At 34.8% G+C, this 144179-nt stretch overlaps 2 protein-coding genes across 4 annotated transcripts; one reads left to right on the top strand and one right to left on the bottom strand.

Annotated features, from left to right (window-relative positions):
- Window positions 1-8568: 8568 nt before the first annotated feature.
- On the top strand, window positions 8569-53123 carry LOC129004438 (ubiquitin-like domain-containing CTD phosphatase 1). 2 transcript variants are annotated; one of them, XM_054433026.1, is made up of 5 exons: window positions 8569-8767; window positions 13573-13799; window positions 32342-32488; window positions 40391-40549; window positions 52564-53123. In XM_054433026.1, exons 1-5 carry the CDS (start codon window positions 8608-8610, stop codon window positions 52981-52983), a joined length of 1113 nt encoding a protein of 370 aa, XP_054289001.1. In that variant the 5' UTR covers window positions 8569-8607; the 3' UTR covers window positions 52984-53123. The 2 variants fall into 2 exon arrangements, with proteins under 2 accessions (XP_054289001.1, XP_054289009.1); XM_054433034.1 differs by lacking the exon at window positions 32342-32488.
- Window positions 53124-71135: 18012 nt separating this feature from the next.
- Window positions 71136-131648, bottom strand: LOC129005078 (uncharacterized). Of its 2 annotated transcripts, none has more exons than XM_054433873.1 (4): window positions 131270-131648; window positions 120917-121009; window positions 99145-99205; window positions 71136-73993 (listed from the first exon to the last, which is right to left on the bottom strand). In XM_054433873.1, the coding sequence occupies exons 1-4, from the start codon at window positions 131393-131395 to the stop codon at window positions 72021-72023; spliced, it is 2253 nt and encodes a 750-aa protein (XP_054289848.1). In that variant the 5' UTR covers window positions 131396-131648; the 3' UTR covers window positions 71136-72020. The 2 variants fall into 2 exon arrangements, with proteins under 2 accessions (XP_054289848.1, XP_054289853.1); XM_054433878.1 differs by lacking the exon at window positions 71136-73993 and adding an exon at window positions 94986-95365.
- Window positions 131649-144179: the final 12531 nt, after the last annotated feature.

Here is a 144179-nt window from a genome sequence, read left to right as displayed (position 1 = left end):
CATAAAAAATTAAAAAAAATTATTTATATCAATAAATTAATATATATAATTGATAATAATGCTAGGTTTAACCAATCTGTAAGAATTATTTAAATAGTTGATTGGGTTATTCATTTATTATGAAATGTTGTACAAGGAGTATTCTATATCAGGAGATTGGGAAGCCAAACACTCAAGTCTTATTGCTAGTAGCCGCCAGCAGCTTTCCTTGTTCACCAAAAAGTCTGTAGGAGCGCCACTAGTCAGACATCTCCTAGTCCCCACAGTTAATGTATTTCTTGCAAAAATTGTGTGGACGTGTGTGATGTCCACATAAGCGACCAGGTCCACACAGTCTGGTCACATTCACACTCATGTCCCCACAGCTTATGCAGCACGAAAGCACGTCACACACACACAAACACACACAATCTCATCTTTGTTTGTTTGTTTGTTTGAAGTTCAATCACGCATTAACTACTGGACGGATTTGGCTGAAATTTGGCATAATGTTGGCTCACATTCCCGATTAACATATAGGCATATTCTTATCTCAAAAATCCTTTCGGGCTCCGCCCCAGTGGCTCTGTAATGCCCCATGTTAACCTTATGAGTATTCATATTTAAAGGGAAGAATTTAGTCAGCTGTTTCAACTAAAAAAGTTGGTTCTATGATATGAAAAAAAGCATTAAAAAGTTTTAAGATTTACCAACAGGGTGCAGCACTATATATTTTTTGCATTTATGAAAAAAGCTAATTTGAACTTAGCAGCAACAAAACACTGTGATTCGCAATGAGAACTGTCAAAGTAGGATTGTTTACAGTTATGTTTATGTTTTTCATTTCATGAATAATTTGTGATGTTTTTCGAATTGTTGACAGTTTATTTTTCTCTATTGTTTAGGTGAAGTGGTAGAACATTATGGCTATGGTAGAAGTGTAATAGGCCTACTATAGAATACTGTAAATTTAAAAAAGCAAATTTTATCAAACTTTGTCCTCCCTTATTGCAAACGCCTGAGTATAACTGCAATAAGCATTTTATACTTATATTCCAACCCCGTACGAAGGACGGGTACTCTGCTAGTTTATATATATGTGTCCGTTAAGAATAAGAATAAGAATGTTTATTGCCATTGACCAAGTTGTACATAGGAATAGGCATTGTCAAATTACATTAAACAAAATATCACTAAACATGTTCATATCTATAGATAACAAAAATTAAGAATAACGATTGAGAGCTTTTAATTTACAGTATGAAAGATTCGGCTTTAATTTTATAATTAATGAAGTCCTTAACTGAGTAAAATGGGTTAGCTATGAGCCAGTTATGAATTTTTGACTTAAAAAGAGGAAGAGAAAGGCTGTCTGCCTGAAGAAGCTCAGGCAGCTTATTATAAAATTTCACACAATTAAGTTTAAAAGAATTACCTGTGATGGCCAGTCTGTGATGTGGTATATCCAGTTGTTCCTTGTTTCGTGTATGGTGGAAATGGTAATTTTGCCTGGTGGAAAACTCATTGAGATTAGCTTTAGTGTATATAAGTACATTGTAGATGTATAAGTTAATGATTGTGCAAATGTTTAGTCTGACAAAAAGTGGCTTGCAGTGCTCCGCAGGGCCAGCCCCCGACATAGTGCGGATGACTTCTTTTTGTATTAGTAGAAGCTCATGAACATGGGGGGAATGACCCCAAAGTTGGATTCCATATTGAATGTGGGATTGAAACAGTCCAAAGTAGGCTAGTTTGAGATATTCAATGTCAACAAAAGACTTGAGTTTCCAGAATAGACATGAGACTCTCGATAGTTTTTTGCTCAAATTTGTGATGTGAGTTTTCCAATTTAATTTACTATCAAGGTGAATGCCAAGAAGTTTGACTGAATGGTCTAATTTGTTTGAAGAGAGTGAAAATTCTATTTTCTGGGTTTTGGATTGGTTACAGATGAGTTTATTTGTAGAAAACCAGTTTAAAACACTGTTTTCTGCATTAGAAAGTGTTTCTGAGAGCTTTACAAGATCTTTATCAGAAGTAGCGATAACTCGAAAAAAAATGATCCAATTTTGATGAAATTTGGTACAAACGTGTAAACCTACGTTTATTCGAACGAGTTCGCGATCCAGCACAAATCGGCCCATGGGAACGGGGGTTTATGGGGTAAAAATGGGTTTTTCCCCATTTATCAACAAAAAATTTTGCAATTTATTTCTAAACCGTTTTGTAGAACTCAAAAAAAATTAGTATATAAAAACTAAAAAATAATTTAGTATATTGAAGCGCTGTTGTATGCCTAACGGTAACGGAGAAAATTCAAAAATAGTGTAATTTAAAATTCCCATGTTATTCTTATGGAGAAAATGAAAATTTTTGTAGTTTACTTATTTATGGATATATATTGATAAAATTTGGCAAATGTATTTATTTCATCCTATACTATAGACGTATGGTCAAAAACACTTTTACCTTCCCCGTAGCAGCAAACCTAAGCACTCGTTAAATCTAATGTTATTTAAATAGGGAGTAAATAAGTCTTATTTGTGGAAATATTTGAGTAAAAATGTAATCAGATAAGTTGAAATTCGCTTAGTCTGCAGGTTTTCTGCGGTGGGGGTATTTTGTTGTTGCTTAGTTCAAATTAACTGTTTCTATAAATGCAAAAAAAATAAATGCTGCACCCTTGTTGGTAAATCTTATAACTTTTAAAGCTTTTGCATACCATAGAACCAACTTTTTTAAGTTGAAACAGCTGACTAAATTATTTTATTCCCTTTATGAATCATGGGGAACCACAGAGCCGCTGGGGCGGAGCCCGAAAGGATTTTTGAGATAAGAGTATGCCATGCCTATATGTAAATCGGGAATGTTAGCTATAATCATACCAAATTTCAGCCTAATCCGTCCAGTAGTTAAGGCGTGATTGAACTTCAAACAAACAAACAAACACACAAACTTTCACATTTAATATTAGTAAGATAAGTCTGGGAATGAGTTTTCTATAACAGAATGAATATTTGGCTGCAGTTTACAAAAGTTTTAAGAAAACTAAATCTCTTTTGTGGTTTGGTCTATTTGAAATCGCCAGCCCAGTTTAGGTACCCTTCCACCTAGGGCCCATCAACAAAACTCGAAGGTATCCAGAAGAAATACTCAGATTTCTTGGTGTCCGTCAAGGCGTGAAGTCCCAGTGGACATCCTTTAAAATAAACGGTGAATCAGTCATCGTTGCAGCCTGTAGACCTGACCTAGCTCACTTGCCGATGTCACAACGTTTTTTGTGGTCCAGTTTACTGTATTTATTTTATGTTGTGTTTACTGTTGATGGTATATTTTGACTGTTGTAGTGTAGTTTTAGGAGTGTAGTTTTACTGTTTTGTTTCAGTGTAACATTCATTTGTCACTTTGAATTTCAGACATCCGCCAAGCCACGATCGATGTTATTATTGATATTTTCTTGTTTATTTTGTTAATACTTCTGTGTCATCATTGAACCAGAAATAAATACTGTAAAAAAGAATTTAATAATATTTTCCGTGGTTAAATAAAATGCCACGAGTATTAAGAATGAGGTTTGAAACCCATAGAAGACTAAGTTTAGTACGTGAATTAGACAAAATTTTGTGAACGCCGCATTGGATTAACTGATAGATCTAGAATCTCATTCTCTTGGACCCATAATCAACATGCAGATTTTGTGATGCATTATATTTCAACGCTGAAAAACACAAGGGGAGTGTATACTGCGTGTTTTCTCAGCGTAAAATTGAACCAGGTTAATGTAATGTACCTACGTGTAAATGATTATCTGAAACAACTTTCTAACTTACAAACAATGACACCAAGTTGATGCATTTTAAAACCCATGGCAGAAACTTAAATAGTGCATTACCTATGGTAACTTCGTGCACTAAAATAAAAAATGACGTAGGCGGGCCATACATTTTCACTGTGAGTGAACGGTCAAGTTCAGCATCGTTTAGGGATTAGAAATCTAAACCAGCATGACACAAGCTGCTACGTCCAAATTTATTTCTACGACACAGAGCAGGCAAAAGACCAATCGTCGAATAATGTAGCATCAGTGTTCCTGCCAAAACGAGAGTTTTCACATTCACGGATTACCTTGATGTTGCTCCCGATCTGATCTAAGTCTTGTCTTTCAACGAAGTCAAGATCTTCATTACTAACAATAAGGTGAGGAACAAGGTACTGCCCAATAGATATTTCGTCACGATGATGACCACCTGTATCAATTTTGTAATAATATTACCGTTGAAATGGAAAAAGAATAAAATAAAATATTGCCATTCTCAAGCTATTTAGGAAATATTTCTGCGACTGTTTCTTTCAGTAAATAATGTACACGTATGTCCGTATAATTTTGTTTAACTCCTATAGTTAATTCCTATAAATCTTGTTTATCAGTCAAATATAACACCTCGAATAGACTTTTTTGCACCTTTAGCCATTTTATGAAATAGAGGATACAATATCCTTCCCTGCTTTCGCATCTGCTCACAGCTACATTAACTTAACTAAACGCAGGAAACTGTTAAAACCAGGAAAACAACAGTGCGTACAGTAGTCACAGTTAGTCTGGGCGTTTAGTCTGGGACCCTTGTGTACTAATCGTCCCTCACACCAAAGCCATGAAGACAGCGCTGAGGCGCTGAACAACCCCAGAGAGCCGTGTGGGCCAGATGTTTTTGGAAATGAGCAATACTCCCCTCTACACCCCCCGCCATAGCGCGGCCGCGCACCCAGACTACTAGCTACGACTACTGTACAAGTACATTGACATGTCTCGAAATGGTCTGAACATAGCGTGGTGAAGGGGCCGGAGCCCCCCCCTGCCTGACACTGAAAACGACAACTATTGTCAATAAAATTGCTGTTGTATTTTGGTACATACATATTAACTATTGTTAGTATTGTTCAATGTCTATGTTCATGTTTGGTCCAAGCCGAGCATAAAAAAAACACGAATTAAAAACTTATAATACCCCCGGCGCAGCAAACCTCCCGACTAAGCGAATTTCCACATGCCTGAATTGATGTTCAATTGAATGTATTTAATTAACATTAGGTTTTATGAGTAGGCTTGCTGCTACAGGGTGGGTAAAAACGAGTTTTTTTTAATATTAATAACTTAGTATGAAATAAATAAATTTACCAAGTTTGATCAAAATATATCCATAAACATGCAAACTACAACATTTTACAATATTCTCCATAAGAATAACATGGGAATTAAAAAATAGATTTTTTTTATTTTCTCCGTAACCAATAATTGTACAAAAACACCTTGGTATACTGTTTTTTAAGCTCTTTAAAAAGGTCTGGAGAGAAATTGGGAAATTTTCTGTTTAGAGGGTCAAAAATTAGAAAAAACAATTTTTACCCCATAAGACCCCGTTCCCATGGTCCGATCATGCTATTTCGCGAACTCATTTAAGTGTATGCCGCCTTACACTTTCAAACAAAATGTTATCAAAATCGGACAAAAAATATTCAAGTTATCGTGTTTACGGACACACACACACATTTACACACATATATATATATATATATATATATATATATAAATTTATATATATATATAAATTTGAACGGATGGTGTTTTTGGCCTCTGGGGACATTAAAAGGAAAAAGTAAATCGGTCCCGGACCTAGGTACCTACCATGCCACCTACGGTAATACATACTTCCCTATAGGGAAATTCGCTAAAACCAAAACGAAATAAAATACGAAACGAAAACAACAAATCCGGCCTAAGACGGCCCTGAAGGAGCATTTAGATTATTTTTGTTTTTAATTTACTTTGACTTTTATCTCGAAGTAGTTCGACTTTATTCTCGAAGTAGTTCGACTTTATTCTTGAAGTACTTCGACTTTATTCTCGAAGTACTTCGACCTTATTCTCGAAGTACTTCGACTTTATTATTCTCGAAGTAGTTTGACATTTCTATTTCTAGTATAATTTCAACACACACAACACTTATCTCTGTTTCTGTCGTTGTCTTTTAAGCGTCCACTCACTTATGCAAATGTCATGCTTCGATAAAGAATTGAAAGTATTTCAGGCTGTTGAAGGCATAAATTAAAATATTGTTCGATCAGTTCATTAATGTCATATTCCATGATGTGTGCTAAAAAAACACTATCTCTATCTGCCAATTCTGATCAAAAATATGTCAACAAAAGCACCCCTACATCAACAGTAAATGCTCATAAGTAAAAGTTTATATAAGTCCTGTGGAGGAACTGTCCAGCAATCTGAACTTGTCACCTCTTGCCCTGCGACGTGACGTGGCTGATGTTGTTCTTCTCTGGAAGATTGTGAATGGTCACATGAACTGTCCAGATCTCCTAGCTGAAATCGACCTCAGAGTTCCTACAAACACAAGATCTCGAGATCTGCTGGGTCGAAGATACCACTCAACCAACTTCGACTTCAACAGCCTTTTCGCAAGGTTTATTCGCCTGGGAAATCGAGTTGCGTCTGGGTGTGACCTGTTCTTCGATGGACTTCACCAAGTTCGTCGGCAGGCCTCCTCTCTCTTCTTTCTGGGAAAGACTAGTAATTAATTATTGTTGTTTGTTTATCGTTATTTTCTGTTGTTGTTATGTTTGAGTAATTATTGTTGTTTAATTGTTAATCTTATTTTTTGTTGTTGTTATGCTTTGGATATTTATAACCTGTTATATTTTTGAAAACTTATATTTATTATCAAACTTTGTATAACTATTTTGTTGTACTCTACCATCATGATTGTCTTTGTAAATTGGCTGCTGCCGTTGGAAATAAATAAATAAAACATAAATAAACAGTTTAAGGCACGTTTTGCTTGGAGCGACAGGTGCGACGGTCGCGCAGCGACTGTCGCCCAGCGGCAGTCGCGGGGTGGTAGACTGTTTTGCTTGGAGCGACTTCTTCTTCCTGGCGTCATGAGACGTGGTAACGCCAGTGCACCTAACCTCAAAAGGGCGCACTATAAAGTCACTAAATAAATTCGATTAATTCACTTAGTAAAACAGGTAAAACTTAACAATTAGGTAAGTATTCTTTATAGGCCTAGTTATTTGTTATGAGAAACATTCCAAAACTGTAATGTCACAAGCCAAAATGTAATAAAATTACTTAATTTATCCGTAAATTGCAGTACACAAGCATAACTTGAATTGGAAATCAGTGTTATAAATAACCTCCTCACAGAGTGAAAATTATATTTTGTTGATTGTATTGTTAATGAAAAAATATACCATTATATACTCAATTAATATTTGAATAGCCTCTTCTTACCACATTACTGTAATAATTGGCTTTTTATATATTTAAACATAAAACGCCTGACGTTTAAGCCAATTTGATCAATAACCGTTTATACAGAACAATTTGAACACCTAAACGAAAATGTAATATTGGAAGTCTTTAAAGTCGACAATCTAAATAATCTACTAAAAATAACTTGTTATATAATAACATAATACTAAGCTAACCTGACGTTGTTGTACTTTATTCTTTGGTCTTTGAAGGAGATATGTTTCAAATCATAAAGCGCAGGGTGTTTTGCCACTTCTTCTAAACGAAAATGTAATATTGAAAGTCTTTAAAGTCGACAATCTAAATAATCTACTAAAAATAACTTGTTATATAATAACATAATACTAAGCTAACCTGACGTTGTTGTACTTTATTCTTTGGTCTTTGAAGGAGATATGTTTCAAATCATAAAGCGCAGGGTGTTTTGCCACTTCTTCTAATAAACGGTCGTCTTCCTCAATCCTCACCACTAAAATTTAACTTAATCCCAGACGTTGTCCGGGTAGCCAACGACGCCATAACGAAAATAAAAGGTAATCAAACTTGTCAAAATGTTGTACACTATAAAAACAATCAGAAAGATAACTGTCGCTAAGCGACTGTCGCCCCTGACTGGTCTTGGAGCAGTGCCCAGTGTAGCTCTAGCGTAGCGACAGTAGCTTCAAGCAAAACAGGACTATGCAAAACCCCTTTGATCAGTGTCCCGCGACTACCGCGCAGCGACCGTCGCACCTGTCGCTCCAGGCAAAACGTACCTTAATAGTTGTGGTTGCAGTTGCCGTGAGGAGAGGAACTACTCAACTACTTCGAGAGATAAAAGTGGAAGTAAATGAAAAACAAAAAGAAACTGAATGTACCTTCAGGGCCTTAGTACCGGCCAGAGTGATTATGATTATGGGGATTCAAGTTCAGAATTAAGTAGGTAGTAATTTTAAAATTAATTTTATAATTAAAAAGTTAATTTTCTAACTAAAAAATTATAAAATAAATTTAAAGATTTTCTTAAATCGACGTGAGAGGCTCTCCCACAATCCCCCACTTCTTCGCAGAAAAGGTTCTCATCAGTTTCATACCGTATTGTCAATGAATTGCTTTTCCGACATCCCTGCAAAGCACGTTTGTGGAGTGGTTTGTGGCTTCCGCAGGCGTACCAACCCACTATTACAATCCGAAAAAGCGCCGATGAAAAGAGCCGCTAACTTCAACTTCACAACGGTGTTCGTTGTTCGTGTTTGTGTGTTTGTGTTTGTGTGTGTCACAACACAAAGTTAGACTGGCCAGGCCTTCCGCTTTATTAGACAATGGAAAATGAAGTTAAATGTGTTGTAAAGTGGAGTGGTAAAGAATATGAAGTTGATTCATTATCTGAAAACGACACAGTCGGAACACTTAAAGATGCAATTTATAAAAGAACCGGAGTAAGGCCTGAGAGACAGAAACTGCTCAATCTAAAATTTAAAGGTTAGAACAGAGTTAGGTTTATAAAGTAGACCTAGGCCTGGAAGCTACATTAAAAACATACCGTGTTTATTAACTTAAGTTATTAATTTATAATTATATTATAACTAATAAAATCTGTTGGCTTAGCTCTTAACTTTACCATAACTTACAACTTTTTACCGGTAAAAATTTGCCGATTTAGGACTAAATAAAAATTTACATCAAATTTATAGAAATTTCAAGGAGAACCTCAATTAAACAACTAGGCCCTAAGTTTATTCTCATTTGTTTTTAAGTTACCGTACTTATTCATTAAAAAAAAGATTTATGAAGATGATTTATGGTAAGTTAAGTTAGGCTATTGGGTTCCCCACTGAGTGCGGCCAAGCGGCAATAATGAGGGTCGAGGCGCCTTGGGGGTGGACAAGGCTGCACTTTAGATTACGTCCTAAATTTACTCACATAGCCTACTGCAGTTTGGTTAAGGTTAGGTTTAGTTTAGAACAGCTTCATTTTATAATCAGCTAATGTATAGGCTACACTAGGGCCTAATGTAGGCCTAAGTTATAATAGTAAATGTAGGACGTAAACTTAAGTGCAACAATGGACAATAGACGGATTATCAGACCTAAAACTCCCCAGTGGTCCAGGGAAAGCTTGTTGTAGAGGGTAAAAACTTATACTTCCAGGTAGTACCGGTAAGTTTATGTAATTGTGACAAGCAAGAAAGCCAGTACGGCAAGCACTATGCGGTAGTTCCTATCACACAGGGAGCAGAGTCTTCCTCCAGCGTGCGTAGTAGGCTACAATATGGGAAACGAGTGCAAGGGGGGTTAGGAGAAGCGAAGGTGTTGGACTTTGTGCTAGACACCTTTTAAGTGAAGATATCAAGTTTGAGCTAGACAGTAGTGCCTACTGTGGCGCAAGAGTTTTTTGTTTTGTTGGGGGCTCAAGAAACAGACACTTACTTACGGTACCTTTGGAAAATATCTGGAATAGCTTGACAGTAGAATTCTCCTCACTTCAGTTCCCACTTATGACTCATCTCTGCCACTGTTTGCATATTAGCCTATCATTGACTACATCTTAAGTTAATCCCATTGTTTGTAGGCTATTAATGTTTTATGTCATCTTTTCATTACTCATTAATGTCGGTTGCTTTTGTAAAATCGGGCGAGAAACATATTAACTTATCAATTGGTTACCGTAGCAAAAAGATAAGTTACTGCCGTGTTTTTGCTCTGATTGATTGATTCTGTCGGGGCGGACCTTGTCCTTTACACCATCACGTGTAATGAACCATATTTTTGGTCATATTACATAATTATTTAAACAAACTGAATACAAAACTAAAATAGCCTAACGGATAGTTTTGCGCATGGTTTCTCGTCAGTGACGATGACGAACATTTTAAGTATATGGTTTAAATGGGAGTGTGACTTGTAGTTTTCTCAAAAGTTCATGGGTACTTTGGGCTTTATGGATATCCAATGTCTCTGTTCGGATGTTTGTCCTTTATGCGTTGCCTAACCATTCATCCGAACACCATGAAACTTTAGAAAGTTGCTTTACATTTGACTGGGGTTGTTTGTATAAAAAAAATTGAAAATTCCATCAGAGCTCTGCCCTAGTGGTCATTATAAAGTTACAATGTTATCTTTGTGGATAAAAGATTTGTTTACATTTGAACAGATGAATACTTTTGAATGTAGGGTACACTCTTAGCCCTAGAAGTGGCCAATGGTCCTGGCGGGACCATTTCACCGTGCACCCTTAGAATGGCCATGGTCCCGCCGGGACCATTTATGTCCAAACATTTTTTAACGCTAAAAACTAATTGATAATTATCTTTAAAGTGCATAATTCATATACCATTCGAAAGATAACATTCTAAACTTTCATTTTATTGTATAAACGAACCTTCTAGCGTCAATATGTCAACGTAATTGCAATTTAAATTTGAATGAAAATTTCCGCGCGAATCTACTTCCACTTGTAGTGTTGCGTAAGCGCTAAACACATAAAGTTAAGAAAATCATAGCGAGGTTAGTTTGTTCCCTATCTGGATGCGAGTTATACCACTAGATAGCAGTAGGGTTGCTGAATATTTTGGCATAGATTATTTTATCAATACATCGATAGCAAAGAACATATGATTTTTAGAAAACACGTAATTTTACAAAAAATAACAAATGGCCAATAGTCCCGCCAGGACCATTTCTAAAGTCGAAATATATATATAATGGAATATTTATAACTATTCAAATATAATATCCTTTTGTAGCGTAGGAAACGCAGAATAATTTAGTGTTGAGAAATGGCAGCCCTGCTCACTGTAATTTCTGTGTTCTGTCAGCAACAAAAGAAAATTGCCATCTGACCAAGTTACTCTGTTTGTTTTGTGCGGATCAGCTGACTTACGTTTTGAAAGTAAATATTGTTCGGCGAATATCTTGGGAATCATTCTAATTTCAGATTTTAGCGAATTTCCCATATAGGGAATAAGCTATTACCGTAGTACTCATGGTAAGACCTGGACGCGGGACCGATTTTTTTTTTCGTTTTGAGGTCCCTAGAGGCCAAAAACACCATCCGTTCAAATTCATATATATATATATATATTTATATATTTATATATATATATATGTGTCCGTTAGCACGATAACTCGAGCAAAAATGATCCGATTTTGATGAAATTTGGTACAAACGTGTAAACCTACGTTTATTCGAACGAGTTCGCAATCCAGCATGATCGGACCATGGGAACGGGGGTTTACGGGGGGTTTTATGGGGTAAAAATAGGTTTTTCCTATTTTTTACCCAAAAAACATAAAATTTAGCAATTTCTTTTCAAACCATTTTGTAGAGCTTAAAAAAACAAATAATTTAGTATATTGAAGCGTTATTATGCGCCTAATGGTTACGGAGAAAATTCCAAAAAATTGTAAATTTAAAATTCCAATGTTATTCTTATGGAGAATAAGTAAACTGTTGTAGTTTGCTTGTTTATGAACATATTTTGATCAAATTTGAAAAATATTTTTATTTCTTACTAACTATTAACATTTTACAAAAAAAGAACAGTTTTACCCTCCCTGATGCAGCAAACCTAAGTACTTGTTAAACTAATTCTATTTAAATAGGGAATAAATGTTATATTTTTAAGTAGACATTTCAGTGTAAATCCAATCAGTCAAATGGAAATTCGCTTAGTCTGCAGGTTTGCTGCGGCGGGGGTATTTTGTAGTTATGTAGTGTATTTTGTTAGTAATGTTTATGTGTTTTAGGCCTAACAGTAATCTTTATGCATGAATATAAACTGGAAAGTCTAATATCTGAATTTTTTTACATAAACGGTAAATTTTTAGTTTTTTTGTATCATAAACGGGTAATCAAAAATTGTTTACTGCCTACAATGTGACATATTTGTATTCCTTAGTTTATAACTTACAAGAATATGTGTAGGCTACTATATTATTATCACTAATTACCTTACATGAGTTATCTCCTAGTTACTAATTATTCGTCTCACGTGACAAACCTTGCGATTTTTCGTATTTTCTTACATAACACATGTAAATAAAAATATTTCCCCCATGTGTTATACATTTCTATAAAGAGAATTGAATGTAGGCTACTATCACATTTTTATAATATGTTTGGCCTACAAAAATCTGTAAAAAATTTTTTTACAAAAATGTCTTTGAATTTTTTTCTATGTAAACGGTAAATTTTTGGATTTTTGTATTATAAACGGGTAATCAAAAATTTTTTACTGCCTACAATGTGACATATTTGTGTTTCTTAGTTTATAACCTACAAGAATATGTGTACCTACTATATTATTATCACTAATTACCTTACATAAGTTATCTCCGAGTTACTACTACTCGTCTTATGTGACAAAATTTGAATTTTCTTCATTTTCTTACATAACATTTGTAAAAAAAATATTTTCCCCATGTGTTATACATTTCTATGTAGGGAATTGAATTTACTACAAAATGTATATAATGGTTTTGGTCTAAAAATTATACTGTAATAATAACAAGACTTTACTTTTGAAATTTCAATCAGAATTTTTTATGATTTTTTTATTTCGCAAAAAAGTTACTAACTCAGATTCAATTTTTATTTATATATTCAGATTCTCCTGCTTTTTTTGAATAAAATGAATACAAACATTGATAGGTTGAGTCCATATTTGTAATTTTGACAGATTTTTAAAAAAAGGTCTGCAAAATCACCAAAATGGGTTGGCCATTCCCCACTTCTAACATTGGCCACTGCTAGGGTTAAGGAAACAGCTTGTATTTAATAAGAATCAAAGAAAATTGACAATATTTCAACCGAATTTATAAGTTGGGTTCTCTGATATTCAACAATTTTAAAAAGTGAAGGTTCATCAATAGAGAGTCAGCACTACTTTTTCTTCTCCCCATGGTGAAGCACGGGTAAAGCAGCTAGTGTTATTTAAATTGATTTAGGTAAAAATCCTATAAGGCAATTGGAAATTTGCTTAGTCTGCACGTTTGCTGCGAGGGTTAGGAATAACATTGCCTAATTATTTTACTCATAGACCTATGAATCCTATGATGCTGTAATTTTAATCTCTGCAGTGAAAGAAATGTGCGTGGTGTGAGGCTTACTCTGGCTCCTGATCCAGAGGGATAAAAACATTGTACAATATAAGTTTAGGCCTACGGTACATCTAAAAGAGTTGTGCTTTTATTTCAAAATAGATTACCTTTTCATAAAATTGTAGGGTTGATCTATTATGTTTAGCTTAATGCTTGGATGTACATTTAATTTTAATTTTGATGCAGGAAAAATGCCAGAAAATGAGTGTCAACTCTCACTTATCAAAATCAAACCGGGATTCAAGATCATGATGATGGGATCTTTAGAAGAGGACATTGCTGACGCCAGCACTCCACCTGAGGACTTGCCAGAGGTTTTTGATGACTTTGATATTGAAGATGAAGAGGAAGTCGCAATTGAAAACAAAGAAGTGTATCTTGCCAAAATTGAGAAGCGAATTCGAGAGTATGAGGTAATTTAAGTGGGTTTTAGATAATTTAATGATTTTTTTATACAGCCTATGCCTAATCATGGTATGCCAAGAAGTCAAAAGTTAACTAAAAGAAAGAAATTTATGTTTGGGGATAACCTTTAAAAAATTCCTAATCACAATTTCGGGTTTTCCCAATTTTTCACTCACATAAGCCTATAACAAAGTATATCAAACAAATCAAATAGAATCGCCTTTATTTGTCTTATTATGTCAGTGATGTAGATATAAAAGTAACCTAATTTTGCTTTAGAATTGGAGCAAATCTGTATTGTAATTTAAGAATTTGTATTTAAAAAACTTCCCTGAAAATGTTCAATAAATCCTCCCTAAGGGCACAAACCTCAATTAAAGGCTTGTTTTCAATCACATTTAGCTAGAGATGGGTGTTATAATCTATTTATTTAATACGCGAGCAGGTTTTTTCTGACAATTACTCCTCTGAAACTACTGAACCGATTGACATGTTTTTGGTGTCATTGGAAAGAGTGTAACTTGAAGTTGTGCAGGAAACTTTTTTTAGGAAATAATTAGAGAGTGAGGCCCTGGGGCCCTTTTAAAGTTTTGTATTTCCCCATAAGATTAACTTGGGAAACAAAAATTGTTATGAAACTCCAGCTGCTGTAGGAAATTAAAAGTGAGAAGAAGAACGTATGTTAATTGTAAACAGTCAATAAGTTTGCTTATTAAATGGTTTGCTACAGACATTTACTGACTCGGTTGAAATGAAATATTTAGGCCTACTATTTGAATTTGGGTTGGCGTAAATATTACAGTGGAAAAAAGCGAGAGAGCCTGGATAATTTTATATACTAAAAAGAAAACTGAATTAACACTGTGCTGCATTTCTTGGTAATCATTGAAAGAGCCGATTTGCAAACTATGGAAACATAGGAAAGTCATAGAACACCACCAAGGAGAAGAAATAGAAATAATGTTTTTTTTTAGAATTTATAATCGTTAAAAAACATGATCAGCTTTTGAAAAATAATATTTACAAGAAATGTTGATTATATCGATCTGTTATGTAGGCTACATGTTGAGAATTTCAATAATCTTTGAGTCAAATCTTTTAAAGCCATGAGAAATTATGACTGTTATTCGTTTTAAAATAACACCTGTAATACTTAGCAATTGCTTGAATTCGAGCAACAGGTACACTAGTAGATTATAATAGATAAATTTTATTAGACAAGCTACATAGAATAGGTATAAAAGATAGAGCTTTTGATTGGATGAAATCATATTTCACCAAATAGGAAACAGTTTGTCCAAATCGTAAACCTTTCTAACAACTTCAAACATTATTACAACTCTCAACTTAGAAATTAAAAATGGCATAACACAGGGATCAATACTCTCAACTTTATTTTTCAACTGTTATTTGGCAGACATACCAACACCGACTGGCACAAGTAAATTAGTTCTATATGCTGATGATGCCACTTAAACAATATCAGATAAAACTCAGATAAATATCAGTTAAGAATAATATGACCACTTTGACTAGTTACTTCACTCAGAATAATTTAGCAATAAATAAAGAAAAAACAATTTTCATGAACTTTAAAACCCCACGGTCTGCAAAATATCCATTTGAAAGTCTATATATCGGAACAAATCAAGTACCTAATTAGTAAAACAAATAAAACTAAATTTGTAGGTCTAATAATAGATTAAAATCTAAACTGGAACTCCCATGTACAAGAATTAATTGCTAAAATATCTTCAGGTGTTTTTGCCATTAGCAGATTGCAGTATTTCTGTGAAACTGAAACCTCAAAACTAGTTTATTTTTCATATATACATTCAATAATATCTTATGGCATCTCCTTATACGGTTGTACAAGCTTAAATAATATGTATACAATTCTTAAATATAAAAAAAGCGGTGAGGCGTATATTGAAACCTCAACGAAAAACACATGTAAAAGAATATTTTATTTCACTTAAAATAATGACAGTTTATGGGATGTATATATATGAAACTATCATCCACTTCAAAATGGGAACATACTCTAAAACCATTAGGAAGTACTCGTGAGTATAATACTAGAAATAGAACCATTTCACCGATCTCACTCAGCATTATCGCCCCAAACAGGAAACGAGTAGACGGTCAGACACTAGGTTGGATATCCCAAGGATTTGGTTATTCCAAGGTCGGATATGAGGGGTTCTACTGTATTAGCGAATTTCCCAATAGTAAAGTAGCTATTATGGTAGGTGGCACGGTAAGACCCTAGACCCTGGACCGATATGCTTTCTCATTTTGATGTCCCTAGAGGCCAAAAACACTATCTTTCAAATTGTTATATCTTATCTTACTAATATTATAAATCTGAAAGTTTGTGAGTTTGTGTGTGTGTTGCTCAATTACGCATAAACTACTGGACGGATTGGGCTGAAATTTGGCATGATGATAGCTCACATTCCCGATTAACATTAAGGCATATTTTTATCTCAAAAATCCTTTTGGGCTCCGCCCCAGTGGCTATGTAGTTCCCCATGTTAACCTTATGAGTATTCATATTTAAAGGGAACTAGGGGCTTGTAGGGGCAAAAGCCCCTAAAAAAACAAAATACATAAATTTTTTATCAACTTTCATTGGTCATTTATAAATAAGCACTGATTTTCTAGCATTATAATATAGTTTACAACACAAAATGTATACAATCTTACTAATATTATAAATCTGAAAGTTTGTGAGTTTGTGTGTATGTTTGTGTGTGTGTTTGTGTGTGTGTTTGTGTGTGTGTTGCTCAATCACGCATAAACTACTGGACGGATTGGGCTGAAATTTGGCATGACGATAGCTCACATTCCCGATTAACATTAAAGCATATTCTTATCTCAAAACCCCTTTCGGGCTCCGCCCCAGTGGCTCTGTAGTTCCCCATGTTAATCTTATGATTTTTCATATTTAAAAGGAATTAATGAATCTTAACAGCTGTTTCAATTAAACAAGTTGGTTCTGTTCTATGATATTCAATAGCATAAAAGTTAAAAGGATTACCAACAGGGTGCAGCACTATTAATTTTTTTTTAAATATATGACAACAGCTAATTTCCAACCAAAAGGTGAGTGAGCGTAGCGAACGAACTTCAACCTGGAGGCGAGTTAGCGTAGCGAACGAGCTAACCTGAAGGCAAGTGAGCGCAGCGAACGAGCTCCAACCTAAAGGTGAGTGAGCGTAGCGAACGAACTTCAACCAGGACGTGAATGAGCCATGCGAATACTTATGAAGTTAAACGGGGCGAAGCCCGCGGGTACAGCTAGTATATTATATACAGTAGATACATTTACATTTAAATGGTGGTTTGTAGGGACAATAGCCTCTAAAACAGTAAACTTTTTTATTTTGAAAATAATAAGCATAAAAAACAATTAAAATTTGGTTTAATTCAAGTTTTATTTACATGAATTGAAATCACTACTTACTTACCGTATTGCATTTGATAATTAGTCAGAACCTCTGGATAAACTATGTTTTTTGTATATGAATTGTTTTCTGTATTGTTCTGTTCTCTTGTATTTGCCATATATACTCTGATTCCATCTGATGACTTGACTCTGCTAAATGCAACATATAACTGTCCGTGTGTTAAAACTGGTTTATCTAAGTAAACTCCAGCTTTCTGGAAGGTTTAGCCTTGTGCCTTATTGATAGTTATAGCAAAGGCAAGTCGTAAGGGAAATTGCAGTCTTTACATGTGGAAAGGCATGTTAGGATCTGTTGAAATAAGCTTTATTCTAGGCAAAAATATTATATTTCCCTTTCCAGATCCCGTAATAATTTCTAATTTTATGCATTTGAAAGCCAACACCTCGGCGACGCGGCCTTCCTCCGTTGTTCATTACTATATTTAGGTAGAAAAGAAGAAATACGATAAGATAACTATAGATCACCATAACTAAAAATTATACATTGCTGTAGTAAACAAACTGAAAATCATAAAAAGTACAGCTGGTATCTATATCAAAGGCTATGAGTACACAGATTTTCAGAAATACAACTAATACAAATCTGTGGCACAGCTGTTTTAATTTCAAAAGGATGTAAACAAATTAAACCCCATGTTGTTTTAATGGGAAAAGTTTTATTCTGTTGCGAATTTATGGTAAAAAAATAAGAAAAATGAATAGTTTTCCCTCAAAATTCACGTCAAGACCTTTAAAATAAGACCCCTCCGATCCTTCTACGGTCATCCAGTCACTCACAATTTCTTTACAAAAATTTGACTTACAGAATTATATATATAGATTAAAGAATTTAGTCAGCTGTTTCAACTTTACAAGTTGGTTCTATAATGTGCAATAGCATTAAAATTTATAAGGTTTCCCAACAGGGTGCAGCACCATTAATATTTTGTTTTTGCATATATGACAACAGCTAATTTGAGCTAAGCAGCAACAAAAAGCTGTGATACACAATGAGAACTGTCAAAGTAAGATTGTTTACAGTTAGGTTTGAGTTTTTAATTTAATGAATAATTTATGATATTGTGCGAGTGTTTGATAATTTATTTATTTTTTCTAATGTTTAGGTACAGTGGTATAACATTATGGCAATGGTAGATGTGTTATACTATATCAAACCGTAAATTTATGAACCAAATTTTATCAAACTGTGTCCTCCCCCCATTGCAAACGCAAAGCTTGAGTATAACTGCAATAAGCATTTTATACTTATATGCCAACCCCGTACGAAGGGCGGGTGCTCTGCTAGTCTATTATATACCTTACTTTACCTCCTTGGCCATTCAAACCTAAGCTGGTTTTTGGCCTCGCCAACAAGTTGCCTCCACTGTTTTCTCTCTGCTGCTTGGTCAATTTTTGTCCCCATCCGCTACCCCACCATAGTTTGGATCTTCTTAGCGGTCTGGCAAACTTCAGGAGACTGTTTTCTTCTCTTCTCGCTATGTGTCCTGCCCACCTCAATCTTCGGCTCTTAACAATAGTTACTATATCTGGGTCTTCGTAAAGTTTTCGGAGTTCTCTGATCCGCCATATTTCATTTTATTTTATAGGTTCGAAAATCTTTCTTAATAAATCTTTTTCTCAAAGACGATTAATCTCCTTTCGTTTTGCCATACTAGTCGTCATGACCATCCTTTGCAACGGGAAGGGAACGCTAAAGAGAAAAATCATGTTCGTAGATCTGCTGTTTGAAAAATTATTAATTCAAAAATAAATGTCCATAATTTTGATAAAGCAACAACGGAATAATTTTAAAACACGTGGCTTATATCAATTTGGCAATTCTAACATTAAAAGTAGGGCTAATTCAAGTATAAGAACAACATTGAAACTTCGAAAGCCATCAGGGCAAATCCCTATGAGTGTATTACAATAAAAAATGACTAGGTCTATTAAGCCTGTCGTATATTGGCTCTGTTCATGGAAAAAATCAGCTCAGTTGGTAAGTAGGTTTCACTTTATTGACATACTCCAAACTTTCACTACTATAATATTAGGCCCTTCCATTCAAGTCATTGAGTTGATCAGTAATGTGTAACAATTGATATACTCTATTGCCTCCCTAATTATCATTTATTGAAGTTGGCCACTTCAAAAGATGAATTAACACCTTTTTGAGTTGATGAGCGCGCAATCAGCTCAAATAAAAAAATTAGAGGATCATTTCAAACAATTACTCCAAACCCAACCAGACAATAGCCATTGTATCAGTTCACCAGCTCAACTGATAAGGATGTTTCTACTGATAAGAGAGTAGCCTGGGGCAGAGCGGTCCAAACCTTGAAGAAGACCAGTTGTACCTGTCTGAAGATTCTTCATGTTGTCTTCATGAAGATTGAAGAATATTCACCCTCGCACTTTATGTGGATTTTAACCATTTATTTTTAAATGGATGAGGTATGTTAATGTTATATTCTATATGATTGAATTTCAGTTACATAAATTGCAAAATTATGATATTTTATCCAGAGTTAATTACCAAATTCAAACCACATGTTCTTGTATCATGTAAAAACAATCCGGTTCAGGTCTACTCCTCAAAAATTGAATATTTTGTTGGAATATTAATTTATTAGGTTCATTAAATGTATTTTTAAACATTTCATGTGTCCAAAATAACTTTAAAAATCTATATCAAGTTAGTCTGTGGAAAATAATACAACAAAGTGAATATTTTATTTATGTATTTAAATTAATTGAAGAAATAATTATCTTTTGAAATTAGTCTACTGTTTCCTAGAATAAATAATGCTTTGAAATTATAATTAAATTGTCATATAAAAAAATTAATATTACTATTTTAGTACCCTTTAAAAAAAATGTTAATTTCATTCACAAGTAAATATGCTACTTAGTTCTTAAAGAGGTAAACTAAAAAAAGAAACAATAATACACTGGTTTGTACTGCATTATAGTTAATTTATTGTAATTTGTAAAAGTGTTCAATTAAATGTTAGCTTTGTTCTGTTGAATGTTTTGAAGGGTAAAATATTACCAATTAATTAGTTGAAACTGAATATGTGTTATATGTGATAAATAATATTGTATTGCCACTCATGAAAGGATAAAACACAAAGTATATTAAATTGTATGTAAATCTTGTGTATTACTGAGAAATTAATAGTTAACAAATGAATGAGTTATTTAAATACTGTAAATAGTTTGAAGTTGGAAATGTTATTAAAGTAGAATTATGTAGCACACATTAGTATTCAACTAACTGATGAATTTAAATGATGTATCCCATATCGAGTATAATATTTTTAATTGGAGATTCTGTTGAACAAACAATAATTGGATTACAGTAGGCCTTGATGTAAATATCAGTACAGTACTTAAAACAGAATATTTGTATTCAACATATTCAATTTAATCTATTATTTGCTTGTTTTACTTCCAACACAATTAATGTTTTATTTGTATAAAGTATAGTGTAGGGTAACTTAATGATGGATTAATTAAAATAATTGTTTATTTTATGGAGAACTTGCAAAAGGATTAAACAATTATGTAACAGCATTTATGTGTATATTTCGGTAATTGCTTAAGACTATTTATTGGGTTTATTGTACAGGGTTTTTGTGAGCCCTTCACACCATACTTGGAGGATCTACTGTGACAGCCTACAGGACTTGCCTACTGTGATTACCAGTATCTTCACACCTATCTGGACCTCATTGACCCCGTGACCTGTGTGCTATCTACTTGTGTGAGACAAATCGGTCTAGACCGGAATTCCCTTGATAGCTACCTTGTGCGGTGGACTTGGTGAGTGACACATTTACCTATTATTTATTGCCTGGACTTAACAAGGACTTATTGGAGGACAGCTCAAGACACTTGGACTATTCACGCCTGCCCGGATTAATCTTTTAGGTTAAATGGGGCCCCGGTCATTGAGTTTTCATGTATTTGTAATTTAGCTAGTAAGATTTTGGTTAGTGTTTGTTATTGTATTTATATGTCTTTGAAACTGTGCATTTAGGTGAGCTATTGAATGCTTTGAGCTTCAGAAGGGAGACTATCTGATCTAGAATTATATTCTGTTTCTTATCCAGCCATTTGAGCACACCTCAGAGGGAAAGATATTACATTGATTGCAATACTGTATTCACAAATCAATTGATTTATCTATTTATTTATTTGTATAGTTGCTAGTGATTGTCAATTGCTCTTGATTGCCTTAATTTCAAAGGATTAGATCCTTGGTTGCATGGGAATGTAAATCATAAATTATTGTTCTATTGACCTTGTGTATTATCATATTTGGTATAATAAATTCTCTAGCATGGCCATGTACACAAGCGTTGTTGTGTTCCTGTGTACTGTCTAGTTTAAAAATTTATTGTTGTATGTTGGTTTAATTATTGATTGGTTGATTACTTTTGACACTTAAAAGGATTTTGAACTTAGTAAACTACCCAAAAGTTCTTGGTTAGTAGTAAACTATATAGCCTGAGTTATCTAGTCATATCATCAACTGATAAGGGGTATGTGAGTTCTATGCTAAACTGGGTAACCATTTACTACTGCTGATTATAAGTGAACTTGCTGATAATAGTATTATTGTTGTTGTCATTTTGGAGTAATAATTGGTTTGAATTTGGTAAGCTATTAGCCGCCCAGCTGATTGTTTCTTTTTATTATCTCATCCAAAATATCATCCCATGAGTACAGGAGAACTTCCTTGTTGGACCCTGTTTAAATTCTACTCTACAACACGGTGGCGCCCATAATAAACACTAAGAACATTCAGTTTGGATTATTTAGTAAGGTGTAAGCTTTGAGTTGGACCACCCCTTCTCCCTGAGAAAGCTGAGGCAAATTTGGGAAAGGTTACGAAAGGTTACAAATGGCGCCCTGCAACGTGGGGCCTTGAGTAGTAAAAAGGAAGCTTATACCTGGTTTAATATTATCTGGTTTACTCTTATATGAACTTTAGTTATTCTCTCTTAAATTTGGTGGCAACAATCAACATGTCTGCGCACAACATGAGAAAAGTTGAGGTTGCGTATGAATTGAAAATTCGGGGACTTTCAGCCGATGGTTCTGCTGGGGATCTGCGTAAAAGACTGTCAAAGGCAATGGCTAACAATGTACCTGTGGATGATGCTATAGTCAATTCCTTGGACCCAGATGAAGAACTTCAATGTTGCAAAGATATATTCGAAGATGTACATAGTCTTGTTTCTGAATATGAGGGTGACTTCAATGACACTGAGTACCAACGTATTTCCACCAGGCTTTGGCACTTGTATCCACGCATTGGGCGTATACCAATAGTTACAACTGACTCTGGAGATTCAAAAGAAGATACTAGGGGAAAATTGCTGGAAGAGACTAAGAAATTAATGGATTCTTTTCTTGTAGATCCCAAGTCCAAACAAATTTCAAACCTTGATAAGGTATCGAAAGAGAATCTAGCGGGATCTTCGTCCAAACCACAAGCTGTTCCTGCCCCATTGACTTTGTCAGACGGCACAATTGGAGATGTAGATGGCAACAAATCTTCATTACCGAAACATAACTTGGTTGAATCACGAAGCTACCAGAGAGTTGAGTCACTTAGCCCATTTGTGTCTAAATCCGTTCCCGTGTACAAGTGGGGTTTGAAATTCGATAACCAAGCCAAACAAACTGTTGGAGCATTCCTAGAGCGTGTGGAAGAGCTTTCTAGAGCTAGAGGTGTCACTCATAAGGAATTATTTGAGTCTGCTGTGGATCTCTTTTCAGGTCAAGCTCTCATTTGGTATAGGTCAGTTCAGTCTAGAGTCAACTCTTGGGAAGAATTGAAGCGGGAGATGAAGATTGTCTTCCAGGCACCTGATTACAATTTCCGGCTAATGCAAGAGATCTTTAGTCGTACTCAAGGAGAAAATGAAAGCATTGATCTTTATATTGCAGCAATGGAAGGTTTATATAGTAGACTGTCTGAGAAGGTTCCAGAGGCCACTAGATTAGCACAGATTTATCACAATCTGCACCCTCAGCTCCATGATAGACTGGCGTTATGTGACATCCAAACATTAGAAGACCTACGGTGCATGGGAAGGAAGGTGGAAGCTAGCCGACTTCGAGCATCAGTACCAAGACAGCATCCAAGAAGTGCAGTGACCTTAGAGCCTGATTTGGCTTATGAAGAAGGAACCCATCGTAGAGGACCTTGTTCATCAGGGAAAGTTTTTAGTTTAAACCAACAATCCTTACAGAGAACGGGAAGACCTCAAGACAGACCATGTTGGAATTGTGGAGAGTCAGGACATATGTTTAGGTTTTGTAAGGAGCCTATGAAGAGATTTTGTTATGGCTGTGGCAATCCTGACAAGACCAAGAGAGATTGTAACAAATGTAGCCCTCCAAAAAACTTGTAAACTTGGGAGCCAGCACTAATGTTCAGGTTGACTCCCAATATTCTCAACCAGCTATAAAACTTAGCTACTTGTTCCAGTCTGACAAAAATGACAATCGGCTATATCTTGATGTTAGAGTTTTTGGCAGGAAAATGAGAGCTCTTCTGGATTCAGGAGCTACTCATACAGTCTTAGGTAAAGATGGCCTTTGGGTGATGGATAAATTTCCAGCCAAACTGAGAACGACACCAACCCGATTTGTTGAGCTCGCTGATGGAAAACAAAAACATTTGGTTAGCGGATATATACAGTTACCAATTACCCTGGAAGGTCGGACAAGAAGCTTGCCCGTAATAGTTGTTCCGAGTCTTCAACAATCGCTTATTCTAGGCATTGATTTCTGGAATAAAATGCAAATCATTCCTTATGTTCATACTAAGACATGGGAGTTTGCACCTGATGTGAGAATTAGTGAGATGAGCACTCTTCCTGAACCAGAGGGAATTCTTTCAGAGGATCATCTTAGTGAAACACAGAAGGCTGAACTTCAAAAATTTCTTTCTGACCAGTTTAAAGAAGAAGGCGATCAGAAGACCCTGGGACGAACTACATTAGTGGAGCATGTCATTGATACCGGAGATACTCAACCGATCAAACAGAGATACTACCCCATGTCACCAGCTTTGTTGAAGACTGTTCATGAGGAACTGGACAAGATGTTGGCCTTAGGAGTTGTTTCACCCTCAAAAAGTGCTTGGTCAAGTCCAATAGTGATGGTTGATAAACCAGATGGCACAAAAAGATTTTGTGTGAATTTCAGGAAGGTGAATGATGTGACAAAACGAGACGCCTATCCCTTGCCTCAGGTGACCACAATATTAGACCGTCTCAGAGATGCCAGATTTCTAACTACACTAGACGTTAAGTCTGCATATTGGCAGATTCCCTTATCGCCAGGAAGCAAGGACAAAACTGCTTTCACGGTTCCAGGTCGTGGATTGTTTGAGTTCAACACCATGCCGTTTGGGCTTCACAATGCCCCAGCAACCTGGCAACGGTTCATCGATTCTGTTCTGGGTGCGGATCTTGAACAACATGTCTTTGTATATCTTGATGACATTATTATCGTAACGCAGACTTTTGAAGATCATCTAGAGGTGTTGAGAAAGGTTTTCCAGCGTCTTCAAGCCGCAAATGTGACCCTTAATAAGGGAAAATGCCACTTTTGTCGGAGCGAGCTACGCTATCTGGGTTATGTGGTAGATGTTAGAGGACTTCGGGTTGACCCTGAAAAGGTGGAGGCAATTACCAGGATACCAATTCCAACTAGTCAAAAGTCAGTCCGTCAATTTTGTGGTACTGCATCGTGGTATCGCAGGTTCATTCCCAATTTTGCCAGTCGACTGTACCCTTTATCGTCCCTTCTCAAGAGAAGCAATAAATTCGTGTGGACAGAAGAGGCTCAAAAATCTTTTGATGATATACGGAGCTGTCTTGTTAAGGCGCCCATCCTTAGATGTCCTGACTTCAGCAGACCTTTTACAATCTCGTGTGATGCCTCTGGAGTTGGTCTTGGAGCTGTTTTGAGTCAGACAGATGAACAAGGGGAACATGTGATCGCCTATGCCTCACGCACATTAGCAAGGGCGGAACAGAAATTTTCTGCAACTGAGCGGGAGTGTTTGGCCGTGATCTGGGCCGTTGAGCGGTTTAGACCGTATGTAGAGGGCACTCACTTTACAATTGTGACAGACCACTATAGCTTATTATGGTTGCACAATCTGAAGGACCCCCAGGGTAGGTTAGCACGTTGGGCCCTGCGTCTACAACCCTACAGCTTCAATTTGATTCACAGGAAGGGTAAGGAGCATGTTGTGCCTGATATGCTGTCTAGGTCCCTGGAAATGGACGAAAATCCAGTAATGGTAGCCAGAATTGATGGAACTGAGGATAAATGGTATACGAAGATGATTCAACAAGTTACGGAACATAGTGACAAATACCCTTCATGGCGAGTCGATGGAAATGTGTTGTGGAAATTGGTCCCTGTTTGCACAAGATTGGGTGATGGAAGTTCTGAGTGGAAGAAAGTGGTTCCAAAAGGAGAGCGTTCTGAAATCATCCGGATGTGTCATGACGTACCGACTGCGGGTCATATGGGCTCTTTCAAAACCTGTTCTAGAGTTAAACTGCAATATTATTGGCCCAAGATGCAGGAGGATATTGCAAGGTATGTCTCCCGTTGCAAGATTTGTCAAACGACTAAAAGTGACCAACAAAAACCCACTGGATTCATGGGAGCTCGTCGTGGTGTTTCAGAACCTTGGAAGATGATAGCCTCAGATTTAATTGGGCCCCTGCCAAGATCTACTTCTGGGTACAAATACATTTTGGTAGTGACAGACACCTTCAGCAAATTCACCTTATTGTTTCCTCTACGAGCAGCAACAAGTTCACTAGTAGCAAAACATTTAGAACAAGATGTCTTCTTGATATTTGGAATTCCAGCATACCTCGTTTGTGATAACGGATCTGAGTTTACTGGAAGGGCTCTAAAGATGCTGGCTAATGAATATAAAGTCAAGATTTTGTATAATGCCAGTCGACATCCTCAAGCAAATCCTGCCGAGAGAGTAAACAAAACTATTGGAAATATGCTACGAGCTTTTGTAGGCGATAACCACCGGCTATGGGATAGAGAGCTTCCCAAGATTGCTTTTGCTCTCAGAACAGCCAAACATGAGACTACTAACTACTCACCGGTCTTCTTGAATTTTGGAAGAGAGTTGCTTCTTAGAACAGAACCTGCTGAGTCCATTGAAGATGGTCAAGAAGTAGAAGAATCTGAAGATTACGGCTGCAAGATGAAAGGACTGAAGACACTGTACCAGGAAGTTCAACAGAGGTTGGATGACGCTTACAGCAAAAATTGTGCGAGATATAATCTTAGAAGACGACATTTGGAATTCAAGGAGAATGATCAAGTCCTCAAGCGAAACTTTCCAGTATCTGATGCTGCAAACCATTTCTGTGGAAAGTTGGCACCCAAGTTCACTGGTCCATATATTGTGGCAAAAAGGATCTCTCCTATAATTTATCAACTGAAGAAAGAAGATGGCACTCTGATCAGAAATTGGCACATCTCTGACCTCAAACGTTACATCGCATAAGAAAATTTGGGAAATTTTCTAAAGGAGGAGGAGTATTTGTAACAATTGATATACTCTATTGCCTCCCTAATTATCATTTATTGAAGTTGGCCACTTCAAAAGATGAATTAACACCTTTTTGAGTTGATGAGCGCGCAATCAGCTCAAATAAAAAAATTAGAGGATCATTTCAAACAATTACTCCAAACCCAACCAGACAATAGCCATTGTATCAGTTCACCAGCTCAACTGATAAGGATGTTTCTACTGATAAGAGAGTAGCCTGGGGCAGAGCGGTCCAAACCTTGAAGAAGACCAGTTGTACCTGTCTGAAGATTCTTCATGTTGTCTTCATGAAGATTGAAGAATATTCACCCTCGCACTTTATGTGGATTTTAACCATTTATTTTTAAATGGATGAGGTATGTTAATGTTATATTCTATATGATTGAATTTCAGTTACATAAATTGCAAAATTATGATATTTTATCCAGAGTTAATTACCAAATTCAAACCACATGTTCTTGTATCATGTAAAAACAATCCGGTTCAGGTCTACTCCTCAAAAATTGAATATTTTGTTGGAATATTAATTTATTAGGTTCATTAAATGTATTTTTAAACATTTCATGTGTCCAAAATAACTTTAAAAATCTATATCAAGTTAGTCTGTGGAAAATAATACAACAAAGTGAATATTTTATTTATGTATTTAAATTAATTGAAGAAATAATTATCTTTTGAAATTAGTCTACTGTTTCCTAGAATAAATAATGCTTTGAAATTATAATTAAATTGTCATATAAAAAAATTAATATTACTATTTTAGTACCCTTTAAAAAAAATGTTAATTTCATTCACAAGTAAATATGCTACTTAGTTCTTAAAGAGGTAAACTAAAAAAAGAAACAATAATACACTGGTTTGTACTGCATTATAGTTAATTTATTGTAATTTGTAAAAGTGTTCAATTAAATGTTAGCTTTGTTCTGTTGAATGTTTTGAAGGGTAAAATATTACCAATTAATTAGTTGAAACTGAATATGTGTTATATGTGATAAATAATATTGTATTGCCACTCATGAAAGGATAAAACACAAAGTATATTAAATTGTATGTAAATCTTGTGTATTACTGAGAAATTAATAGTTAACAAATGAATGAGTTATTTAAATACTGTAAATAGTTTGAAGTTGGAAATGTTATTAAAGTAGAATTATGTAGCACACATTAGTATTCAACTAACTGATGAATTTAAATGATGTATCCCATATCGAGTATAATATTTTTAATTGGAGATTCTGTTGAACAAACAATAATTGGATTACAGTAGGCCTTGATGTAAATATCAGTACAGTACTTAAAACAGAATATTTGTATTCAACATATTCAATTTAATCTATTATTTGCTTGTTTTACTTCCAACACAATTAATGTTTTATTTGTATAAAGTATAGTGTAGGGTAACTTAATGATGGATTAATTAAAATAATTGTTTATTTTATGGAGAACTTGCAAAAGGATTAAACAATTATGTAACAGCATTTATGTGTATATTTCGGTAATTGCTTAAGACTATTTATTGGGTTTATTGTACAGGGTTTTTGTGAGCCCTTCACACCATACTTGGAGGATCTACTGTGACAGCCTACAGGACTTGCCTACTGTGATTACCAGTATCTTCACACCTATCTGGACCTCATTGACCCCGTGACCTGTGTGCTATCTACTTGTGTGAGACAAATCGGTCTAGACCGGAATTCCCTTGATAGCTACCTTGTGCGGTGGACTTGGTGAGTGACACATTTACCTATTATTTATTGCCTGGACTTAACAAGGACTTATTGGAGGACAGCTCAAGACACTTGGACTATTCACGCCTGCCCGGATTAATCTTTTAGGTTAAATGGGGCCCCGGTCATTGAGTTTTCATGTATTTGTAATTTAGCTAGTAAGATTTTGGTTAGTGTTTGTTATTGTATTTATATGTCTTTGAAACTGTGCATTTAGGTGAGCTATTGAATGCTTTGAGCTTCAGAAGGGAGACTATCTGATCTAGAATTATATTCTGTTTCTTATCCAGCCATTTGAGCACACCTCAGAGGGAAAGATATTACATTGATTGCAATACTGTATTCACAAATCAATTGATTTATCTATTTATTTATTTGTATAGTTGCTAGTGATTGTCAATTGCTCTTGATTGCCTTAATTTCAAAGGATTAGATCCTTGGTTGCATGGGAATGTAAATCATAAATTATTGTTCTATTGACCTTGTGTATTATCATATTTGGTATAATAAATTCTCTAGCATGGCCATGTACACAAGCGTTGTTGTGTTCCTGTGTACTGTCTAGTTTAAAAATTTATTGTTGTATGTTGGTTTAATTATTGATTGGTTGATTACTTTTGACACTTAAAAGGATTTTGAACTTAGTAAACTACCCAAAAGTTCTTGGTTAGTAGTAAACTATATAGCCTGAGTTATCTAGTCATATCATCAACTGATAAGGGGTATGTGAGTTCTATGCTAAACTGGGTAACCATTTACTACTGCTGATTATAAGTGAACTTGCTGATAATAGTATTATTGTTGTTGTCATTTTGGAGTAATAATTGGTTTGAATTTGGTAAGCTATTAGCCGCCCAGCTGATTGTTTCTTTTTATTATCTCATCCAAAATATCATCCCATGAGTACAGGAGAACTTCCTTGTTGGACCCTGTTTAAATTCTACTCTACAACACGGTGGCGCCCATAATAAACACTAAGAACATTCAGTTTGGATTATTTAGTAAGGTGTAAGCTTTGAGTTGGACCACCCCTTCTCCCTGAGAAAGCTGAGGCAAATTTGGGAAAGGTTACGAAAGGTTACAAATGTACTAAAATTATTAACCGGCTATGAAATAAGGTAAATTGAATACGACTGTAATAAATAAGGTGCAACACCAATGATAACTAATTTGTAAATAGTGTTATGTTGGTATGTAAACATGATTCTTGCTGTTACCACTTAATGAAAAGAACCAGTACCAAAAACCAACGTTAATAGTAGTTAAGAACTATAGTACATCCGACCAATTTAATGTGTTAATCAAGTCCCGAGGTCAATGCTGTAATGGTCACACGCATGTATATTATTACTTCATCTTTTTTTGACCATCTGTAAAAAATTGCAATTTAAAAAGTAAAGTGGTATTTGCCGTGTATAAATAAATAAATAAATAACCTCGGGACTTGATTAACATCTCAATATCATTGATCAATATCATTCTTGGTTTTGGATTTTCTCACAAAAAGTTATCGGAAATCAAAGTTATTTTCCATTAGGCCTAATTACATTATTTGTAAACAACTTTTAATGTAAACATATCGGTGACAGTTTGAAAAAAAAAACATTATCCAAACAACTTTTTGTTATTTAATAGATGACGTATTCTCTGAACAATGTTTGGTACCTATGTAGTAGCCTAAACATGTTGGGTTTTTTAACGTTTTATTTTTATTTCCTAAGTAGGTAGGCCATGTAATCTAGGGAAAAGTAGGCCTACCGGTATCAAGGATCGTTGTCGAATAGGTTGTTATGAATAATTGGGTAGGCATACCCAACTACTATATCAACCCAACTAAGATACAGGCTATGGGCCTATTGGCTGTATGGTTCAGCGATTGCAGCACATAGCGGTGAGTAGAATGAAACAGAAAGTGATACATTAGAAAAGTGAGTTTAGCATCATCCGTAAAACTCTGTTACAATCACCCACTCCAGTTGTGATGTTTCACTTTACACTTTACACAACCACCATTGAAACGTCGTCAATGAGTGGAAACCTTAATAGTTTGATAAATGTAAGTTTCCCAGCCTTATACAACACTGATTCAAGGTCTTTTTCCCGGTTATCAAAAATCCAGAACAATTTCATACACAAAGAAGCATATCAATTTCATTTACGGTTACAATACACATTATTGAACTTGCAATAAGTAAGGATGTAAGGATGTGATGATCCTTTATGTAAGGAAAATCGTTTTTAATCTCACTTGGTTTGGTTTGGTGCTTTCAAAACGTGATCGGAAATGTTTGCGGTATTTGTAAACAACATTTAAGTTAAACATATCAGTGACAGCTAGAAAAAAATAACCTTGATCCGAACATCTGTTTGTTATTTCATAGATAGATGATTATGTGATAGACGTTGGGAGAAAACATGACAAAAATCACATGAAATTGAGTTTTTAAACGTCCGTCATTTTATTTACAAAGTGGTGAGGCCATATTTTAAAGGCTAAAGACACTCTCCCCAATCCAGTGAATACATTAAAATGATTTGGATCTTGATAGGTACTCTCGTTTTTCAGGAGAAGGCCGCGTAAAATGCCTCTTGGGCCGTGACAGATGGACAGACAGACAGAAATAGAGATGAGACTTGTTTCGGCTTCTTTAATGTATAAAACATAAAAATAACCTAAAAATTTATAATTTTGAGCAATGTACCTAGACAAAACTCTAATTATATTTATATAGATGAGTTTGACCGGATGGTGTTTTTGTTTTGGCCTCTGAGTAAAGAAAAAAAAAAAAAAAAAAAACGAAAAAGAAAATTGGTCCCGGGCCCAGGTCTTACCATGAGACCATCATTACAAGTGTAAATTTGCTAAAAAACCATTAATGCCTATGCACCATTAACTTTATATATTGTAAATAGAAATACTATTTTTATATGAAATACATGTAGGCCTACTATTGCCTTTGGGGAGCGAGCTGGCGTAGTGGTTAGAGCGCGGGACTTCAGTCCCTGAGGTCCCGGGTTCGATCCCCGCCAAGTCACCAATGGATTCAATCTAAGTGATAATGCCGCAACCCCTAGGTCTAGCCTGAAGTAACTGGCTGGGTAGCTGAGTGGTTATAGTGCTCGCCTACTAATCAAAAGGTCGCCGTTTCGATCCTGAGAAAAGTCAGTAGTTTTTTGATGGTTCAAAACTGGACCCAGCTGTTCCTGATCATTGGGCTTTAAATAAATGATCCTGGCTAAAGTAACAGCTGATTTTAGTCAGTAACAAAGCTACACAGATCATCTCACACCATTCTACACTCATCCTTCACTCATATTTGGGTTAAAATACGCACCTAAGTGGCGTCCCCATCTTAATGATTGATAATTGATAATTGAATCTGAAAAACAATCCCAGGCTCGTGCCTAGCGTCCTAGGAAAAAAAATTGTCTTTGGATACTGCAAGTAGACGTCTCGTTGACATAAACCAGTTGTACCACTGACTTCGGATACTGTGAGTAAACATCCCATTTACGTGAACCAGATGTTCCATTGACTTTGGATACTGCAAGTAGACATTCCATTAATGTGAATCAGACCATTGACTTGGAAAGTCAAACTCAATAGTTAGACAAAGACAGCTAGACGTGCGCCCTGTCAGCTGTCGACTGTTGAACTACCAGGTATCAGTGAGGTTTTATTGACATTATTTAAGTTTTTTGTTACTTTTATTTATATTATTTGAAGGGCAAATTTATAGCTGCTTACAGATTAAACTGCTGTGTGAACCAAGAGAAGGGAAGAAACTACTCGTACTGGATATTGATTACACGTTGTTCGATCATCGATCAGTCGCTGAGTCTGGCTATGAGCTCATGAGACCTTATCTGCATGAGTTTCTCACTTCTGCTTATCAAGTGAGTGTTTTTAAAGGAATAATGATAATATAAATGAACTTCTTTACGAAAAGTATTACCTCACATTTACTGAAGAAGTAAAATTACACCAGTACCAAGTTAAACATTAATTTTAAAGTTTTCTTTTGTCCAGGATCCTTTATAACATCCACAAAATGAAATAATACAGAGTAATATTGGGAAAACTAAGAGGACTTTGTATTAACTTGCTTATTATAATCAAAATTTGTGAGAAATATCAATCTAAACATAGTCTATAATAATGGTACAATACCTCGTCAAGTAATCCAAATGTTTATTGAGGTTAACAACCTACATGTTTTGCCATAAATACGGCATCGTCAGGGTTACAAAAACGAAGACATAGATGTCACACGCACACAATAAATACACGTATATTTGTATATTAGCTAGTACAGCAATTTTTTTTTTCTCTAGCCCAGGAACCAGGGGGGGGCAAATACCCCCCTGACCCCCCCCTGCCCCCCCCCCCTAAATGACGCCCCTGTACACAAATGCACCCACATACAATATCGCTAAACGACTAGAAAGAATCCTAAAGGATAATATAGTGCTAGACAATAACCACAGCCTAAGGAATTCCTTTGATTTCATTGACAAAATTAAAGATTGGCACATACAAAACCACCATTTGCTTGCCTCATTCGACATAGTGAATTTATACACGAATGTGCCCATAGAAAAAACCATAGATATAATACAAACAAACAAATCAGCTATGTTACTAGAGGAAATAAAAGAGATTATTGATCTGTTAAGAGAGATTTTGAGACAAAACTATTTTGCATTTAATGGGAAATATTATTCTCAAACTGATGGTCTGGCAATGGGCTCCCCATTCTCTGGAATTTTATCTAATATAATATACTTAAATTACATTGAAAATGAGTACATTTTATCCGACAAGAACAAACATCATTCTAAAATATTATTATACAATAGATTGATGATATACCATTGTCTTGTTTGATGGCAGTAAATGGCAGTTGGATGTATTTTTATCTAAACAAAATAGCCCCAAGACTAAAGTTCACCTTAGAAACAGAAGAAAACATCGCAATACATTTCCTAGATTTAACCATAACTAAAATTAACAATAAATTTTATTATAAAATCTACAGGAAATCCACTTTTTCAGTTCAGACCATTCACGCGACCTCCTATCATCCACATTCTCAAAAAAATAGCAGCATACTGCTCAATGGTACACAGTATTCTAACGGTCCCTTTAAGTCCCACAAATTCACAAATCATCTACAAAATCATAATGCCAAGATTGTCCAAGCCAATATGTTAGGCAAACAGGTCGTGGGTTCGCTACTCGCAACAACGAACACAGGCCCAAACCACGTTTAATCAAACAGAATTCAGCGTTTGCCCAGCATTTAATCGACCTAAACCATAACATGAGTGAGATTGCTGATGGCCTTGAGGTGCTACATAAATGCAGAAAAGGTAGTAAACTAAACACGTTAGGGGAATTTGAAATTTACAAATTATACCACGACAACCCCGCCAGTGGACATAGCCTCAACGAAAAAGGATCTAAGGACCAGTGGTTGTCCAATAAACTACTTGAAAATTATGCCATAAGTTTCCTGAATCATTAGAACGGCAAACGGTTCCAGCATGTCTTGTTGGACTACCCCAGTGATCATTACCTTAATAAATAACTATGGTCTATTTGGCATAGACATTTTTATTCTGTGCATTTTGTCTTTATTATTGCTTCTATTCATAGCACAGAAAAACATGATGAATTTTTCTGTGAGATGAGAATGTCTAGTTTTATCCTCTGAAAATATTATGACCCTAGAGTCAAGAATTTATTGTTTGAAAACCAAACCACACTTCCTGCTTGGACACGGATTACACGAGCTACTGGGCTGACTAGGCTGTAACTAAGTAAGCAGGACTAGGTAGCGGAGCACAGGATCATTCGGAGCCGTTCACTCGAGCGTACGACGACAGCGATCGAGCCGCGATCGAGCTTGGTGTCGCAAACCATCTTCAGGCTCCGCTTCCTGGCCAAGTGTCGCGACTAATCGCGGCTAGCTAGTCAATAGCTCTAACGATGTAGCAGTACACGTAGCCATATCGGAGTGTTCACACGAGCGGTCTGTCTTCGCGCTGCAGCTCGCATACTTGCCTTTGTTTTCATTGTATGCCAGTGATGGATCCGAGTGGTTTTGATATAGATATTTTCATCGAATTGGCGAAGCAACGGCCGTGTCTTTGGAACACTTGAGTTTCGGAATATCATGATGAAATTCATAGTTAACTGATAGAAAATAAAGTTAGTTTTTGTTGAAGTTAGCTGTTTGTTGGGCAGTTGTTTTAAAGGGTTTCGTATGTAATGGAATAATGGCACATCATGGTAACTAACTATAATAAAAGTAATGTTTGCGCACAATGATTTAAAAGACGGCTCCTACCATTTCTTCCAAATTTTTTGAAATAGTTTTAGGATAAAAACAATATCCATGTGAGGCTCTGTTCTGGGAAAATTAATTTTTCATTAAAAACTTAAAATCAAATTTTAATATCTTTAACATTAGTCTTGTGGACTGTCAAGTAGCTATGACAGTGATACAAAAATGTAAACTAATGAATTGTAACATTAGGCTTGTAACAAATCATCTACAGTACAGTAGTAAATTACAAAATACAGTACAAAGGAAAAGGGAATTTCTATGAATGCTATTGAACATTGCTTATGTAATACATTTGGATTGTATGATGAATTACTAACCATAGGGATAATTACGACTGTTCAAAAACATTAAGTGATTTGCCACAAAACATTACACACTGATAATGAACTAAAAGTCTAAAGGAAAGGCCAAGGACAATTTGTAGTTTTCGACGATGCGCCACACGAATTGATACTTTATTACACCATCCCGTAATTATAGTTGCCACGTTCCGCGATCCCAGTGACTAACGCAATAATGGTCAACAGATAACAGATGTTTTGTATCACGTGTTAATATTGAAGCTTATTGTAGACATTTTATAAATTACTCGTCAACAAGGAAAAAAGTTTGTTAGGTAAGTTAAGAATGAGTGTATGTCTACCAAAAATGAATTAACTTTACAACTTAATTAATCGTAGTAAAACTGAAAATATTTGTAGGCTTATAAGTTATATTTTTTTTACCTCTTGAACAAATCAAACACCTCGAGCAATGCTCGGTCCCCTGGTACTTTTGTTTTAATCAAACATTGTCACATTTTACATTTCTTCAACAGAAACAAATGACTTAAACTTGTCACTGTCAGATAATGAACATCAACTGAGGACCCCTCGGTGCTTGGGGTGTTGTTATTGGTTGTCACTGCCCTTCCACGGGCCCACTGCATACCATATAGTACAATAACATAGTATAAAAATATTCGTGAAATTCAAAACATATTCTGTAAGGCCTAAACGTGAGGTATACGTAATAACCTAAAACATATTCAAAGAACACTGTGACAACCAGCCCCAATACAATATTTTATTAAAATAACTGTTTTAACACAAAAATATGTAAAAAATCTTAACAGCCTATATTGTTTAAAAACATTGTCAGCAAAGGGTCGTGGCTTTCAAACTTGTCTTAGCTTCAAAACATGTGTGACTTTCAATCCGACTCTTAATTCTTATTATCTATTCAACCTTGATACTGTCATAGAAAGCTTTAAACTCTTCTGGCATATATCGGGACATATCATCTAATTTATTATAGTACAATGACATAGTATAAAACTATTAATAAATCCAAAACATATTCTGTAAGGCCTAAACGTGAGGTATACGTAATAACCTAAAATATTTTCAAAGAACACTTTGACAACCAGTTCCAATACAATATTTTATTAAAATATTGTTTTAGCACAAAAATATGTAAGGCCTACATTGTTTAAAAACATTGTCAGTAAAGGGTCGTGGTTTTCAATCTTGTCTTAGCTTCAAAACACATGTGACTTTCAATCCGACTCTTAATTCATATTAGTCTATTCAACCTTGATACTGTCATAGAAAGCTTTAAACTATTCTGGCATATATTGGGAAATATCATCTAAATCCTTCTTCTTTGCAGGCTTTATTCCTAAGGAACTGGTATACAAGTTAGTAAACGCTGCTACCTTTACAGGGGGGTAGATTCTTTTGGTGTTTTTCATTTTCTTTGCCAAACAGTGTGACGTCCATGGTTGCAAGACATTATGTGATGGTCTTGCACGTAGTGTAATTGGGTCGTCTTTGGTGATCTGGTACCATACGTGGTCTGTTATGTTAAACTTAGTTGTACACAATGAATTCAAGACTATATCCATATTTTTGAAGTCCTCGCCGTCCATAACATCTACTTCAAATGGTCGGGAATAATCCTTGGCGTTTGCAATGATTTCGACAAAATGAAAGGGGATGTACACTTTTTCCCCTTTTTTGGCTTTTTCGATCATTGCAAAGTCTCGGTCACAAGGAAGGAAACTGTAGCCTGTGGACAAAAACTTTTGTTCCACAGTCGAAAAATATTCATTTACAAGGAGATGTTGTAGCAAAGCAATCATGCGCCAGTTATTATTCTGGCCAACACATCTATCGGACCAAATAACCAAGTTGCGTATTTCACCTTCCTTGAGTTTAGAAAAATGTAGAGTTATGTATTTTAAAACACATAAAGCAACTTCGGCTGAACCTCTTTTCCCAACAGTCTCATCCCAAAAACACATCATGGCCTTATTCGTACCTGCATTGTGTATGGCTAAATTGTAACATGAAAGTTGTCTTTGATGAAATACATTGTTGTGCGTAAGGTTTGGACAAAAAAGAACCTGTTGAAGATCAACACACAGCACAATTGTGTTTGGGTTAGCTTTAGCAAATGTAGTGTCTTCTGCCAATGACTAATAGGCAAGATCTGCCTTTGAGTGGTGAACTTGACTTTCTCTTTCGACTTTTTTTCTTTCGTTTTCATCGTTAGCTGCTGTTAATTTGATATAGAGCCGATCGCAATAGCCGCAAGTATCAGACCTTGGCACGCCAAACCTTAAATTAAAATCGGAATTAAAAACATCTCTATACATATGAAGAGTTAATTGCGTCTCGGAATGATTGTTAACAAAGAGCTTCCACATTCTTCTTATGTTAAGGTTAGGGTTTAAACAATTTCTTTTACACTGGGAGCGAGAGTAATGGTTTTCCTGCAATGGAAAAGAAGAAATGTGTTGCCTTATTAGGTCCTTAGTTTCATCCGTTACTTTATGAGGATGGTTTCCATGTAAACCTCGTCCATCAGACAAAGTTCTGTCAAATTTTATCTTGTCCACAAGTATCTGGACACGGTGTGGCGTGACATTAAAAATTGTACATAAGGTATTTCTGCATACACGAACGTTGTTGTCTTTCCTTGGAATGAAGTACTGGACGGTACAATGTCTTTTGGAAATATCTTAACTTACCCTTCGCTGATTAATTCCTCCCACCTTTATACAAGCCTTGGCTAAGAACGTAGATTGGCCGTTGTAGTCCAGCTTGTAGAATTCACCAAACTGCTTCCTCTTCTCATCATAGCTTAGTTTACCACATTCAAACTGGCAGGAACATACTCTTTCCTAAAAAAAATAAATACATGATTAAAATATAAACTAGCTGTATGAATATAACAATTTAGGTACACTAGTATTCTGAACAAAAATATAGGCTATAGACTATGCATCGCAAAACAGTTTGCCTAACGAATTTTGAAGATATTATAACAGAAATGGATTGTTATAATTAAAATTTTCAAAATTAATAAAATGTAAAGGTTGTTCATTAAAATTTTCGGTCACATATAAATTAATAAAATTCATATCTTACATGCTAAATTACATAATTTACATTATTAAATTACATAACAGCGGTTTATTTTTACAACAGGTGGCGCTTAAAACGTTATTCAACGTACCTCTCCTGGTGGCAGTTTTCCTGGAATGGGTTTATTCTTTTTCGTTGTATACGGCAATCCAGCGTTCCTTGATTCCTTCCGTATCTTGTTTTTCCATCTGCACACATTAAGTTTACGTTTTTTCCCATTATTCAGCCGTTTCTGGTCACCGGGTGACAGCGACACGCTAGGCGGGGCATCCATCGGCGGGCGGTTAGAACGTTGTCTGCACGCGCCCTGGCAAGACACAAAAATCCCGCCAATTCCGAGAGGCAAAATCAGAGCTACCAACTTAAAAATCTTCAATGCTAAATATACCTACGTTTAGGAAATGTCGTTTAGAACCTTGTACACAGAATATCTTCATTTCAGAAATTTTGTCGCTTGCAACGTTATTCAGCGGGCCCGTTCAATTCCAATTAAATATTTGATAATAAATTCTTACTACATCACATTTTGGTGCTAAAAACTATTATTGAATTCATCGTGGTACGTTTTAAGACATAAATCATGCATATATATTTAACTGCTATAACAGAATAAAATTTAACTGGCAAACTTAAATAAATAAATAAATAAATAAATCTTTATTGTCACATAACGTTTACAAAATATAGCAATGCTATAAAACAGGTGACATTGTCAATACAGTATACAAATACCTTAAAACTAAGGAGTTATAAAAGAATAAAATAAACTAACGCTATGAAAATAGAAATAATTGTTGTAGACAAAATAGATAAACTTAAACATTGCATTTAAAATACCAAATAATTACACATCTTGATCACATAAAAACTCATCTATACTATAATATGTTTTCCTTAAAAGAAAATTAGTAAGGCTGCTCTTGAAATGCTTAGACTGTATTCTGTTTTTGAATACAGTCTACTTATAATGGTAAATTACCATGTACAGTATCATGATAAGTACGGTATAGAGTAAAATATGATAGGTTTGATTACGCAAATTTTCATTTAGGTTATTATTACCGGCGTTTTAATTTTATTAGATAGCAATTGATAAATATCTACTCAACATCTTTTTTATCAATGAAATTCACAAACCACTAAAATATAACCCTGCATAAATATCTCAAATTCTCCAGTAAAGCAGTTATACAATGATCAGTCGCGCTTCGCTTCTCTACGGCACACGAATCTGAGGTTCCGAGGCGAGCGGATGTGCAGTTCCGGCAAGTCACGTGGGCGCGGGGAGCAGGGCTCAGCTGTCTGTACTTTGCGCCCTAACAGCAGACAGCACTATGGTTTTACTGCCCGCCACATCTACTGGTCAGTGACGTCAGCGCAATGATCGCCCCTTCCCGCCAGAGTGTGCTGATTGCTTATTCACAATCAATGCATGGAGTATTCTGTCTGTAGTGTTTATATAGTCAATGGTCTGACTCATGTTTGAAAGTAAGGTAATCAAATCACTCGGCATAAATAAAACTGCCTTTTACTGTATTAATTAGCAAATGTTCCTCAGTGCTTTACAGGATAACCGTATAATTATCTTGAAACTAAACTGTAGTATTGGTCTGGAAAGTATATGATAACAAGTGAATTATGTTTCTGCTAATTGAATTTTATTTCAATAGCAAACTCCACTTGTTTTGTTCAGAGAGACGTGATTCAAACCCTTAACCTACAGCACTGGCTCCCAGTCAGACAACATTTTCATTAATTTTATAACTATATTTGATTTCAAAGCATTTCCGGATAACTTAGGTCCTGTTCTTTGAGTTAGGCATGTGCATACAGTTGAAAATTAAAAGTTGGATTGATCATGATTAATCTGACATGACTATTAAAATGGATAAAATGATTTAAAAAAAAAATGTCTCGATAAAAATAAATATTGTGTATTCTAATTCAAATCAGTTAGAAAACACATTGACAATGAGTTTGTTACTACTCTTACAACTAAATTAATGTTTTTTTTCTAACCATATTTTATTTTTCAGGATTATGATATAGCTATTTGGTCAGCCACAAGTATGAAATGGATTGAGAAAAAGATGGATCTCCTGGGAGTTTCAAATAATAGTTCATATAAAATTATCTTCTACTTGGATTACCTTGCCATGATATCAGTTCACACACCAAAATATGGAGTTGTTCAGGTTAGTTGATTAAGGTATTACTATTATACCAAGTTTATTTTCAAACTCAATATACTTGATATTGTCCTATATTAAAAAAACACTCCTATATTAAAACAAAACACATAACACAAAAATAAGACAACTTTATATTTTGTCCCTGTTAGGTTTAGAGACTTCATCAGAAGGGATAAGAAAGAAGACTGACTGTTAAAGTATAATTTAAAAGGTCCACAACAGTACTGCCAGTTGAAATACAAATTCCTGTTGCTATGTCCATTTATATATACATACACTAATAAATACACAAAGTGGTTGATTAAAAATGTAGTGAAAAAAATATGAAGCTAGCTGAGGAAAGGGGTGGGTGGATTATCTTATGTTAAGGCGGGTTACACACCAGTATCGCAGACGTAATTTGCCAATATTTATGGTTGTGGGCATGATGTCTGCGACATAATAAAATACAAACCATGGAAAAGGCACGTGCTGGCGACATGAAAGTGAAGGAATCACAAAATTCATCAGTTTCAATAATGTCATCATCAGAAGAAGATGATGTGTTGTTGCTGTTGTTCTTTCTACAAAAACATTAAAGATTACTTCGTGGTAATTTTTCAAAGTATATAGAGCATTGCGGAGTTAACTGGCTAAGAAGTAAACCAACTTGGTGTATTGAATACTGGCTTGAAAATATAGTGCGATCAACTACATTAAAGTAAACAAAATGGGAAATTCATTACATACATTTTGTAGACAATCTAATTTCCTACATAGAAAATTTCCCATAAAAAATCTGTAGAAAAAATTTTACCTAGGGCGCGTTTGAAATTTTAAAAAAAATTAGAGATGGGCCGATACCAAAAATTGTCGATACCGATACCGATACCACCAAAGTACTCTTGATACCTATCGATACCGATAACTTCCGATACCTATCTTTTTTGCACAGTTTCTTCCACTAATAATATTATAAACTGTTATACCATAAAAAAACACAATATGTATGTGTATCAAACTTATATTTTGGTGTTAAAGGTTTATTATTAATTGCAAAAAACAATTGCAAAAATATGGAACTAAGTGTTTATTTTAAAATATGCCTACTGTAAATGTTTGAATTTGACTAAAGCATGAGATCTAATAAAGTTTCCTCTAATTTATAAATAGGCTTATATAAGTATTTATCTGTCATTTGTCAGTTTTTGTATTTTATTTGAAATTGCATCAATTGTCTTAGTTAACTCATTAAGCTATAAATAAAAAAAAAAAAATTACGTACCGGTACATCTTAGCCTACAAATACTCTGTAAGTTTTTTCCCTAAGAGAGTAAAAACAAACTTCCTATATAATGACAGTTTCTCACTCAGTTGTATGAAAAACAGTTATATATCTTACACATTCATAAATGAGGATATTTTTGAAATACAGAATAACTAATCAACAACCTTTATATTCTTAACACTTTTATTCCTTAGCTTTTCTTCCTTGAAAATGTCAACGCAGTTTTTCACTTATTTTTAGTAAAGATTATCACTTATAATTTCTCGAAAGAAATCTACGTGTGAGCTATGAAGAGCAGACAAGAGACATGCGTCACTGCCACAAAAACTATTCTCTACTGTGAATGAATGAACTGACACTGAGTGTTTATTAGTGTGAAGCCCCGCCCACCGTCTAACGGGACATGGGGTAGGAAAAAAGAAAGTTTGCTCTAAAGCCTGGTTCACATGCCCTCCCTCACCCTCGGCCACAGTCGCTTGCAGATTTCCATTACACAAAAGTTTCTGAGTGTTAATTTTAAAACACTGTAAATGTTTGAATTTGACTATGATGAGATATAATAAAGTTTCCTCTAATTTATAAATAGGCTTAAAAGTACTAATCTAAGTCATTTGACAGTTTTTGTATTTATTTTTAAAAGCAATTGCGGTTATACTTTAAAAAAAAATTACATAGGTACATCGTGGCCTATAAATATTTTTGTAAGGAGAGTCTTTTCTCTAGTGAGTAAAAACGATCGTGGTCAAGGAATGACTGTGCTAAAACAGCACATTGTTAATTTTTACAAAAGTATTTTGATTGAAACCTGGTATTTTTTAAGACATTGTAGAATAAGTCGACGTCTGTGGATAAAAGTATGGCAATAGATAGGTTTTACTTTTAGCCTACAATAAAGATTATGTTTTGGGACTAGAACCTCCAAAAGAGTGCTTTTATGAAACATGCCATAGTTTTATTTAGTAACAAAATTGTTTGACTATGTTCCCGATGATACCAAGAATGAAGAGGATAGGTTCGGCAGAGTGGATTCACTGTGCCACTGTGTGTTTCACTGTGTGGGCACATAAAACAATGTCTAAGCAATCGTCATTTGCTCCATTGAAACACGAAAATCGATTGGCTGACATGGTAGTGCATTGTCGCCTCCTGACCAATAAGAACTGTTGTTACATACTATTGTCAACATTCACCATTCGTTATAACATTACAAAATCGACATGGACTAAGGCTTATGATATTTTTCAATAAATACATTATGTCATAGTAGCACTTAAAACTTCACTTAACTCTTTAATCAGGTAGATAGTACAGATAAAAATGGACCTACTTTTTGGCGTAATTTAAAGCAAGCCAAACCATACGACAATGACGATGTTAAAGTTTAATGGTTGAATATAATTTTTCTAATGATGCGTATAATGCAGGGATGAAACTGAACATTTCGACGTGTTTAGGTTATTTATTTTGTACTAAAAATAAAAATAATACATCTAAATGTCTGACTTATTGATACAGACATTGTTTAGTATAATTAATTTCGTGTGGCAGGACATTTGCGCGCCGGTTGTCTCATGAGTTGAGTCTGAAGGGATTAAATAAAACTCACACATTTTCCTTTCTTGTTATTTACTTGTCAAATATCAACGAAATCGGCACTCTACTACTCGACTCGAGTTGCGAGCATCTTTAACTAAGTAGGCAAACAGCTAGGATTCGTAGCATTCAGTGGTTCATCAGTGTCAGTTTTGGTATCGAACCCAAAACAGGCAAGTATCGAGTATCGACGATACCTAGATTCAAGTATCGGTATCGGCCCACCTAAAAAAAAATCAAACTTTTTTATTTTTTGTACTTTACCGAAAACATTTTTTTCTTCCTTATCCTGAATAACATAATATTTTTGCAAAATTTATTACTCCATTATTATTTGTTAATATATATATTTCAGTATTTTCTCCTGTGAAATAACTTGTCTAGGCAGTATTTGTGTGTGTGTGTGTTATAATATAATGTTCGAGTAAAATTTGTGATTCATTGAAACCAATGGGAAATGGTCATGGAAATTATTGACAAATTTTCTGTGGACACCCTGTACTTGTAAGGAGACGTAGGTATTGGCTAACTCAGGAACTCGCTAACTCGGTCGTGTGTCGGAACTGGCTAACTCTGGAACTGGTTAACCGTCTCAGTCAGGAATTGGCTAACTCCGGAACCCGCTAACTCGATTTTGTCTCGCGGCGGAATTCGCTAACTCTGGAAGTCGCTAACCCGGCCGCGCCCACTGCACGGAGCGTTGCCAACCTTGTAAGACAAAATAATCGTACACTGTAGTTCAAAATGTCAGTGTCAATAAAGATACAGTAAATGTTATTGTTTTTTGTTATCAATTCCACTTTTAACAGATAACTAGCCCAAAGTAATTCAAAGACAATTAAAAAATCATGAAAAAGTGTTTTTTTTTTGTTAAACTGTACAATGGCCAGTTAAATGTTTATGATTTTGATCTTAAATATAAATGCCATCAGTATAAAAGAAAATAATAGAATATGAAAAATATTGAAATTTCAGTTTAATTGGTACTAAATAATTAAACCTCTACGAAACTAAGCTAATACACGCAAGTTCTTAAACACGGAAAACAGATTTATCTTACATGTTGTAAAACCGTTTTTAGATTGTACACCTAAGCACCACTACAATGTAATTCTTTAATGACGTTTAACGTGTAAATTTTATTATGATTTATGATTCAAGGTTACAAGCCGAGTATATAAAATACGAACTCAATAATTTTGTTTGCAGAAATTTACAAAATGGTATTTATTCGAATAAAAGAAACAAATGGCTGCCCATGCATTCCCGACGACGCGGAACACACTTTTTTCCGCTGTCCACAATGGGATATGCTTCGCCAGGAGGCCATTCAACATCTTGGGGTGCTGTCGATTGAATCGATCTGTGAGACCTTGCTGAAGGGTGAGGACAACTGGGACTGCTGGTCGCACTTTGTCCGGAATGTCCTTCAAGCTAAAAAGAACGATCTAGATCGGAACATAGTCTAGATTTGATAAGAAATAAACGGCTAGACACGGCGTAAGCCCCTCGGGCGTAGGCAAACTCGGCCTAGTTCTGATGAAGTGCGACAAGTGTTCCCAGGCTAGTGTCCGAAGAGTAGAGGAGGTTTTTAGTGGGTAGTCTCTGGGCCTTAAGCCCGTTGGAGTCCCACACTACAGGCTAGCAACCTGTGTGCATAAATGCATTTTCCCACCTCTCCCTAAAAAAAAAAAAAAAAAAAAAAACTCCTAATTAATCGTAGGATACGACATTATGGTACCGATACGATATAGGTACTACACTTTCGGCAACACTGGCCAAAAATATTCGTGCTTGGCTCCCATTGGACGGCTCGCGAGGCTTCTGATTGGGAGTTAGCGAGTTCCGCCGAGGGACCGAGTTAGCGACTTCCGTGCGAGGACGGAATTCGCTAACCCGGCTCTAGAGTGGGTTAGCGGGTTCCGGAGTTAGCCAATTCCGAAACCGAACAAGTTAGCGAGTTCCTCTCATCGACCAAATTTGAAGATAGGGCGTTTAACATGGGGTTAGCGAGTTCCAGAGTTAGCCAATTCCGCGGACCCCTTGTAAGGTTGAATTTTTACGAATTTTCAAAAAAAGGTCTGCAAAATCGCCAAAATGGGTTGGCCATTTCCCACTTCTAACATTGGCCACTCATAGGGTTAAATTGTTGTAGGCTACTAATTGAATTTTTGAACTTGTTTATTTTCATGTTGTCTAACTAAAAAAAACTGTTTTAAGTTAGGAAATAGAATAGGCCTAAGCCATTTTTTACTAAACGGAGAATAATGTAATGTATTAATTTCATATAATACCAATGGTATAGTTATGTTTGATCTATGTTGATACTCTATGGATATATTCAATTCTAAAGTAACATGAAATACAATTCCTTCTTGAAGCAGCAGCCATGTCGATTAGTTCTTTCTCTACCTGTTATACTAGAACTAAAATGTTAAATAATGTTAACTATGTTGAGCAAGTCTCAAGGTATAGTAGTATAGTAAAGTAAATACACTATAATAACCATAATTGTTTGAATTTTTTAGACCTCATTATAAAAAACATCAGAATAAGTTCTAGAAGGACAGGTAGAGAAAGAACTAATCGACATGGCTGCTGCTTCAAGAAGGAATTGTATTTCATGTTTAGAATTGAACATATCCATAGAGTATCAACATAGATCAAACATAACTATAAGATTGGTATTATTCTTTCCTCGGACCTATAAGATAAACATTTTAAATCCAATAACTTTATAATACCGGGTGCGGCAGAAAGAACTCCCCTATTAGGAAAGCTAATAAAAACAAAACCAAGTAAGATATGACATTTTTATTGCTATTAACCAAAAACACACATTATGCCATTTTAAAAAATATAAAATTATAGTGCTTTAAATAAAATGTAGTTTTAATAATCGATAATTTAAAATTATCGTGTTTTAAATAAAATGTAATTTAAATGGCAGCCTCCAGTGTTAACACATTGGTTCAAACGTTCCCGGTAGTTGTCCATTACCTTGAGCAGAGCCAGTCTGTCGAAAATTGGTAACCCAGGAGTAAATAGTCTTTTTATCGGGAACAGGGTCCCGTCGACCATGCGCGAAGTGAACGCGAAAGGCGCGTTGAGTGGCTACAGGTGATCCGCCATTTTGAATGAACTGCTCCACCACAAACGCGCGATGCTGCCCTGACCAAGCCATTGCGTACACTGAAACGGCACGTACGCATCTATTCAAGGACACAAACACAACCCCCAACACTCTACCTCGCCGCTGCTCGCTACCGCCAACCTTAATCGGGGAGTTCTTTCTGCCGCACTCTGGTCGCAACATTCGCGCTTGGTCGACGGGACCCAGCTCCCGATAAAAAGACTATTTACTAGTGGGGTTACCAATTTTCGACAGACTGGTTCTGCTCAAAGTAATGGACAACTACCGGGAACGTTTGAACCAATGTGTTAACACTGGAGGCTGCCATTTAAATGACATTTTATTTAAAACACGATAATTTTAAATTATCGATTATTAAAACGACATTTTATTTAAAGCACTATAATTTTATATTTTTTAAAATGGCATAATGTGTGTTTTTGGTTATTAGCAATAAAAATGTCATATCTTACTTGGTTTTGTTTTTATTAGCTTTCCTAATAGGGGAGTTCTTTCTGCCGCAACCGGTAAAACAGCAATTGTGTTGATTTGAAAAGCCTTGAAGTGAGTTTGGCGGCCGTCTCAAACACACACTTTTAAGTAAGTAAAAGTGTGATAGTCAATGAGATGATAGAAATACGCGCGAAAAAAATAATCAATAATTTACTGGAGAAGTAGCGAGTTGGTGAGTAAGACCTTGGGCGTTGCCGCTTCCCAATACCTGCACCGCACCCACTGCTGGTGGCAGTGGTGGGGGAATAGCGAGTGTGTACTTGGTAGCGGGTTAGTATAAAAAAAAATACAGGGGTTAGCTCTATTTACATGTACCACAATTTACTAAGGTGATGTAAAGTACTTTTGGGGGGTATTTTGAAAATCACCCCCCACCCCCAAATAGGGGTTGCTGGCAGGGTTTCCAGTCCACTTTAGGTCAGGGAAAAATCGGGACATTGCCCCCTCCCTCCTGGATTAACATAGGCTTAAATACACCTATAAGGGTTTATATGGGTTGTACCAGTGAAAATAAACACATTATTATTGTAATTTGTAACAAGAAAGTAAAAACTACTTTTTGATCTATATGACAAAAAATACCCCATTTTGGGGTTAGCTCAACATTTTTTAATATAAAGCCCCATCAAGTGACACCTCATTTCAAATGCCATCAGTGAAAACTATGCCCCTATCTCCAACCAATATAAAATGGTGTCAGTTTTTAGCTTTCATCAACCTCAGAGACCCCACATAAAAATGCATTATAATACCCAAATTACCATTTTATCAGGTTGTACAGTAGACTCCCTCTAGTTCGGCTTCGGTTGGATCGGCCGCCGGATGGTCCGGCCCGGTCTCAGGGGGACAAGTCACATCATCACGGGCGAATGACCTTCGACAGGACTCAACTTGAATGTTTAGTTTCCGGCGTAGAAGTGTCAGTCTAGTTGAAGGGTGCTTCTATTGGAGAATTTTTGCATATTACCTGTGATAAACTATGTTACATAACCCGAAAAATAGAAAAATACCAAGAACATTTTACATTGTTTTTCTTCAGTATAATACGTTGAAATGCACTGTATAATTAACTAGGTGGCGTTTGCAGAGGCATCCACAAAATTGAGGGGAGTCATCAAGGGTTAATATTATATTGTTTTTGTCATACTGCAGTAAAAACAGTCGTTTTTAATGCATACGTTGCGGGTCTAAAGTAGCAATTTTACTCTTTAGGGAGCAAAAATCGTTTTTAGCCTCTATGGAGTAAAAATCAGCTGTTGTCAACTCAGTTTAAAATTTCTATTGTAAACGATTGCATGTATCGAAATATGTATCGATTCGTACTTCGTAATCATTTTAACCTACAGTCTACAGTCTCTTCCCATAGCGTTTTAGCATTGCAGATACATTAATCCATTCCCAAACTCAACACTGCTCACCTTTACTACTTGCTTCTCCACCCCCTACGTCGTGGACCTGTTTCCCTCTCTTCCCATAGCATTTTAGGATTGCAGATACATTAATGTGATTGTCAGATAGTTGATGTGTTGTGTTGATGTGAAGACAGTTCCTACACTCTGCACTGCAAGCCTTACTACTTCCTTCACCATTTCCTACGTTATAGACCTGTTTCCTTCCCTTCTCGTAGCATTTAAGTATTAGATACATTTGTCTAACTGCCCAAACGGTTCCCCCACTCTGCACTGCCAGTCCTTACTACTTCCTTCACCACTTCCTACGTCGTGGGGCCTGTTTCCTTCCCTTCTCATAGCTTTTTGGGATTAACGATACATTAATCTAACTGCCACGGACGGTTCTCACACTATGCTCATACTTTATTACTTTCTAAACCACTTCCTACATCGTGGACCCGTATTCATCACTTTCCATAGCAATATAGTATTTTAATCTAAAACTTCAATCTAATTGCCACAAACATTCCCCATACTCCGCACTGCTAGCCTTTACTACTTCTTTCACCATTTTCTATGTCGTGGGGATGTTTCCATCCCTTCTCATAGCATTTCAACATTGCAGATACATTAATCTAACTGCTACAAACGGTTTCCAGTTCCCACACTCCACACTGCTCACCTTACTACTTCCTTCACCTCTTCTTACGTCGCGGACCTGTTTCCCTCTCTTCCCATAGAATTTTAAGATTGTAGATACCTTAATCTAATCGTCATAAACAGTCTCCACTCTCCGAACAGCTCGCCTTGACTACTTCCTCCACCACTTCCTACGCCTCGGACCTGTTTCCCTCCCTTCCCATAGCATTTTAGGATTCCAGATCCCTTATCTAATCGTCATAAACAGTTCCCACACTCCGGACTGCTCGCATTTACTACTTCCTTTACCACTTCCTACGTCTAGGACCTGTTTCCCTCCCTTCCCATAGCATTTAAGGATTCCAGATCCCTTAATCTAATCGTCATAAACAGTTCCCACACTCCGAACTGCTCGCATTTACTACTTCCTTCGCCACTTCCTACGTCACGGGCCTGTTTCCCTCCCTTCCCATAGCATTTTAGGATTGCAGATACCTTAATCTAATCGTCATAAAAAGTTCCCACTCTCCGGACTGCTCGCCTTTACTACTTCCTTCACCACTTCCTACGACATGGACCTGTTTACCTCCCTTCCCTTAGCATTATTGGATTGCAAATACCTTAATCTATTGGTCATAAACAGATCCCACACTGCGAAGAACTCGCCTTTACTACTTCCTTCACCACTTCCTACGTCGCGGACCTGTTTCCTTCCCTTCCAATAGCATTTTAGGATTGCAGATACCTTAATCTAATCGTCATAAACAGTTCCCACACTCCGGACAGCTCGCATTGACTATTTCCTTCACCACTTCCTACGTCGCGGACCCGTTTTCCTCCCTTCCTATAAAATTTTAGGAATGCATATACCTGAATCTAATCGTCATAAACATTTTCCACACTCCAGTCTGCTCACCACTTACCTACTTAGTACTTCCTTCACCACTTTCTATGTCACGGACCTCAAGCTATTGTCGTCCTTTGATTATATTTATGATCCATTACGTTTCTGTTCTAATATTTGTGGAATAATGCTATCAGCTATTTATTTATCTACTGCATTCAAAAGTCAACAGCTGATCACATGTCTTTGTTTATGTGTCAAATACTGCTTCCATAAGGTTTACATTGAAACTTTGAGACCCAGTGGGGCGGATTCCTGAGAGACATTTTTAACGCCATATAGATGTTAGCACTCACCGATATGGTCTTTATCACCATGCAAAATTTGAAAACGATTGATTCAGCCGTCTAGGAGGAGTTTGCGTATTACGAAATGCACAAGAGTCGACGTATAAGAGCTTCGCTCGCTCCGCTCAACTATTTCTGACCATTTTTTATATGCAGTAGGTTCCCCCATTATTGTTTATGAAACATCACGGTTGATTTAACAAAAATAAATGGAAGCAAAAACAAGAAATAGCCACCATTAGCTTCAAGGTCAAGCTATCGCTTGCACTGACAATCGTCTGCTGTGCTGTGGGCTTGCTATGTCACAACAGTTTGTGATTAGGTGAATAGTAACCATAGCAACTTGTTGAATGTGTGTATGAAGAGAAACCAAAGAAAGAATATGAAGAACAAACAGAAAGAATAAGTGGTGTTTTACTTCATCCATTGATATCTTTATCTTATTTTACGACTGTTGTTATTATCTTTAATATTCATTTGATACAGTATTAGGCGTTTTCATGGGTATGTAATATAAAATGTTTGTGGTTGTTAGTTATCCGTTGTCTCCCTCCCCCCTATTACCCTGAATAATTGAGGTTCTACTACATTCGGTTAGTCCGGCCATTTTGTAGTCCGGCCAGTAGTACGGTCCCGAGGTGGCCGAACTAGAGGGAGCCTACTGTACCAGGAAAGCTTATCTCTTCATAAGACAAACAGTGTACATTTCAGTTGGTTTCACTATTTCTCCTTGGAATGCAAAATGAAGCCCAAAAATGTCAAATGTAATGCATGAAAGCTAAAAACTGCCACCATTTTGTACTGGGTTGAGGTTGGGACCTCTGGTTTTCACCGATATTTTTTTGAACTAAAGACCTTCAAAATAAGGTGTCACTTGATGGGGCTAAATGTTTAAAAATGTTGAGCTGCCAATAGGCTAATCCATTTTGGGGTCCAGGGCATAATTGTCATACTGATCAAAAAGTAGTTTTTACTTTCTTGTTACAACAATAATAAGTTTAGTTTCCCTGGTACAACCTGTAAAAATGCTAATAGGGGATATTGGTGTATATGGTTACATGGGCTCTCAAAGGCTGATGATAAATACGAAATGTCCGCTGTAATGTAATGCGTTGAGAATGACACCTCTGGTTTTCGCCGATATTCTTTTTAACTAATGGTCTTTAAGATGATGTGCTACTTGATAGGGATTGCTATTTAAAACTTTTAAGTTACCCCCAGCAACCCTTATTTGGGGGTGGGGGTTAATTTCAAAATACCTTAAAAAGTACTTAACATTACCCCAGTAACGTGTATCGAAGCTTGTTTGAATATATGTAGCCGTTTGAAAATGAACCTCAGGGGGTTTGTCTAATTATGGGACACCCAGTATAGGCAAACACCGATAATCAATATTTTTGTAAACAAATAACCTGCAACATAAACATTTAAATGACAGTTATGGATCCAGCTGTTAGTTAAACCAGCACTGAAATGACTTTAAATTGTTAGTGTTGGCTGCTTGACTGAAAAAAATTAAAACCGAATAAAAAAAAATGAAACCCTAAACTAAAACTTTGGCTTCAATATATCCCCTTCCTTTCAACACAAAAATCATGAAATCTGTCAAGTGTTTGATTCTAAATCGTGAAAATAAAAAATACCCCCGCCCCAGGAAACCTGCAGACAAAAAGAAATTTCCATTTGCCTGATTGGATTTACACTAAATGTCTCCTTAAAAATATCACATTTATTACCTATTTAAATAACATTAGTTAGGAGTGTAAAAAGGTGTTTTTTTGTAAAATGTTAATAGTTTAGTATGAAATGAATGCATTTTCCAAATTTGATCAAAATATGTTCATGAACAAGCAAACTACAACAGTTTACTTATTCTCCATAAGAATAACATGGTAATTTTAAATTTACAGATTTTTGGAATTTTCTCCGTAACCTTTAGGCGCATAATAACGCTTCAATATCCTAAATTATTTGTTTTTTAAGCACTACGGACGCATATATAAAAAAATATATATGAATTTGAACGGATGGTGTTTTTGGCCTCTAGGGACCTCAAAACGAAAATCGGTCCCGGGTCTAGGTCTTACCATGAGTACTATGGTAATAGCTTATTCCCTATAGGGGAAATTCGCTAAAACCCTGTCACGTTTTAATATTATAATAAAACTGAAACAATCTAGAAAGTATTAATATGTTTAGTATGATTCTGTAGAATTATAAATATTTTACACCATCATTAAATTGGGTTCAGTCTTGGCTCAACCAGTAACTTAGCTCGTTGTGTTTACAGGTGAAGCCTCTCGGAGTTATTTGGGGCAAATTTCCACAGTACACATCAGCAAACACAATCATGTTTGATGATATCAGGCGCAACTTCCTCATGAACCCATCAAATGGTCTTCGTATTCGAGCCTTTCGGCAAGCTCATGTCAATCGATCAAGTGATAAAGAACTGTTGAAACTCGCCAAGTACCTTAAGGAGATAGCTACGGTAGAGGACCTGTGTACATTAAATCACAGAAACTGGGAGAAACTTGTGACGAAAAAAAGAAAGGACAAAAAGAGAAAAAGGAAACGGTCTGGGACAGGAAGTAGTGTGATGGATGGGAACAGCAGCTCTGCCAACAGCGACAACGCAGATTGTGGAGGGTCATTGAGTGACAGTGGACTTGATGATGATAATGGGTCACTTGACGGTGCTAACCTTTAACAAAGCCTTGAGTGCATTTCACAGACATTAATTAATACGTATTATATATATATATAGATTTAAATTATGGTTTCATTGTTAATTATTATGTTGTTGATATAATTGTACCATTTGAATAAACATTTTTCTACTACTCTCAATGATGTTTTATAGTTTTTTTAATTTGGTGTGAAACACAAGTATTGTTACACAAAACACACCTCATATTTACTGTGTTTCCCATGATTGTTTTTCCCTAATTTTTGTTGAAAACACGAAAAACATCGGCTCCAATGATTTCCTCTAAATTGTTAGAAATTATATAGTTTCAGGCTAAAAACAATATCCATGCTAGCCTCTGTTCTGGGATCTATATATTAATTTGAAACTGTTTTTCTTTGTGACAGCTAATTTGAGAGAACGGCTGTGCGTAGAAACTCGGTAGAGGTGTCTAAAGAAAGGGCTTGGTCTGTAGATGAGCCATCAAAAGAGAAACGTGGTAAATTCCCTTGGGGCTCTGCCCCAGTGGCCTTTAAATTCCCATCCCATGTTATTCTTATGGGGGAAAACAGGATTTTGTCACAGCTAATTTCAGAGAACGGCTGGGCGTAGAAACTTGGTAGGGGTCTCTAAAGAAAGGTCTTGGTCTGTAGATGAGCCATCAAAAGAGAAACAAGGTAAATTCCCTTGGAGCTCTGCCTTAGAGGCCTTTAAAGTCCCCTCAGCAGATTTGTTTACATTATGACCATATGTATAATTTTACACTACTTTTTAATGAAACAGCTGTTAATATTTAAATTGTGATCTAATGAATTCGTCAAAATGAAGTATTTATTTGCAAAGGTTTTTTCTGATTTTAAAATTGATTTTCTTTTGCATCGTGTCATGTTTTGCAATATGATGTTGTAATGTTATAATGTGCAATACAAATCAGTGGAAAATCCTAATATCACAGTAACTCTTAAAATTATTTCTTATGGAGTTAACTTATGTCTAATTGTATGGGTTGTTTTCTGCCTTTTTTACCACTTCTTGGAGATTGTACGTAGGCGTGTTGCACGTAGATGATATTCTTTGGCGTATTGCATCTGTAGACGATACTTGGGTTGGTGTAATTATTACAATGGAAAAAAACGAGAAATCCTGGACAATTTGATATAGGCCTACTAAAAATAAAACTGAATTGGAAGAAATAGAATATATGTTTTTTTATTCATTTATAATCGTTATTATATAGTAATACCAGAAACAAAAGAACCCTGGGCCGTTTAGAGCCGCGCAGGTTTGAATGGTACGCCACACCTACCTGCACGAACCACGTGATCTTTTCGTTTCTGCGCAGGTTGTTTTGTTCTTGGGATATCTATAGAGAACCTAATGCGGCTATGAGTGGGAAACATTTGTAGAAAACTCTAAAAAACAAGATCAGCTTTTGAAAAAAGATAAGATGTTTACAAACAATTTTGATTATATCTAACTGTTGTGTACATTGTAAGTATTTCCATAATCTTTGAGTTGACTTTTATACTGTCATCGGAAATTATGACCATTATTCGTTACGCCTGTAATGCTTCACAATTGCTCGAATTCGAGCAACAGGTACACTAGTAATTTGTTAATCGTGAAAAAATTTAAATTAAATTTTAATATTTTTAACATTGGTCATATGGATAGCTGAGTAGCCAAGACAGTTTAATGAAAATGTAAATAAATGACTTGCAACGCAACATATATGCTTATAGCAAATCATCTACAGTCATGGTGGAAGGAAAAAAAATAGGTGTGCTATTCCCACAAATTCTGACGTCACTCGGATTGCAAACAAAATATCACCTGATTGTAACTGTCAAATTAGTATGTATTTGTTTTTATTTGATTGTTATTGTTTTTATAATAATAAAAACAATAACAACCAAATCAAAACAAATACATATACTAATTTGACAGTTACAATCAGGGGCCCATCTATATCTATATCGATACTATTATATAAAAATCTAATGGTATCTGTCTGTATGTGTGTTACTAATAGGTGCAAAAACTACTGAACCAACTAGGCTTAAATTTTACAAAAATATAGCTACCATACCAAGGACCATTATAGGACTATTCACATTTCGATACTGACCGTAGGCTTTGCCCCTTTGGCTCTAAGTTCTAAGGTGAACATTTTAAAAGTAAATATTGATTGGTCTCCATGGCTGCGATGAGAACACTAACAATGTTTGTTTACATTTGCTTTGACATTTAAAAGTAAACAAGAAGAACTGCTAAACTGCATATTTCACAATTTCAGACAGCTGATACAAAGAAATTAAACATAATATTTTCCATAACTATGAAGTAGGTTTGTTTAATCTAACCTTAAATCATGGATTATTTATTCTAAAACTATGTCAATGATTATAGAAAAAAAGATTCTATAACCGTTGCCGTATCAACTCCGGCTCTGCTTTGGATTTTTTAAAGCGTCTAAGTTATGAAAATATTGTTATTGATATGTTTTCATGGAAACAGTATGATAATTACAATGTATAGATGTTTTGTATAAATTTGGGGGGCTGCTTTAAATAAATTCTAACGGCTTAATAGTCCAGGAAATATAGATTTTGACTAGGAAAAAATTAAAGTGTGGATTTTTTTTTCATGGATGGCTTTACTTTGGTCTAATGAACAAAAATGTAGAGTTCCCCAATTATAGTGTGTGCGGGAATTTCACAGTCTTCGTAAAATGTTCTAACGGCATATAGCAAATTTCTCCTACAGGAAATTAGCTATTACTCACGTAAAATTGGTCTGATTCTGATGAAATTTGGTACAAACGATTAATGTAGCATATCAGATTTAAAGTTCGAAAACCAGCCAGATCGCTTAATCCAAAGGGGTGTTTTGGGGGGATTTTGTATCCCAAAAATGGGGGGTTTGAGAATTTTACATTTAAAGTTTGAAAGATTCAAATTTTTTAAAAATATTTTCAAAAATTTTATATTACCATAGGATTCAGCTTTAAAAAAACACACAAATTGGTACTTTTATCATTTCTCTACTCCAATTGGTTACCGAGATATTGAAAGTGCTAAAGACAGTACGTTGTCTAATGCTATTCTTATGGAGGGATAGAAAAGTTGTACACCTCGCTTATTTGTGAACGTATACTGATGGAACTTGCTATACGGCTTCATCTCGTTGTGGTCTATTAATATTTAAAAAAAAAAAAACATTTTCCAAGTGTTCCTGTAGCAGCAAACCTGCGTACTCAGCCCCCATGTTATTCTTATGGAGAATAATTATTCATATGCTATACAGTACACATATATAATATTTATATTTCTTGTTTATAAATGCATTTTAAAGAAACTTGGTAGGTGGTTTAATGTACTAATACAAAGTATTTCGCAGGAACCCTGCCAAACTTCGAGAATTGGTTCCTTGAATCAAAACTAGAAAAAAATGCCCCATATGCATATGTTCTAAACTCACTCGTTTTCTATTTATACGTAAAAATAGTTTTTTTTGTTTTCAGTGTATCTGGCTTTACCTCTATATTGAAAAATTGACAAGATATTTCGTTATTTTGGTCAAATATGTTGGTTGTAACTAATAAAAATAAGTTTGCAAATAAAATATTTTCAAAAAAATCTTGATTAAAAATTATTTTTTGTTTTTGACAGCTCTTTATGCTCCATGCTTCATCATTGAAGCCATTTAAGCTTTTTGCTTGCAACTTTACCCAAAGTTGTAGAATTTAACGGAGAACAAGGAAACGTGAGTTTATGAATACCTTTTATTGGGGTGATTTTTGTCAACATCTAAAATATTGTAAATTATAAAAAATTAATTTAATAAACAAATTGTATATTTAGCTTATTTTAAAACACATCCTGATAAAAGTTTGTATATGGGTTCTCCTAGTTGAGAAGTATTGTATAATCACGTAAAATTTCCTTTTTTCGTTTTTTATGATAGAAAACAAGCATACCCACTTTCCTATGTTAACCTTATTGGGAAAATATAAAATATGATAGCTCGCATATTTCTGAACACATCTTATTAAAACTTGCCCTTTTTTAGTTGAGTACTACATGATTATGGCATAAAATATCCGCTAGATCAACGCTAAAAAGGTTACAGTATTAATGGCTACAAAAATAAAAACATATTTCGTATCTAGTTTTTTTTTCGGATCAAGTATTGGATTTCAAAAGATTTTTTTACCATAGTCAATATTTTTGCACAAAGTAGTAATGGTAGCTCTTTAAAATTTAATATTCTATATAATCACAAACACTTTTTTGAAATATTATATATTTCATCTCTAGCGGATTAGGCTAAAACGTCCATTATACAAACAAAAAGTTGGAATAACTGTTTTTCCCCTCAAGGATGGGAGTAAGCAGGCTTCGTGCAACAGAAATGTAAAACAACAGATTTTAGGCCATAATCATGATGAAGTAGGCCTACTCAACCAAGAGAAGGGATATACTACGTTTTAATAAGAGGTGTTCAGAAATATGCGAGCTATCGTATTTTATTTTCTTTCCATAAGGTTCAAATAGCAAAGTGGGTAAGCTTGTTTTCTATCGTTAAAAATAAAAAGAAGGAAATTTTAGGCCATTATACAATACTCATCAACTACGAGAACCCGTATACCAACTTTTATTAGGATGTCTTACAAAATAAGCTAAATAAAAATTTTTGTTTTAAAATGCTTAGTTTAATTAATTTTTAATATTTTACAAGCTTTTATATTTTGACAAAAATTATCCCAATAAAAGGTATATATAAATTAACATTTCCTTGTTCTCCGTTATATTCTACAACTTTTGGTAAAGTCATAAGCCAAAAACTGGAATGGTTACTACATGAAGACCTGTAAAAAATAATTTTAAATCAAGATTTTTTCAGAAATATATTATTATTAATCTTTTTTATCATTCAAAACCAACATGTTTGCCAAAAATAGCACTAAATGTCTTTTAAATTTAAAACTCTATCTATCAATGCAAGTTTTATCAAAATATCTTGTCAATTTTTCAATCTAGAGGGCAAAATGTTCTACAAATACATAAAAAACCTAAAAAACATATTTTTACGTATAACTAGAAAACGAGTGAGTTTAGGACATATGCTTATAGGAAATTTTTTCCAGTTTTGACCCCAGGAACCATTTCCTGAAGTTTGTTAGCGTTCCCGAGAAACACCCTCTATGATGAAATGAACTATGAGAGGCCTCCTGCAAAAAAAAAACAAAAATTAGAGATTAAGTAAAAAATCTACATTGCGAACTTATTCTGTGAGTGCTATGTTAGGTTTACATACCGTATTAGATGTATTCATGGAATAAATATATGATTAACCTGTTTGATGACTTTTTTTTATTGAATTAGTCTACTATTGAGAAAGAATAAAAATTCTTATCCAGATTTTTTTAATTGTTTTATAATTAATTTCATTTAACAAGCAGATTGGCAAATCCGCACACACCATCAATGGGGAACTTTCTGTATTTGCTTTTTATACCTAATAGAAGGTAAAAAAGGAATAAAAAATCTGGCTTTAATTATTTCCTAATTTGATGATATTTTTAGCTTTATTTCCTGGACTATAACATGTGTTAGATTAACTTAACATAACTTGCACATCACATTGTTTATGTAAATTAAGTTATAGTGTTTCCCTAAACCTATGCTTGAATTAAACTAAAGAATATCACCAATAACTAAATTGTACTTGATTTTTGTTTTCTAAAATCTGTTGTATATGTGCAAATATATTTAATTATCAAATGGTAATACAAAATACTCTTATTTTATCTTAACATAGCTTTCAGTTCATATTTACTTTATTTTATAGATTTTTTTATTATTTGTGTTTTGCCACACCACTGAATAAATTAAACCAAGGAAAATATCATAAAACTAAGCAGTACACAGTGTACTTTTGTTTCTAAAATCAATGAAATATCTGTAAGGTACTATGTTTACTTAATGGTAAATGTGAAAATGTAAAGGCAATGGAATATGGAACTGATTAAAAGAACTGGTTTGTAAATTAAGTTGTTTGTTGATATTTGTGTAGAGTAGAATCAGAGATGCAATGAAACACATACTGTTTTCGCTATTACATTTATTAGTCCTTGATAATCATATTATTTTTGTCTGCTGTCTTTAATGCTAAATTATTTGTTTAAAATGTTTTATAGTACCTATAGATAGAGTTTATTTAATATTTAAAAAAGACTGTGTTGATAAGGCACAGCAAAATTTCTAAAGTTTTATAACAGCTGACTTAGTTTTGCTAATGATTAATTGTGAGTGAAGAAACTGAAGATGGAAGGATTTGTTATTTTATAAAGAAGAGTGAAATAAAAAAAATCATTTAAATTTAATAATTTAGTATTTTTACAACTTCAAAATTTAAATTTAAAATGTCAAAAATAAAGAAAATAGATATGTAATCAAGGGAGATGAAGGTAAATCATGTATGTGAAAGTTTTATTCAAAGATTTGGTCAGTTTTTCTCATATCAGCCTACACAAGATTTAAAATTAATAAAAACCAAAATGGTGGTTTACAGTACTTACCAGATTTAAAAGTTATAACTTAAACGTTTCTATTAAGGCCATAAAAGTTTAATTTTGTTTCTAAAAGCGTTGGTGGATGTGTAACTATTATATGCAACAGATTTAAAGATTAAAATGCTTCTATTTTGTGTCCTCTTTCCGTTGCAAAGCACGGGTACAACAGCTAGTTTCATAATAAAGTACAAACTAATATTATTAGTAAATCAGCTGATCGCCCAATGCAAATCTAATGGAAATTACAAGTTACAACTTGTAACTTGTAGTTTATTATGAAATGGGCCCCAGGTGATCTTTTGTTTGCAATCCGAGAATATGTGGGAATAGCACACCTATGTTTTTTCCTTCCACCATGATCTACAGTACTGTAGGAAATTACTAAATACAGTACAAACAAAATAAAAGAAGATTCCAATGAACAACATTTAGCATTGGTTATTTAATACACTTGGGGATTATTATTACTAAGCAATGAAATAGTTATGACTGTTCAAAGAGGAAAAGTATTTTACCGCAAAAGATTACATTATTGTATAAACAAATGCTGAACTAAAAGTCATGAGGAAAAGCCATGGACATTTTGTTAAAACTAAACTAGGTAGCGTTCGCAGAGGCATCCACAAAATTGAGCGGAGTCATCAAGAGTTCATATTATATTGTTTTTGTCATACTGCAGTAAAAACAGTCGTTTTTTATGCATGCGTTGCGGGTCTAAAGTAGCAATTTTACTCTTTAGAGAGTAAAAATAGTTTTTTAGCCTCTATGGAGTAAATATCAGCTGTTGTCAACTCAATTGTAAATTTCGATTGTAAACGATTGCATGTATCGAAAATATGTAACGATTCGTGCTTCATAATCATTTTTACCTACAGTTTAAGGAAGAGAACATTTGTGTGGATATAAATAATAGGATAATTAGGTTGGATACATCTTACAGTTTCGGATTCAACCATTTTGGCTGATTCAGTAACTGCATTAGAGGACTTCATGGGATGGTGATTATATAAGCAAAACACAAAAATATATGGCATTTTTTCAAATCTGCGACCTTCATAACTACTAAAACATAACTAACCAGCCAATTATCGTCATATACTCGGTAAAAAATTGTGTTTTTTCAATATTAAATATATAGATTGACTTAAAAACAATCAATAAAGCAATCCAGTGAGCACTCCGGACTGCTCACCTTCACTACTTCCTCCAACACTTCCTATGTCACGGACCTGTTTCCCTCCCTTCCCATAGCATTATTGGATTGCAAATACCTTAATCTATTGATCATAAACAGATCCAACACTCTGGACAGCTCGCCTTTACTACTTCCATCACCACTTCCTACGTTGCGGACATGTTTTCCTCCCTTCCCATAGCATTTTAGGATAGCATATACCTTAATCTAATCGTCACAAACGGTTCCTACAGTTCAGACTGCTCGCCTTGACTACTTCCTTCACCACTCACTACTTCGCTGACCTGTTTTCCTCCCTTCCCATAGCATTTTAGGATTGCAGATATCCTAATATAATCTATTCATGTTTTTGATAATGACTACGTAGTAGTCGAAACTATAGTCAACAGACACCGACTAAGGAATTGTGGACGTCAAGGTACGTAACCTGTTATAACTAATCTAATCGTCATAAACAGATCCCACACTCCGGACAGCTCGCTTTGACTACTTCCTTCACCACTTCCTACGTCGGGGACCTGTTTTAATCCCTTCCCATAGCATTTTTGGATTGCTGATATCTTAATCTAATCGTCTTAAACAGTTCCCACACTCGTACTGCTCGCCTTGACTACTTCCCTCACCACTTCCTACGTCACGGACCTGTTTCCCTCCCTTCCCATAGCATTTTAGGATTGCAGATATCTTAATATAATCGTCTTAAACAGTTCCCACACTCTGGACAGCTCGCCTTGACTACTTCCTTCACCACTTCCTACGTCGCGGGTCTGTGTCCTTCCCTTCCAATAGCATTTTAGGATTGCAGATATCTTAATATAATCGTCTTAAACAGTTCCCACTCTGGACAGCTCACCTTGACTACTTTCTGCACAACTTCCTACGTCGCGGACCTGTTTTCCTCCCTTCCCATAGCATTTTAGGATTGCAGATACCTACCTTAATCTAATCGTCACAAACGGTTCCCATAGTCCGGACAGCTAACCTTAACTACTTCCTTCACCACTTCCTACGTCGCGGACCTGTTTCCCTCCCTTCCCATAGCATTTTAGGATTGCAGATATCTTAATCTAATCGTCTTAAACAGTTCCCACACTCCGGACGGCTCGCCTTGACTACTTCCTTCACCACTTCCTAAGTCGGGGACCTGTTTTCCTCCCTTCCCATAGCATTTTTGGATTGCAGATATCTTAATCTAATCGTCTTAAACAGTTCCCACACTCGTACTGCTCGCCTTTACTACTTCCCTCACCACTTCCTACGTCACGGACCTGTTTCCTTCCCTTCCAATAGTATTTTCGGATTGCAGATATCTTAATATAATCGTCTTAAACAGTTCCCACACTCTGGACAGCTCGCCTTGACTACTTCCTTCACGACTTCCTACGTCGTGGACCTGTTTTCCTCCCTTCCCATAGCATTATTGGATTGCAAATACCTTAATCTATTGATCATAAACAGATCCAACACTCTGGACAGCTCGCCTTTACTACTTCCTTCACCACTTCCTACGTCGCGGACCTGTTTCCTTCCCTTCCAATAGCATTTTCGGATTGCAGATACCTTAATCTAATCGTCATAAACAGTTCCCACACTCCGGACAGCTCGCCTTTACTACTTCCTTCACCACTTCCTACGTCGCGGACCTGCTTTCCTCCCTTCCCATAGAATTTTAGGACTGCACATACCTTAATCTAATCGTCGTAAACATTTTTTACACTCCAGACTGCTCACATTTACTACTTCGTTCACTACTTCCTACGTCACGGACCTCAAGCTAGTGTCGTCATTTTGATTATATTTATGATCCATACCGTTTCTATTCTAATATCTGTGGAATAATGCTATCAGCTATTTATTTATCTACTGCATTCAAAAGTCAACAGCTGATCATGGCTTTGTTTATTTGTCAAATACTGCTTCCATAAGGATAACATTGAAACTTTGAGACCCAGTGGGGCGGATTCCTGAGAGACTTTTTTAACGCCATATAGATGTTGGCACTCACCGATATGGTCTTTATCACCATGCAAAATTTGAAAACGATTGATTCAGCCGTCTAGGAGGAGTTTGCGTATTACGAAATGCATAAGAGTCGACGTATAAGAGCTTCGCTCAATTAAAACATACCTCGTCTTGCAGTTAAAATAAATAGTGTTTTTTAATTCACTACATGTTTCGCCATGTTGGCATTTTCAAGTGGTACACAGAAACATTGAAACATTATAATATCCGAATTGGACTCGTCAAGTTGTAGAAATTGACATTGAATTCTGCTTTCATTGAAAGAGGCTATCCACAAAAACTAATATCCAATCAGATCAAAAAACTCAACCAAGATAATAGTTTTTCAAGTGATCGTAAATTTATTACTCAAAACTATCCTGGACAACAAAAGATTAACAGTGTAATGAAAGTAGCATTCAATATTTTGAAATCTTCCCCCAGTACTGAAAATTTATTTTCCAGACCACCACGTGTTATTTTTAAAAGGCCACAAAATTTAAAAAATATGATGGTGAGACCCAAAATTCAAAATTCTCGGCCTTCAAACAATTCTAAACACGGCTGTGAACCATGTCACAAGCCTCGATGTGGTATTTTCAAAATTATGAGTAATACAACTGAATTTGATAGCAAAGCTACTACAAACAAGGTTTATCCGATTGTTGGTAGATCAACTTGTGAAACTCACAATGTGATTTATCAACTGTCGTGTAAACATTGTCCAAAAGATTACATTGGCCAGACTTCAAACTCTTTAAGAGTTCGAATGACAGGCCATCGTTTTGATGTGGTACATGAAGAAAAAATAAAACCAATCTATAATCATGCCACTCATCACAACCAAAATTTTGAAGGCTGCTATACCCTTAAAGCCCTTCACAAAGTAAACCCACATCAAAACCCTAAATGCAACCAACTGGTCTTAAGAAACTATGAATTGGCTCACCAGTTGGTACTGAAAACAAAGTTCCCCTCTGGTTTAAATTTAAGATCGTAAAAAAGTTATTCAACTCAGCTGAATTTTTATTTTCTTTTAGGCTGATTTTATGTTATGTACTCAGGGGTTCTAGTGGGGCCTTGGCTGTGGGCTTCTCATTAGCAGAGGGAACACCATTACCGTAACAATACGGTTTGCAGCCATCAGCCTCGGTGGTCTAGTGGTTAGCGTGCTGATCTGAAATGCTGAGAGTCCCGGGTTCGAATCCCGCTGGTTGCACTAATTTTTTGACTAAGATTTTTACTTTCTCCCCCTATACCATAGTATATGGAGAAAGTATTGTTTTCGTCAAAATTTTCGAGTTTGAGTTTTGAGTGGATATATTCGTTTTGGGTCCCCCTGGACCCAAAAAAGTGGTTTTTGAAGTGATGTCTGTGTGGGGTCGCCGGATTTCTACCCCCGGATATTTACCCCCATGAAAAAACGCCTACGTCATTTTGACGTCACGAGGGGCGGGGCTTATACACGTTCGAGAAACAGCCCGCGACTGGAAATCTACCCCCGGACATCTACCCCCGGACATCTACCCCCAGACATCTACCCCCGGACATCTACCCCCGGACATTTACCCCCAGACATCTACCCCCCGTGGTCAGCTCTGCCGCGTATGGGCCAATATTCATTGTTGTAATTGATTTTATAAATTGCTTTATGTAAATCAACGGCTCTTTGGTTAATCATTAAACTCTATTATCTAGTATTAAGCATGTGATATGTCATTGCCTTGTTTAACATTATCTATCTTCCTAATAAAATAAGCTGTAACAGCCCTTTTTCACTCAAACTACTTCACTGATATTTATGATTGAGGTGTAATTTTAAATCTTATGATCCAGCTCAACGCAAAATGGTATTTAAAACTATATGTTGATAAAGGACTTCAAAAGTAAGACCCTTAAGGATTTGATTCATTTCCAGACAGTGATTTAAATGGTTGACCAACTTTCACATAGGCCTACAGTAACAGCATTGACTTTATATCTCTACACGTGTAGAGATATAAAGTCAATGGTAACAGCTAAGGGCGCATGCATGAGCGCGGATCGGAAGTGTTTATCACAAAAGATTGACCAATACGATTTTAATACTATTTAAAGGTTCTTCTAAAAGAAGAGAAACCAGTTAACATTGTAATAATAACTCTTATGACGTACGGTATGGTAAATATTTTATTCATTGAATGATCAACCATATTTTGTAACTTATGCAATAGTCATTATTGCTTTTACACTTATTACTCATCAAAAAAGCTAAAGAGCTAAATGCTCAAAATTTTTATTACTTCAATCTATTTATCGCAGTTATATGAATTAGCATAAGCCTTGAAAGTAACCGTCAATGTTGACGGGTTTCGCCTAATTCTGTTCTGTATACTACCTTAAAATGCCTCATTTTAAAATTTTACTGACAGGAAACCTGCTTATTCACTTCCAGATGGTATTCTTATGAATGAATCTTTTGAACACTTATTTATTGACATAAGTTGACAAGTTTTGTTTTAAGGCAGGATTTTCCAATAAGACTTTATACATTCTCTGAATATGCGAATGTGCTGCAATGGGGGTATTTAGGCGTATATATATATATATATATTAAAAGATATTAGGCTATGCTTAAAAAATTGAACGCGGCCATTATTTTGAATTTTAATAATTGTCTTATTTTAGGTCTTTAAGAGAAAATACTTTAAAATCCTTTCTTAGTACGCATCTAAAATCTTAGAAACTATTTTTTTACTACTAGGTGATGTGAAAAATTTACCATTATACACCTGACTTTTATTGATCCTCTTTCTCAATTAATTTAACAGTTTACAACTCAATTGTCTTATTTTAGGTATTTAAGAGAAAATACTTTAAATCGTTTCTTAGTACGCATCTAAAATCTTAGAAACAAATTTTTTTACTAATAGGTGATATGCAAAATTTACCATTATTCACCTGACTTTTATTGATCCTCTTTCTCAATTTAACAGTTTACAACTGAGTTTTGGTTTACCAAACAATTATTACTACTAGGCCTACATTGAATAAACTGGAAGTTCACCACAGTTTATTCACTTTATCCTTTAAGAAATGTGTGCAAAAACAATGGTTCAGTACGATGTAACACTTGACCATGTGAAAAGTACGCAATATTATATTATTTTCATAACTTTTTCATCTCATAATTGCAGTTGCAGACGATCTATTCATGTTTTCACAACCTGACTTAAAAATTGATGTAATGAGTACTACTCACATTTCACTTCTGTTACTGTATGTGTAAAAGTTGGTCAACCATTGGAAGCACCTTCTAGGAATAAATCAAAGGCTTTAGGGGTCAACCTTTTGAAGCCCTAATCGAAATTCATTTCAATTACCATTTTGTGCTGCGCTAGATCTTAAGCTTTTAAAAGACATCTCGATCGTAAAAATCAGTGAAGTAGGTCGGGTTGAAAAGGACTGTTACAACTTATTGAATAACAAATATGGATAATGTTAAAACAGCATCGACATATCGCATGTTTACTACTGGATATAAGAAGGTAAAGAAATTTATAAAATCAATTACAACAATGAATATTGGCCGATACGCGGCAGAGCTGACCACAGGGGTATATGTCTGGGGGTAAATGTCCGGGGGTAGATGTCCGGGGATAGATGTCTGGGGGTAGATGTCCGGGGGTAGATGTCCGGGGGTAGATTTCCAGTCGCGGGCTGTTTCTCGAACGTGTATAAGCCCCGCCCCTCGTGACGTCAAAATGACGTAGGCGTTTTTTCATGGGGGTAAATATCCGGGGGTAGAAATCCGCTACCCCTCTGTGTGTGTGTGTGTGTGTGTGTGTGTGTGTGTGTGTCTGTGTGTCTGGATGTGTACAGAGCTAGGGACTACACCTGTGGTCCGATTTCAATGAAATTTGGTATGTAGGTTCTAATCCGTGGTATCTCCAGGCGTTTTTTTCGTTTTTTTGAAATTTTGATTTTTTATGGGGATTTTCCCATAAAAACCCATAAAAAATAGGATTTTCTCAAAAATGGCCCGAACGATTTTGATAAAAATTTAGTATGTTGTAGCCCTTTAAATTCTGAACAAAATGGTACAAATCCCATTTCTGTAAAAATTACGGTTCAAAAGTTATGGTAAATTATGTTATTTTCCCATAAAACCCCCATAAAATAACAAAAAATAGGATTTTAGACAAAAATCCGGTTTTGATTTAACAGAGTATGTTGTGATCCTTACAATTTTGATAGTTTTTGTCATTTTTTAGAAAATTTTATTTTTAATGGGGATTTTCCCATAAAACCCCATAAAAAACTGGAAAAATAGGATTTTCTCAAAAATGGCCCAAAAGATTTTGATAAAAATTTAGTATGTTATAGTCCTTTATATTCTAAACAAAATTATACAAATCCCATTTCTGTAAAAATTACAGTTCAAAAGTTATGGTAAATTATGTTATTTTCCCATAAAAATCCCCCATAAAATAACGGAAAATCGGATTTTCCCAAAATTGGCTAGAACGATTTTGATAAAAATTTAGTATGTTATAGTCCTTTAAATTCTGAAGAAAATTGTACAAATCCCATTTCCGTATATTTACTCTCACCGCTTACTCATGAGAAAGGTTGTTGACAATCTTATGGGAGAAAGTATGTGTCAGAATGCTGATACCGTTTATTTCATTATCAGCAAGTTTGGTTGGTTTGGTTCGGTTATGACAGTTTAATTTTATTATTAAGTCATTATAAAATTTTTATCGAGCAATTTCTAGTTTTATTTAATGAACATAATTTTTTTTTCTATTAATTAACTTTTTTTATATTATTTCATTATTAGCAAGTTTGGTTAGTTCGGTTAGGTTATGATAGTAATTTTATAATAAAAAAATTATAAAATTGAATTTGAGGCATTTATAATTTTATTTTATGAACAGAACTATTTTTGCGATTAGTAAACCTTCATTGCCAAAATATTCTCTACTAGAACGCTGTTCGCGGAGGAATTTTGAACTAATGCCTCAATCGTACCTCCCCTAAGTCAGACCCTGATTTTATTATTTTCTTTGATCTGTACTCAATTATATGTTCTCAACATTCAACTACTATATTTGTAAACAGTTCATATTTGTTTGTTTTGTTCATCTATATATATAAAAGGCAAAGCCTTCACCGACTCACTGACTGACTGACTGACTCACTCACTCATCACTAATTCTCTTACTTCACATTTACCTAGGAGGCTGAAATTTGGTACACTGATTCTTTAGGCATTAAATAAGAAAACTAAGCTGTTTTTATTCTGATCGTACTCTTGGGCTCCGCCCCAGTGGCTCTGGAGTTTCCCATGTTAACCTTATGAGTACTCATATTTAAACGGAATTAATGAATCTTAACAGCTGTTTCAATTAAACATGTTGGTTCTGTTCTATGATGTTCAATGGCATTAAAGTTACAAGGATTACCAACAGGGTGCAGCACTATTATTTCTTTTACATTTATGACAACAGCTAATTTGCAACCAAAAGGTGAGTGAGCGTAGCGAACAAACTTCAACCTGGAGGCGAGTTAGCGTAGCGAACGAGCTAACCGAAAGCAAGTGAGCGCAGCGAACGAGCTCCAACCTAAAATATATTTACGTTATTCCTTATGGTCGATTTAGGAGAAAATCATTTTATTTCATCCTTGTACGGTATGACGTTTTTCCGTAATCAATTTGAGACACCTTATGTGGGACACCATGTATATCATTATATCATAACATTAAACCTAAAATAATAGAAAAAAAAATGTCAAGACTAGGACCCATTGTCTCTAACATGAACTAGACATAAAACACAAGCTTTAGATTTTACAATGGGATGGCAAGTCTACATGTGTTGGTTAGGCTTTGACCAACCTGTTGTTGGTTTAGACTAACCAAAAAAAGTAAACTTCTCATCCCATTATAAATTTATAAATATTTTTTTATCATACAAGTTCATGTCCGGTGACACTGATTGCTAGTGTTGACAGAATTTTGTTACTATTATTTTAATGATTTGTGCGTTACTTTTTGGTTATATAACTAGGGGCGGAGTAATTGTTTATGATTAGATTGTTTTATTTGGTTAACCCATTTGCATTGGATGACGTACCAGTACGTCAAGTCAGCAATGCCCAGTATCACAGCTGACGTACTGGTACGTCAGAGGCTCGAGAACGCCTGCAGCCGCGAACCGTCTTCCCGCGCGTCAACCACCGCAGTAGAAGCTGTAGCTAATCTACCCCCTCCTCTCAGCCTTGAGAACCTTTTAAGCAGTTATGCAAAAGAAATTACTAAAAAACGTGCTGACTTTGAAGGTAACCTTCAAAGAGTTCTTGAAGGTTTGGCCCCTGAAGAAGCTCCAACCTCACAACTGTCTACTCAAGATGATATCAATGATGTTTATATCAAAATTCAAAGCATTATCGAATCTTTGAATCCAATAAATTGACGAACCACGTACCCCTTCTGCGCATAGCAAGCCGCAAGCATTAGCAAGGTTCAATTTTTACTCATGCATCAGTAAATATTAGGCTCCCGAAGCTGGAACTAAAACACTTTGATGGCAATCCATTACAACGGGTTAGTTTTATTTACCTCTTTGACTCTAGTGTACACAAAAATGTGAGTGTGTCTAATGTGGCCAAATTTCAGTACCTTTTAAGCGTTGTGTCGGGAGAACCCCTCAGCTTAATTAAATCCCTTAACATCACCACTGCGAACTACTTAGTTGCTTATCAACTCCTTCGTGACCGCTATCACAACACAAGGCGGCTCACCACACTGCATTTAAACCAGATAATGGACCTGCCGAACATTACTTTATATATATATATATAACACCTTTTAGATTGAAGTGTCGTCGTTGAAAGAATATAACACGCAACGATTATGTCTATTTAATGTAGCATCTACAACAAACCTATATCTTTTTTTATAAAAAATTGAATAAACAATTGTGCAGTGTATCGGCAGCTTTCGCCCAACAATAGACACACTATTGACAAATCAAGGAAACAAAATAGTACTATCGTATTAACACGTTGCCTACCAACCATCACACTCCTCTGTACCTATTATCTAGCACTACCAGGTAGTGATGTGTGAAAATGGTGGTAAATTTATTGCTCTGAAGTGTTAAACACAAAGACAGAAATTGAAACAGTCCTTTACCAATCCGTATATGTAACAAATTGTTTGAAAACAGATAACCATACAATCCATTACAGAGGTTATGTTAACGTGAGACTTAAAAAAATGACATTCTTGAAATCACACCGTACAGCCAATTGTTGTACTAACTAGCCACCATCAGTCCTTTAATTTTGACGAAGCATACATGTTATAATATTCCTTATAACATAGGACTAAACATTGTATCGTGTCACGTTGCCGAACTAGTCTTGTCTTTTAAACTAATTTAGAAAGTATAAAAAATCGGTATTCTTCACTTATTTAATGGAATGGTACTAATACGGTACTTCAAAGGATTAGCTCAATATTATTATTTGAAAAATTACTCATATAAAGTTAAACAAATAATGTTATTAACAATAATGTTGTGGTTCGGATTCCACTATGAATTGTAGGTCCCTTAGTTGCCATTAGCTGTTTGGGCTATTAATTAACAGCTGTGTCTAAGGAATGTCGGCCTTAGTCACTAACAAGACTACAAGATCCCGCCACTCATCCTACACTCATCTCCATTCATACTTGGCTTAAAATACCTACATAGTATGGTCGCCATTTCATAAGAAAGTATAAAGTAAAGTTAAACAAATAATGTTATTATCAAAGAAATTAGGTTTCTGATTTGGTTATTCAACATTTACATACAATATTTCGTTTTACCAAGTAAAATGGGTATAATTTATGCCATTTAGTGTTGCGGAATAAAACTCTGCATACGCCCGCTCCTGTTTTACGGTGAAGCGCCTCCTCGAGGTACGAGAGAGGGCGCGTACGGAGTTTTGTTCCGCAATAATGCAATTATACAAATACATGCAAACAAAATATATTTGATAATAATTATAAATGAAATAATTCATTTAAACATGTTTATAATTTTGTATGTATAAAATATAGTTTGACAATAGCGCATGAGGAAATAAACTCTGCTCTAAGGATAGGGCGCATGATAGGGCGCACGCGGAGTAAACCTCCGCAACACCACGTCACTGAATTGCAACTGACAACAAAATGAGGAGGAATTCGGGGGTAAAAATAGCTTAGGGGCATTCCCAGGATGAAGTGCGTGAAGTGTAGAGCCGGGCCCGACTGCAGACACCCATTATGCATATTTATATTAACAAAAACTACAAGTGCGGAGAAAAACTCCGCAAGCGCCCCCTCGAGGGTTAAAATGGCGTAATAGGATAATAATATGTTCATAGTTATTTGATACATATTATTTATTAAAAATGTATAAAACATATTTGTACACACTACAAGAGTTTTACTTACAGAACAGTATACTGTTCCTAGCATTCACAGAGTGCTGATGGAGAACAGGTACAGAGCATTTCAAATGCTTACAAAATCTCACTCACTCCTAGGCGAGGGGGTTTAGTTAATAATACAACTAATGTTTTGACGGGAATACATAGTAACTTTGAGATCAAAAATATGTTTTATTAGCCTGAAATCAATAGAATGAAGCTGCTGAGGTGCGGGATGTGGGGCTGGGGTGTGTCAAGGTCAATGACAAGACGTTAATGGCCGGACATTTTGCAAACAGCTATTACTACACAATAGCCACGAGCTTTTAAGGAGAAAAATTGTCTATTATTATTTAGCTGATTCAGCCGACGTTATTGGCCGAATCCTTTTAATTTATTTTATTATCATTTACTAAAAGAGTTACTGCACCAATCTATTTAAAGCTTTGTAAAAATTTCAATTTTTGTTACATTTTTGGCCCTAAAAACAGTTTTTACAATACTAAAAATATATTTATATTTGAGTTTCTCTGATACATACTTCCGACTATACAAGAAATAAAAGGTTTTTTTTCCAAATTCAGTCTCGACAAATAGTATCGGAAACAGCTAAATCAAAAGATATATTTTGCCCTTTTTTAGAGGGGTGGTGAAGACTCTCAAGACAATCATTACATGCAAGGAGAAACGAAATCAGGAGCTTTTGAATCAGTTGCACAAATTATCTTGAGTGTCTTATAAAAATGTCACCTTAGAACTAGAATAATATATACTTTGTAATTGGTTACAGGAACATTGAGACATGTTGACCAGTCAATTTGGTCTCTTCTCTTCTCATATTTATTGAGTTGGACTACTCTCTCCCTTAACACTGCTTTCACTGGAACAACTGGTCTCATCAGAAAATACAATCTCTTGATTACTCTGGCTGAATTCATAAATTTTCAAGGCTTCTTCTAACTCTTCTCTCATTTCAAATTCCTGATTTTCTTCATTGTCAATTTGTAATGTCGACTGATTATCACGGGAGGACTCAAGATATTTCTTTACAGATTCCAGTTCTTTAGGAGGCATCTCAGATATGTGTATAATATTTGAAATTAGTCGTCTTTTCTTCCAATTTCCCAAAACATCAGGTGATAAACCTTCTTTTTGATTCAGGCATAAATTGCAAAAACAGTTCAAAGCTGACAGAGTTCTAGTATCAGATCCAGAGCAGCCAGAAAAAATGTAACGATGTGTCAAAGAAACGCCAGCTTCTTGACGTTTCTTTAACAGTGTGTCTATAGCATTTTTCACAGCAGATGACAGTATGATTACAATTTCGCTGTTATGGTGTACAGTAATGACAAATGTACACCTTTCTGAAAATTTAAACAGGAGAGGCATCATCTTGTTGCACTTGACTAGATTTTGTATTGAGCTGTCAGGTCGTAACGCATATTCTATAACTGATATTTGTTCAATAGTCGTGAAATCCACTGGATTGGTCAAACACAAATAACACAATGTGTCAGCAGCAAGCTCGTGCCAGACAGCTTTGGCTTCATTTGAAATGGCTTTGCTACACAGTGCATCTGTCAGTTTAACTATGCTCTCATTTAATAGATTTTTTAATCTTTCTATGTTACTCACGTCAACTACAGGTTTCTTTTTCTTTGATTGTTTGTAGCTTACTTCTCTTTGAGTAGAGAGTTTGAGTTGTAGAGTGGGGTCAGACTTAAGTTCTTTTTCATACATGTTATTGAAAACGTCAAAAAAGTTTATTGCATCTTTTGCAGCATCCAAATCACCCCTGAACAAACATTCCCCTCTCCATACAAATGCACTTATTGAAATGTGTGAATATAATTGTTTATAAAGGTTAGTAGTTCCTGTGCCTGTGGCTTCTCTCAAAAAATAACGCAACGCTTCAAAAAGAGCATAGACACTGTCAGGTCTTAAAATATTTTCAAACTTAACCCCTTCTGAATTTCCAGTCACCCTACTATACAAGTGAACGATGAATCCCAGTCTTGTCAACAACACCAAACCTTCTTCTCTACACCTCTCATTGATAAACAGATATGATACAATCCACATTATCAACTCATCGTTTTTTGCAAGGGAACCAAATATTCCTTTCAATCTGTAGAAATAATGATCTTTTAACTTTTTGACCTCACTTTTCTTTAAATGGCTCAACATTGCCTGACTTTTCATTAACAAATTCTTTTCCGGCTCTTGTACCTTTGTCTCTGAGACATCCTTAAACATACAGCATTCATTATGATGAGTAAAACAATCAATATGAATAAAAGCAGCACATAGTGGGCATGGCAAAAATTTGCTTTTGTCAATAGTAAAGAAAGTGTGATGCCAGCCCCCTAAACATATTAAAAAACCAGTGTTAGCCTCAAGGACTCTACAATTATGCTTAAAATCACCAACTCTTGTTAAAAGAGTCAACATTTTTTCTTTTTTATGCTTTCCAAATGCAAGGGCACTTAGCACTTCTTTTTTTTTAGGGTGTTGTAAAACAAGATGTGTTTTCATATCAGCAACTAGGTCATTACAATAGAAGCAGCTATGCAATTTTTCAAGCAAAGTGGAGATCAATGTTGAAGGCTCTTTTTCTGAACTGGTTAACAAATCGTTAATGTTGACATTGATTTCTATATCATTCATTCTATATCTATCTTCTATACCTTTCTTTCTTTCTAGATCTTGAACGCGTACTATTTCAAAACCTTGATTAGCATCTTTTTTTGATTTCTCTGATATCTCAAACTTTGCCACTTGTCTAATTTCTTGTTCTTCATTTTTTGTTTGTCCTAGAGCAAAAAACAAATACAAAAAATGATTAGTTAAAACAAATAGACATCATGATATTCTAGCAAGTAAAAGTTATAAAAACTTTACATCTCATGCATCATCATATTATAGACATTAAAACTATCCACCAATCAAACCAATATTCAGTATAATTTTTGTGTGTTTTACACATGGCATCTATATTATTTACACGCTACATGAAACTTTGTAAAGAAAAAGGCTTTTTGTTTTACGATTTAACCCTACATATTATATACCGTACCAAAATGTTTGTCTACGCATGTAGATTTGCAAACTGACCTTTTATTTCTGAAAAAGTCCCTTGGGCTCTGCCCCAGTGGTTTTTAAAGTTCCCATATTATCCTTATGAAGAACATATTTGTTTACATTATGATCAGCTGGATAATTTAATTGCTGTTAATATTTTAGTTTCAATTTATATTTAAGGAAACTGTGCTACAAACATTTACTGACTTGGTTAAAATGAATTATTTACTATTTGAATTTGGGTTAGCAAAGGAAAAAAAGCGAGAAAGCCTGGACAATTAGATATACTTAATAAACCTGCCGCAGCAAACCTGCAGACTAAGAGAATTTCCATACATTACAAATCGTTCCATACATTACAAATTGTCAGATTTATTTCCTATTTAAATATAATTAATTTTAATGAGTACTTAAGTTTGCTGCAACAGGGAAGGTATTGAGGTGTGTTTTTTTTATGAAATGTTGATAGCTTAGTATGAAATAAACAAAATTGACAAATGTTATTAAAATATATCCATAAACAAGCAAACTACAAGTTAATTTAATCTCCATAAAAATTACATGTGAGAATTTTAAATTTTACAAAATTTTTTGAATTATCTCCATAATTGTTAGACATACAACAACGCTTCAATATACAGGGTGGCTGAAAAGTAACTTGCACCCCCTCTTAACTTTTCAACCATTTGAGATATTTGAAATCTGTTTGCGGCAACCTTCTTAGATATGAGGGGCTACAATAATTATGGTCAATTTTGAAAATGTTGCCCTTAGGGGTAGTGGGGGTAGGGGGTAGCTCAAAATTTTCAAATGACAAGTATAGTCGAGTTTGGTATCATTTTACAGGTCTTGACGAAACATAAAAATTGACATAAAGAAAACCAAAATCGGCCCACTAATAACAAAATGGCCTCCTAAAACGTTTCAAATCCAAATAACCATGAGGGTGGCTGAAAATAACTTGCACACCCTTTAACTTTTGAACTATTTGAGATATTTGAAATCGGTTTGCGGCAGCTTGTTTGGATATAAAGGGCTACAATAAATATCGTCAGTTTTGAAAATTTTGCCTTTAGGGGTAGCTGGGGTAGGGGGTAGCTTGAATTTTTCAAATAGTAAGTATAGTCGAGTTTGGTATCATTTTGCAGGTCTTAACGAAACATAACAATTAACATAAAGAAAATATAAATCGGACCATTAATAACAAAATGGCAGTTCAAAATTACTTTTAATAACCTTTGTCTTAACCATTTTTAGTTGCCATTTTGTTGTTAATGGTTTGATTTCTATTTTCTTTATGTTAATTGTTATGTTTTGTCAAGACCTGTAAAATGATACCAAACTCGACTATACTTACTATTTGAAAAAATTCAAGCTACCCCCTACCCCAGCTACACCTAAGGGCAACATTTTCAAAATTGACCATAATTATTGTAGCCCCTCATATCTAAGAAGGTTGCCGCAAACAGATTTCAAATATCTCAAATGGTTGAAAAGTTAAGGGGGGTGCAAGTTACTTTTCAGCCACCCTGTATGACCTATGGGGAGCGAGCTGGCGTAGTGGTTAGAGCGCGGGACTTCAGTCCCTGAGGTCCCGGGTTCGATCCCCGCCAAGTCACCAATGGATTTTATCTAAGTGATAATGCCGCAACCCCTAGGTTTAGCCTGAAGTAATGTGAAAAACAATCCCAGGCTCGTGCCTAGCGTCCTTAGGACAAAAAAAATATATATATATATGACCTATGTCCCTACAAGCCTAGTATTACATTATCTTTGGCTGTTGCTCCCTGTGTTCTTGATTGGGTAAGATGTTTGTGTCACCCTGTGCTTTTCACCAGCTTATGTGGCATCTTGAGGGGTCCAATTCAATTCAATTCTTCTTAACTTATCTTTTTATCACTAACACTATTTTTCCAAATATAGACTTTAATGTTAGTAAAAAAAGACCGAAATGAATAGGGTGACACAAACATCATACCTACTCAAGAACACAGGCAACAATAACAAAGATTATCTAAGGTTATTCAAGTTCTTGTAACTTGAATAGGAACAAAATACATGACTATTAAATTAAGTTGTATTTTAAAATAAAAACAAAACACTAGGTGTACAATGCAGTTTTCTGCTTGCAATATCGAGCGGAGCTACTATATCAATCTAATACCTTTCCAAAGTCAATGCTACATCTGTTTCTTGTAAATGAGATATATACTTGCAGTATCCAATGTCAATGGTATATTTGGTTCACATAAATGGAATGTATATTTGCAGTATCTAAAGTAAATTATAAGTCTGGTTCAAGTAAATGAAATGTCTACTTGCAGGAACCAAAGTTTATGTTTCATCTGGTTCTCATAAATTAAATGTTTACTTGCAGTATCCAATGTCAATGATATATTTGGTTCGCCTAAATAGAATGCCTATTTGCAGTATCCAAAGCCAATGTAGCTGGTACACTCATTTTGGTTCACATAAATAGAATTGCTATTTGGAGTATTTAAAGTCAATGGTCCATAAGCCTAATTCCGGTGACCCAAATTATTAATGTAGTAAATAATGATCAATGATATTAAACTGTTTGTTCTTCCCTTTTCTTTGTATGGTATTTCTAACTAGGTGAAACCCGTCGAAATCGACGGTTACTTTCAAGGCTTACGTTAATTCATCTAACTGCGATAAATTGGGTGAAATATACATATTTTGAGCATTTAGCATTGTTTAAAGAGTAATAAGTGTAAAAACAATAATTATATTAATTGCGTTAGTTGCCAAATTTGGTTGATCATTCAATGATTAAAATATTCCCCATATCGTACGTCATAGGAGTTATTAAAAAGTGTTATATAATATAGTCTATACTATTATAAAGAAGAGGTGGTGTCTGTGTGTGTGCATGTGTGTTTGTATGAGGTAATCTCAAAAACTACTGAACCGACTGGGCTCAAATTGCACACAAATGAAGCTACAGCTCCGAGGATACATATAGAACTATTCCCGCTTCGATATTGTCCTAGGGCTCTGCCCCGTGGGCTTTCAAAAATTTGAGGTGAGAGATTTAAAAGTAAATATTGATTGATGGTATCCATGGTAACAAAGAACAAACCTACAAAGTTTAAAAATGTAAACAAGCAGAACTAACTGTCAGTATGTTTTATGGTATATCTTCCTTTGGAAGAACGTTTAAATAGTATTAAAATCGTATTGGTGGATCTTTTGTAGTTAAACACTTCCGTGATTTCATCAGTGTTATACGATTTTATTTCAAAAGAAAATATTTTTCGGGAAGACATATTCTAACCTCAAAGGGAGGTATATCCGTTACAGTGTAAGTTTGATTTTTCCTTCGTCAGGTCACGTCAGTTCATATCGTACTTCTGTGCCAATGAGTGAACCCTCTAGCATAGTTTTGAGAAATTGATTGTGGGGTTACTGATAAAGCTGGAATTCCTTGACATGGAGGATGTCAGTTAGTTATCTCAGCCTCATCAATAACATAAAGTTGTCAATATAATCTCTCTACGGAATGTTATGTGTAGTGGAATACTTGAAGTGAAGTTGCTTTTTATTCTTGAACTGTTAGGGGCCTCCTTGTTCATATGGTCTTGTGGCTTCATTGGCAACAAATAATGCAAATGACAAAGCAATGGGACATTTCCAAAAAGCAAAAATACTGTAAATTGGCTGTCACGTGTATATTGACGTTTACATATTGTTAATCAACGTATCTTATAAAGGATTATGTGATCTAGTTTAAAAGGAACATGACCTTTCTGTCATGATAGTAGCTGCTTAATGTTAATATCTGCTTAAATAGTATTAGCCTACTCATATTGTCCTATTTTTTACAGTCAAAATGTTGTGTTATTTTCAATAATGTTACCAAACCAGTGCGCCAAAGTCCGTAATATAGGCAGGTGCAAATAATTTGTCAAGATGGGCACCATTTTAGGCAAGGTTCTATGTTTGGATTTTATTAGACATGATAAGAGCAGATATTTCCACATAAATATTTTATATGTGTAGAATAATATGATAAAATGTAAAGAATTGCTGTGACGAAAAGGAATTTCCACTGATTTCGTAATCAAATCAAATCAAATCAAATCAAATCAAAATGTCTTTATTTCGTAAAAGTAATCATTTTGACAGTTTTTACAAAATACAGTATCAGATTGCCATAAGAATATAACTGAGTACTTGAACTAAACGAAATGAATCCCACATGGGAGAACCCGTGCGTGGGAGTGAGTCATTCTGTACTTTAATATGAAAGAGAAAAAAAAAAATTTATACGTAATAAGAAACAAAACAAAATACTTCTATCCACTGGCATGATTCCAAAGCGCTAGCGGAATTTTGGCAAATCACATTGGAACATAGATAAAATGATATCAGGTTGACTCGTTGACTTTCCCCTACCATTAACCCCCCAAAACGCCCCCCTCCCCCCCCCTCAACACACACACACACACACACACACACACTCACACAGACACGCGTGCAAACACAAACACACGCTGTATCAGCTGTATCACCTATTGTCTGTATATGGAAACTAATAATCTATTAGCTCCATCCCTCCCAATGAGTTTTAGCCAGTGAACAATGTGTTTTTTGTACGTTGTAATTGAGTGTCTGTCATAGTCTCGTAAGTCTAGTGGAAGGTTAGAGTAAATGATGTGTGCAACGTAATAGCAATTTGTTGTAGAAAATGTCTTTGTAAGTCTGGGTAAGCGTATGCCTTGGCCTAGTGCATGTCGAGTATTATGGTCATGTTGTGGACGATCAAAGAGTGACTCGTGGTGTTTGTAAATAAACATCGAAACTGTTCTGATGTATATTTGCGTTAAATCAAGTACATTCATTTCGGTGAACAGAGCATCCGACGAGTATTGCCTACCCTTGCCCAGTGCCGCTTTTATGATTGCCTTTTGTGTTACAACAAGAGGTTGTAGAACATTGCTGTAAGCACAGCCCCAGGCAATTATCCCCCCCTCAAGCAGTGACTGTACATAAGCAAAATATGCATTTTTAATTTCATCTATTTCAAGAAAATGGTGAAGTTGGCGAAAAGCAAAAATTAGTTTTCTTAGCTTTTTGTTTAAGTATGACACGTGATCTGCCCATGACAATTTTGAATCAAACACAACTCCAAGATATTTATAATTTTGAACTCGATTTATTACCGGGCAGGCACAATTGTTTCCGATTTCAAGACCACATGAATGAATTTTGATTTCGTTGCGAAGTGTGTCCCCTCGAGCTCTTAAGGAGATTGGAATAAATTTTGTTTTAATGACATTGAGCGTTAACACATTCTGATCAAACCATTTTTTAATTTTTGACACGCCTCTTTCGGCATTGGCAAAAGCTGAGTCCCAAGTTTCGCCTTGGAATAAAACTAAGGTGTCGTCAGCAAAAAGGTAAAAATCACCTTCAATATTTAATTTCACAAGATTGTTAATGTAAATTAAGAATTGTAAAGGCCCTAACGTGCTACCTTGGACCACCCCAAAGTCTACATTACCAAGATTTCCATTGATTCCATTAATATTTACAAACTGCTTTCTATTATCAAAATAAGATCGGAACCATTGCAGAGCTACACCTTGAACACCTATCAGTTCTAATTTTTTTAAAAGGAGCGATCTATCAACTGAGTCGAAAGCCTTGGCCAAGTCGAAAAATACCAGAACAACACGCCTACCTTTACTGATGGCCAAATTTATATCTTTATTAACTTCGAACAATGCATCTGTGATGTTTTTTGATTTTCTAAAACCAAACTGGTGGTGAGTTAAAATATCGTGCTGGTTAAGGTAATGAAAAACTTGATCTTTGATAATTTTTTCCAAAATCTTAGTGAACACACTTAGCAAAGAAATTGGCCTAAAATTTGAGATATTGGTGACGTCACCGGACTTGTAATGGAATGTTACATTGCAAAACATGACATCATAAAGAAGAAAATCAATTTTTTACTTTCTCCCCCTATACCATAGTATATGGAGAAAGTATTGTTTTCGTCAAAATTTTCGAGTTTGAGTTTTAAAGTGGATATATTCGTTTTGGGTCCCCCTGGACCCAAAAAAGTGGTTTTCGAAGTGATGCCTGTGTGTGTGTGTGTGTGTGTGTGTGTGTGTGTGTCTGTGTGTCTGGATGTGTACAGAGCTAGGGACTACACCTGTGGTCCGATTTCGATGAAATTTGGTATGTAGGTTCTAATCCATGGTATCTCCAGGCGTCTTTTTCATTTTTTTGAAATTTTGATTTTTAATGGGGATTTTCCCATAAAAACCCATAAAAAACCAGAAAAATTGAAATTTCTAAAAAATGGCCCGAACGATTTTGATAAAAAGTTAGTATGTTGTAGCCCTTTAAATTCTGAACAAAATGGTACAAATTCCATTTCTCTAAAAATTACGATTCAAAAGTTATGGTAAATTATGTTATTTTCCCATAAAACCCCGTAAAATAACAAAAAATAGGATTTGAGAAAAAAAATTCACAAAAACACAGTGGGGAAACAGTGGGTGTTTTAATTTAACATAGTATGTTATGGTCCTTAAAGTTTTAATGGTTTTTTCATTAAAAAAAATTTATTTTTTATGGGAATTTTTCCATAAAACCCCATAAAATACCGGGAAAATAGGATTTTCCCAAAAACGGCCCGAACGATTTTGATAAAAATTTGGTATGATATAGTCCTTTATATTCTAAACAAAATGGTACAAATCCAATTTCTGTAAAAATTACGGTTTAAAAGTTATTGTAAATTATGTTATTTTCCCATAAAAAAACCTATAAAATAACGGAAAAATCGGATTTTCACAAAACTGGCTCAAACGATTTTGATAAAAAAATGTTATGAAGTCCTTTAAATTCTGAACAAGATTATACTAATCCCAATGCCGTATATTTACTCTCACCGCTTACACAATATGATAAAGGTTGTTGACAAACTTATGGGAGAAAGTATGTGTCAGAATGCTGATACCGTTTATTAAATCTGAAAATAACATTGCAAATACTTATTTGGTAGAATTCAGTAACTCCCAGTAATGTGTGTTGTTTGAAATACAATTTGAAAATGAACAGCTGTTTCATTAAAAAATATTATTCACATGGCCAAAATTTAAACAAATCTGCGGAGGGATCTTTAAGGGCTTCTGGGGCAGAGCCCTAAGCGAATCTACTTCGTTTTTCTTTTGATAACTCATTTAAAGACCAAGACCTTTCTTTGGACACCTCTATCAAGTTTCTACGCCCAGCCGTTCTTAGTGGGGACAAAGTTTCCAATTAAATATTTAGGTCCCCCATGTTAATCTTATGGAAGAAACCTCAACTTTGATGGCCTGTGGGGCAAAGCCCAAGGATTTTTATTACAGGAATTGGTGAAAGGGGGCGTCTACACAAAAAATACTTTATTTTGACACGTCGTTTGTAAAAATCCGTCTATTATTAACGGAGGAGTAGTGTTTCGTAGAAATCGCCTTCACGTATTATATATAAAGATGTGCTATTTTAGATGATTGACTAATATATGTTGCGACCCTTGTTTACCTTTTTATTGTTATCACGCAAATAATGTCAGGAAGGCCCATGTTAAATTTTTTAAAAGTTTAAATTCACATAGGAAAAATCCCTGTCGACCAATTTGTACCATTTCAGATTTATACCTTCCCAGGGTTGGTTACTACGACTGTGCTAAATTTCGTGCAGATCTCTTCATCCGTTCAGGAGGAGTATTTGTAAAACAAAAGCAGGAGTGTAGTATAAGAGCTTCGCTTCGCTCTGCTCAATTAAAGATACGATAAAACAATAATAATAAGCTAGTTGTTACCAATTGGTTTTCAAATACTGTCATGACTGGAAATGGAAGAATTTTAATGTAAACATATTTATTAAAATTATATTTTGTAAAATGCAGTTTAAATTGTTCCATAGTGGATGACTAAATTATTGTAATGAGTTTACTTTGAATAGTTAGTGTTCGCTTACGCTTCACCAAAAGTTTTTTTTTCCAGGAAGCTAGTTCTAGCCCGGAACTGTCAGGATATTCCTAGTGGGTTGCGGCATTATCACATGGATAAAATCCATTGGCCATTAGCGTGATTTGAACCCGGGACCTCAGGCACCAAAGTCCCGCCCTCTACCACTAGACCAGTTCGCTCCCCTCGCTTACACTAATGGTGGTAACACAATCGAAACAAACCAAATGATTGACTAAGTCAGTTAACAGATTTATATTTAGTAAAATTTAAAAACAAGATGGACGTTAAGTCAAGGGGTAACTTGTACAAGAAAAATTGTGTTTTCTTGGTTGTATTCACTTATTGGTATAGTATCACAAAATGTTATAGTTCGTCATAAGGGCTAAAAGTATTCTTTCACCCCTCGGTAATTTGAATTTGACACGTGAAGCCGATTTTTGTTAACACAACTCCTCCCTTATTTGTGGACCAATTTCAATGTTTAAGGTGTCAAAATATTCGTCTCAATATGAAGTTTTGCAATAAGGTTTTAGAATTTAAAAATTCCTACCCCTCTCAAAGTTCGGATTTTCCCCATAAGAAATGCATAGAACAAATTTAAAAACAAAAAACAGCTGTTTATAAAAAGAAACTCATTAGCTTTTGGGGGGTAAATATTAATGTTTGTAATTTTCAGTAGGTTAAGACCAAGTTAAACAATTAATCAGTTTTGTTGGAAAAACAGAAAATGCCTCGAGTTTAAAGAAGAAATTATTGAAAACGGGAGAAGGAGACGATTAATAGAATTATGGAATTATTATAGAATTATTAACCTCGGACCTGCCCACCTTTAACACATGGAGGCAACACCAATGATGACCTCAAGGAGCCAGCGAACCAAGTGTCCAGTGAAAGTGGAAAATATGGGCAATATAGTGTCAGTGACCTGTGCTCCAAAGTTCCAGCTTTAAACTAGATCTTTATGACAAAGAAAATATTTCTGCATGTACATATAGGGATCTAAGAAAAGATAATTGTTTTAATAATTCCATAAAATGTTCTAATATAAATTCCTCTGTACCAATGAAAGTCTTGCAACAAAAATATGTTTTACAAATCAGTACCTAGTTCAAATAATATTAATAAACAACCTTGGATTTTGCATTGGAATATTCAAGGCTTCATGAATAACTATAATGATTTAAATTTATTTCTTGAAAACTTAGAAAAAAATGTCAAAATAATATCTCTAAATGAGCATTGGCTGTCTGATAACAATATACTCTCTTCTGTCAAAAGATTAGGAAAATTCAAGGTTGGGGACTATTTTTGTAGGAAAATTAAAAAAAGAGGAGGATCTGCTATTTTAGTATCTAATGAACTTGATTTTAAACTAAGAGATGATCTAAAGTTTGAAAATGAGGAAAATTCTTTTGAAGCTAGTTTTATTGAGATAACTCAGTGGAAAATCCTTTTTATTTCAATATACAGGATTCCAAATCATGATATTGATAAATGTCTTTTGAGCAAATTTGACTCTTTGTTAGATAAGATTTCACACGAATTACAGTTAAAAAATATTGTTATCTGTATGGATCATAATATGGACTTTTTGAACGGCGGTAACAGAGGAAAACAATTACAGTACATTTGTGAACAGCATGGTTTAAAACATCATTTTGTGGATCCCACAAAACTCCATTGTCTAAATCATGTATTGACAATGTTTTCTCAAATAATAGATCTTTAACCAGCCAGGCTCATAAAATTGTAATAAATGCAGGTGACTCGGACCATGAAGCTCTATTATTATGCCTGGGTGAAATCAACACAAAATATTTAACTAAGTCTAAATCCATTTTCAGAAGATTTTTTTCATGTGATAACATGGAAAATTTCAGGAACAATCTACAATCATCATTATGGCAATTTGACCCCTCTCTTGACGTTAACATTAACTACAATAGTTTTCTTTCAAATGTTTTGTTGAATTTCAATAATGCATTCCCTTTAAAACTATTTAAATCCACAAATAAAAAAAGTGAACACAAAAATTGGGTTACAAATGGAATAAAAATTTCGGCAGGGAATAAACGTTTGTTGCACGAAGAATCAAAGTGGAACAAAAACCAAGACTTTATCAACTATTTTAAGACATATAAAAAATTTTCAAAAAAGTCACTACCCTTTCTAAAAAACTGTCAAATGAAAATTATATTAAAAAATCATCGAATATAACTAAAGCCACTTGGGCTGTACTAAACAAGGAGATGGGCGTAAATAAAAAGGACAATGAAATTCCATATCAAATTGAGAATACATCCCAACAGAATAGTTACAAAATAAAAAAAGAATTGGCTAATAGTTTTAATGAGAATTTTCTGAATGTAAAAAATAAGGTTCAATCTAATCCACAGATGGAAAAAAGCAATGAGTTTCATGGTCAGTGAGCAAAAGAATATGTTTACATTTAATAAATTAAGCATATCTGATATAAGAAAGATAGTGTTTTCTTTGAAACCATCCAAGGCTTCAGGGTGGGATGAAATTCCGTTATTTGTTGTTAAACATGTAATAGACTTTATCCAAGAACCTTTGTGCAAGCTCATAAACCAGTCTCTGGAGCAGGGAATTTTTCCTGATAAATTAAAATATTCTGAAATTAGACCATTATTTAAGAAAAACGACAAAAACAACCTAGACAATTATCGTCCTATCTCATTACTTCCATGTTTTTCCAAAATATTTGAAAAAGCTATTGATATTCAATTAAGATCTTTTTTAGAAAGTAACAACATCTTAAACAATACTCAATTTGGTTTCCGAAAAGGGCACAGTTGTCAAACATCAATGGCAAGAATGGTTAACTGCATCACACGGGCTCTGGATGGATCTCAGAGAGCAGCTGGTGTTCTCTGTGACCTGTCCAGGGCGTTTGATTGCGTTGATCACGACATCCTCATTGGTAAATTTAAAAAAAATTGGTATTAAAGGCAAAGAAATTAATTTATTTTCTTCTTATCTTTCTAATCGGTTTCAGAGAACTAAATTAACCAAAAATAATGAAACTGTTTATTCAACTTGGGGGAAAGTACCATGTGGTGTGCCTCAGGGGTCGATACTGGGCCCTAGTATGTTCATAATCTATGTAAATGACCTACATAAAGTCTCCAATATGGAACTCTTTCAGTATGCAGACGATACTATGGTGCTATGTACGGCACCCAGTATCGACTCCCTGCGACACACACTCGACAGGGAGGTGCAAGCGCTCAGAGACTGGTTCCAGGTGAATGGGTTGGTTATGAATGATGATAAAACTCAGCTTATAGAGTTTAGTTCTAATAATAATCAATATAAAACAGGTAAAATTACAACATCAAAATCTAAAATGCCACTGCAGCAAAATGTGAATTTTTTAGGTATAACTGTCAATGAAAATCTTAACTGGAAATCACAAGTTGTTAATTTGATTAAACGATTAAACCACTGTATTTTCTCTCTTCGTGCAATCAGACAAGCTGTTGACTTGAAGACTAAACTTATAGTTTATCATGCTTATTTTTCTTCAATAATGACATATGGTATTCTGGTTTGGGGAAACTCATGCCACTCCAACAAAATATTCAAACTTCAACAAAAAGCAATTAGAATTATTGGGCGAGTTCCTCGTAGAACTCCTTGTAAAAGTCTTTTTCAAACATTTTCGGTTTTAACATTTTATGATCACTATATTTTAGAAATTTCAAATTGGGTTAAAGACAATCTCTCCTCATTCATGAACCAACCCATTCATTCCCACCACACTAGATTTAAGAGTTATATTAAGCCTGTAACCCATAGCATAGACTAACCAACACAAGTAGACTTCTCATCCCATTGTAAATTTTGAAGCACGTTTTTCGTGTCTAGTTCATGTACGTGACACAAAGGCGCTAGTGTCGATGAAACTTTGTTTCCATTATTTTAGGGTTAATTTCTTGATTTGTGCTTTACTGTTTGGTTATATAACTAGGGGACAAGTTATTGTTTATGATTATATCGTATTATTTGGTTAAACGAGGTTTTAAATGGCTGTAATAACGGGAAACAAATTGTAAACAAAACGCGACCTCTACATAAACCGTACATGAACTAACAATAAAATTGTCTTCAGCTGTTCCATAAGGATGAGAAATCTACTAAGGGAGTATGTTTTATCTATGCCCATAGATTAGAGAAATTTCATTTATCTCCCCAATATATAGGCCCACAAGTTTACAATAAGTTACCACTCCGCATAAAAAATATTGATAGTAAAACACAGTTCAGATCCACCCTGAAGACCTGGTTAAAAACCAAAAATTTTTTTTCTATAGAATGTTATTTAAATAGGGACGTTAAGTTACATTAATAATTTAGTAAGACATTTTTGTTATTTCTTAGTTTTAGTATATCCTGTATATGACTTTATGTCCTGTCAAAAAATGATGTAATGACATGTAGTAAATAAATAAATAAAAAAAAATAAATAATAAGATATCTTGCGTATGAGGAGAGTAGAATAAGAGAGGCCTGGTCTAACCCCATCCAGATACACATTCACGTGGTGAGATGAATAATATTTGCCATTTCTGCTATGCAACTTACTTTGGAAGTGAAATAATATACGAAGCACATTGTGTTGTAACGGTAGTAAAGTAAACTTGCCTAGTGTCAGATAAAATGAATGCATGCAAGAAATGTTTACTTCTGACACTGACAGATCGAGATATTTGAAAACATTTAGTATAAACTATAATAATGCCTTGGCTATGATAAGTTCAAGTAGTAAGAGTATACCAAGTCTTGGTGGACCTTATGTTTTAATTGTAAACTTTTGTATAACTCGCTCTACTTCAGTTGAGAAAAAAACGCAAATGGATTGTTTACATCTAGGTTATATTGCCAGTTTCTCGGACAAATTTATACAAAGTCTTTTGACTGAATTCACCAACACAATCCAGACATTTAAAGTCAAAATAAGAACTTCTTGATCAGCATTGTACGTGTTATTAAATTTACGTAAAGTAAATAAAAGATACTTCTTATAACACTTAAAATATATATTTAAGCTTATACTGTTACTCACAAGACGGTAAATATACAAAAAAGATGGTAAGTGGTGATCGATTTCGATTGGACACTCCAATCATCCTCAGACCCAATAGGCGAATGACAAGAATCTTGAATGGCGTCCCCTACTTGAAGTAGGGCACTTCAAGTTCATGTTTTTTGTTTTTCATTAGGTGTATAAATATATAAGTTTTTAGGCGTACCTACCACCACGTGAGCACACAACATACAGCTGTCCGTGTTAAAAACATGCATTTTCTAAATTTAAACCGACCCCCTGGTGCCTTATAATGGTGATTGCAAAAGCAAGACACAAAGAAAATTGTAGTTGCTTAAATTCAGATGGTAATTCAGATGAAATCATCAGTATTCTTGGGATTAAGACTATTTCTCCTTTAAACTTACCTATGATAATTTTTGCTTCAATCAATTTTGGTGTAATTTTTTAATCATCAGTCTGGTAACGTTGCACAGCTTCGTCGGATTTAAGTTTCGCATTCGTATTATCGGAGTTCCTTCTTTTAATAACAGTAATGTGGTGGGTTAATTACAAATTGGGAGACATTTCAATACCTGAGAATGCATGTACAATTATTATTAACTTCATAATTTATGTTAGATTGTGTGGGTATAGAACAAAAGATAAAAATATTAAGGCATTGCCATCCTTTTTATTGTTTGGTAATACTTTGATAAAGGTTTTTATGTTTACATATCAAACATTGGAGAATTTAAACGTTGTTGGGTGGACAAGTGAGCTGCGATTGGGGTTTAATATATTTGGACTTATTCAAAAGTAAAATAGTTTTCTGTGTTGCACTCTGTGAAAACATTGTGGCACTATTTCAAATCATAACTAATACAGAATGTTGTGATTATTCAAACCTACAAAACAGTTGGTGAAAGTAAACATCTGCGTTTAAATTATATTTATTTCATTATGGTGTGGGTAGCCTCCGGATTACGAATAATAACTATGATAGTGGTTTAAATACCTTATTCATGCAATCCAATTGTTGTCTTCACAACTAGTTTCAACCTGCTAGGAGGTCATCATCAGGTGTGTACAAGGATGATATTACTTCATATGAAGTATATGAAGTATGAATATATGAAGTAATATCATCCTTGTACACACCTGATGATGACCTCCTAGCAGGTTGAAACTAGTTGTGAAGACAACAATTGGATTGCATGAATAAGGTATTTAAACGACTATCATTGTTATATTTATTTGTAAACATTGTAGTTCAAAAAGTCTGACATTGGCCCACTTAAAACCCTCTGGGGCGAAGCCCCTTTGACGGATCTACACCAAACTTCAAACAAACCATCCATGAATAATGATTAATAATGCCTGAAGTTTCATTACAATCTGTCGAGCGGTTTCAGAGGCCATAAGGTACATCTATTATATTATTAAAGTGATACAATACAATTTTATGTAAATGGTTAAGGTCATTAATCAAATAAAATTATAAGCATACTAGTGGCTTATAGTGACAAAACAACTTATTACAATTCAGGTATTTAAACAAACTCAGAATAACATTATCTATGAGTCAGGATAGGTATCCCTACACCATATATTTTGTCTTTTGTTGTTTTTACAGTTTGTTGTCCGTAATTGTTTGCTTTATTTGTTAATGTTATTATTAATAAATAATTTGAATCCCTCCAGAGGTTCAACATGAAAAGGCAGCAAACATATAATTTTTTGTGAATAAATACTGGTTTACCAAGGTAGCTTTGGTCTTGTGGTTAATGCGGATAAATAAAAGCTTCCCTGATTGGAATTTTAGAAATTGTCTTCGTCAAATATATATGAAAAGGCAAATATGGGTGTTTTGAGATAAGCTCATTTCTTGGCCAAAACCTCCAAACTATCCCAGTTATTAGTTCTAAGTTCTAAGTTTATACTCCTTTTGTTAAGGTTAAGGTTTAAAAAAATTAGTGTAAAGTAAAGGCATCCCATTGACCAAACTTAACCCTAGATTTGTTTTGATCAACATAAAAATACTACTGTAAGTTTACGTGGTGGTATTCCTCCTAAAGGTGTGATTGACTTTAGATATGCTATCAAAATAGTCCTAATCATCGGCTGATTCAGGGTTGCCACCATAGTAGGATGATAAAATTCATGCAGAATTCATGGTTTTCATTGGTAGTTTAAAAGAATTCATGGTCGATGCGCTTATACAGTTTCAACACAATTGAGTTTTGCTGATTTCATAAACTGACGTTAAAGATGCAGTTTCTTTGTGTGTTACTTTTCAATAACCTTTCATACTTACAACAACAACTTTTTAGAGTGATTTATAAACATTCAAAACAAAGTTGAAAACAAAACAGGTCCAGCTATTCTATATGAGATATTGGAGAATAATTGTAAAACATATTAAGTCTAGGTTTAATTCAGTCTTTCCACCGAAATAAAACAAAAATCCAACTCACCCGGCCAAAAAATTCCTGTTTTATCCCCTACATGAATGTCATAAAATGTGCACTCTGGTTTCTCTTATTCCACAACCTACTAGGATATGATGGTTTTATCCAACAAGCTAAAAAAAAACAGGCGTCAGAGTCGGAAATTTGGTTTTTATTTCGCACCCCGTTTCAAATCCCTGCATGGTCTAAAACTTCTGTTTTTGTTATTTAAGTCCCCATACCCCTTTTTCATACGCGGGGGTATGCCTACTAATGATTTTTCGAACTATATATAGTCCTCAGGAAGTCTCAACTGACATCAGCATCTTTGGGATGACTTGGAATGAACTAAGCAATTGTTTCTGATCGAGGAACATGTTAAATAATCATCTTCACACAGTATTTTCATGGTGTTCGTTTCTATGAACTGTTTTTAAATATGAAATATTTTTTATTTGGAAAATGTAATGGTACTGGTTGAATAATTGTTCCTGATTTTGAAAATTCATTGCCCATTGGAGAAATCCATGCATAATCCATGCCTTTTTTCATGGTCACAAGAATTCATGCATAATTCAAGCTTTTCAAGGTTTTCATGGCTGGTGGCAACCCTGTGATTCCTACTTATTTTGTGACTGGTTAGTGGTTAGGGTTCCATTGCCCAGTCAACGAAACCAATCCCGAAATTTATTTTCATCGGCATCTTCGACATCCATATTTTTGGTTAGTATTAAGAAACTACACCTAGGTTTTATTATTATATATGGATGCTCCCTTTACCAACGTGCATGCTATGCTATGTTGTTTGAACCTTTTTTGCTTGGAGCAACAGGCAGTACCTGGTTAAAATATCCTCCAAACAATATTGTTTTTCCGCCCATTGTAACTTGTCACTTACTTAATGAACAAATATATTGCCTGTACGAACCTATTTCATCTTTATTCCCAGGTTGTTTTATAAGAGTGGCCGTTGAGGTTATTCCACTTCATACAAAATTTTGATTAACCCATTGGCGACCTATCACGAGTATACTCGTGATGGCTTCAAGTGGCCCAAAACCACCATCACGAGCTATCTCGTGATGTCAACATACTTTATTGTTATTCTTTACACTGGCATTTAAAATTATTTTTGTAGCTTTTTACAACTTTTAGGGCTATATAGAACATTAAATGTGATAAAAAAGCTATTTAAAGTAAATTACTATATGCCGTAATATTTATATTCATTGCGTAATATGGACCGATTTTGTTTGCTGCTGTTGGTCACTACGTCGCTAGCTAGTGACTGCGTAATAGTCAGCTGTCACAATTGTAACAACAAAATTGTGTTATTATGTTTGTAAACATTATGTGTGTCTACGTTTTCAAATAATATGATTCATAATATTGTAAAAATAAATATTTCTTTCTGTTCTTCTTGTTAACATGGTTTACTATTTGATTTCTCTCTTAATTAATAATCACAAACCCTCCACATTATTTAATAGTCCTTCGATCCAAGATATCACTTTAAGCGATTTGGAATATTATACACATCCACTAAACTCATCTTATATTAATATTTCCTCATTTTACACATTGTTTTCTGTGCCTTTGAACTCTTACCTAACTGAACTCTTATTTCCATATTGAAACTGTTAACCCTCCAAGTGTCTATAGTTTTGGTCTTAATGTTCGCCCATTTATTGCGCAATCGCAGGGTTTTATTAAAATGTATCTTAGAAAATTAAAAACAATGTAAAGTATACTGTTTTATATATCATTTTGTTTGGAAAATTATGGGCTTCAATGTAACATATAAAACATTACAAAAAAAAATGTTCAACAATTTTTGTGGGGTTAACATTTCTCAAAAATTATAAAATAAATGAAAAAAAATTATCTTTGCGCTCAATAAATTGTTATAATTTATAGGTCTACAAATATTTTAAAATAGCCACTTTGTTCAGAATTTTATGAGGATTCCAAAAATATAATAATATAAGGAAGTAGGTTTGCAAATAAATAAGTTAAGGCAAAAAACAGATTTCGGTAAATAGCGTTTAGCTAAGAATGCATAGCCTAACCATAGCTAGGAATCTGGCTGATAAATTACATCAATATATCACTACCTTACTTCTTCAGGATCATCAACCAGCCCTTCAAAATCACTTAAATCTTCTTATACCGTAATGCACCACATATATCACAACTTTTGATTTTTAACACTAAAACAATGATAATAGCTATTTACCTTACAAGTGTAGTAAGAGCGTTTTTACATCACGCAGGTGAATGTTGTGCAACGAGCGGAAGCGAGTTGCATAATTTACCGAAGTGATGTAAACACGCTCTTGCGTAACGTGTAACGTACATGATTTTACCTGACCCGACAATATACAGGAGGTTACGAACAATATTTTTCATTTTCCATTTCACTCATCTTCTAAAAGTAACGTTCATTTACAAACAAAAGCTAGGTTAGGAAAATTCTTCAAAACATAACAATAAAATTCAAGCGCACAGCTGATTTCTAGCGTTGAACGTCGTTGGCTCCATAGAGGTATATATTTTAAGTTATTCACTCAATGTTATTTAAATGGGTTTCATTACATCACCGAGTGAGTTTTTTCCAACTTTACATCACTCGAGAAGTAACGAAGTTATATACATCACGCTTGGGATAGGGAAGTTTAACATGGCGGGTTAGGTAAACATAATAAAACACATCAGTCTTCAGTGCGAGGTTAACCAAGCTGTTTACAAATACGCACGTCAGCTGACTGCTACAATATTTTCGGAACTAAAATGAAAAGCATCTAGAAAAACGTTTACCTAAATTTGAACTTTCAAAATTTGATGGAGATCTAACTAATTGGACATCATTCATAAGTCTTGGACATCATAGTTCAATGCTGATAAAGCTTGGGTGTTTTCATTGAAACGATTGACAAAATCTCTCACACCAGTGATATTTGAACTAGAAATGTTAGGTAGATCTAGCAGTTGATTTAAATGTAAAAGTTGTAGACGCCTGTCATTGTGGTATCTTTCTCTCAACAAATTGTATGCTACTGCATAATTGGGTCCAGTAATTTGGAGACTTCGAATCAAATTTAGTGGCTCTTTGTCCAATACACTCAAAAGGTATTGAAATTTTATTACACTAGACAAAGAGTCATTAATGTGGATAGTGGAGTCATAAAAAAATATTTTTTTTATTTGATTGACATGGCGATTTTCAATTCATTCTGAATTCGGAGGAAGATTTATCAAAAGAAGATGCATTATTCTGGCTACAGACTGAATATTGTTGAACAAATGATAGAGAACATCGCACTCCCAGAAAGAAGTTCTCCGGGGCACCGTTCTTTGCAGGACGATCCCCTCCGCCTTCAAAGTAAAGCTTGGGCACATTTTCCAATGGCTATTCCTCCAACTGGAAAGAAAAACCGTCCCACAAGAAACTGCAAAGTGTGTTTTAAGAATGACATCCGGTCAGAGACGCGTTACATATGTCAGAAATGCCAAGTCGCCCTCCATGTGGATACGTGCTTTAAAGCGTACCACACCAAAAGGGACTACTAGAAAAAGAAGCTAAACTGTAAATAGTGTAAATATGACTTGTAAAAATGTTAATGGTTAAATTTCTCAGTTTTTTAGTAAACAGTTACTATAATATACATGACAATGGAAATTACTTACATCATCTCTCATTGGTAAGTTAGCCTACAATAGCCTACTGATTTTCCACTAACGCATGCCAAGTTAGTTTATTAGTTTTATTTTGTAGGTACATTTACATATTATATACCAAGAAATCTAATTAAATACATAGGCCTACTGTGGGCTACATTATGTAGAAACTTGCTATGTTTATTCTGATAACCAAGAGATGTAGGCCTACAGAAATGTAAAAAAGACAAGTGGACACGTTTTTATTTGTAAGCCAACATTTTACCACTTGTAGCGTTTTAGAAAATATTATATAAAAAAAACTAAATATTGTATTTAATTAAATCAAAGTTTTCTATGTAGAGAATTAAATATTCTACACAAAAATATAAAAGTTAAAGCATTTCACTATTTTTATGAATGAAAAAAATTGCTTACTTTCAAAATTGTATATACATTTTTATAAATTTGTAAGTATTATATTAATAAATTTTTTTTTTCTTAAAAGAACTTAAAAAGCATTCTAAGGTATAGAGAATTTTATAAGGATTAAGAAAAATATAATATGAACCACATTTGGATGAAAACAAGGCCCCACTAGAAAAATAGGCCATGCTGCAGGATCCATGACGTCACACTAGTGGATAGATTTAATTGATAAATTCATTGCCATCACAATTCCCATATATTTTAGGTAAATAAACAAGCTGGTTGTTTTTAAGATTTTAATGGTAAGAGTTTAGTACAACTATCCACCACTGTGACGTAGTGTTGCGCTGCCCGTGCTGCAGCATGGCCTGTTTTTTCTAGTGGGGCCTTGATGAAAAACACAAGTGTTATAGGCTTTTAGTTAAAACCTTGCAGTTTACATGTTAATCTTATGGAAGAATGTTTTATTTTGTTTACCATGCCATGTTTGTCATTTCTTGATTAAATTAAATTATGGAAACAGCTGTTGTAATGATAACCTAATTTTTTAAAACAAATCTATGCATAACAAATGAGAGCTATCAAATAGGTTTCTATTCCATTTGTTTTTTACGAATATTTGTTGTCAAGTGAGCAAGGCAAGTGAGCGCAGCGAACGAGCTCCAACCTAAAGGTGAGTGAGCGTAGCGAACGAACTTCAACCAGGATGTGATTGAGCCATGCGAACGAGCTCATCTTGAAAATGAACGAGCATTTGACATAAAACCACATTAAGACAGGACGCTGGACGACGTCTGTCGGGCCAGCTAGTTAATATATAGATAGATGGCACATCAAAATGAAGCTCAGAGTGTGTAGATTTGCCGAAAAGTATTGGTATGAACAAACTCCCTTAGGGTTCTGCCCCACAGGCCGATTTCCAAATGGCTACGCCTTACATGTTAAGAAGTTAACGTTATTTGACTAATTGATCAAAAACAGCTGTTCAATGAAATTGACAGTAGTTTGTTTATTTAGACTTTTGTTTACGTATATTATTATTTACTTTTTAACATTCAAAGAGGTGCGGTAACTGAACACTGATGCTATTTCTAGCTGTTTGATACAAGTGAGTGTTCTAAGATGTTTTTTTGTAAGACGATGCATTATGAGATTTAAAAAAACATGTCTGTTGGTCGTCCAAGAGGTTGTCACTGATCTTTAACAGGACGTTGTGAAAGAGAGCAGCGAGTTCATGTACAACCACAACCACGTCGGCCACCTCAGGACGTAAGGTATCACCTCAGGACGTAAGGTATGAAGGTCCCACTTGATTTTGTAAGAAATGAACGGCTAGACACGGTGTAAGCCCTTCGGGAGTAGGCCAACTCGACCTAGTTTTGATGAAGTGCGACAAGTGTTCCCAGGCTAGTGTCCGAAGAGTAGAGGAGGTTTTTAGTGGGTAGTCTCTGGGCCTTAAACTTGTTGGAGTCCCACACTACAGGCTAGCCACCTGTGTGCATAAATGCACTTTCCCACCTCTCCCTAAAAAAAAACCAACAACGACTGAGGAGGCACTCAACGGTGTATTTGTGTGAAAAGTAGGGTAACCTTAAAAACACTGCACGTTGATATTGGTGTGACGAAACAACATAAATAGAGAACTTAAGTGTTATTTTTAGTTTTGTGTTTTTTTATTTTGATGTGTATTTATATTTTGATATTTTCTGATGGAACACGAAGGACACGTCTTCATTCAGAATTGGCGGTGGTGTATGTAAAATCGTAATTATTATTTACTAGCTGTTACCCACGGGCTTCACCCCGTTTGACTTCATAAGTAAAATTATTTACCTAACCCGCCATGTTAAACTTCCCTATCCCAAGCGTGATGTATACAACTTCTTTACTTCTCGAGTGATGTAAAGTTGAAAAAAAACTCACTCGGTGAGGTAATGAAACCCATTTAAATAACATTGAGTGCTTAAAATATACTTCTATGGAGCCAACGACGTTCAACGCTAGAAATCAGCTGTTCGCTTGAATTTTATTGTTATGTTTTGAAGAATTTTCCTAACCTAGCTTTTGTTTGTAAATGAACATTACTGTTAGAAGATGAGTGAAATGGATAATGAAAAATATTGTTCGTAACCTCCTGTATATTGTCGGGTCAGGTAAAATCTTGTACGTTACACGTTACGCAAGAGCGTGTACATCACTTAGGTAAATTGTGCAACTCGCTTCCGCTCGTAAAAATCATCAAAAACATCACCTGCATGATGTAAAAACGCCCTTACTACACTTGTAAGGTAAATAGCTATAATAAAATTATTGATTGGTTAAGTTAAGCTGAAATAAACCAAACAGAATACAGTAATACAAACAAATAAGAACAGCTGAGATATTTTTAACATTAGGTATATGGAAAGTTCCCTTTAGAAAGGAATTATGACCTTAAAGGGCAATTTATTAAATAATGGATAGTTTTTCGCAAGGTTTCTCGTCATGACGAACATTTTAAGTATATGGTTTATGGGGGTGTGACTTGTGGTTTTCTCCAAAGTTCATGGGTACTTTTGGCTTTATATATATGGATTTTCTGTACCTATATTGTTTAACACAATTTTAAACGAATAAAACAATTTTTTAAACACAAGGTATGGGACAAAGCGATTTTGTAATAAATAATAGGACAATTTCGTAATAAATACATTTTTGATCAGCATTTACAAGTGATTAAATCTCCGGAATGTAACTAAAATTACGTCTAATAACGAATAACATTCTTCTATTGGGTCTGATGATGATTGGAATGTTCAGTTAAAATCAATCATCACTTACCTTGTGCCAGCCTTAGGCCGGCCGCACACTGATCAAACAAAATGTCTTTCGACAAAACGTTTTGTCGAAAGACGTCGGAAGCGAGTGGCCTACCATGCAGTTAAATGGAGGCATCACACACTGATGAGACAGAGGCTTCAGACGCATTGTTTTGTCTGAAGACGTTTTTGGGTGTTTTTGTGATCGCCTCCAATATTTCGTCTGAAGCCAAAACGCGGTCAGACAAACAGTTCTGCGCATGCGCGGACCGCGGATACAGTACAACCAAAGAGTACAACTTCTCTATATATTGTAATAATTTTTCTTGCAGTAAGTAGTAGTTCATTTTTTATCCATGCAGAAAATAATAGGCCTACAAATGTTATTTCAATTTCAAATATTTCAGCTTATTCCATAGGTTATATTGTGTAATATTACATGTCATTCATTCATCATTAACATTAATTTCTCTACTATTTTGTGTATTTTCTCCCATAATGTCTGTTAATGCCCCTGATAATGTATTATTAGTTATTTAATATGTTTCCCCTTGTTAATGTGTTATTTTATCCAATTTTGTTAAATGTTATATGATATCCCATCACCCCACAGAAACATCATCTTATTTTATGTTACAATATAATATTTATGCCAATTCTCTCCATACCTATCCTGTACTCATTAAAAACCAACAATAATCATTTACTTAGAATAATATATAATTGTAAGAAAATTGCAAAATAGTAATAACATCTTAAATATAGTATCACTTTTCAAAATTATCCAAAGAAAATCAAAATTACTGTGGCAAGTGTCATTTATGTGAATTAACCAGCTGTACATCATTTCAACAATGGACATGGACTTCCTGAGCTTCTACCATTGCCTCTCCCCAGATCCTGCCAACTCTTCACAGTGTGAACATCATTTTATTGGACATTGTGTTTGATTTAAACTAAATTCATAATCCCAAAGTATAATCTAAATTTTAAATTTCTTATCATCTAAAAGTATTCAGTACAAGTGCCTTGAAGAGTATCAAATTTTAACGAACCCCTATTTTATTTACTACATAATGATACAAAGGTGAAGACAGACACTCCAAGTTTGGTAACCATCATCCATCTTGTTTAACTAAGGACAAATTTAATCTTCATTGGACATTTAATTAGCATAGCCTAATAGGCCCAATTAACTTAACTCATCAAGATATACAAATTTCAAACTGAACTTTTATTCAAAATTTAATCTTCAAATTCTATTTTATTTCATTAAATTCAGTGAAACCATTTGGAATCTTTCTTTGGACATTAACATTATTATATTAATAGCATCACGAACCTAGTATTTCAGAATAATAACTAAATTAAATTATTTGCATTTTAAAGAAGCCTAATATATCATTTGAACCGGCACGACCACCCCTCCCAGAGATTAAGAGCTCATATTTAAATATTGATTAGTACTTCAGAAGAAACCAACCCAATATAAGCCTAGAATCTTATCATCCACTTTGGAACCCCCACCATTTTGAAAATTTACCATTGTTAACTTAGACCCTGTAGCTAATTCAACCAATAACTTATCTTGTATTTGTATTTCATTAATAAATTTTATATTGTAACTTACCAAATCTATTTATTCTTAAAATAATTCATATATTATAAGATTAAGATAAAGACTTACCTTATTAGACAGAAATAAAACACAAATTAGGAATTATCTTTATTAAGAAAGAAATGACTTTGAGTTCAATGTGGGCTAACTTAATAGCCAAAGGAATTTTGTAGGCCTAAGTTAATGAAAGTCTATAGAAAGCTTTATGGTGCGTAGCAATTGTAATAATTCTCTTTACAGTTAGTAGTCGTTCATTTTAGATTTATGCAGAAAATACAGAAATTGTATGCTCCCTTCCTTCATTTAGTTCTGTAAGTTGTATAAAGTTCCACAATATAATTGCTACGTCCAATTCCTCACCCATTTTATTAACATCACACAATCTCTGGCTTTTCACAACACTGGTCCACAGCTGGCTGAATCTAGTTTTCCCTCCTGTTTTTGTCTTTAGTCTGAGACCACCGCACACCAATGCTACATTTTTGTTTCCTGACAAGACGTCTTCCGACAAAATGTTTTGTCAAAAGACGTTTTGTTTGATCAGTGTTCGGCCGGCCTAAGTCTATCAAACACTTTCCAAACAGTTGTTGTCAGGGACAGCAAAACACATCAGGCTCCTTCCTTCTAATAGTAATTGTTAACTTTCACCTACAAGCCATGTCTTTTAAAAATAGAAAATGTATGTATGTTATAATGTGAAGAAATCCATTTGGTATCTGTATAGCTATAGTTACAGACATTAAGATCTGCCTTTGTTTTAAGGGTTATTCTAACATTCCAAATCTATTGGCAGAACATTAATCTAGATTTATAAGACACATGACATGAAATGGATTAAGAAGCACTAAAATTTTACATTGGGCATGAAAGTTATCTATTTATCTTACCCTGAATAGAAGCAGTATGCTGACGTTTGGGAGCAGTACGCTTGTATGTTCTTACAGGAGCCTGCAAAACAAACCACGTTGGTAAAACTAACCTTGTCAACGCACATGCATCATTGTGCAAAGAAATTTGTAAAATAACAGAATCAAGATCATCCCACCAGATATGCCTATTAGGTCTGAATATGATTGGAATGCCCGATCAAAATCAATCAAATCTTGTATGTGATTTGAATGTCTTGTATGTTAATTAAAGTAAAGTATACTGTAGATCAGTATTTAAATAACAATGAATCAATTGTAATAGTATATTTCGTATCTAGGGACAAAAATTAGGTTTTGCTGGCTCGAGATAGTTCGAGACCAAGTCAAGAACTTAAAACAATCGAGAGCTGCAAAACCATTTCAGTCCGTGGTACGAACGCTATTTTTCACCGCACTATACCCTATTACCAATATTCACCACAATAATAATGCACACTAACAGTCAACACAACTACAGTAGACCCCCTCTTAACCGACCTCGTATTAACCGATAATCGGATTATCCGCCTTTGATCGTAAAATAATACAGTTTGTTTTAACCGACCTTGCTTTGAGAGCAGCTCGGTTTAACCGCCGCTTTCTAGGAATCTCGGCATTTCCGCTCCCACGCTGGGCGATGAGAACTGAACTATACGCTTATCTCCACAGGATATGACTAACAATAAGTTATTTTCATTTTGTGTTGATCACAAAAAATATAGCATAGCCTATTGTCAGTTTGTCATCATCGTTCGTAGCTCGAGCACATCTGATCAGATATGTTATCTGTGCGGCAAATTTATAACATCATAAAGTGCGTTACGATTTTGAGAACTGATTATCTCATCGCTGGAGTAAACAAACAATGCAACTTGTAGGGAGGGCAGGGAAGGGGTGTTAACAACTCCAAGGTCAAGATAGTTTTTGTGCCTCGAACCTCCAGTGAGTGGCCATAAATAAACGTCCTGTCTTGTAACAAAATTGTCGCTTGTATCTTTAATGACGACAAAAGGTTCTGTACTGTATTACGATGTATTTGGAAAGCATTAATTAATACACTACAGTAGTAAAGTTATTAAAATAGGAATTTTATTGACTCTTGCCTAGTATTATAATATATTCACTGAAAGTAGGCCTATTTGACTTAACCGTGTTTTGTGTTTATTTGTGACATTTCTATCAATATGAAAAAGGAGATAAGAGTAGTTTATTTTATAAATAATGCAAGTATGACTTCAAAATAATGATTATATAATTCTAAATGAATAGCACTTCATTATGTTATGATTTTAGGGATTGCCCGTTTTATCCGACCTTTTGCATTATCCGACCTAGGTCCGGTCCCATTAGGGTCGGTTAAGAGGGGGTCTACTGTACAACTTTAAGGTTATGTGAAGAAATAATTTGAGGAATCAGCAAAAATAATGATAAATAGTTGCTAGGCAGCGGTGACAAAACACTAGCGTCTCGGGGTCCTGGTCAGAAACCGATGAGAACCTTTTTTCAGTATGATAATTTTTTGTTGGGCATCACTCACCTTATTGAAATCACGAGAACGCAGTCCTTGTCATATCACAATCAACACAGTTCATTGCACATAAAAATATACAAAAATTTAAATAAAACTAAATTTAAAATTTCAGACTTAAGTTCCCAACACCGACGTTTCGCCGCACCAAAATCAACGTGCGGCGTTTTCAAGGTTATTTCTCTTCTCACGCAATCGTTGTGAGCGCCTAACCACGACTGACGTCCCCGGTGGTGGAGGAGGGGGAGGGGAGATTCTGTTATCTAGAACAGCTGATGGCATTATCTTCTTTTGTTTAGATTTTTCTATGCATCCTTTTTTTTCTATGCCAGCCGTTTGGGCGTAAAAAGTATCCTCAGTAGTATTACTTTCAGTTTGAGGATACTTTTTACGCCCAAACGGCTGGCATGGCAATGGGAGGTGTACTAAGTCCCATTTTAAGTAACATCTTCATGGATGACTTTGAACAAAAAGCTATTACAACAGCTGAGGTTAAGCCTAAGTTATGGTTGCGTTACGTGGATGATGTTTTTTGCTTGTGGGAAAGTGGCATTTCAGAGCTTAATAGGTTCAAGGAGCATATAAACAGCATTTGTGATACTATTAAATTCACTATTGAATTTGAAAATTATTGTAAGCTTCCGTTCTTAGATGTAATGGTTGATAGGTCCTCGGACACTTAGCATACCAGTATGTACAAAAAGCCTACGGCAACAGGACAATACTTACATTTTGATTCATACCATCCGGACCACGTAAAATTAGGTTTAATAATTGGGCTTATTAAAAAGGCTAAACTAATCTGTAGTGATGAACAGACTTTTCAGCATGAGGTAGTAACTATTAAAAACCGCTTACTTAACAGTGGGTACCCTAAAAGATTCATAAATAAAGCCTTAAGAAAAATATCCAGCTCTGATACAAGTTTACCACCTAAAGATAACAAACCTCTGGCCACAGGATGCATTCCGTATATTAAAAACCTTTCGGAGAAAATACGGCGCGTGAATGCTAAGCAAGGTATTAGGACGGTCTTTACCTCAAAAAACACGATAAGAAGACATGTATCTAAAGTGAAACCTCCTATAAAGTGGGAGGAAAGCTGTGTATTATACAAGGAGCCTAATTGGAAGAAAAGGAATATTATTGAGGCTTTGTTTATTACTTCAGATCAAGATTCATTAGCCAACGCATCCATTGATATCAGCCCGGTTTACAATACACTAATAGAGAAAGAAATTAAAGGATGCATAGAAAAATCTAAACAAAAGAAGATAATGCCATCAGCTATTCTAGATAACAGAGTCTCCCCTCCCCCTCCTCCACCACCGGGGTCGTCAGTCGTGGTTAGGCGCTCACAACGATTGCGTGAGAAGAGAAATAACCTTGAAAACGCCGCACGTTGATTTTGGTGCGGCGAAACGTCGGTGTTGGGAACTTAAGTCTGAAATTTTTAATTTAGTTTTATTTTTATCTTCTAAATATATAAAAGGCAAAACCCTCACTGACTCACTCACTCACTCATCACTAATTCTCCCACTTCCCATTTACCTAGGAGGTTGAAATTCGGCACACCAATTCTTTGGGCATTAAATAGGAAAACTAAGTAGTTTTTATTGTGATCAGGCTTTCGGGCTCCGCCCCAGTGGCTCTGGAGTTTCCTATGTTAACCTTATGATTTATCATATTTAAAAGGAATTAATGAATCTTAACAGCTGTTTCAATTAAACAAGTTGGTTCTGTTCTATGGCATTAAATTTACAAGGATTACCAACAGGGTGCAGCACTATTACTTTTTTTATATTTAAGACAACAACTAATTTGCATCCAAAAGGTGAGTGAGCGTAGCGAACAAACTTCAACCTGGAGGTGAGTTAGCGTAGCGAACGAGCTAAACCTGAAGGCAAATGAGCGCAGCGAACAAGCTCCAACCTAAAGGTGAGTGAGCGTAGCGAACGAACTTCAACCAGGACGTGATTGAGCCATGCGAATACTTAAGAAGTTAAACGGGGCAAAGCCCGCGGGTACAGCTAGTTTTTGTATATTTTTATGTGCAATGAACTGTGTTGATTGTGATATGACAAGGACTGCGTTCTCGTGATTTCAATAAGGTGAGTGATGCCCAACAAAAAATTATCATACTGAAGTATTGACCTCACCTAATATACCATGTCGTTTAGGAATAGAACCTCTTTTGCGAAGGAGTGACGTCACTCTCGTCTCTTGAGGGAACACCATTATCGCAACGATACGGAGTGCAGCCATCGGAATTCGTGGTGTAGAGGATAGGGTACTCGCCTGATGTCCATGAGGTAGCCAGATCGAATCTCACCAGTGACACTAACATTTTGTCAAAGATTTTGCTTAGAATGCCATTACTTTTTAACTGTACATCTTTTGTTAGAATTTGAAGCATTTATAATTTTATTTTAAGAACATACCGTACAGTTTTTTTTTTGTTTTTTTTGTCCTAGGACGCTAGGCACGAGCCCGGGATCGTTTTTCACATTACTTCAGGCTAGACCTAGGGGTTGCGGCATTATCACTTAGATAAAATCCATTGGTGATTTGGCTGGTTTTGAACCCGGGACCTCAGGCACCGAAGACCCGCGCTCTAACCACTAGACCAGCTCGCTCCCCTGGTAGAACCCCAGTTAACTGAAATAAAGGGGGGAAAGCCATTTCGGATAACCAATTTTTCGGTTAACCCGTCATATGCTAAAGATAGCCTATGTATTACCGCGGTTAGTTGGAAAATGGATTTAAAACAATTTCTAAACAATATTTTATTTTAGCTACAGAAATGCTACAATGGGTTAGAAACAGTGGCCTAACAGCCGACCCATACCCACGGTGCGGGGGCAAGGCTTAGGGGCCCGGGAGGTTGAGATACTCTTTTCTCCTAAAACTGTCCGTAAAACCGATCCTCTGTTCACGGATATTTTTCTCTCCTGACAATTTTTTTTAGAACACAATGTGTATGTAGATACTTTTATTCTGCCAAATCTACTGAAGTTTTATCTTTTAATTAACAAAATTGTTAACAAAACGCCAACGCCCGCCACAATTACCCGACAATGTGTAGGTCTATTGTCTGTGTGATTGTGTTGCTTCTTGCTTCAGGCTAGGAGCTGTGCGCCTGCCGCCTGGGGGAGCCAGCCCCTCCTCCCTCCTGCACTACCCGCTCACCCTCACGTGTAACTCAGCTGACCGTAGATCACCTGATTTTGATAAGAGATCCATGCGGTTGACTCATCAGCAGTGCATTTTTACATTTTAAATGGAACATTTTTAATAGTCGAGGTTATAAATGATTGTCTTAATCATGAGTAATTTTGGTATTCAAACATCAATCAAGTTATTTGTAATTGTAAATTATTATTGTAAGTTAAGCTAATTAAGTCCAGGAAGTTATTAGCAAATAATTATTTTACATTTTAGTTTTGCCCTATAATAATAATTGTGTTTGGTTAAATACAATATTTTGCTACTCTACTGACTTTGTGTGTTAGCCTATTTATTATTTTACCTCACAATTCGTTAATGCTACATAGACTTATTTTTTATGAAGGTCAACGCTTGAAATCTATTTTATTATATTTAGCCTGTGATAAAAGTATGTAATTTTTTAATCTACCGACCATTAGTATATGAGTTAATAATAACCATTGATAAGAACCAACCGAATAAATAATTTACAAAATGTGTTTAATGTATTAATTAAATGTTAAACCTTTATATAGTACATTCTGATACAGATAAAAAAATAAGGTATTTTTATTTCATTTTAAAACTATTTATTTAGGCCCATAATCACTGATATTGACGGTGGGGCACACGGAAGATTTCTCAGGTGCCGTTTGACGTCACTAACTGCTGACGTCACTAACTGCTGCGTCTGAAGAAACAGACAATTTTATAATTTTCTATTATTAAATTAAACTGTCATAACCTAACCAAACTAACCAAACGTGCTGATAATGGAAAAATCTAATAAAGGTTTACTAATCTAAAAAATAGTTTTGATCATAAAATAAAATTATAATTGCCTAAATTTCAATTTTATAATTTTTTAATTATAAAATTAAACTGTCATAACCTAACCAAACCAACCAAACTTGCTGATATGAAATAATTGTTGATAAAAAGTTAGTGCCGCCGGCGGGATTTGAACCCGGAACATTCGGTTTATCAGCCCGCAACGCTATCCACTGCACCACCGAGGCCGATGGCTCATAACCGTATCGTTGCGGTATTGGTGTTCCCTCAAAGTGACGTCAGCAGTTAGTGACGTCAAACGGCACCTGAGAAATCTTCCGTGTGCCGTTTCGCTGATATTGATATAATAATGTAACATTAGGCCTATCATCATACCATGCCTAAAATACTAACATGTCTTTTTATAAAACATTATCCATAATTTATTTACTACTCAATTTATGATGAAACAAATGTTTGATCATTGTATCGGTGGTCCAAAAAACGCAGTAGTGAGGGAGGAGGGTGTTTGATTATGTTGTATCGGTGGGCTAAAAATAACTCAATAATTACTCATAGGAGGGGGGCCCGAAAAAAAAGTTTGCAGGGGGGCCCAAAAAAAACTGTTACGCCACTAGTTAGAAAATACTTTAAACTAAACAACTGAAGTTACTAAAGCATTGATATTACTTATATTTTAGCCCTGTATTATTTTATGGAACCGTTTCGGTTAACCCGAATTTGGTTAACCGCGGTTCTACTGTAACTATTTTTTGATTAGTAAACCTTCATTCGATTTTTATCTTAGTTCTTTCTTATATTATCAGCAAGTTTGGTTAGTTAGGTTAGGTTATGACAGTTTAATTTTATAATTTTTTTTAAATCGACATGAGGTGCTCTCCCACAATCCCCCACTCCTTCGCAGAAGAGGTTCTCATCGGTTTCTGACCTGCCCCCTGAGACGCTAGTACAATAAAACAAGTCTATTGCAATGCTATGGATACTGACTGTGTATTTAATATGCGTGTTAAGAAAGTAAGCAAACAGCTCATTTTCAGCCCTAGGGATTTAAAAACCTGCTCTGCCCCAAATGACGATGACAGCTGCCATAGACAGCAATACATAACTTTCTGCCTCCAATAAACAGTTAAAAACATTGTAGTGTGGTGAAAAATTATATAGCCTAACATTGTTGTAAATATCATTGGCCTAATCTTTAAAACTTATTAACACGTTCGCTACCACAATTATATGTAATTTACGTTCACACAGGGGCGTTGCCTTGGGGGGGGGGGTAGGGGGGATACTCCCCCCCCTAGAATCTGGGAAAGAGAAAAGTTGGGAATTTCCTTGCCACAAGTTGGGACAGTTGGGAAGTCAGATACAAGAAAAATATATTTTTAAACTAAACAAAATTTAAATATTTGCGAAAATCCATCAAAGATAAAAATATCTTTGACTTGGACAAATAAACTTGACGCTTCTTTGATTTCATTTAACTTTGATTAAACAAGGCTAAACCATGGCTAAACACGCCTTATTTTAAGAAATCAATAATCAATTAGCGGTATAGCTTGTTGGAATTTCGTTTACGAGAATTTTTTTTCCTTATTGGACGTATGTGGGCTACCTTGATCCTGTCCTGTGTTGATGATTCAGAATGATTCGTCTGCGAGACTGTGAGTTTGAATTTTGAAAGTGCAAGCAATGTAGCTCTTCTGTTCAATTATGTTGTTTGTTAGTGTTTACAAGAAATTCAAAAATATTTTTCCCGTCAGTCACGTGAAATATATTTTATACCTTTTTTGTGGTATTTGGAGCAGGCTAACTGACCGGAGTAGGCCTACTTGCTAATAAGCAGATTAAAATAACAGATAGGTTTTGTGTATCGGTATTACCTCTAAAACTCTTATTTTTTAATAACCTAAATGAAATATGTATTCTCTGAATATTTAAAAAAAATCTACACAAGTTATTTATCATTCCTAATTAGGGATTAACAAATGAATCAACTAATCACTCTGAAACAGATCTACGTGGACAAAACATAACCTAAAATTTGATGTTTGACTTTCACTCTAAGTTTGATTTTTGTCTAAGTTCTAGTTTCATGAAGATGAAGGTTAACATTTTTATTATATGTATAAGTTTATTATCAACCAAGTTGAACGTTTTTATTTTATACGAGTCTTATTTTAGGTTTATTCTTTTCTATAGACTAGAATAATATTATTCACAACACTGATATTAAGTTAATATTTCATCATTACAAACTTGTTTAGGCCTACCCTAGTTGTAAGTTTTATGAAAGTTAAAATGTTGATCTCAACTTCTAAAAGTATTTTAATTTCATTAATTTTTTATACAATATTTTTTCTATACTAATTTGTACTCTGAGGCTTATTTTATATCCCTAAAATTTTACACTGCTACGTCTGCTACCACAATGGTTTGCAAAGTTTTTTGGATATGAAACATTACTGGTCCAAGTTTTTTGAAGTCATAAAATTTCATTATGAATTGGTAGAAGTTTTAGAAATTGAGTAATCTTGTATATATGTAAAACTAGCTATGTTTTGTTAATGCAAGTTTATAAATACTGAATTGAATGTTACTGCAGTGTAGTATAATAATTTGTAGATTTTTAAAAATAGTACAGAAATTGATTTCTAAAAAAAAGTTGGGAAATCTATGTTAAGCAGTTGGGAAATTTGAGGCTTCTCCCCCCCCCCTGGAATTTAACCAAGCAACGCCACTGCATTCACATAGACCAGCGACGCAATTGTGCGTCGCCTCGTTTCTCACAATAGACCACCGACGCATATTTGCGTCAGCTGGTCACATTGAAATAGACTAACGACGCACAGTTGTGTCGGTGTTCTAATGTTATTAATCAGCGTATTTCTTAGCAACGGTCTATTTTAAAGCCCTGATTTTATTGTATCGGTCTAGAGGGATATCTGCCGCAAATGTGCGTTGCTTGGTCTGTGGATATGACGATTGGTTACGTCACACAACAGTTGGCAACATTGTTGTTTACATTGTGTATTCCGCGACATCACAGAACAGATGTAAACGTTATAACCTTTGCAGTTTTGGCTAGTGTTTAGTGGAGTGTCTTTATTTGATTGTGTAAAAGCTTGAAAAAAACAAATTTACAACGACGCTTACGTGCATCGCCTGGTCTATTGAAACGAAAATGTAATCTTTTTAACTGGATTTCATTAAATAGACTGACCGACGCATATATGCGGGGTTTTAAAATTTGCTCAAAACGATAAATAAAAACAATATTTATTGCTTACTAATTCACTTAAGGTTAATATGAAGTCAATTAGTCCATTTAAACAATATTTTTTTTTGGTCTGTCGGCAATGTTGTTTCTATATCACTTGGTCTGTAAGCAACGTCATGATCATTCCTTTTGGTCTGTAGGAGTGACCAGACCGACGCAAATGTGCGTCGCTCGGTAGCGAACGTGTAAAAGATTTTTTTTAATTTAAATAATTACTTAATCAGCATTACCTACTTCTTCCATTTACAAGAAAATAAATGAATGGAAAAAAAAGAAAGTGAATTGAATGGTTAGCATACTTTATTTTGACTATAATAATGGTACAATACCTCGTCAAGTAATCCAAATGTTGATTGAGGTTAACAACCTACATGTTTCGCCGTAAATACTGCATCGTCAGGGTTCCAAAAGATATGTCTTCGTTTTTGTAACCCTGACGATGCTGTATTTACGGCGAAACATGTAGGTTGTTAACCTCAATCAACATTTGGATTACTTGACGAGGTATTGTACCATTATTATAGTCATATAAAGTAATCCAGGGGTTATCAACATGGAATTTAATACTTTATTTTATTTACTTTCTATTTTTTACTAACAATAAACTAAAATAATTTGGTTTAAAAGATGGAAAACCCGCATAGACTAGTACAATTTATTAGGAAAACTAATAACTAAAAATTAGGGTAGGCCTATTATTAATCCTATTATTTATCTTCTTTTTAACGAATTTCCCCTATAGGGAATAAGCTATTACCGTAGTACTCATAGTAAGACCTGGACCCGGGACCGATTTCCTTTTTCGTTTTGAGATCCCTAGAGACCAAAAACACCATCCGTTCAAATTCATATATATATATATATATATGTGTTTATATATGTGTCTGTTAGCGCGATAACTCGAGCAAAAATCATTCGATTTTGATCAAATTTGGTACAAACGTGTAAACCTACGCTTATTCGAACGAGTTCGCGAACCAGCATGATCGGACTATGGGAACAGGGGTTTTATGGGGCAAAAATTGGTTTTTTCCATTTTTGACCCTAAACACTTAAAATTTAGCATTTTCTTTCCAAACCTTTTTGTAGAGCTTAAAAAAAAATATTTAGTATATTGAAGCGTTATTATGTGTGTAGTTGTGACCTAGCGTCAGCTGACTAATAGTTTGTTTATGTTTACGTTTTTGGCTATTTTGGTTGTTATGGTGACGAATAATTGGTAGAGTTAGATTATGTTAAAAGTTGAAAGAGAAGGTTCCTTTTTTTGTTGTTGTGAAAATATAAGTAAGTTGAAGAAAGCTCTGAAGAGTTTTATTTTCTCATTCATTTTCCCACAAGCTATTTCGGCATGTCTGGAAACGGTACAAGATTTTCGGATTTGATAAAGTTGTATGATGGCGAAGGAGACTTCTCGGAATGGCTGAAAAAGTTAGAGCTTGTATGTAAACTTCAGAAGGTTAAAGAACCTTCTGAAGGGATGAGTGCTTCCCTTGTTTTTGTCTGGAGGAGCATTTGCCGTCTACGATGGGCTTACCGACGCAGTTAAGAGTGATTACTCAGCCCTGACCGAAGCTTTGCCCCAGGCTTTCTCTGCTAACTGTTTCCAAGCGTATGAGGAGTTCATATCTAGACGTTTGCTTCCAGGAGAATCTGTTGATGTCCACGCATCTGATTTTAAAAGGTTGGCCAAATTAATAGATTCTTCAGTTTCTGACGAGTGGATAAAGAGTTCTTTTGTTCACGGACTACCCAGAGAAGTTCAAAATCAGTTAAAGGCAGCATGTTGTTTGCAAGACATGGAGCTGTCAAAAGTGTTAGAAAGGGCGAGAAGTTTAGTGAATGGAAGTGAATCCAATGTTGGAGCCGCCGCTCAGATGAAAGTGTCCGTAAATAAAAGACAGTATAGTAGAAAATGTTTTATGAATGAATGAATGAATGAAATGAATGAATGAATGAAATAATATGTTTATTTTCCACATAATGTACAGAATACAAAATACATACTTCTTAACGTTACAATTACAAAATATAAACTAAAACTAAAATAAAAAGAAAAATTTCTGTACTAACATAATTTATTTGTTTTTTTGAAAATCAGCAGACATAGGCAAGTGCTGCCTGTGCGTCCGCAGGGTTGCTATAAAAAAATTTATCTGTAGCTCGGAAGGCCATCTAGCAAGATCATGCCCACAAAGAAAGCCGAGTAGCACCTCGGGAATGTAATTTGTTTCCGATGTGGAGAGGCAGGACATTATGCTCCAAAGTGTTTACAGGCTCACAAAAACGAGTAAAAGGGGCCACCCTTTGTTGCGCGGGTGGCTATCCTTGTTTAACTGCGCAACCACAACTGCCGACGTTGATGGTAACTGTTGCTGGAAGTGTTGTGCATTATTAGATACAGGGTGTTCAAGAACTATTATCTCACCGAGTCTTGTCAGGTCTAAGAAACTAACAAGGCCCACAAGTCAACGAGTGGTAATGATGAACGGGGACGTAGTAGACTGTAACTTAATGTGTGAGACAGAGGTGTCTGTTAGTGGGATTAACCTATCATTAAACTGTTTAGTTGCTCGATTATTGCCAAACTATCAGGTGCTATTAGGAATGGATGCGATTTCTGCAATGGGCGGAGTTACGATTCAGGGGGATGGTGGCGTAGAATTTAAAAAGGGTTTGAGTACTGGAGCAGTGGCTGAGTCTGAGCAAAATAGTGACAGTGACTAGAAAATCATGAGAAAGATTGAATCCAAGCAAGACATTTATATTGATTAGAAATTTACAGAGAAGATCATTATTGAGGACTGTGATTTTAAGGCAGAATTTGTTGATGGAAAATGGACAGTGAAATGGAATTGGAAGGATGTGAACAGAGTGCCTATGTTGGAAAATCAAGTAACAATGTACAGAATTCCTGAGAATGCTACCGCCTTCGAAACTGAAGTTCAAGAATGGATAAAAAGTGGTTGGCTACAGCCCTATCATGGAGAGTTTGAAGGTGTGATTCCTCTGATGGCTGTCATACAGCAAAATAAGGATAAAGTGCGGCCTGTAATGGACTATAGAGAACTTAACCAATTCGTTTCCAGCCATACAGCTGGAAGTGAGGTTTGTAGTGAAAAGTTAAGATTGTGGAGGAGATTAGGTGAGCATGTGAGTACAGTGGATCTACGTAAAGCGTACTTGCAAATTCATATTGCTCCACATTTGTGGAAATTCCAAGTGGTCAAATTTAAGGGTGAACACTATTGTTTAACTCGACTTGGGTTTGGGTTGAACGTTGCCCCAAAGATTATGAGCAGTATAGTTAACAAGGTTTTATCGATGGATCCGATAGTTGGGAGTGCCACCGATTCATATGTTGATGACATTGTCGTTAATGAAGAAATCGTCAGTAGTGATGTTGTGATTAGATTGTTGGAAACATATGGTTTGTTAGCAAAGCCGGCAGAAACGCTTGATGGAGGTAGAGTATTAGGACTAAGACTGAGAAGAGTAGGAGGAAAGCTAATGTGGTACAGAGATAACAAATTAAAACCTGTGGACCAAGTTAAAACAAAGAAAGATGTTTTCTCGTTGTGTGGGCAATTGATTGGACACTATCCAGTAGCAAGCTGGCTTCGCCCTGCATGTAGTTTCGTTAACGAGTTTCGAGACATTTGTCGGATCTGAAGTGGGATGATTTAATCAATGAACTTGTGCAAACTATGTTAACAAACATTATGGATCGAATCGATGAAAGAGACCCAGCCACTGGCAAATGGGCTGTGTCCCCTGGAGAAGAAGGAAAAGTATGGTGTGACGCAAGCAGCCTTGCTATCGGAGTGTGTCTGGAAATTGAAGGTGAGATAGTCGAAGATGCTTCTTGGCTGAGGAAGCAGCATGATTCAGCACATATCAATTTAGCAGAATTGGAAGCTATCCTAAAAGGAGTAAATTTGGCCCTGCGTTGGGGGTTAAAGAAGATCGTAATAATCACGGATTCAGCCGGTGTCATCTATACTGACGGGGGACCATCCTATCAAAACACATGGGTTAAGTGAAGTTTTGGTTAGAAGACGATCAAGCCTATTTAAAGACATTATTTTGGAATGCGGTCTCAATGTACAAATAGAACTCATTAAGTCACAGTTCAACAAAGCAGATCTTCTTACAAGAGTACCAAAAAAATGGTTAGCAAGAAACAAAGAAACTGGCATTGCACTTGTGTGTAAGAATGAGAGTGTTGAGAGGGTGGATCAAAAGTCATTGGTGAAACAGGTTCATGACTTGCATCATTTTGGTGTTAACCGTACTTTATTCGCCATTAGACGGTGTCATCCAGACATTAACTTTACCACAAACGTTGTTGAAGAAGTTGTGAAAAGTTGTAAAGAGTGTCTGTCAATTGATCCATCCTGCATCAAATGGGAGCCTGGGTATTTGGATTGCCAGAACAATTGGTACAGGCTTGCCATTGACGTAACACACTATGGTCAAAGCAAGTTCATGACCATTGTGGACTGTGGTCCAAGTAGGTTCTGCATTTGGCGCCGGATCCCTAAAGAGACAAAAGATCAGATTTCTAAAGTGGCCACCACATGAGATTTTGATGGACAATAGTGCAACATTTCGCTGCTAAGAGATTACTCAGCTCTGTGATAAATGGGGTGTTAAAATTGTGTTTAGGTGTGTCAACCGGCCAAGTGGAAACGGGATAGTTGAGCGAAATCACAGAACAATCAAGTGTATGGCCGCAAGAACTAAGGGGAGTATCCAAGAGATGGTCTATTGGTAAAAATTTACACCTAAAGAAGGATTAGATGGCGATTCATCGCCGAGTTCCCAGATTTGTTCGTACCAATGGGGATGTAAAGGTGAACCTATAAAAGGTGAAGTGTATGAAGGGTCACATTTTACAGTCAGCGATCGTGTGTTTGTCAAGCCGCCAAACCCATCCTGTACTTCGAGATGGAAGGAAGGAGTGGTTACTGGACAGTTTTCGCCAATGAGTGTTGAAGTCAATGGCATCATCACATAGCAGATGTGCGAAAAGTATTTGAAAGTAAAAACGAAAGTGGAAGTTGTGTCGGCACCTCGAGGGCGTGTAGTGGTGTTGACACCACGGGGGCGTGTAGTTGTGAACTAGCATCAGCTGACTAATAGTTTGTTTATGTTTAAGTTTTTGGCTATTTTGGTTGTTATGGTGACGAATAATTGGTAGAGTTAGATTATGTTAAAAGTTGAAAGAGAAGGTTCCTTTTTTTGTTGTTGTGAAAATATAAGTAAGTTGAAGAAAGCTCTGAAGAGTTTTATTTTCTCATTTATTTTCCCACAATGTGCCTGATAGTTCGAAGAAAATTCCAAAAAACTGTGAATTTAAAATTCCCATGTTATTCTTATAGAGAATAAGTAAACTGTTGTAGTTTGCTTGTTTATGATCATATTTTGATCAAGTTTGGAAAATGCATCCATTTTATACTAAACTATTAATATTTTACATAAAAACACCTTTTTACCCTCCCTGTTGCAGCAAACCTAAGTACCACTCGTTAAACTAATGTTATTTAAATAGGGATTAAATATGATATTTTTAAGGAGACATTGTAGTGTAAATCCAATCAGGCAAATGGAAATTCGCTTAGTCTGCAGGTTTGCTGTGGCGGGGGTATTTTAATGTCCTTATACAGAGTGAGTTTTAATTGTCCCCCCCTAACTTTTTTCTACATTTTTTCAAATATCAATCCCAGACCACTACCAAACATTGTTGGGTAGTAAGTACTTCAATTTGAGAATGTGGTCATTTCCAGCCGCCATCTTGGATCCGCCATATTGGATACAAAATATTTTTTTCAAATGTAAAGGTGGGGTTGTGACCCATTATTTCGAACTAGATTTTTACCCTGATTACAATGCCACAAACCGTTTTTAAAAATCTTGATCCATTCCAAAGTTATGAAGGCTTTTTAAAACTTTATTTTTAGCCCATTTTAACATTGTGCATTTACAAACTAAGACCATAATCTCAAAATAGTGCTAGATAAAGATAAGTATACACTCACAGTCATTGTCTATCAGGGTAAAAATCTAGTGAGGTCAGCAGGATTGCTGGGGCAGGGGTATTTGTATATTTACAGTCTCGTGAGTAACAGTATAAGCGTAAATATATGTTTTAAATGTTATAAGACGATCCTTTTATTTATTTTCCGTAATGATTGATAAGTAAGAATATTCTGTAACTTGACTTGATGTCAAAACGTATTTTGACCATGATTTTTACTTTGTTGTCTAATATTTTCTTATATGTCAAATAAAGATAAACCACACACATTGTCATTGTCACTTTGTCAATGGAAGAAAGCTTGGGCGAAAGAAGGGGAAGATATTCTAAATACCATAATTTATACCACTTCTCATTTAAATGTTTTATTGTAATAAAAAAAAACTAAATTACTATCAATATGTTTAATAGTTTAACTGTAGTTATTTCCATATAGTACCTATATCTTACTAATATTATAAATGTGAAAGTTTGTGTGTTTGAAGTTCAATCACGCATAAACCACTGGACGGATTGGGCTGAAATTTGGCATGATGATAGCTTAAATTCCCGATTAACATATAGGCATATTCTTATCCCAAAAATCCTTTCGGGCTCCGCCCCAGTGGCTCTGTAGTTCCCCATGTTAACCTTATATGAGTATTTATATTTAAAGGGAATTAAAGAATTTAGTCAGCTGTTTCAACTAAAAAAGTTGGTTCTATGATATGGAAAAGTATTAAAAAGTTATAAGATTTACCAACAGGGTGCAGCACTATATTTTTTTTTTGCATTCATGAAAACAGCTAATTTGAACTAAGCAGCAACAAAAAACTGTGATTCGCAATGAGAACTGTCAAAGTAGGATTGTTTACAGTTATGTTTATGTTTTTCATTTCATGAATAATTTGTGATATTTTGCGAATTGTTGATAATTTATTTTTCTCTATTGTTTGGTGATGTGGTAGAACATTATGGCTATGGTAAATGTGTAATACTATAGAATACTGTAAATTTAAAAAAGCAAATTTTATCAAACTGTGTCCTCCCTTATTGCAAACGCAAAGCTTGAGTATAACTGCAATAAGCATTTTATACTTATATTCCAACCCCGTACGAAGGACGGGTACTCTGCTAGTTATTAATATTTCTTTTTAATAAACCATATTTACTATTGTGTTAGTTATAACTCTTTCTTTTTATTATTACTGTAAATTAAATGCTCGAATTTATACTTGACATAATAAGATTGGTTCCTCATTGTATTGTTTGTACTATAGATCACACAGCTCAATATATTTCTACTCTCTTTACAACAACAACAAAATCGAACTCAACAATTAGAAGAAGAGTTTTTAGTCAGATTAACATTGACAACTTTTGTAAAGCACTTGACCAAACAAATTGGGACAGTTGTTACTCGTTTAATACAGCAAATGAGAGTTTTAATTGTTTTTTTAATTATTTCTATCTGGCATTTTTGGAGGCATTTCCAGTTGTAACAAAAAAGATATTGTGTGAAAATAAAAGTAATAATGATAAAGGTTGGATAACAGATGATTTAAAGTTATTATGTCAAAAGAAAAGAGATCTGTTTGAAAATTGTAAGATGTCTACTAACACAAAACTTTGGAGAGATTACAAGGATCATTGTAAAGACCTACGCAAAAGAATTAAGATTTCAAAGAGAAACTATTTACATTCAGTTATATCTAAATCTGGAAATGTGACCAAAAGTTCTTGGAATGTAGTGAAAAAAGAATTAGGCCAAAAAAATAAAGACAGTCAAATATCTGAGCTTGTGATTAAATCTTCGATTGTCAAAACTCCTTCTGCAATTGCTAAACACTTTAATGATTTTTTCTCTAAAATTGGTGACAATATCACAAAATCTCCCGCCGCTGAAGCCATTAATTTAGTTAGATGCAAAACTTCTGATTGTTTTAAATTTAAATTAGTAAATGAAAAAGATGTTCTAGATGCCATTAAGTCTCTGAAAAGTAAATATTCTGCAGGGTGGGATGAAATACCGGCCCCTGTAATTAAAGCTGCTGCATCTTTTATTGTTAAGCCTCTTACTTTTGTTATAAACAAAAGTCTAGGAAATGGAGACTTCCCGGAAAAACTTAAACACTCTACAGTGATTCCTATTCTTAAAAAAGGAGATAAAAAGTCAATTGATAATTATAGACCAGTGGCCTTGTTACCTGTGCTATCTAAAGTTTTTGAAGAAGTGGTACTGAAACAAGTTGTTCCATTTTTTGAGAAACATGTTTTACATTCAAATCAGTTTGGATTTAGAAGAAATAGTTCAACAACTCAAGCCATGTTTAAATTAATAACAAATGTTTTGGACACCTTGGATAGGTCGCAGAGCACTGCTGGTGTGTTCTGTGACCTGTCCAAGGCTTTTGACAATGTTAGACATGATATTTTGTTAAAAAAGCTGGAATGTTATGGTATGAGTAGGGAGGTTGTCCTGTGGTTCGGCAACTACCTCCAAAATAGGTTGCAAAAAGTAAAGATTAATACCTTGAATGGAAACTCAGTTTTTTCTGATTGGAATAAAGTACACTTGGGAGTTCCTCAAGGTTCAAAGGTTGGGCCATTCTTGTTCTTAGTTTATGTCAACGATTTGTTTTCAAATGTAAATTCAGATTTAATTTTATTTGCAGATGACACAACAGCAATAGTCAAAGGTAAAGACAAAAATGAATTGGCAGTTAATATCTCTTCCTCTGTTCAAAACATCAGTTTCTGGATGAGCAAGAACGGTCTAAGTTTAAATCATGCCAAGACTAAAATATTAGAATTTTCCGCCTCCTCAAACAGGTCCAAAGAATTAATTTTTGCAGTTCCCAACACCAACATTGACAAGCGTCTACAGCCTGACTGATCACTTATTGCAAAGGAAAAAAACTGGCCAGTAGCCACTGAAGAAGAAGAACCAATTTTTGTCTGCTTGATTTTGTGACGTGACGTTGACGACGTATCGTTCTGGCTGTCGGCTATGTTTTGGTTTAGCTGTTTGTTTGTTTCCTTTACATCAATTTATTAATTATTAGTGTAGTAATTCGATTTTGTCTATTTCATTGCAATTATTCATTTTGTTTCCATGTAAAGATTAAAAAGAAGTTATTTTTATTGTGATATTTATTTATGATCGCTGGACATGTAACTTAGATGTTGTGATAAGCTAGGCCTATTTATGTTTTGTCAAAGTTTTGTGTAGTCTTATGTAAAATATTAATTTTGTGGGTAGTGTTATAAATGTTTAATGTATAAATTAAAATCCATTTCTGTGAATAAATAGCATGTTACTAAACTTTATTAAAATGTACTTTTATCCTTTTGTAATTTTGCCCCTTAAAGTTTTTTTCGTGTATGTCTATGCCTATTCAATTTTTACATGTTATTCTTAATGATAATTAAAAAGATGACATTAATTAAGGCATTATATCTATCGTGGTTAACCTTCCGGCCAAGCCTATTAATTCTTGCTCCTTAGCATTATTTTACACTCCATAGCAAAGATCTAAACATTTTAATGGCCGTTGAGTCTTTCCCCATAGGCAATGCTATTTAACTTACATGAATGCAGGCTAAATAAGTTAATGAAAGTGCAATGGATGAAACTGTTGAGAGATTGTAATACAATTTTCGGGTAGACTTCCGAATCTGTTGTCACAAACAACCGAATGAAAATAGGTATCGATTGTTCGATTGTTTCATTCGATATGTCGTTTGGTTAGTTATAGTAACCTTAACTAACTAACCAAACGATATATCGAATAATGGATATATCGATCGATATTTTCGTTGGGTTGTTTGTACAAACAATAAGTATATCGATATAGGCTATTGATTTGTTTCTATCCGATATATTGATTATAACAAATTGAAACATATCAGTTGACAACTACGATAAGGATACAGTAACTAAATAAATATTGTTTGTTTAGTATCAACAAGCAATTAAAAAAATATTATAATGAAATAAAACTGTTTTAAACTAACCTAACAAACCAAAATAATTTCAACATTCCGTTTGATAGCCTATTCCCCATATGCATTTTCTGTTATCAAACGGAATTTTGAAATGGTAACCTAGCCTACAGCAAGTTTGGTTAGTTATGTTAGGTTAGTTTAGAATAGTTTCATTTCCTAATCCAATATAGGCCTTTGGGCCATTATTTCTGCCTAAACAAGGTTAGTTCTTAATTTGTAATTTCAATGCGTTTGAAGATATTAAAACAGAAGGAATACGGATCGTGAAGTAAAACAAAAATATCGATATATCGAAAAAAAATCATGGATAATAATTAATGTCCCCTTTAACATCAAAGTACCCAAACATAATTTGTGGTCTGGTGTAAACCCAGTGTTATACAATTTGCCCTCTCCTGTTAAAAATCTGACCTTTGCCAAGTTAGAGCAGTATTTTTTGGTGGGAGGAAATTTGTCTTTGGAAAAGTTCTTCCTGTATAATACCATTGGATTCAAAATGAAGGATGTAGGCCTACTTGTAAACTGTTTGTTATGACCTAAGTTTAATCACTCTAATAGTGGCCGCTATACACAAAAATTGCAGTTGGAATGAATTTCTAAATTTTTATCTTTGTTTTTGTCACTGTTCTCTGTATACCAGAGGCATCTTGATAATCACAAAAACATTTAAGGTAAAGTGGTCCAAACCCATCAAATGTTGTGGATGTGTCAGTAATCGAACCTGTCATTCTTGCTCTATAGTCGGAGACACTACCTAACCACTAAGTAGGCTAGCAACACACCATCTTATATTCCCTTTCAAAAATAAAAAGGTTGAATTTGAATAGGCCTACTTGAAATGTATTGAAGTATAAACAATAAAATAATAATAAAAATTACAAACCCCAATTCCAGTGAAGTGAATAAAAGAGGCAACGTTTTCCAATCTACTTCAAAAATTTGTAATTTTAAGTTGAAAAATTGTGTTGTATTGATTTTTGTAGATAGGTAAGTTTACCACTTTAATAGGGCATTTTCGTTGCTTTGACGACGGAACATTAGGCCTAAAATTAACTGTCCAAAAAGACAATGATCCAAGAAAATGTGTGTTTTAAAAAGATTGCTTAATACTCTTTGAGATTAATATTTCATTTTCATCACACATATTTTTGCACTGGTTTGCATGTATATATGCCTACTTGTGATGGCTTACAGTCAACTTAAGTTGAGTAAAAACTAAAAGGTATTTCGTTTAAGGTCAAATTTTTTTAAATGTATAAGTTAATCTGTCAGACATGCCTGTAAGTTACCGTTATGTTACAAACTTGACTTAACTGCATCCCAAGTAAACCATTATAAATGGAAGAAATTACAAATTTACGCCAAATTAAATTTACTTAAAAACAGTGATTACAACCCATGCAGTTCATATTTCCTAGCCAAGCCTAGCATAGAGGCAGAGGACAATTCAATATATTAGGACTAATGTTATAGATTTGTCATTGGTTTCATCTAATCAGAATTAAATTTGGTTTGTTGACATAAAATTATACTATCCTGGTAGGTTTAAACTAGGTTAATCCTCTCTCATCCTCATATCCAAGAAAGTATGAAAGTGTCTAGTTAATTTTGAACCTAACTTATTAATTTGGAAATCCAAGTAACAAATGGTGTAGCAATAATTTTAAGAACTAAAAGATCAATGATAACGTCAACATTAAAAAAAGCTTATATTTATTCAAGGTGAAATAATATACAACAGAATGTTGGTTGGTTTTGAGGGTTGAGGTTATGTTATAAGGAGTCTGACTTTGTTTATGTTTGTTTATGCTGCTAAGTAACAGACGACAGACCGCAGTCATCAACAAGATGGTTCTTCTTCTTCAGTGGCTACTGGCCAGTTTTTTTCGTTTGCAATAAGTGATCAGTCAGGCTGTAGACGCTTGTCCAACATTGACCTTCCTGTCTGTAAATCAGTAGATTTTCTGGGACTGACAGTTCAAGATAATTTAAAATGGAATAACCACTGTGACCATTTATATGCTAAACTAGATAAAGCTATATTTAATCTCCGAATTATTAGAAGAATTTGCGATGACAAGACAGTGATGTTAGTATACCATGGTTATTTTTTATCAATTATGTCTTACAGTTTGTTGTGTTGGGCAAATTCACCTTCTAGCAAATATATCTTTAAACAACAAAAAAAGGCCATCAGAGTCATTGCTGGCATTAGCTCAAGAAAATCATGTAGATCCAGTTTTAAAAAATTCAAACTTTTGACCCTTCCTGCTCTTTATATTTTACACTTGGCACTTTTCATTAAAAACAACCTTTATTTATTTGAAAACTGTAAAAAAACTCATAGTTATGAAACTAGACACAAACAACTTTTGGAAATTCCAAGCCACAGATTAGCTTTGTTTCACAATGGACCCTATTATCAATGCATACAAGTCTACAACAAATTGTCCTTTTATTTCACAGACCAGTCTTTGAGCCTTAATAATTTTAAAAAGAAACTTTCAGAAAAACTGATTGCACTTTGTCCTTATGACATAAATTCATTTTTATCCTGTCAACTGTAATCTTAATATTTGTATATATTTATTATGTGTATTTATAATGCATGATTTGTACTGACATGTCACATATTCATTGCTGATATTCAGCCTCTGTATTATGAATTTTTGTGATGAATAAATTGATTTGATTTTGATTTGATTTGATATATATTTTATTCACCCCGTACGTAGAACGGATACAAAGCTAGTTCCTAATATTATTAATTTTAGTAGTAGTTCAATTACATTATTAATTATATTACTACTATTATAAGACTAATCGATAACCAGTTTGCTTGGTTGCGCCTGGAGACCTTAATTTACATATAACCCTTGTAATATATATATAAAGTACAACAATTTTTATTGATTCATAAACTTACTCTGACAGTGGTAAATGATGTATCGACACTGGTCAGATCATCTTTAATTTCTTCATTGCTGACCTTTTGCTGACACGTCTCTATTTCAATCTCCTAAAAGAAAAATCAATGGAATACATACCTCAAACAACAAATAAATATTTAACAAATGGGCATCAATAATATTAAATGAGAATCGAGGAGCACATAATACCTGTTTTTAATTATGATCATATCATGTAATTTTTGCTAAACTTAAATGCTAATAATAAAATGTATAATCATTTTTAGATTTTAAGAATATAAATAATAATTTTGAACAGTGTGATCCCCTCACAATGAGTGTATATACAAGTCATATAGTGTATATACAAGTGTACATACGAGAGTGTATGTACAAGTCTTTAAGTAATGACTAGACTTCTTATCCTACTACAATAACATTAAAACAAATATACTTATCCTACTAAAAAAGGCATTTTGCATTATGCAAATGAAAGTCCTTCAGGTAACTCATCAACCCTCCAAAAAGAACAACCATTACATCCAATGGACTACAGAAACATCTAAATAAGGAGATGGCAAGTCACTATTTTATTTTGAGTTGGTTTTTATTCTAGAGCTAAAATTATCTGGGTAGAGCTGAGTTATATGTTGAACACTGGTTGGAGTATGTTTCTGGATAGGTCTGGCGCGACTAGGATGAGCTGAGTGCCGAGACAGTTAGCCTACGCCAAACTGCAAAAGGTGCTGTAGCTGGACCGAAACAAACGGTGAGCGGCAGGCTCGATGTCGACTCAAAATTCAGACTGACTATTCTCCAAAGGGTTTGTATTCATTGGTTTTTGTTAACTCAGACTGTAAACACTTATTTAGGATACCTAGGATACAAAATCAATGATAGATTTTAAAGATAATCAAATAACATGTTGAATCCATTGAATGGTTTGTACTGTAAACAAAAAGCTATCACAATAGTTCCAAACCTGTCAATAGGGTAATTTTCTAACATATTTTAGTGAAATTATAATGAGGCAAATGGAAATTAGCTTAGTCTGCAGGTTTGCTGCGGCAGGGATATTTTATTACTGTTTACACAAAAATATATCTAAACAATAATTCTCATAAGTGTAAAAAAAATCATTGATTGTTACAAATATTCTATATTTATAAAAGAGGAAGTTTGTGTATATATATATATATATATTTGAACGTTATGGACTTCGAAACCGCTCGACAGATTGTAATGAAACTTTTAGGCATTATTAAGCATATTCAAGGTTGGTTTGAGTGCAGATCCGTCAAAAGGGCTCCACCCCAGTGGCTCTGGAGTTTCCGGATGGGTACACGGGAGGGACTATGGCTAAAGGTGACGTCATATCTCTAGTGACTAATGTCTTCTTTTGAGGCAACAAGATTACCGTAACGAGACGATGTGTTTCCAGGTGCGTTCGTGGCATAGTTGATAGCGCGCCGGACTGGTGTTCAGGAGGTCTCCGGTTCGAATCCAGCCAGGGACATTATTATGTGTTTTATTACGTTTATCATTGTTTTAGTGTTTATGTGGCACATACTGTACTTTCTCACATTAGCTTGCCAAAAAACTTTCATGGATAAGCGTCAGGACTGTAGCGTATAAAACTGTCACTCCCGTCTAATTTCATCGTCTAACTTTATGGTCAAAGATTTTGCTTAGAATGCAAATACTTCTTAACTGTACATCTCTTGTTAGAATTTGATGCATTTATAATTTTATTTATAAACAGCACTTTTTTTTAATAGTAAACCTTTATTCGATTTTATCTTATATTTTTTTTATATTATCAGCAAGTTTGGTTGGTTAGGTTAGGTTATGACAGTTTAATTTTATACAGTAGAGTCTCGCAAACTCGGCGTAATGTGGACTGGAAGGGTGCCGAGTTTGCGAAATGCCGGGTTATCAGGAACTTGTGTTAAAAATAAGAGCTATACAGTTTTTAAGGTTTTTTACCGCCTTTTTTATTTATATTTATATTACAAGTCAGTATTAAGTCATCAGATATAGTACGACAAATCCTTAGTACCAATTGTGAATAATTTGACTTAAGCTGGCTTGAGTCCATGATTAACTCTACTAACTCTACTACTAGTGACTAAAAAAATCACTAATTTTCTGACTAAGAGCCAGGTGATGGCCGAGTTATCCAGACTGCCGGGTTATCGAGTGCCGAGTTTGCAGGACTCTACTGTAATACTAAATTTTAAAATTAATTTTATAATTAAAAATTATAAGTTAACATTCATTTGATTTTTATCTTATATATTTTTTATATTATCAGTAAGTTTGGTTGGTTAGATCATTAAATCAGCCAGATCAGCCTGATCATTAGATCAGTTTGGTTGGTTATGACAGTTAAATTTTATAATTAAAAATTGTAAAAATTTATTTCATAAAAAAAAAAATTATTTTATAATTGAAAAGTTAATTTTATAACTCAATATTTAGAAAAATAATTTAAATTTTTTCAATGTTAGCCGTAGTCCCTCCTGTGTGCCCCAACGTTGGAGTTTCCCGTGTTATGGAATTACAGAATCTTAACAGCTGTTTCAACTAAACAATTTGATTCTGTGATAATCATTGCATTGAAGATGGTGGATCAAACAGAAGATTAGACATTTTAATATATGACACAAAATCTAAAAGTGGAATTATAATTGATCCAACCATACGGTTTGAAATATAAAAAAACCAACCCTTAGAAGTAGATGAAGAAAAGAGAAAAATGTATATTAAAAAAAAAAATGAATGAAAAGTGAAAATTATTTAAGAAACAAATCTATAGTATTAAAACGAAACAGTGTTTTTTTATTTCACGATTCTGAATCAACCACTCGACGGATTTTCATGATTTTTGTGTTGAAAGAAAGATAATTTTGAGAACTAGGGAATGTCAAAGCCATAATTTTAGTTTAGGGTCCCAGTTTTTTAGAAATTAAGTTTTAATTTTTAAAAAGTCTAGCAGCCGACGTTAAGATTCTAAACTAGCTTTTGGCATAAATTGATTTGCTTAACATAACAGCTGTAAACATTCAGCTTTTGTGTCGCAAATTCAGCATTTGGATAAAAATGTAAAGACATACTTAGGGTTGACTTATTTATACTATGTGTAATGCTAATCATTGATACTAGTCCAGTGCAATTAGCTCCAAAATGGCAAAATTTGGGAAATTAAAAAAAAAAAAGTTGAAACCTGTTGGAAATCATTTATTAAGGTCTCCTGAACCCACAGAAGAAAGTCCCAGAAAATCCCATGGGGACTTTTCCGCCATTTTGAAAAATAAGTCGGCCATGTTGGATTTATGCAAGCGTTTACGGAAATGGGTGTTACTAGTAAACTAATTGACTTAAAAACCTCCTGTTTGCATAAAAATATATTGTAAACTCCAAGCTATATATTAAATATAAAAATACCCCCGCCGCAGCGAACCTGCAGACTAAGCGAATTTCCATTTGCCTGAATTTATTTTAAATTAAATCTATTTAAATAACATTAGGTTTAACGAGTACCTAAGTTTGCTGTTACAGGTAGCCTAATAAAATGTGTTTTTAGTAAAATATTAGTAGATTAATATAAAATAGATCAATTTTCCATGTTTAATCAATATATTTCCATAAACAAGCAAACTACAACATTCTACAATATTCTCCATAAGAATAACATAGGAAATTTTAAATTTGCAGTTTTTTTTAATTTTCTCCATAACCATTAACCGTACAAAAAAACTTTAATATACTAAATTATTTGTTTTTTAATCTCTTTAAAAAGTTCTAGAGAGAAATTGGGACATTTTGAGTTTTGAGGGTCAAAAATGAGGATGATTTAGTAATACCAACATTTCAAAAAGAGTTCCCTGCTAACCCCACCAACAAATCAAGATTTATTGCACTATTAACTGTACACCTCACAAACATGGGATGCCAGGTTTCACAAGCTACATCTAACGCAGACACTCTCATTGTTTCAACAGCTCTGCATATTTCCCCAACAAAGACTTTGGTACTAGTGGGACAAGAAAGAGACCTTCTTGTATCGTTGAATACTCTCACTCGATGCAACGTATTCATGCTCATTCCTGCCAAAGGAAACAAACCTCACCGCATTTTTAATATTAGGAATCTGCAAGAAGGTTAGGTGAGTTACAATATTTTCTTTTCCTGCTACACGCATTCACGCAGGTTGCGATACAACCTATGCCATATTCAGCAAAGGAAAAACCGCGTAGGAGAAACTCCAAAACGATGCAGGACTTCAGGAATCCGTCAGTATAGCCAAAATATATGGTGTTAGTAGAGAAGTAACTAACCTTAACATTGCAAGGCACCGCATGTACATAAGAACGATAGCAAAGCAGGGACTTAGTGCAAATTTCAACCTCGCCTCTATTCCCCCAACCAAAGCAGCAGCCCCCCAATACACCCTGAGGGCTTATCATCAAATTCAGCAGTGGAAAGGTGTTAATCTCCTAGCTACGGACTGGGGCTGGAAGCTTAGTGCTAGTCAGGGTCTAATACCTGTAACACCTCTTCAACGACCTGCTCATCAAAATCTACTAAATCTTATATTCTGCAACTGCAAAGGCAATTGCGAGAAGTATTGTTTGTGCCGAAGAAGCTATATTATTCTCATATGTGCAAAAACTGTGCAGGATTTGGGTGCGGTAATACACTATCAGTTACTGAAGATAAACTTGACGACCTGTTAATCTTAATATTAACTAGTGAATGCTCCTGTCTACTATATCCACAACGTTCAAACAAAACTTTGAAGCTTTAAGGGAAATGTGACAAAAATATGTGACGGCCGGGTCAAGCGTCTGAGCGAAAATGTATCGAATGCTTCTATTGGTTCTTGAGTAGGATGGTGAAAATTTTTAGGTAAACCCTTTTAGTGTATTTGAAAGAACATTTTATTCTCTACAATTTTTATTAAAAGTTTTCCTTATAACAGTAAACCAAAAGGTTACTTGGTGAAAAATGCTAATTATTAGTTACAGTATGTCAAAATAAATAAGTTTTAAATTAGTAAATAAAAGTATAAAAAAATAAAGTAACACATTTTTAGTGAATTTCCCTATAGGCAAAGGCGTAGCCTTGAGTAATTTTTGTTTGATTTTGACAAAATTTAATGTGAAGGTGTAAAGCGGGATAAAATTGAATGATTTCGCGAACCAGTATGATCAGACTATGGGAACAGGGTTTTACGAGGAGGTTTTATAGGATAGAAATTTGTTTTTAAAATTTTTGACCGTCAAAACACCAAATTTCCTTATTTATCTCTAGGACATTTAAATAGCTTACAAAAAACAAACAATTCAGTATCCCAAAATGTTTTTATACAGTTAATGGTTATAAAGAAAATTAAAAAAAACTGCAAATTTAAAATGTCCTATGTTATTCTTATGAAGAATATTTTTAAATGTTGTAGTTTGCTTGTTTATGGAAATATATTGATTAAACATGGAAAATTTATCTATTTTATATTAATCTACTAATATTTTACTAAAAACACATTTTATTAGGCTACCTGTAACAGCAAACTTAGGTACTCGTTAAACCTAATGTTATTTAAATAGATTTAATTTAAAATAAATTCAGGCAAATGGAAATTCGCTTAGTCTGCAGGTTCGCTGCGGCGGGGGTATTTAATTTTTATATTTAATATCTAGCTTGGAGTTTACAAGACATTTTTATGCAAACAGGAGGTTTTTAAGTCAATTAGTTTACTAGTAACATCCATTTCCGTAAACGCTTGCATAAATCCAAGATGGCCGGGCTTATTTTTCAAAATGGCGGAAAAGTCCCCATGGGATTTTCTGGGACTTTCTTCTGTGGGTTCAGGAGACCTTAATAAATGATTTCCAACAGGTTTCAACTTTTTTTTTTTAATTTCCTTACTAAAATGCTATTTGCACTGGACTATACGTTCAATTCTTCTGTAAGAGGATGACAGATTAATCTTATCTTACTAATATTATAAATGTGAAAGTTTGTGTGTTTGTTTGTTTGTTTGTTTGTTTGAAGTTCAATCACGCATAAACTACTGGACGGATTGGGCTGAAATTTGGCATGATGATAGCCCACATTCCCGATTAACATATAGGCATATCTTATCTCAAAAATCCTCTCGGGCTCCGCCCCAGTGGCTCTGTAATTCCCCATGTTAACCTTATTAGTATTCATATTTAAATGGAATTAAAGAATTTAGTCAGCTGTTTCAACTAAAAAGTTGGTTCTATGATATACAAAAGCATTAAAAAGTTATAAGATTTACCAACAGGGTGCAGCACTATATTTTTTTTTGCATTTAAGTAAACAGCTAATGTGAACTACAGCAACAAAACACTCTGATACTCAATGAGAACTGTCAAAGTGGAATGGATGGCACTCACAGTTATGTTCAAGTTTTTAATGTCATGAAAAATTTGTGATTTTTTGTGAATTTGTAATTATTTTTTTTTTTTATTGTTTAGGTGAAGTAGTAGAACACAATGCTATGGTAGATGTGTAATACCATAGTATATCGTAATTCAAAGAAGCAAATTTTATCAAACTTTTTCCTCCCCCATTGCAAACGCAAAGCTTGAGTATAACTGCAATAAGCATTTTTAACTTATAAGCCAACCCCGTACGAAGGACGGGTACTCTGCTAGTTTAATATACATAGTAAAATACTAGGATGTTCAAATTATTTTAAAAAAGCAATCTTTTTAATCTTCGATTTGTTTTAGAGCAATATAATTTGTTTTAACTAACAGCTGGTTAAAATGCCCTATAGAACTATGAGGTTATTTACTCAGATTTTGTCATTGATTATGGGAAATAAGTAAGATTAGTAGACCACCGAGATAAGTAACACCATCGATGTGTACAAGTCGAGGCTCTGTACACGAGTTAAATAAAAAAAGAAATGCAAATTATTTTACCGCTCAACTTTTTTGGAAAGGGTAGGAAAATCACAAGTTTTACATGTTTTAATTCATCTTGGCAGCTTTTTGTTTACAAACAATGTTTTTGAATGCCTGAACTTTGCTTGGATTAGGCCCGGAAATATTGATGTCATAAAGATGGAGATCAAGAATCCTCAGGAATACGATTTTGAATTACCACCACAACCTCAGACGGGTATTATCCAAAGATATACAGATGAATGACATAGATTGAACACAACGTCATCATTGACCTAGGATACTGCAATTAGACTAACCATCCTTTTATGAAATCTAAAAAAGTTGTTTGGTGTGTGTTTAGTTGTGGTTACGTTTGGAGGCGCTGAATATTTTATAGTTTAAATAAATGAATATGGGGAATTACGATGTACATTGATTCAATGAGGGTGGTTCAATTATCAAGGATATTGGAACTGATAACGGAATGGATAATAAACATAGACAATTAATTACGTCACTAGCTTTACCAGTGTTTTTACTTTTTAAATTCCTTCAACATGTGCCCAGTTCTTTTGTTCAAATGAATATTATTTTTGACTCAGCTGTTTTGTTGTTGTGTTTACTTTTCTTTGTTTACACTTATTTATTTAGCAATTGATGCAGTGAAATTGACATAAAGGATGTGTGTGGACGATTCGTTTAGTGATATCAGGACACCAACGTTATAATTATGTGTACTGTGAATTGTATTGGATGTTTTCGTTTTATTTTAGGGAGTTTCTATTCAGACCTACTGGAAATTTGTGTATAGTATAAGTAATTGTATTGTGGTGATATTGATTATGGAAGAGGTAGGTATGTGATGGAAGGTGATATCATTGACTAGGCCTATACACTTCTCAATTGATAATTAATACTCTTTCTACTGTAGGCTGCAATAAAATTTGTCTTTATACGTGTAAACTAGCTGTTCTGAATTATAGGCCTACACCGTTTTAACTGAATACTCCCGTACGTAGGACGGGCTAACACCTCGTATAATATTAATTCTATATCAGTAATTGGCATAATGATTGGTGCAAGAGGGACTATTACAACATTTTTTGACGAATTAAAAAAAAAAATATTATCTTCCATCAAAATTAAAAAATTAAATAGTCATAAAAGTGCTAAAAGGATCATGTACAGTTGGATTTTTTTTAGCTAGAAGCGTTAAGGTGTGGTTGAATATCTTTGAAGATGAACCTATTTGGCTGTAGTGCGATCATCTATTCATATGTGTCAAATTTTGAGGTTAAATCAAAACAAACAAACTGGCATGTTGTCAATGAGGCATTTAAGGGCCGTGTTGTATTACTTTAAGAAAGGAAAGAATGCCCATTTAAGAATAAATGAATTAATTTAGTACATTTCATTGTCTAATTTATTATAAAACATTCAGCATTTAGGCTACTACATGTTATAAACCAAACTCGAATCTTGCTATCTTAACCTATAAATATGAAACTGCCTAGTAGAAAAATAAAAGATCTTTTTGAAAATATATAGTTATATGCTGTTGAATTCTAAAATGTCTGGGTAATTTTTGTCTAAATGTAAAACTTTGAAATCTTTTTTACGAAAACATAATTTTTATGACATTTTCAAAGCCACATAAAATATTAACGACCAATCTTATAAAGATTCTGAGATATACAAATTGTAGGGAATTTATTGTAGTTTTAGAATATTTAAAAATGTTTTACATAATCTTAAAAAAAGGTGCGCAAGCAAATATATGATACTGCGTACCAATTTTTACAACCACAATCAGTGATTAGTTTTTCAAGTATTTCACAACTTTGTAAAATATTATTATAAATTGAATTCAGTATTGTACACATGAACGAGTGGGTAGACGAAAATACACATTTCACTAAACAAAACACTACAAATAACTATTTCACAATATTTTATAATTTACTAAATAATACCAACAACAAAATATGGTTTTTGAACGTTTGTCATTTTATTTACAAAGTAGTAAGGCCATATTTCAATACTTAAAGTCACTCTCACCAATCCAGTGAATACATTAAAATGATTTGAATCTTGATAGGTACCTACTCTCGTTTTTCAGGAGAAGGCCGTGTAAAATGCCTTTTTGGACCGTGACAGACAGAAATTGAGACTTGTTTCGGCTTCTTTAATGTATAAAACGTAAAAATTACCAAAAAATATATAATTCTGAGCAATGTACAGACAAAACTCTAATTTTATTTATAAAGATAAACACAGACTTTTGAGTCGTTTCAACATTAAGGATAGGGTATAGATTCATCTAAATGCAAGCGGTGGTCGACACTGGGCCGGTTAAGAGAGGATTTACTGTAGCCAATTTAGAACTTGTTTTAATACAAATTCATATATTGGGAATTCCCTTAGTTTTCTATTGTATGGCTTTTGTGGCGGGAGATGGACTAAGAAGCCTATTTTTGGGGTAGGCTAGGCTCCTAACCACAGGATCACATCAATGATTGGTAGACTATTAAACACGTTTCTCCAGGACAGAACTCTTATGCTGTCACTCCCGTCTAATTTCATCCTTTGTTCATATTAACACGTTTGCTGCAGCTTTGTGATGGCTGGCCACTGCTGGGAGCGCGGACAATTAATGCCCTGTGTGGATGAGTGCGCAAAAGTTTTTAAATTTAGTTTTATCCAATAGGAGACATATTATAGCACATACTGTGTCCCAATTATTTTGAACGCAGTTTTACAAGAACCCAATAGATAGCAGCACTAGTCAAAACTGCTAGCCAGCCCTCAGTACTGCCAAATGGAGGGAAATAACAGGAGCGAAATACTCAAATACACAAAACCGTGAAAACTGGTTCAAGCACAATTTTGAGGTTAGGTTCCTTTCATAATGCTACAGTATATTCATTATAGTTATTCTATTCCATATCATTAAATTCAACCCTTAGCTCCAAAATAAAATAAATTTGTAACAGTCCCTACCACCAATAAAATAGTCGGATCTGAAAACTTACTTTACCAGATTGAAGTATGAAACTGGCACAATAAGCGGCAAAGCCGTTTCAAGGCAGTGGCTAACCTCACAATGAAACAATAGTTTGTAAACGGAGTATACTTGTCATGCGCCACTGGAAAGCGCTAGCGGTGACAAGATTACTCGCCATGCACAGTGAACATGTTAAGCTTAAAATATAGTGATGTTTTGCTGACATTCATTCAAGGTATACATACAGTATCTAAATGTGATTTTCTAGTTACAAAATATAATCTTAAAAGATTCCTTGGTGCTGGGGGCTTAGGTATCCTAAGGGTGAAAACGTTAATACAATACTCAAGAGGCATTTTGAATTACCGGTATTACTCAGGTATAGGTTTGAGGTACACAATACTTTAAAAAGATAGAGGTAATTGAAGCATATAAATACTTACAGATGAGTTTGGACAATCCACTTGTTGTACAGGCCTACTAACTTTGGTATATAACTTTGGTGGTGGGGTTTGTATAACAACATCATTATTATTACGAGGTATATTTGGGATTGCATTTCCTTTCATTATTTTTCTGGATGCCTCTTCGAATGAGTCATCAGTAAAATGTTTTTCACACACTGCTCTATTCGACAATTCACTCTTTGTTAAATTAGGAAGGAATTGTTCATCACAATAGTGAGTCCACTTGTAGAGTAGATCATTGTTATGGATTGGAAAATTATAAAATTGAACAGAATCGATGGATTTAATACTTTTGCACCCCAGGTAAGAACACACAATTTGTCCTTTGGATAATGCTTTGGAGACATGGTCTCTGCTGGTTTCCTGAAAAAAAAAACTTTAAAATCATTGCTCAAATAATAATAAATGAACAGTATCAACAACCTGACACATACTGTACTTTCTCACATTAGCTTGCCAAAAAACTTTCATGGATAAGCGTCAGGACAGTAGCGTATCCAGGGAAAGGGTCCCAAGAATTTGTATTTGAGGGGGCCCCGATATATTATTTTATATTATTAAGGATGATTTGATTCTTGATATCAATTGTCCATTCTCGATACCACCGATACTTGGACATTGGTATCGGTATCGAGAATCGATCGTCGACCAATACCAGACACTTTTTGCGAAGATTGCACGATCGAAAAATTACCGCTTTTGCCGCAATCGCTCAAGACGACAATGATATTTCCATGACCACAGGAGATGATGATGATGTCTCCACGGCCAAGGGAGATAGTCAGAATTTCGCCGTGATTGAAGAAGATGACGATAATGTCTACAAGACAGCGGGAGATGATCAGAATTCAGCATCGATCACAGGAGACTATGATGATGTTTCCGTTACGACAGGGGATGCTCATTATTTTTCCGTGACCGCAGGAGATAATGCTAATTGTTGCAAATGGACTGTGTCTAGATGATTTTTATATTAATTAATTCATCAATGTTTTTATTTACATTTGCAATTTCTTTTCTGTTTTCTTTTCTTTTTTTCTTTTTTGTTTTCTTTTTTTGTGTTTTCTTTTTTGTTTGTTTCTAATAGTTGGTCTTGTGAATAAAAATTGAAAGAATGTGTTCAACCTCTATGATTAATTAATTATTTTTTAACCATATGTTTTTTATTTACTTTCTTTAATAATATTGTCTTGTATTAATGTCTTGATTAAAAACAGTTTAGTTTCTTTTGATCTTTTAATTTTAATCTAAATAAGAAATAGAACATGGCGCAGTCGAATGAAGAACCCGTATCCCTGAACATTAAGCCTCCTGAAGCCTTTTCCTTCAATCCTCACGACTGGAAGACATGGAAGACTCGCTTTGAGAGGTATTATTCCCTTAGCAATTTAGCTCTACATTCTGGTAAGCATCAGATTGACATGCTTATATACTGTATGGGGGAAAAGGGAGAGGATATACTTAACTCATTCAGGTTAAATGACAATGACAAATCTAATTACAAAGTTGTTCTAAAGAAGTTTGACGATCATTTCCTTCCAAAAAAGAACCTAATTTTTGAACGGGCTAGGTTTCTAAAACTTAAACAGGGTTCCATGCCGATTGAGAACTTCATCACAGACCTTCACAATCATGCAAAAAACTGTGATTGGGGTCAGATTGAAGAGGAGATGATTCTGATGGTTTTGATTATTGGTATGCAGGACGAATCACTAAGTGATCGTCTTCAACTTGAACCCGAATTAAAACTTAACACAGCTATTAACACTATCCGTAGATCTGAAGAACTAACAAGACAGAAACAAACACTAAACTTGGCTGACATAGCATTAATAAACCAAAACACTCAACATTTAAGTAAATCAAACATTTCTCCTGATAAATCAAACAATAATCGATACTTTAAGCCAATTAATGACAATAAAAGCCTGTCCAATGTCGAAAAGAGATGTTTTTGGTGTGGCTCGACAGTTTTACACAAAAGATTCAACTGTCCAGCTAAACAATACAAATGTGGGTTTTGTAAAAAAGTCGGTCATTTCCCAAATGTTTGCAAATCAAACAAAGTCAGTCAAATTGAATATGATGATTCTCCCCTTGAAAACCCCACCGAAAATGTTTGCTCTCAGTACATAGACCCTCAAATTGGCTCTGTTGACAAAACCGTACGTGATGATCCTTGGTCTGTAGTGTTAAATATGAACGACAGTGATGATGTTCTTTTCAAAATTGATACAGGAGCAGACGTAACGATTTTGCCTTCCGACATTAAATTGAACAAGAAAATCAAACTGAATCCCACATCCAAAACATTTAGCGGCGCAAATGGCCAAGCTTTGTCAATTTTGGGAACTGCTACAGTCAAACTATCCCATAATCACAAAACATGTTATGAGACTATATATGTTTCAAAGGGCACTTCCCAACCCCTTCTAGGTAAACCTGCAATAAAAAAATTGCAGTTACTTGCTCGAATCAATGAAATACAGCCATCCTGTAATGACTGGTATAACAGACACCCTAAATTGTTTGAAGGCTTAGGTTCTATTGATGTTAAATACAAAGTAGAACTGAAAAATAACGCCAATCCATTTGCAATCAACACACCTCGTCGGATTCCTCTTCCTCTTTGGGAATCTACTAAAGAAGAGCTTGAAAGAATGGTGTCAATGGGGGTGATTGCTGAGGTACACCATGCCACAGACTGGTGCTCTCCAATGGTTGTTGTACCAAAGAAGGACTCTAACAAAGTTCGCATCTGTGTGGATCTTACTAAATTAAACAGATGCGTCAAACGAAGATACTATCCTATTCAACCCATCGACATAACACTTGCCCAAATCTCAGAAGCAAAATGCTACTCTAAATTGGATGCTAATAATGGATTCTGGCAGATCACATTGGACGAAGAATCCCAAGATTTGACAACGTTCCTGACACCGTTTGGACGCTTTAAATTTCTGAAACTACCCTTTGGAATAACATCTGCACCAGAAGTATTCCAGGAATGCGTGAATCGAACCCTTAAAGGTCAAATGAATGCACTTGCGCACATGGACGATATAATTGTTTGGGGGAAAACTCAACAAGAACATGACTATTTCTTAGAAGAAGTACTTACCAAACTTGAACGTGCAGGCTTCACCTTAAACAGAGACAAATGTTTGTTCTCTCAAACCTCCTTAACCTACTTAGGTCACCATCTATCCGAATCAGGAATCAAAGTCGATGAGACGAAAGTCGAAGCTATAAGAAAAATGGCACCTCCAACAGATATTTTGGGTGTACAAAGGTTACTTGGCATGGTTAACTTTATTGGCAAATACATACCTAACAAAAGTAGATTACTAAAACCCATTACCGACCTTCTAAGTAGAAAAAACGAATGGTGTTGGGGGTTTGAACAACAGAAAGCATTCGATGAACTTAAAGAATTATTGGCATCTCCACCTCAACTAGCATTCTATGACAAGGATAAACCAACTATGATTTCTGATGACTCATCAACACAAGGCTTGGGTGGAGTACTTTTACAACAACAAACAGATGGAAATTGGAAACCTATTTCTTATAATTCACGTACTCTGAGCGAAACTGAACGAAACTACTCTAACATTGAACGAGAAGCTCTATCTCTAACATGGAGCTGTGACAAGTTTAACGACTATATTGTGGGCAAGCACGTCACGTTGGAAACAGATCACAAACCTTTAGTAAGTATTTTGACTACTAAAGAGGTCAATGATATGACACCCCGTCTTCAAAGGCTCAGACTTCGAATGATGAGATATTCCTACAATGTTACATATACTCCTGGCAAACATTTAGCAACTGCTGATTGTCTCTCAAGAAGCCCTGTAGCAACTAATGAGAGTTATGATTTGGATGAGGAAGTTGAACTGGCCATCCACACAGTAACAAGAAACATTGCCTATGTAACTGACATGGTTCTTGATAGAATTGCATCGGCACAGCGGGCTAGCTCAGAACTCAGGGTAATTAAATCTTACTGCTCAACTGAATGGCCTGATAAAACTAAGATTCCCGATAATCTTAAGCCATACTTCACAGTTCGGGATGAAATCTCTTTTTGTGACGGACTATTGCTTAGAGGAGAACGTCTCATAATCCCGACAACTCTTAGACAAGAAATGTTGACAAGAATACATACAGGCCACCTAGGCATAACGAAATGTCGACTTAGAGCCAACAATAGTATGTGGTGGCCAGGAATGTCACTTGACATTGAGAAATTTGTTAATGATTGTCCTAAATGTACTGAACATAGAACACAACATCATGAACCCCTTTTGCCCAGTGAGCTTCCATCTCGTCCTTGGGAAAAGGCAGCGATTGATCTCTTTAAACTTGAAGGAACATGGTTCGTAGTAATCACTGACTGTTTTTCACGTTATTTTGAAATAGCTACATTAAAAAACCTGTCAACTGCTGAAATAATCGAAAAATGTAAATCTGTATTTTGCCGTCACGGTATACCAATTGAGCTACGATCTGATTGTGGTACACAGTTTGCTACCAGATACACTGGTCCAGGGCCGGACTTACGACTTCAGGGGCCCTGGGCAAATTTTCCAATGGGGCCCTAGGATTTCAGTTCGGGGGGGGGGTGTCCTCCAGTGGGATTAGGGGTCCTCCCCCGGGAAAATTTTCTAAATTTAGGCTTCAAATAGAGCAATTTAAGGCCAAATAAGCAATAAGTTCTATATAAAAAAAAATTCTTAAAATATAACTATTTTAACATATTTTTATATACAGCATATTTTAATTTTATACACAAAAATAAAAATGTATTGCTTTATAGTACCAGTGACGGCATATTTGGTATGGTATCATGGTAGGCTACCATAATTGAGCGGAGCGAGCGAAGCGAGCGTAGCTCTTTGGGATCAACTTCAATGCAACAAATAGAGAAACATCACTCAATAACGGCTGAACGCATTTCAGCCAAACTTAACAAAATTACTTAGACTAATAGTGAGATGGTTTTTAAACAAACAAATTTCAATTAGATAATGCTAATGCAATTTAAAACGAACTTAAAATTTCCAAATTTTAACATTAGGCTTATGGGACAAAAGTAGCCATATGACAGTTTTTTGTTTACAAAAAAAATGTAAACAAGAGTACCATTACGGTATTTCTGAACTTTCTAGACTTTTCTTTTAAACGTTTTTAAACCATTCCTATGATTTTAATAACCAAAAAAATGCCGTTAAAACATTTTTTTAATGCGCTAAATTCCCTGAAAATCGAGAAAATATACGGAACTACTTTCTCAATGCGCGGAGCATAAACAAGGAGCGGAGGGATACGGACCAGTGACTACTTTCTTTGGAACCTATTTGTGTTGCCAGCTGATTAAAAACAGCCAATGTTAGAAATCAGGATTTAATAAGCGATATATAGAACCACATCGAAATCGATATTTAATCCGATAATACATCACAGGTCTTATTATGTTGAATTACATCGACGGTGCAGTAAGTTATTACACTTATTAATGAAACGCAGATTGAACACTGATCTAATCTAGGCATGTGGGGAAGGTAGCAAAGAAAGCTGAGTTTAACCGATTGCAGGGGTTGAAATGAAGACCAATGTTTATGTTGCACAGTTGAATTTAAATGTCAAATTTCCCCTCCTGTTGTAATACTTTAATACTCGTTTTTTTAATAGTTACTGTTTTTTTTATACTTTAATATAGCCTACTTTAACCGATTGTAAGGGTGAAAAATGAAGTCCAATGTTTTTGTTGTAGGCTACAGTTGAATTTGAATGTTAAATTTCCTTTCTCTTTTTTATACTTTAATGCCCTTTTTGGATTTTAATACCAGATTCCAACTACTGTAATATTTTCCTGGTCAAAACTACCATAATGCACTTTTGGAAGAGGTATCTGAATAACAAGATGTAGTAAAAACAAACTGAATTATTATAATTTTAATCAATAAAACCAGCATTAGTACATCTATTGACTTTTTTACATTTAGTTACTTATACAAATATCAAATCAAGTTTGTTCCGCTCAACTGGCTTTCACCTCTCTGAAAGCAACCCTAGTATATTTGGATAAGAAGTATTGATATATTTTTGTTTATTACGTATTTAAATTATCGATTATTGCCGTCGATTTGTATGGTTTTTCAATATTACTACAATATAGGTGTGATTATTTATTTTCATAATGGTTTTGGTACCTATGGCATTCTCGTTTTTATAATATGTTAAAGTCCTAGCATGAAAAGTACCATTGGGGACTTTCAAGTTTGAGTTTTTTTATTGAGGAGCAAAATCTTGCAATGTCTAATAAACACTCACAAGCTAAGTATTTATATGAGTAACTGAAAGATGTTTAAATGGATCCAATATCGATTAATACAACACAAACATAGCATTGAATACAACATTACTCACTTCAGCTTTGTTTTTGTACTGTTAGTTTGCAGAATTACAATAAAATAACACAAAAGTAAGACAATTTCAACCAACTTGACATGACCACTAACTAGTCTCAAAGGACAAACTATGGGAGTAAAGTGATTTAAATTGTTTTGGATAGGCGATAAGGCATTTTATGTGTGTGAATGCGCGTGCGTGAGAGACAGGACTAGACTAGACAGGATCCCTTATCAGCTCATTATCATTTATTGTTGCAGCTGCTTCTGCTTATTCGCTTATTTACGATTTCATACGACAACGCTCGCCCAATCCCAATAAATGTATTTTTTTGTTAACATCAGACGACTCTAGTTGTTTTAAAGTGTCTATATAGATTTAAAAAATCTTACTGGTGCTACAGTATATGATTTTGACTCCAAAGACTAAATTGGAGATCAAAATTTGGACGCATAACTTAATTAATTACTATTGTACAAAACCTTTCAATTGCACGGATAATATACTTCTACCCCTTAAAATCCTGATTGGTATATACTTGGAGTATATACTTGGAGTATTGGTATATACGTTCGGGCGAGCGGCTTCATTGAAACTGAAACTTGTCCGTCACAGCCTAGCACATATGCTCAGCTCATGTAAACCAGGCCTAAGCGTGGGACCCAGTGCAGCTCTGAGAAAAAGTCCCTTAGGGTCAAGAATCTCATTCCTAGTAATGCCTTAAAATGCACCTAACAATAACCTTAAACATAGGATAGCGAAAATAAAAATAAAGCTGTTACAAAAGAAGGCCATTTGTTAAGTGTCTGATCAATTTTCGAAGTTAATGATAAAAACTAATGTACAAAGGGGGCCCCTGTCGGGGCCCCCCTTGGCCCGGGGGCCCCGGGCGTTCGCCCCCTTCGCCCATAGGTAAGTCCGGCCCTGCACTGGTCTTGAAAACTCTGAATTCAAAAAGTTTGCTCAAAGCTATAACTTTAAACTTGTGACGAGCAGTCCAAGCTACCACCAAAGTAACGGTGCAGCTGAAGCTGCAGTCAAAATAGCGAAGAGTGTGCTAAAGAAAAACAAAGACGACCCATATTTGGCCCTCCTAACCTACCGCAATACACCTCTATCCACAAGTGGATACAGTCCTGCTCAGCTAATATACAACAGATCACTGCGAGATAATCTGCCTGTTTTACCTAAAAAACTTGAAATCAAACCCGATCTCTCCCAACTACAGGAAAAAGAAGATACTTACAGAGCATCTTACAAGAGAAACTACGATAGGCGCTACGCTACAAAAGAACTTCCATCGCTGCCTGTAGGTAAAAAAGTATGGATCCAAGACCTAAAAAGAGAGGGGATTATTATCAGCTTAGGACAAGAGCCAAGGTCATACTGGGTTAAGACAGGAAACACTACGTTGAGAAGGAATCGACACCACCTTTTGCCTTACAAAGGTAATACAACCAAACCGAACAATCCTATTCCTTTATCCATTAAAGATACAATGCCAGATACTCTGCCATTTACTACTGTTACTCAAACCAACTCGTCCCTATCAAATACTACTGAAAAAGCAACTACTACTCCATCTAGAACACCCCAAGATTACAGTAAATCTTTTTCACGATCAACAATTCCCAATCAAGAAGCTGCAATTAAAAAATCATCAAGAGGCAGAATTATAAGACCAACCAAACGATTTCCTGAATAAACTTTGAGAAAAAAAAAAAAAACTCAAAGGGAAAGATGTTCAACCTCTATGATTATTTAATTATTTTTTAACCATATGTTTTTTATTTACTTTCTTTAATAATATTGTCTTGTATTAATGTCTTGATTAAAAACAGTTTAGTTTCTTTTGATCTTTTAATTTTAATCTAAATAAGAAATAGAACAGAATGTATTGTTCTATGTTTTTTGAGTTTTATTTAAAGACCATCCCTTTTAGAAGAGTCAGTCTCGTGTTTTAACATTTGGCGACGTGTTTATGAAAACATCTGATTGAATGAATTAACCCTAGATCCGCTGACCATTTTTGTCCAAAACGCTATGGGTTTTAGGGCATTTTTGCGTTATATTTAGTTACATATAATTTATAAGTTAGTTATTACCAAAAACACCAACATATTATATATCATTTTATTCTGTATAGATCAAGGAACATTTTAATGACAAACATGATGGACTTACCATATTCTGGAGTATCAGGAGCCTCGTCAAATTTGAAAATATATTGTCGAAAAAAAACATTTTCCATCTTAGGTGACATATATTGCACTTCAAGACTGACATTAGGGACTTCATATTACATATAAAAGAAGCACAATTTTATGCTGAAAAGAATGATGTACAACACTTATAGTTCAAATGTAACTAAGAGTATCTGATAGGCAAAAAACAAATTGGGCGCTTGGGCTAAAAATCCCTGTATTTTGCCTTCATCGTGTCTAGATTATTCTCTCATTTATTATCTTCTCATTTTGCACTAAAAGTCATTTTTTCATCCAAACATTTTACTTCCTTATGCTAAAAACAAAATCTATTTACATAAAAGGTCCAAATAAAACTTGAAAATGTCATAAAATATTATTCAGCTTATACTAAGTCAGAATCAGCGCGAAACTAGTCAGAATCACTTCCCGCTGCTGCCCTGTCATGCAAACTAGGCCTCCCTCTATTGGTTGGTCTCCAAAAGTGGTTCATTTTGTGGAAACAGGCTGGATGTACTCCCCCATTGCAGCCTGGGCAGTAAAAATGGCTTCTAGACTTTTTGCCTTCAGCAGCACACACAAGACATCTACGGAGTTTTACACCTGGAAGCCGAGTAAGTATATGGCCGATATCCCCTCCAGGGCCAGGCATGGGGTTCTCATTTTGCTGGACAGGAACTTCATCCCCCTCAACTAGAGACTCTATTATACTTACAATAAAGTCATGCCTATTCAGTGGCCTGTCGGTATTTTTGGAATAGAGAATCCATGCGTCAAATAGTGCCATGTCCATTATGTTGTCATAAATTTTCTTCCAGTATTTTTTTGTTTGCCTGGAACCTGATACATGGTAAATAGATTTATCTTTTGAGTCTACTCCCCCCATGTTTAGGTTGTACTTATGGATTAGGATTGGCTTACGTGCTTGTCTCCCACTCTTACTCGTTACAATGTCGTCTTTAGCGTAACAGCCAGTAGTAATCAAATATACAGGTTTCCGTTTTTCTTTCTGCTTGTAACCTACCAATAAAATTTCTTTTTTCCTGAAATAAATGCTTTGCAAGGGTTCTAATTTAGTTTCAATTACCTTTTTCGAAAGATCTTTTGACTTTTTATTTACTGTGCCAGTTAGGTATGTTTTGTGTTCTAATAACTTTTGTGTCACTGGGATCTTGGTATAGTAATTGTCCATGAACAAATGGTATCCCTTTCCCAACAAACTACACTTTCTCATCAAATGCATAACTACCTTTTGAGTAAAAGGGTCATTTCCATCTTGGCCTTCTAAAAAGCCCTTGCCAGGATAAAGTTCAGTATGTAAAACATACCCAGTCTTGCTGTCGCAAATTTCAAACTTTTTGATACCGAATCTGGCATGGCGCTTGTTGGGCATGTACTTGATATAAACACACCTATTCTTCATGCCTATCATTGATTCGTCAAGAGATATGTTCTGTTCAGGAATGAAATATTTTTTGAATGCTGCATTCATTGAATCCAAGAAAAACCTTACTTTATACCAAGGATCATGATTAGGTTGGTCTTTAGGAATAAAACGAAGAGAACTGACTTGGAACATCGACCGTATAGCTTCAAATCTATTTAGGGACATAACACTAGAGAAAAAAGGTGTTGCTTGAGATTTAGACTTGCTCCAATAGTCTGTTATATTTTTTTTCTTGATCAACCCCATATTGAGTACTAGTGCAACATACTTTTTTATTTCCCTTTCAGTCACATCGACCCACCTAGTTAGCCTACTCTTAGGCCCAAGCAATCCAGAGTTTCTCTTTGTGTTTATAATTTTGTTAGCATAGGCATTTGTATTCCTAACTATCAGCAGCCAAATAAGATTACTAAAAAAAAGATAAAAGTATTCAATAGGGTTACTATTACGGGGTGGGCAATTTCTAATTCCTGGGTGTCTCACTTCAAACTTCTCCTCTACATCAAACTCCCGTTCAGGTGGATATATTCTTACCCATCTAGGATTCAAGCTTACATTTATGGGCCCAATAAATTGTCCTGGGGGAACATCAGGATCATTAGGAGCAATTTCAGGAATATCAGCTTCAGTTTGTCTAGGCCTAGGCCTATAGTACAGGACAGATAGCGATTAACCTAGAACAAATTAGTTCAAGAGTAAATTCTTCTGGAATGTGTTTGGGACACACTCCTTAACATTTCCTGAGAATTCCCAAAAAATCCCACTTCAGCAAAATCCGCCATCTTGGAAAATGGCGGCGAAACAAATCAAACTTGCAAGGTTTTACGGAAAATGTTATAACTACAGATTTATTCTACTTAAAATAGTCGTATGAAGCTCAAACTACTCTAAAGAAAGTTTACTTCAAGAAAATAACACATTTATTGGTATTTCATAGTTGTAATATATAATAATTGTAGCTTAAATACGATTTTTGTTATTTCAAATGTGTCTCGTTCATTTTTTTCTGATTTTACGCCGTTAATACATAAATTATGTATATACCACCCAGTTATTAAAATGTAGAGATTTAAATTTCAAACAATATACATATGACTTTTGTGATATTAAGCCAACAATCACGCCAATAATACGATTTTGAATGCACCAGTGTGCGCAGCGCGTAGTGCCGTGGCGGCTCGGCACCGCGGCTGACCTACAACAATCATCCGCTAACCACTGCCGAATTCACAGTCAAATATGTGGAAAACGTTATATGATGTGTAATTTTATACAACAATGCATTTTATTATGAACAAAAAAATATTTGATCACATTCACTAAATACTTCTTATATGATCAATGCTAAGTTTATTGGTTTTTGATCTGCAGGAACCAATTAATTACCAATTATGGTTTTTAAAAAACTTGATGCTAGTGATGGCAATTATACCTTATTACTTGGAATTTTGCAGACATTTATCATTACTTTGTCTTTACTAACCAGTTATGGCAAATGTCCGCAAAAATACTACTATATTAATTAATTAAGGGATAATAAGATATTTAATATTTACCTGTAACTGTTGTTATGATATATTCTTGACAAAGAATTTTGATTTTATTTACATATTTACAATTGAACAGGTTAATTTTAATAGTATTAATTGCCCAAAAGTCCTGCAATAATATCGGTACTAATCCATTAGGCTCAGCATTAATGTTCTTTACATACAAATTTTGTTTAATTTTGGATGAATTAAAGCAAGATTCGAGTTTGGGTTATAAAATGCAGTACCCAAAATACTCAATGCTTTTAAATAAATCAGACAATATACTAAATTAATTAATTTGATCTTAAATTAATATTTTTTCGTAAGTAATACAAAATTGTCCCTAATTGACAACATGCCAGTTTGTTTGTTTCGATTTAACCTCAAAAATTGACATGTGAACATTGAACACATGATCACACTCACTTTCAGCCAAAAAGGATATTTCAACATACCTTAACCGATTCTAGATAAAAAAAATCCAACTGTAGGCCTACGTATTTTTAATCGAGTTTTCGACAACTGGACAATCTATAGTGTACAATGATTCAAAGTATCTTTTCATTTTTTATTTAATTTTCAAAACTTGTATTGCTTTTACAAATAATGTTAATCACTTGGCTTCATGTTCCTTATTAGTTATTTTTCAGTAACCTATAACAATAACGGTACCTATCCACTATGCTGCGAATATATCATTTTCTTTACTTTTAATTGGATGTCTTGATGCATAAGGGAACCAAGCGACACAGATGAGAAATTAAGAGTCAATGTTTATCGTAGGTCCTAAATTATTTAAAATTTAACAACAATTGTCCTTTGGTTTTTAATAAGTGTAAAAAATCAAGAATAAAAAAATTCATATATGAATAAAAATTTTTAATATGCATAAGTTTAATTTTAATAACAATTATTAGACACATTAAGCAATATTTACTAATGAAAATAAACGTATATTTTTTTAAAGCTATAAAGGATATTTAAGACAAGCATTAAAACATAGTTCGAAACCGGAATAATAAAGTAGAAAGAAAATTTAAAATACCAAACTTTATTGATTACATGAATGATATTTATTCTGTGTGTAGTTTAATCAAGGCAGTTGTCGTATTAATACATCTATTAAAAAAAATATATCATATAACCAATCCCACTGTCATCTTTCATTCATATTCCGGTTAGAATACACAGCCAGTGATGCGTCCCAGTCTTATCTGATAAAATTATCTATGTTGTATTCTTTTTAAACCATTATTGTATAATATTCACATTATTCACCATAAAGT

This window comes from Macrosteles quadrilineatus, unplaced genomic scaffold (genome assembly GCF_028750875.1).
Source record: "Macrosteles quadrilineatus isolate MER2022 unplaced genomic scaffold, UCM_ALF_1.0 Scaffold_1__1_contigs__length_201487025, whole genome shotgun sequence".
Lineage (NCBI taxonomy): Eukaryota > Metazoa > Arthropoda > Insecta > Hemiptera > Cicadellidae > Macrosteles > Macrosteles quadrilineatus.
This window is presented reverse-complemented; position numbering and strand designations above follow the sequence as displayed.

Bases quoted from the DNA above. Each gene is read 5' to 3' on its own strand.
- LOC129005078 (XM_054433873.1), bottom strand. From the start codon at position 131,395: ATGAAAGGAAATGCAATCCCAAATATACCTCGTAATAATAATGATGTT. The intron at 121,010-131,269 runs GTAAGTATTTAT...TTTTTCTTTTAG, and splicing joins TGGATTGTCCAAACTCATCT to GAGATTGAAATAGAGACGTG. The intron at 73,994-99,144 runs GTAAGATAAATA...TTTTTGCTCTAG, and splicing joins GCATACTGCTTCTATTCAGG to GACAAACAAAAAATGAAGAA.
- LOC129004438 (XM_054433026.1), top strand. From the start codon at position 8,608: ATGGAAAATGAAGTTAAATGTGTTGTAAAGTGGAGTGGTAAAGAATAT. The intron at 8,768-13,572 runs GTTAGAACAGAG...ATTTTGATGCAG, and splicing joins GCTCAATCTAAAATTTAAAG to GAAAAATGCCAGAAAATGAG. The intron at 40,550-52,563 runs GTTAGTTGATTA...TTGTGTTTACAG, and splicing joins CAAAATATGGAGTTGTTCAG to GTGAAGCCTCTCGGAGTTAT.